Source organism: Nannobrachium achirus, assembly GCF_963921795.1.
Source record: "Nannobrachium achirus genome assembly, chromosome: 20".
NCBI lineage: Eukaryota > Metazoa > Chordata > Actinopteri > Myctophiformes > Myctophidae > Nannobrachium > Nannobrachium achirus.
Genome location: NC_137827.1, coordinates 36,766,670 through 36,910,848, shown reverse-complemented (window position 1 = coordinate 36,910,848; position 144,179 = coordinate 36,766,670). Strand labels below are relative to the sequence as shown.

Sequence of the window (144,179 nt, the reverse complement as noted above, 5' to 3'; positions counted from 1 at the left end):
GTATGTAGAGTGAAAAACATTGAATGAGTAATCTAATTCCTTCCACCTAGTAACTCTGATAAAAATAGATGCTCGGTTATAGAAATCTGGTGTATTTCGTGTGTAATATAATTTCCCCTGAGGGGTAATGCCTCATGTGTTTGCTCATAGGCCATAGGGGTGTAGGCTATACTGTATTTGTGTGCGGGCAGAAACCTTGTATCTCCGAGTTTCAAATTTGTATGTTATTTTGCAAAGTAAAGCCCTGCTTCATCAGACAAGGCCGTCGCACAAAAGTAGTGAAAATCTACCAGCACATTGTGCTTGTAGATCGGCTGTTTTCACTAGTTTAGTTCATTTTTTTCAATGATAAAAAGGAACGGTTTTGGACATACAAGGTTTCCACCCGACAACGACGATAATTATGTGACCTCTGACTGAAACCTCTCCCCCTATTTGATCCACTTTCCCCTCATATGTCACCCCCTCCCCCATCTATCCCTGTTTCACATTTCTACCTGTAGTATTAGCCAACTATGGTCGACCCATCGGAGGTTGAGGATCAGAACAAGTGCAAAGGTACGCAGCTCGACACGCCAGCTGTGGCCACTGAAGCCCCACGGTTGCCTGAACACGGCAATGGTGAGGCACTGGAGGAGGAGGACGGGGATGGCGGCTTCGAGACCCCACCCACTGGTAGCTCGGAGCCCACGAGCCCCTGCCACACCGCAGACCCAGTGGGGGGGCAGGAGCCCGCCTCTCAGGGGAGCCCACCGACCCAGCAACCGCCCCAGACCACCGAGAGAGAGCCGTCGCCCAAGCTGCACTTGGACCTGTATAATTTTGACTCACCAGCAGCAGAGGGCAGCCGCTACGTGCTAACCAGCCCCCGCTCGCTGGAAGCGTGCGCACGATGCGGGGTCAAACCCGTGGAGCTCCTGCCACGCCCCCTGGCCGATTTCGCCCGCGAGGCTCCTGGGCGCTCCATGCGTGTCGCCACAGGGCTGTTCGAAGTCTACGAGAGGGAAAGGCACGGCAAACTGAGGCAGTGCCGGGAGGAGAGGGAGCGGATCATCAGGGAGGAGAAGAGAAGGATCTTGCAGGCTGCAGTCAATGGCAACAGCAGCACATCATCATCCTCATTGGAGCAGCCGCACAAAGTCACTTCTGGCTCAACTCAGCCGTGCAAATCTGGGCCGGCATCATCTAGCCCAGCCTCTGATTTTGGTGCATCCCCTAGAGCCACCGTTTTGGGTCCGACCTCTAAAACAGGCACAGCTCTTTCAACGAAACCATCCCCTGCCAGCCTCGGCACCTCACCTAAGTCTGTCCCAACTGGATCCGCTCAAGTGTCAAAAACTGGGTTGACGAGCTCTATATCATCCTCCAAGGGTGTTCACCCTGGATCTGTTAAACATTCAAAATCACCGTTGTCATCCTCTGAGCAAATCAAAGGCACACGACCCGTCTCATCAGGCCCACCACCCATCGTCAGGAAGTCCTCTGGTGGCAAATCGTCTAACACATACCCCAGGTCAACGCCCAAGACTCCAGCCTTCCCCAGAGCCAACACCACCCTGGCATCATCAGTGCTGAAGTCTTCTGTTCACAGCCCTGCTACACCTCTCAATGGCATATCAGGAGGGCCTCTGCACAACGGGCACCTTGGAATACAGTCCAAGGGCCGAGCTAAAAGTCACTCGATGGAGTCCTTGCAGCGGAGGAAGGACGCAGTTTGCTCCTCAGCTTCAAACACCACAACGACAACATGCACCTCCTCCGAGTCAGGTGCCTCTTCCTCCTACAGCTGGGATGGAGCACGTGATCATTGGGCTAAAGCCTCCAGCCCCCGTGCTCGCACACTGGCCACTTTCAATTCACTCATGGGTCGGAGCCTCAGCCTGGGGGACCTCAGCCACTCCCTCCAGACTACGCAGAAGGTTGAGCGCATAGTGAGAGAGGTCAGACGACGAGGCCTGAAGGCTGTTCCTGAGCGCGATCGCAAGATCGCGGCTCTGATGCTGGCCCGCTACCAGGAAGAGGACATCATGAGTCAGACGCGCTACGTGGCTCACCTCCAGTGGGACAGTGAGCGTCGCATGGATGAGCTACGGCGAGAGCAGGAGGACCGCGAAAAGCAGCGGGCCGTGATGCATTGCCAGCGGGCGTATCAGTCGCAGGTGTCTACGCGTCAGCGCCGCTTGAGCCAGCAGGAGCGCGACTCGTCAGATGCCAAAATGCGGCTAGCTGAGGAGAGCGAGGAACGCTGGAGGGAGCTGTCCGAGCAGCAGGAGCGCAACCGGCTGCTGAAGCTGCAGCAGGCGGCACGTGAGGAAAAGCAGAAGAAGGCTGTACAGGAGCAAAACCTGAAGGCGCTGGAAGAGGAACGAGCTGCTGTCCTGGAGCAGGAGAGGCTTCTGATGAAAGAAAAGCTCACAATGGCAGAGCTGAAGAGGCAGGAGAAGGAGCACCAAGCGCACGAGGAGAGACGGGGGCTGAACCGTGCAGAAAGGAGACGGCACGCCGCCCTGATACAGGAGATCGCCCGGCGAGAGGAGGAGGAGAGAGAGGAGGCCAGGAGAGTGACAGAAGAGAAGCTCAGCCGCTCCCTGGAGAACTATGAGCAGATCGTGGAGCGCAGAGGGCAGGAGCTGAAGGAGAAGGCCAAGCGTGAGGAGAAGCAGATCCAGAAAGCACGCAAGGCAGCGGAGCGCCGTGAAAGGCAGCAGCGGCAGCAGCTGGAGGCTCGTGCCAAGGAGACAGAGAAGCGGGCACAACAGGCAGCACTGGTGGCCGAGGAGAAAGCCAAGGAGAAGGCCCAGCGAGCCATACAGAGCCGGCAGGAGAAGGAGAAGCTGCAGAGGCTCAACAGGCAGCGGGTGGAGGAGGAGGAGAAGCAGAGGCGCTTAGAGCTGCTCCAGTCCATCGAGAGGAAGCTGGAGAAGAGCGAGCAGATCTTCAAGGAGAAACGTGCCGTGCTGGAGAGCGCACGGTCTGTGGCGCGCGCCTCCTTCCACGTGCGCGACAAGGTGCGGGAGGAGACCAACATGCGCACGTTCGACAAGATGGCCCTGGAGGCCCAGCTCCAAGCCAGCCTGGATGAGAAGTGAACCTGTAAAGGCTGTAGTTTGTAGAGCACTCTACCACCTGGCCATGTGCTCAGGTTTTGGCCTTTGTCATGGTCGTCATCGCTCAACAGCTTTACCCCATTTCTCATAAAGAATCATAGCTGTGATTGTTTTTATTCCCAACATATCGCTACCCATCTTTTTTTATCCTTTTTTACCAAATTATCATTACCCCTTTTTTCATGTCATGAATTTCATAAATTATAAACCAAAAAAATACATACAAGTTTGGAACATGGACATAATGTAACTATGGATTAAAGCAGCTGTAACTGGAGTGAAACGTTTAGCTTGTGTTTACTACGGAACTTCATAAAAGAGAGAGAGATATAGCTGCTTTTTGCAGTAACACAATCTCTCCCCTCCCTCTCTCTGCCTCTCTCTCTCTGCTCTGGCTGTTTGACTGATTGGACTAAATGCTGTGCCGGAATGAAAAGAGCCATTGTCAACTAGGCAGCACAACTCCATGGCAACTTTATAAAAGGAGCACTCCTTAAAGAAAGAAAAGCAAGCATAGAAGGGGGGGAGAACAGGAAATAAATGGTTCTAGACCTTCCCCTTAAGCAAACGAGGAATCCTTTTGTGATGCATCTAGATATAGTTACAGTACCGACAGAGCCCTGTCCTTGTACGTACGGTACTCTCCACCTAAGCTGACAGTGCAGACCTAGCAAGTGCTAGTAGCAACGTTACATCACAGGAGGTCTCTGAGCACAAGCCTGGTGCTGAGGAAGCAAAGGAGGACACAGGTTTCTGCAGCAGAAGCATTCTCTCTTTCTCTCCCCCACATATACTCCCTCTGGACTCCCTGCTCTCCTCCACGTGCCAGATAACCGCTCGGAGAGACACGCTCTTCCTGAGCCCTCCCCACCGCACAACAACACAGGCAGCATGCCGCTGAGACCTGAGAGACCAACACTCATAAGCCTATGAAGGTCGACAGGTACGCACACGCCTTGTTTTTTTTCCATTGCACCGTTTAAAGTTTTCCGTAATTGCAGTTTATATCAACACCACTGCTCATTAGACGCCTTGGCGTCTCTGAGTGTTTGTAATTAAAACCCAGAAAAAACACGTGACCACACACAGGCCCTCCTATGTTGCTAGTGGGTTAAGAAAAAACATCTATCTAACACACAGGCCTACATGATGCTGGTCACCAACAAGCTTTCAAGCCCTTGTGTTAATCCTACAATCTCAGATTAAAGATAGAAAATGGGATATTCACATGGGTTTTTTTCCCTGTGATGTAGCTGTTGCCATAACGATAGCAATCTGGATGTGAACAGTGGGAGGAGGGTGACTGAACCAGAGTGTGCGTGGGAAATGTGCAGAGGCCTGTGCAGAGGGGGAGAGCACATTCTGGCTGATTCTTAGAGAGGACATTGGAAAAACGCTCTCTCAGTTTGTTTTATTGACATCTGTGTCGGGAAGGTAAATTACTGCAGCGTTTGCATTGCACGCTGGGCTTCTCTGTGAAGAAAAGAGCATTTCACACTCGAAGGCTCAAAGGCAGTTTACTTTATAATCTAAATACTGTATGCCCTAAACTCTGAAGTGTGCACTTGGCTTGAGTATATTTATTGTAAATTGTAATGATACAACATGATAGAAGCACAAATAATTGATAGAAGAAAAGGATGTATTTGAGAAAGTTGATTTAAATTCTCTAATCAACTAAAGACCAAAGCAAAAGTATTTTAGGGTTAGATCACGCGACACTGTTGGCTAGGACCAAAAAAAAAAGAAAAATAGTTGACGTGTAAGGCCATGATCGTACTGTACCTGGTCTGCCTCACGGTACGGCACGGCAGACCATCTGTGACCTGGTTATTGTGCTCAGCAATTACATGCAAACTGTGACCTCAGATAGTTGCGTGTCTGAAACCTGCATTGTAAAATCCACTGGAAATTTAACTCAGTGTACAAATACAGGTCCATTTGGTTACATGTGTACACTTTCTCAGTTACAAATGGATAAATTAGCACTGAGGTCTTTTTACTGTGTACCAAAAATATAATACCCAGCATATACCGTATATTAAAAAACAGTGTTGGACTAACAGGCATATTAATGGCACTGCATTTAATTGTTAACCTCAGATATTGGTAGAGGAGATGCACGGCAGCTGCTGCGTAAATCTAAATACAGCAGATCCCATATTTGACAAATAAAATGGGGGGAGGGGGAAGAAGAAAGAAACTTTTCCAGGACATAACTGTAATGGATCACAGTGCTCACATACTAAAGAACAGAAAATCTTTTTTCTTTACTCTAGTAATGATTTGACCTTGTTCATGAACTGCTTCCTTCAGTTAGAGATCTCTTGTGGTATTGTCTGTGTCAGGGTTATTTATGTATATCACTGTTAGGGCTGTCACAATTATTACATAATCGTCTAATCGCAATTATTTTACATAATCGCGATTATTTTTCATAATCGTCTTAATCGTGAATGTTGAAAATGTTTTATATAGTAAAAAATTGTGGAAATAGCAGATCTACAAGCTCACAACGCGTCGCATCGCGACGCGTTGTGAGCTTGTAGATTGGCTATTTCCACTATCAATGTTATTTTTTAAGTAGAAAGTTGTCAAATATGTCCATTATTTCTTTGTATATTTAGGTCATGTGTCTTATCTGCCACGTGCAACTTCAAAGCCTAAAAGCCAAACAGAAATGTAATTGTCAACGACAAAAACACAATTAAATCGTTAATCGCAATTATTTGAGTGACAATTAATCGTCATGTAAAATGTCATATCGTGACGGCCCTAATCACTGTTCAGTTCAGTCAAACCGGAGGTGAAGTTGCTTCAAATCTTATATCCACTCTACACTGAAAATGTGAATGAAGGCACTCCAATTACTATGTGAATTGCAGTTTCAGGTTTCCACTTTGAATTGGAGGGGGATTACAGTAAATCGAGCCCAACCCTGTACAGTATATTTATCCCTACTGCGTATGTGTATTTCACTGCAATAAACCTCACTAATGTATATATTTATTTATTTTTATCACCCACAGGTCCCTGTGGAGGAGGGGAGAGTGATGGCGCTGCTATCTGCTAGCCAATGCTACAGAGGTCTTGCTTCCACGTTGAGCCATTTTACTATAGTAGTAATCAGGTTGCGTGTAGCCATGTTGGCGAAATCCAATAAGCTCACTTCAGAAGACGATGAAACCCACTGCACTGATAGAAACTCTATACATCACAATTGACAGTGCTGCTTTCGTTTGGGCTCATTCAGCAGAGTGGATGTCTACAACAGTGGTTCTCAACCTGTGGGTCGGGACCCCTGGGGGTCCCCAAATTATTTTGGGGGGTTCCCAGATGTTAAGCTAAATGTGAACATTGTTTTCTCTCACTCAATAGTAGACAAACCAACATACAGTTGAAGTGTATAGAGGGTATCTGCACAGACCTTTTTAGTACCTCTGATCAAACATTGGTCAAATTGTGAAATATTAGAGGCTGAAATTGTGAAAATAGCCGATCTACATGCTCACAACGCCTCGCAAATGGAATAGATCGAGTCAAACCAAATGTAATGCCAACTCCTACAATTCCAAGTGCTTGTGCAAGGTGGGGGGTCCCCAGTTAAAATATGATTATTTTGGGGGTCCCCAGTTAAAATATGATTATTTTGGGGGTCACGGCCTGAAAAGGTTGAGGACCACTGGTCTACAATACCTTTTACATTACACTTAAAGGCCTTTAGCTGACGTTCTCATCCAGGGCGACTTACAAGGGCAACAGCTGCATAAGTTCATTCTGAAAAAGTGTCGCACAAAACATTTCGCTTGACAAAAAACTATTTTCAGAAGCAAAGATTAGAGCTAAAGCTTAATTCATACATTATCTTGAAAATATGTTATTTCAACAATTGTTTTCAACTAATTATTATTACAACTAAATATAAATTAGGCTTTACAAGGGTCAGAGGGAGCCGTAGTGCTCAGTGTTCCTGTGAGGGCTCATGTATCTTCATGCTGCTTAACACAGGACTCAGGGTTTGGGGGCTCTGGAGAATCAACATGTACTACAAAGGTTCAAACACAGCTTTATTAACAGCAAGGCATGTCATTGAGTCCATACAACTGCAATTATTTTGTTCCATAACCCCATCACCTCAACCTGTTGGTTTCTTTTTCCACCTCCCAACACTCATGACACCATCACTGGTTTTCAGTTAACTTAAGATTTGTATATTACCAGTTGTACATTTCCATAAAATGCTTGCTTCTGTACAATACATTAAGTTATGTTGTTGAGGACAGGTTGTCAAATGTAGCATTAATGGATTGGTGAAGGGAGCCAGTATCAAAGACATATCTGTCAGTTGATCAGTTTTCATCAAACCTTGACAACCGACCCATGACACAACCTGTGTAACAATCAAGTGGCAGAAAAATAAATGCAAACATTTTTCAAGGCTTGTTTGCACTGACTGCTGTTTTTGTTTAATAAATACAAGAAATGGTTCACAATCAAACATCTCGTAATTAATATAGTCTTGCATGCTTGCTGACTACGTAGTTTTGATTGTTTATATCATGTACAGTATAAAGTAATATACTATGACACCTTATGGGAAGAGGTCTTGTGAGAGGTCCCTGACAAAATAGGACACTACAATTGTTTCCATAGTTACTTTATTTTATCATAAATTTGTACATTTTAATTTACAATTTAGTAAATTTCTATTAAAGCAAAATGAGAGACTGGCTGATTTTATGTATAAAGCTGGACAGCATACTCCTAACAAAGTTGAAACTTTTTTTTTTCTTTCTCTTCTTTTTGCTTGCTGAAACAAAGTTCTACTTCATTTGGAGCCCTTAATTCAAATAATACATTTCACTCGTTGGTACACATCTTCTAAACAGAAATATAGTATAATTATTTGCTAAATCATACTGAGGAAAACATTCTAAGGAAGGGGCCTCCTGGGATAAATATAATTCCCAGATATTAATGTTTACATTGCTTTATGTATTTTCTATTCAGTCTAACTTGTTTGTTGCGAGTGGCTTTTGACTTCAACCAAAAGTCAAGTGATCTGTACACCGGTTCTGAACATTCAACCGTTATCTCTGGGGATGTAAAGTATGAGAGGGGCTCTTGAGGCATTGGAGGTTGAGGACTGTTCCTGTACAAAATATTTTGTGCCATTTCTGAATAATTCATGACAGTTAAGTAAAGAGAGACAAGAAAGAAGAGGTGGGATATGACATTCACAGGCGTCCAAGCCGGAATCTTTCTCTCCGTATTTTCATCCATTTCTATCCCTCTCTCTTTCTCTGCTCCCTCTGTAACTCTCCTCACATTTTGCTCATCCTCCCTTTCTGTTATTCATATAACCATCTCGTACTGTCCCACCTCTTAGTCCTCTGCTGGGTTGTTTGTAGCGTCCTTGCGGGCAATGATCTGGTACACGCTCTCTCTGAAGCTGCTGTCAGATGTCAGTCGGCGGGCGGTCTCCCTCAGCTCGTCCATGTTCGCCCTGTCACTGTTGGGGACGACGAATGACTTGGAGTGCTTCACTGCAGAGAACGGTGTGAAGTTAATCGCAGAGCTTGTTAAAACCTGTGCATCATACCAAAAATGGTAAATGAATGTAATGCTACTCCGCTGCTGCTGCTGCTACCATGACTTTACTACTGGTAATAATTCAGATAAAAGTATAAACTAAATATTTATCTATAGTACTTTTCAAAACAGCATTAGTGCCTTACAGATAACATATCATTTTCACACCCAAGCAGGCAACGTGAATTTGTTTTTTTAAGCCATAAAAGCAGTAACTTTCAGTCCTAGTGTTGGAACAGACTCGACCCAGTAGAAAGATGGATGGAAGTAATATTACTGATAACAGTATTAATATAATATTACTAGTTATATACCACTTGTTATGAAGCTATAACAGCTGCTACAAATACTAGTACTACTACTATAATTTCCACTGCTACTACTGTTGCTTATAACTGTTAAAACCCAAATATAAAACTTATAAATAATAATAATAATCTATAATTTCACAAAACCTGCGTTTCACTGCCCAAGTACAAAAGGTTCCTCAACCATAAAATATGCATGTTGTCAGAATATGTTGTTCTCATCAGTGTCTTACGCCAGTGGCGCCTGGAGGCTCTCCTTTGGATCCGGCAGCTCTTGATTCGCCGGGCTGTAGCTTTGTGGAGATACACAGCGTTCTTCATTATGGAGGGAAGTTTGGCCTCAATCTCTGCTGCACAGATGCAATCCTCAAAGAACTCTGAAAAAAGCATGGCAAAACATGCTGTAGATGCATGTACTGTATGTGCACATGCACACACATACATTTTGTAACTCTATGGCAATTTAAATGCATTATTACTGTACATGTGTTATCAAACAGAAATGAAAGATACAGACTTAACATGGACAGACACACATGTTATGACTCAGAAATACTTCCAATTGCTGATAAACATATTTCACTTACAAGTTTAAACAGAGAAACTGAGAATATGCAGACATGGAAAAATGTGTGCAAAGTCTGCAAACACACATGACACAATTTTAATACACAAATAAATCAGTGTAAATCATGCTCTGTCCAGAAGAGGGCAGTCACAGATCAACTGTCTGCACTAGTATGTTGCATACTCTGTTGCATACTCTGTCAGTGTGTGTGTTCATTAGGGGTGTAATGATATAGTAACTGTATCGAAATATCGTTTTTAACTTAAAAAATCGAAGTAGATCGAAATGAAACAGCTAAAATCGAATCGTATCGTTTAATTTTGTATCGTATCGAATCGGCAGTGCAAAGAATCGATTGTATCGATACTACCTACTTGTGCATTGTATTTAGCATTTTTAAGAAGAAAAAATGAAAAGGAGGGGTTTAATTACTTTTCCTTTCCATATAGCTACACTGGTCTATCGATAAATGTGTGTAATCTCTGGGTTCATGTCAAGGTGCACGTTTGTCAATATACAACGTCCATGTATTTGGCAGATAATCACTGTGTTTACTCATTTATATCCATAATAATACATGTTTCCCTTAAAAAACAGCACTATCCACACCTTTCACACAGATTTAATTTCTTTGCTAAATAGTTACTATATCGATTTTAAATAATTAAATCGAATCGTATCGTATCGCCATGAATGAACCAATATCGTCCATGTATCGTATCGTCAACCATATATCGAGATATGTATCGAATCGCTATTTAAATGTATCGTTACACCCCTAGTGTTCATGTAAGAGGGAATTTGTAACCCTAGGAATTTTCAGGAGTACATCTCACTTGTGATATTTATCAGCAATATATAGAGTAGCCTAATACACGTTATGTTGTGCCTAAATAGTTTGTGTGTTGATTAAAAGAGAATTGCATTGATCTTCACAGTGACGTGCTGGCCATTGGGAAAAGCGGGACAATTCCCGAACGGCCGGTTCATTCCCGGCCGGTCCAGGCCGGCCATTAGGAAAAAAATAAAAATAAAATGTCGGCCTTCGTTCCATTTTGGGGGCTGTGCGGCCAACAAAGTAAATCGTCACTGTCGGGGAGAAACCTCGTTTCAAATTTATACATTTTTTCGCAAAGCAAAGCCCTGCTTCATCATACAAGGCCGTTGCACAAAAGTAGTGAAAACAGAAGATCTACAAGCACACAATCGCGGTGCGAGGCGTTTGTAGTATGCTTGTAGATCGGCTGTTTTCACTAGTTTAAATCATTTTTAAAATGATAAATACAAAACAAACGGTTTAGGACATGTAAGGTTTCCACCCGACAATGACGAAATATAACAAAAAAATTAATAAAATTAGGGCCTCTCCAACTCTTTTGCCCGGGCTGAATCAGGGGCCCAGCACGTCCCTGGATCTTCATCTTGGACTCAACAGAGATCAGTAGTGTCACTCACTCCTCAGATGACTGACGTCACCTTTCATCCTGTCCTCGTTCTCTTTGGTTCGCTCCAGGGAGTTGAGACCTTTCTCCAGGTCCTGCAGGGCGTCCTCTGCCTGCTTCAACCTCTGTTCCAACTCCACCCGAGACTCCATCTCTGCCTGGGAGCCACAGGAAAGGACACATCAGACATCATCAGATTACAGGAGGATGCCTTTATTTGACAGTCAGTGTCAAATAAAACCAGTAGAGTGGAAAGCAATAGGAAAGAGAGCATATACAGTAGAGACTAGAGAGGATCATGAGGGTGTTTAGCTGATAGTGGAGATCATAAAAAGAATTAGTTGGAAATGCAGTTCTTAGAGGAATATTACTCTGCAGTACACACTGTATCCATCACAATCAGCAGGGAGATTAGGCCTAGCTACTACTATGGGAGGAGATTATTGACAAGTCTGACTGTTCTAATAACCTTTGCATATCAGCCATGCATGTTGTCAGCCACATATGACAATGTTTCAAACAGTTCTTAGTTCTGTTTTAGTTTTTTTGCTTAATAGTCATTAATTGATTTTTTTTTTTGTTTCTTTAGTCAATTTGGCTCCTCACAGTCGAGTCATGGGGCACTGTAGTGTAGAGGATTCAAACCCCAGTATCAATGAATGGTGGGTGGCCAGGAACTTTACCCCTGGCCTGCACCACCCAACAGCCTACAGATAGACAAAACAATCACAGAAACACACTCATATAAATAAAGTCAATTTCATTTTCTGTAAAACTCTGGAAATTGGGATAACAGCTTACCTGAATGCTACAGTATAGGCTCTATGGTCTGCAGCCATATTGGTAGGAATTGGTCTATTTCCACTTTCTTCACAGGTGTTACCAATGACACTAAGGATACTAAAAGCTCAACCTCATTGGCTCTGTTCCATTTGAGCCTTAATTAGTATCAATGTTGACATCTGTGAAAGAAGTAATGGAGCAGCCAAATGTCTTGCCAATAGCTGCTGTTCAGAGAGCCTACAGCATCAAATCCCACAAACAACACTGAGAATGATCTGTAAATGCTCTTTGATCTCCTGGTTAAAAGGAGGAAGAGCACTGTTAAGCCTGATTTATACTTTGTCTTGTGACACATGCTGAAAATAGCTCTAAAGCTGTGAGCTTGCAGATCGGCTATTTTCGGAGTATAAATGACTATAAGCATTACATTATTTACTGTGCAGATCTGACTGACCAAGAGGTGGTAATGGAGATGTAGGAAGTACAGTGAAGTTGTCCAATGCAGATAAATGGAAAAGAGGAATCATTTTAGATATTTTGCTACAGTAAGTGCAATCTGATATGTAGCTCCGCTTGTCAACAGCTTGATCAGAAACACAGTCAAAATCCACAGTGTTTATTTGATTGTAAAGGGACTTAAAGTGTAAAATGTCAAAACTAGTAGTTAAACACCCTGTCACCCTCATGATCCTCTCTATACCATTTGCTTACACTTTCAAAGTGAAATTAATACTACAGACTTTGCTAGTACTGGGTGTAAATGTACTCAAAGATACATCAATTTAAATTGTTATGCTGATGGCTTATGAGTTTTTGGGGAGGGGAGAAAGTAAAAAAAAAAGGTTCATTATTAAATGTAAAATATTGTAAAGTTTTATATGTTTTCTTTTAAGTTGTTTTCTTTTACCAGATTTGAATTTCTATCATACAGTAGGTGTCTGTCTGTTGTGTCCATTGTATGTTGATTTGTATGTCTTGTATTGTGGGTGTGATGGACCCCAGGAAGAATAGCCATGCTTAGGCAAGTGCTTATGGTAGATTCATAATAAAGTAAAGTAAAGTAAAGTAAATGGTGAAACAACGAAAGAGGCCATTTTATTGCTATTTAGTTCCAGTGACTGTGTTACACATGAGTTATCTCTGTATTTCTGTCAGTTCAGTCCTGTATTTTGAGTTGTTGGCTATATTCTTTGGAGAATTTAGAGTTCCAGACATTTTATTTTCCCTAAAAGCTCAGACTAGTGTACAACAATAAAACATCAATGTTCAAAGTAGTAGCACCACTGATTAAAATACACTACTGTATGTCTTTCTGTAAGGAAACCAACCTGAGATATAGCAAGTAAACTACCAGTATTAGTGAATTAAATGGTTTCGAAGGGGAGAGTGCATTCAATACATCCCTGTGTACAAACAAGCAGCAGACGTGTCGTGTTTACCTTGAGCTCTGCTTCTGTCTGCTGCTTGTCCACAGTGAGCTGTGTGAGCGACTGCTGCAACGCCTGGGCCTGAGAGGAGTAGAACTCGCTCTCTTCCTGGAGGACTTTGGCCCGCTGCTCGTTCTTCCTGAGCCTGTAGAGTAGTAGGAGCCAGGGGCGTTACAAGTAGGGATGGAGCTCGTCATTTTTATTGATAATGAGTACCTTATTGATCCTGCTTATTGATCCTGCTTATTTTGTGGAAAGATATGAGACGCCAAATTCAGAACATAACTGATATCTTTTTTTATTGGCCAGTTGTTTTGCGACTGTGAGTTTGTGGCTGACCACCATCTATGAAGATGACAATTGACAAAAAGTAGCCTAACAAATATCATTAAATAGCATTAAAACATCAGTGTGCAATAAGTGTTAAATGGCTTTATATTATGGATAGTACTGTAATAATTTCTTGATCACCTCTTGTCTTGATTGTTTAAACATGACATCATGGGCTGCTATGCTCAATATAAGCTTGATAAGCCCAAAGCTTATTGATATCGGGTACTCAATAAATCTGTTATCGGGTTATTCGAGCTACCCTTGTTTAGGGCTCCATCCCTAGTCACAAGGGGGGGAAAAGTGGGATTGAGTTATAGGGCCCAAGGTAGAGGGGCCTTAACTATTTTATACTTTAGCTATTGAAAAAGCACTTGTAGATCTGCTATTTTTGAAAGGTTGTGAAAATTTGTGCAAATCTTTGAATGTATTTTTTAAGCGAACATTTGTAACTCAAATTTTGCTTCTCGGGGGGTCCCTGTAACAAAATATTTCGAGATGGGGGTCCGTGGCCAAATACATATAATTTTGGGGGTCCTTTACATGAAAGAGTTTGAGCACCACTGACATAAAAACATAGTTTTTTCAAAAAACCTTAGAAGGATTTGAAATACAGAAATAGAGTGCAAGCTAAATACCTGCACTGCCGTGCTGTTAGCTTTTATATCTGCTATGTTTCAATAGTTAAACCACAAAATAATGTGTAATAATGCATTCCCAGTCTAAATGGGTTAAACCCCCTCCCCCTATGAAGAATATTCATGGGGGGCCCGCAGTGAATCTTTGTACCCAGGGCCCAGAATTTGGTGCGACACCCCTGAGCACAGTGTAACGTCAAGGTACCTTGTATCTCCAACCCTATCTTTTATACAGTCTATGTCTCCAACCCATTTCACCTTAGTGCCCTACTTTGCCATACAACATAGTATCACACAAAAGTGCCAAAAATTGCCAATCTACAAGCTCACAACATTTTGCGATGAGACACATTGTGAGCTTGTAAATCTGTTTTTTTTTTTTAGTTTTAAGTCTGTCTGTGGGTTTTATACATATTAAACCAAAGGAAATAATTTACAGCTTAATAACTACATTGGCTCCAATCGGCTCCAATAGACCCCTTTCTGGGCCCGCCCCTTTCCCCCCTCCCCCTGAGCGGCAGCCATGATGGAGTTACTGCTGCAGCAGTGTGTGTCTATGTCTATGTCTATGGAGATGGGACTTTTAATGAAATTAGTCATTACCAGTCCCATCTCCATGATATTTAGATCTAATTCCTTCGCCAGTTCCATCCGCATGATTTGTAGATCTAATTCTATGAGTCCCATCCACATGATTTGTAGGTCTAATACCATCGCCAGTCCCATCCTTATGATTCGTAGATCTAATTCTATCTGTTCCATCTCAATTATGTTTAGGTGTAATTCCATCGCCAGTTCCATCCAAATGATTTTTAAATCTAATTCTATGAGTCCCATCTCCATGATTTGTAGGTCTAATTCCATCGCCAGTCCCATCCTTATGATTTGTAGATCTAATTCTGTCTGTTCCATCTCAATTATGTTTAGGTCTAATTCCATCGCCAGTTCTATCTGCATGATTTGTTGATCTAATTTTATCAGATCCATCCCAATGACTTTTAGATCTAATTTCACCACCAGTTCTATCCTTATGATTTGTAGATCTAATTCCATCAGTCCCATCTCAATTATGTGTAGGTCTAATTCCATCGCCAGTTCCATCCACATGATTGGTTGATCTAATTCTATATAGTTCCATCCTCATGATTTGTAGATCTAATTCCATCGCCAGTCCCATCCTTATGATTTGTAGATCTAATTCTATCAGTCCCATCTCAATTATGTGAAGGTCAAATTCTATAGCTAATTCGATACAGTCCCATCTCCATATTCTTTAGATCTAATTCCCATGATTTGTAGATCTAATTCCATCACCAGTTCCATCCCCATAATGTGTAGGTACAATTCCATCACCAGTTTCGCCAGTTTCATCCGCATGATTTGTAGATCTAATTCTATGAGTCCCATCCACATGATTTGTAGGTCTAATACCATCACCAGTCCCATCCTTATGATTTGTAGATCTAATTCTATTAGTCCCATCTCAATTATGTGTAGGTCTAACTCCATAGCAAGTTCCATCCGCATGATTTGTAGATCTAATTCCATCACCAGTTCCATCCCCATAAAGTGTAGGTCTAATTCCATCACCAGTTCCATCTGCATGATTTGTAGATCTAATTCTATCTGTCCCATCCCCATCATGTGTAGGTCTAATTCCATCACCAGTTCCATCTGCATGATTTGTAGATCTAATTCTATGAATCCCATCCCCATGATTTGTTGGTCTAATTCCATCGCCAGTCCCATCCTTATGATTTGTAGATCTAATTCCATCACCAGTCCCATCCCTATCATTTGTATGTCTAATTCTATTGCTAGTTCCATCCACATGATTTGTAGATCTAATTCATGTGCCGAATCTGAAGCCGGTGGGACGAACGTTTCTCGAGATAAGTGGATTACATACATACATACATACTCACAGAGATTTGTCACATTTATTGTAAGCAGATGAATTATGTGGATGGGACTGTATCGAATTAGACCTACAAATCATGGGGATGGAACTGGTGATGGAATTAGATCTAAACATAATTGAGATGTGACTGATAGAATTAGATCTACAAATCATGCGGATGAAACTGGCGATAGAATTGGACCTACACATCATGGGGATGGGACTGGTGATGGAATTAGATCTACAAATCATGACGATGGAACTATATAGAATTAGATCTACAAATCATGCGGATAGAACTGGCGATGGAATTAGACCTAAACATAATTAAGATGGAACAGATAGAATTAGATCTACAAATCATAAGGATGGGACTGGCGATGGAATTAGACCTACAAATCATGGAGATGGGACTCATAGAATTAGATTTACAAATCATTTGGATGGAACTGGCGATGGAATTACACCTAAACATAATTGAGATGGAACAGATAGAATTAGATCTACGAATCATAAGGATGGGACTGGCGATGGTATTAGACCTACAAATCATGTGGGTGGGACTCATAGAATTAGATCTACAAATCATGCGGATGAAACTGACGAAACTGGCGATGGAATTGTACCTACACATTATGGGGATGGAACTGGTGATGGAATTAGATCTACAAATCATGGGAATTAATATGGAGATGGGACTGTATCGAATTAGACTTACAAATCATGGGGATGGAACTGGCTATAGAATTTGACCTTCACATAATTGAGATGGGACTGATAGAATTAGATCTACAAATCATAAGGATGGGACTGGCGATGGAATTAGATCTACAAATCATGAGGATGGAACTATATAGAATTAGATCAACCAATCATGTGGATGGAACTGGCGATGGAATTAGACCTACACATAATTGAGATGGGACTGATGGAATTAGATCTACAAATCATAAGGATAGAACTGGTGGTGAAATTAGATCTAAAAATCATTGGGATGGATCTGATAAAATTAGATCAACAAATCATGCGGATAGAACTGGCGATGGAATTAGACCTAAACATAATTGAGATGGAACAGACAGAATTAGATCTACAAATCATAAGGATGGGACTGGCGATGGAATTAGACCTACAAATCATGGAGATGGGACTCATAGAATTAGATTTACAAATCATTTGGATGGAACTGGCGATGGAATTACACCTAAACATAATTGAGATGGAACAGATAGAATTAGATCTACGAATCATAAGGATGGGACTGGCGATGGTATTAGACCTACAAATCATGTGGATGGGACTCATAGAATTAGATCTACAAATCATGCGGATGGAACTGGCGAAGGAATTAGATCTAAATATCATGGAGATGGGACTGGTAATGACTAATTTCATTAAAAGTCCCATCTCCATAGACATAGACATAGACACACACTGCTGCAGCAGTAACTCCATCATGGCTGCCGCTCAGGGGGAGGGGGGAAAGGGGCGGGCCCAGAAAGGGGTCTATGGAACACAGGTTCTTTTTTACATTTCCTGAAAAGTAACAGTTTTGGACATACAAGGTTTCCGCCTGACGGCGGCGATATGACATAACGTATAACATATGCCATTTGGTACATGCTTTTATCCCCAGTATAAACATCTTAAGCATGAGTGATGCCATAGGGAATCATCAAAGCTATAATCCAGGAAGTGCTTTAAGCTATATAGAATACACACGCACACGCACACGCACACGCACACACACACACACACACACACACACAGCCCTAGAAGGTCATTACTGGCTTGAGCCGAACACCCACCAGGGGATTTTCTTTCTCAGATCGGTTGACAGTACATCCAACTATTACTTACAATTAGAGCGCGACTGAGAGCAGAAGTGTGACAATAAAGGCCTTTGTAAAAACTTGCATCACACAGTCGGACTCACAAACAGGAAATAATCATTACAAACAGCCTCGATAGACTTCACTTTGGCGTCAGCGGCCGCTGAGTGAGGCCCATCTCTTGTGTTGCGCAACGTGCGCAGCAGAACATTAGTGCTATATAGTCGATACCAGCTGCCTGTAATATCCCATTTCCCACTGTACTCGATGGACTGGTTGTTAACAGATCAATACACATTTCCAGCAGCGAGTCAATTCTCTCGACCATTAGGAGCTACGAAGCCCTCGTAAGGCCAGAAGACCTGACCCTTTGGAAAGTTTAAATGCAATGCTGCCCTCAATAATGATCCTGTAGTCTTAGGAAATCAGAGATTGTATACAAATTGCATTTCAGAATAGCATTCAAAGCTAGTAGGAGATGCTGTCTCAAGTACTTGCAGTAAACCATAACTTGCAGATTGATAGTATGTGCACTCACTTCTCCTCTGCCTGGTCCTTGCCCATGACCAGGACCTTCATCTGGTCCTCTATGTGACGCAGGTCCTGGAGGAGTTCCCCAGAGTCACCCCTGTCCTCGGCCTGTCTTCTGACTGACTCAGAGTTCTCCTCTCCCGTCTCTGTGTCCTCGTTGTGTTGCTTCATGCCCAGCAGCTCCAGGGTTCGCTGCTTCTCTTGGGACAGTTCCTGAAAGAATGAAGAAGTAGAGGGAATGCTTCCCTAGACTTGAGAGTATGTTTTGGTCTTCTGTCGCTTCTATGGTAGAATTCACAGCTGAGGAGATATTGGCTTTTTTGTGGGCTCAAAGGAACCAAAACACAGAGCAGAAAACAGCTAGCGACCTTTGATGATTCAGGGAGGGCTGGATGCCAACTAGGGCAAGGCCTGCCACCAGCATTGCCAAAATCTGAGCCAGCTCCCTACCTACACTGTCTGGAAATCTCAGCAGGACTACCATTTCCCTTGCTAGGAGAGTTGCCAGCTTTTTTTATAATAAATAAGGCTTTATCCATAGCCTGTGATAAAAAAAAAATACAAAAACTAATATAAAGTCACTGCTCCAATCTACAACCAAAGAATGAATTTACAATCTAAAGCATGCTTTGTAACAAGAGATTGTGACTTTTGACCTGAGTATTTTAATTTTGGATTCTGTACTACTTCTATTTAAGCTTCTACCTGCAAGGCTACTACAATGATGAGGCATTTCAGGCGGTCATGAAAATAATGTAGGTGAAACCCACGTCTGTAGCTCATATAATAGGCCCATTTAGCATACTTAGTTTGAATTTTGTAAACTTGGTTACCAGTGTAACATTGACACTGACGGTTCCTTGGAGGTATTTTATTTAAACTGTTTCAATATTTCCCTATGCAGTCCCTTGGGTATAGGGGTCAGCAACATTAAAAGTCAAGAGAGACATTTTGGATTAAAACAAATATTAGCCTATCAAACAGACTTCATATACATTTAAGCATTCGTTAAATTGCCTGTTTTTGTAAAAATGATCCCCACAGCACTGACACTCAGATGTACATCTCTGTAGCCCCAGATGACCCGAATGGCCTCGAACCTTTGCTGTCCTGTCTGTCCAGCATCACACGTTGGATGTCTGCGAACTTCCTCAAATTAAATGAGGACAAGACTGAGGTTCTCATTGTTGGTTCTAGTGATCAGAGGGATTCAATGACGGGTAGACTTACAAACCTGGCTGTAAACAGCAAAAACACTGTAAAGAACCTTGGGGTTCTCATCGATTCTGAAGTGAGTTTTAATACACATATCAGTCACATAGCCAAGACTGCTTTCTTCCATTTTAGGAATATCGCCCGAATTAGAGCTTTTCTGTCACTGGATGACGCTAAAACATTAATTCATGCCTTTGTCTTTTCTAGACTCGATTACTGCAACGCCCTTTTCTCTGGCTTGCCTAAAAAAAACTACGGACAGACTACAAGTCATCCAGAATGCGGCTGCGCGAGTATTAACTAGAACTAAGATGAGGGAGCATATCAGTCCAGTTTGGCTTCGCTACACTGGCTTCTGGTTCCCTTTAGAATAGATTTTAAAATTATTTTACTTGTTTTCAAAGCCCTTAACGGCCTGGCACCTGCCTATCTTGATGACTGTCTGAATAGATATGTTCCTGGCCGTCCCCTTAGGTCCGCTACTGCTGACCTACTTGAAATTCCGAGCATTGAAATGAAAATTAGAAAATACGGTGAAGCTGCTTTTTGTTTCTATGGGCCGACAGCCTGGAACCGCCTCCCATTATATTTAAGGCAGTCTACCTCAGAGTCAGTGGACAGCTTTAAGTCTCAACTTAAGACTCATCTCTTTTCTATTGCTTTTAGATAATCCTACCCTAGCCTAAATGTCTTTGCTTGTTGCTATTCTATTTTTATTGCTGTTATCTTCTGTGTTAACATTTTATTTACTTTTGTTTTGCTGTATTGTAATTATTGCTGTTTTGTTTTTTATATTTTGTTGTGTGAAGCACTCTGGGCTGCATTTTTGTATGAAGGGTGCTATACAAATAAAGTTTCATTCATTCATTCATTCATTCACAGCAGGATCAGCACCCTGGAGAGCATGGTGCACCATGTGACAACTCTGCACTGCAGTGCATAACAATATTATAACAACATTATCAACTTTTTCTTTTGTTGTTTGACAACTTCTTGCCACAGATCAAACATACAGGTAATCCATGAAAGCAAATGACTCTGTCCATGAACTATTACATTGTCGTTTTCCTTTACATTTGGAATGCATAGCGTAACAGCAACACACACTGTTCATTAACACGGGCCACCTGGCTGGCACCTCGCAAATAAAAGTGCATATTTTAGTTGACGAAAATGTTAAAACTTCTTATTTATTCTACAAGTCTTTACAATATTGAAGCACATATTGAAGAAGATTTCTCTTTGAGAAGTTGGTAGAATTGATCTAAATGTTTGCACATGTTACTGAAGACACATGTGAAGCACATACTCTTTGGTCAGACTCATACCTCAATGGACTTCTGAAGCATGATTGTTAAGCTGCTCAGCTCTTCTTTTTCAGTCTCCACGCCTTTCAGAGATTGAGCTGTGCCTTCCAAGTCCCTGTCAATAAGATGACAAAACATCCTGAAATAATGATGCTTATGATGCTGATGTTTATGCTGCAATATGCTCTTTTTCTAATTTCATTGTGTTTGTGATGTGTTGATTTGTGTCCTGTCGTGTCGATTTCGTTCTATGTTGTTTTTAACTGCATCATATTTCCTGCAGATATTAAAATGCTATGAATGTTTGTCTTACAGTTTGATCTGTTCCTGTTCTGCCTTCAGCTCCAACAGAACCTCCTCAAACTTCAGCTTCTCCTCCTCCAGGACCTGGTTTAAACGCTCCAGCTCCTGCACACCACATACACACAACATCAGGATCAAGAATCAACCTCTATCTCAATCTCTCTTCCACGCGCACGCACGCACGCACGCACACACACACAGCAGATCAACAGAAAAATCTTACCTCTCTCTGCGCTCTTTGATAGCTCAGTTCCTCTGACTCCTCCAAGAGCTTATCTACACAAACACAACCATTTCACTTTCCTGTTAATTCTAAAACATGACATCTTAATAATTCATTCTTCATATTTCTTTGTAAACATAAAATCCCTCCCCTGATCCGGTCATTTTGACTTGTACTGACCCTTACGGGTTCATTTTTAGTTAACATTCTGTATTTTACTACGTAGTTGTTTTACCCATATACTCTTGCTTCTCCTTGGCCAGCTGCAGCCCCTGGGCCTCCAGACTCTCTATCATGGCCTCTCCCAGCTGGGCGTTCTTCCAAGTGCTGGAAGTGGGAGACATGCAGAAGGTGAGCTTTTCAGTGCTAATGGGGTTTAGTTCAGAATGAAATGATCCCAAGTGCCACATCTCTCATCTATTTTCCCTATGCCACAATTGTTTTGGTCATCCTCTGCACTTTGTTGACTGTTCATTCAAATTTTTTTTTTACATGTACCTTGTGTATGTGTCTAGGGTGTGTTAGGTTGCGAGCAGGGAATTAATTTACCATTGCAAAATGCGAATGCTTTTGAATAAAATGCAAAGACAAGGAGGTTGACTTAGACGTTTTCTGGAATATTCTCGTGCCTCTAAATCTTTCTGGCAGTACTCACACTTTCCCTGATTCCTGCAGCATCTCCAACCAGTGACTCTGTTCTTCTTCCGAATCAGCAGCCAAGCCAATGGTACCCTTGGGGTTAATACAGAACAGAATACTGAACATCAGCATTTCCCACTTTATAACTGGCAGTAATGTACAGTAAGTACATGTGGGGAAGAATGCTCTCATTTTAGATGTAATCTGCCCTATGTTTACTTTGAACTGAAGCCTCTATCTAGAACTATTGATAACTTGTACAAATGTGTTGACTGGTCTTTGAAAACTTGTAGGTTGAGTTGATTGACTAAGAAAATATTTATTTTTCTTTAGCATATTTTAAATTTTATGTGTACTCTTATCCCAGTCCAATGCGACAGCAGGTTTAAATAAAATGTTGACAATTCAAACCTGAATATCTGGAGATAATCTAATAACGAGACCTAATTTTGTTCAATTTGGGTCCCTGGCTTGAAAAATAAGTTTAACACTCCTTGGGTATATCATAAAGATCATAGAAAGCTATCAACACATAACAAAATGCTGCGGGCATTTAGAAGAGATTGTGATAGGCTTGAGTTCTTACTGAGAAATCCTCCAGGTTGATGGCGATGGCAAAGGGCATGGCCATGTCTTCATTGGCAGTTACAACACATCCTCCCAAAGGAATGACTCCCTAAGACAAGAATGGTTCACAAAACCATTAGTGATCCATAGCCAGTTAAAATGCTTAAAGATATAATGTACCATTGTTAAATGTTTCAAAACTGTTTAAATAATATTTCAAATTCAGTCAATCAAATTCAAAGTCATATTGTGTAACGAATGTTTTGGCGACATCTTTCATAACTCTGTTGTCTTGTCATAATAGCATTTGTCAATATGAAGGAACGCTCAAAATAAAAATGAATAGTTGAACATGGAATAGTTATTGTGGAAAATATACCAGTGAAAGATTAACTAATAGGTGTAAAGTGGGGAAATATAATAGAGCCAACAGAAAAAGTACCCATCCTCATAGTTGTGAGTTTAAGATCTTTGCTCCAAAGGAAAACACCATTTGAAATACGGGCCAATGCTTATTAAATGATGGGTAGTACAACATCAAGCAGTATCAGATAGTATAGATGTGCACTGTGATCTCAGCTTCTAACTGGCCCATCTCAATGAAAACTCAGCATGTGTGTGATCTCACCTTTGGGTGAATGTTGAAGTATCTGTTGGTCTCAAAACATCTTTTCTCACTCTCTGCATAGTAGAGAAGAAAGCTTTCTTTGATGATGAAGAATCTACATCAATGAAGATATTGACAACTACAAGTCATTTATTTCAGTGGGACCAAAGACAAGCAATATCTGCATTTGTTGAATATGAACCCAATAAAAATGTATTCTACAGGCTGTCACAACTAACTCATTCTCTAAAAAGTAGTGTTACATCCTTCCCGTTAAATATTGATTATATACAATTGATTTTAGATTTCATTTCAATAGGGCCACACATCCTACAAAGTGGTATGCAACAACAATGTACATCATTTTTATAATGCATCACATGTCAAAGCAGATTCCTCGTAAAAACCTCACACTTGGCAGTAGATTTTCTGATTTGCAAGACAAAGAGAGAGGTTAAAACTGTCAACTAATTAAAGCCAGTCACAGACTCACAGGGGGGGACTTACAAGCATTAGTTGGATGTTGAGAAGATACCATCCATGTCACAGTTAAAACTGTCACCAGGGTCAGTCAACCACAGCAAGGGTCAATTATCTTCCACTCACATCACAATGCCTGTTTATTTGTATTATATTTTTTGGCATTAATTCAGAAACTCAAATTCATCCAGCTCATCTGTGCCCTGGACTACACAACAGCTGAGCAAATCACCAGGTCTCAAATGAGCATTAACAGAAATACAGTATGTGATCTGAATGCTAAATATTTAAGTGTTACGTGCAAGGGCATGGCAGGTGGAGGTTTTGGATGAATTATTCATTGTTGTTTTAACTGTATAAAACTATAAAAAATACATTTCAAGATCAGCTTTGAATATAAACAGTCTTGTTCCAAAACATCAAATACGTACATTCATGCTGTACATGGAGTGTTATTTACTGTGACTCAAGTCAATCACAGCATTAGGTTGTGTAGTATGCTTTTCACAAAAGCACCATAATCAATTTTACATTTGGTGCTGTACATTATTTTTAAGTCACCTTGATTAATGGTAGATGGCCTTATCTGGAAATGAAACTTGTCAACCAGCTTTTGTAATTCTCAATAAACCTTGCGGCATACAGTACATAGTAGCATTTGGATTTTTAACTTTTTGTTTAACTTGAATTTTGCTGGATGAGGAGAATGCAGCTGCCAAATATATATACTGTATGTGCATGTGAAAAACACTCAAATATATTATCTCAAGTTTGGTCTCATCCTCTCATCCATTATTCTGTGTGGTAAGCCTATTTTAACTGGTTTAACGACAGTACAGTGAAGTAAACACCTCTGTTAATGTATCCATACATCAACTATGAGAGTGTACAAATATAACCAATTGAGAGTTAAATTAACACTGAAGAGTTTACCATGTATTCTGGATGGGACTGATGCAACCTCACCTGCGGGACCACTTGGCAGACGGGCGTCCAAAGGGCCTCTTCCACAGAACTCCATGCAGCTGCACCTTGGTGCTAAAGTCCAGCACTTCAGAATCGGCCTGCTCCATGGAAGACCAGGGAGATAACATAGAATTTCTGGACGAAGAAGAGAACATCCTATGTCTCTTTTCCCACGAGGGAGGTGGGGCCGTGGTGAAGATGAAATGTCAACAGAATTAAATATAGACCAAAACACAGTCGGTCAATAACAATAACAACGCCCCATACCCCTCGCACAGAGCCACAGACACAATGCAGGAAAGGGAGCAAACTAATTCCAATAACTCAGCAGGGTGGAATGATGCTGCTGCCAATACGGACATCAGCTGGAGGCAGACTGGACGGCGGGGATGAACTCAGGGATGAGAGAGAAGTGGACAGAGGGGGTGGGGGCCAGTGGGAGGGCAGTGAACAGAGAAGCTTTAGTAGTGAATTGCTAAATCTGGGGCTAAGTCAATACTGTCCTGTTAAACACTCAAACAGTGAAAACCGTGATTAAAATTACAGTACTAACAACCAGGCAAGTGCAAACATAGACATCAAAGGGGGCTTGATCGCCTGCCTGTGAGGTCAGAGACTGACAGAGGTTTCATACGCAAGTGAACAGTTTTAATGAGAACAGCTTAACTTACAGAACATGTGGCAAGAGATAAGAGGACCTATAGTTAATGGATAAGAGATTATAAAAATATTGATGGTCCTACTGCCACTTCTGGGAAAGAATACAGTATATAATCAGGACATATTTTCTTTTAAAACAAATATAGTGAGCTTTAAAATTTGTCCCAATTTACCCCCCCTTGTGACGCCTGTTACCTTACATTCGTATTCGTACCCTTGTTAATGAACAATTATTAACAAAAATCCATGGCACGACCATGGTTCTAAAATAGGCTATCTGCAGCTTAAATACAAGCAGGTCACTATTAATCACAAAATAGTGGCACTGTCCATGGTGCTGGAAATGCACACCCATTGGCAGTGGTGCTGAACCTTTAATGTAGAGCTGTGTGCACGGTCAACTGGCACTCCTTTCTGTCTTGCAGGTTGCAGCTTGCTTGGCTCACTATCAACTATTTTACAGTCCTGGATTCTATTTTATCAAATAGAGCTTAAGTTTTCTCAGTGGGTGTTCCGCACAAACCCATTACAGAGAAAACCCTTGAGCATCATGTAATTAAGGCCTCTCTACTTACCACATAATCCAGTCATTAAAACATATTAAAATGCACATTTCAGACGGCATCAGACTTCATAAAAACCAAAAACAACTTTAATCCGTTTGTCATGAAATACATTGCTTCTCAACTGCGTTTTGCAATCAAAACATGGAAATAAGGCAGACCCTTCATGGAATGACAAGAAAAAGGACACCCCTTTACCCCCAAAACCGAAAAGGAACCGTAACCTATCCTTGCCTGAATGGGGATGGGGGTCCCTTTGAACATCTATAGTATAAAATGATAAAGCAAAATTGTCATGCAGCTTAAGGTCTGCATGCAAACTACCCCCATCCCATCTCATATTCCTATCTATGCAAAGACGTGAGGATGGTAAAAAACAATGTTTTCTTATAAGACAAAGTTATGTGATTAACCACTTAAATGCTATATCCTTGACCGGTGTCCCCCAGGGCTCTGTGCTTGGTCCACTCCATTTTTCCCTCACCAAATCTCTATAAGCGCACGACGACTTGCAATGCGGTCTGCTATTTTTGCCAAATCATAGGCTTCATGTGGCTAAATGACAAGTTTCATGTACAAACCTTTAGTTTAAATCTTCAACAAAAAGGGTGTTTATAACCAGAAAATTCCCCAGGTGTACGAATATCCCTCATGTTCCTTATACAGTTACATTCACTGCTTCAACCCCTTGTTATATCACTTAGTGTAGCAACAGTCAAAGACACAATAGCTATGTTCCCATATCATTTTAAAGTTTGAAAATGTGACAATTGGCTACCTGAATAGCCAAGGAGCTCCATCAGAAAAGGATATGTTAAATATTTGGAAAGATGACATTTATTGTATTTCATAGCAAAAAGTCTTTGCCAACAAAACGTTCCCCACAGTTGAGTACTGTATATTTGAAAATTACAGTTCAATTTATTTTACATTTGGGTAAAAAAAAAACTTAATTGGAAACATAGCTAATGTCAGGGATGTCAGGTCATAGATCAACCCATCTTGATATGTGACCATTGACCAACACCAAAACCATTTTGAACCCATTCTACACTAAAGCTCTGTCCCGTTCCAGCCTGAGACACTGCTACACGCCTGAGAAACAAAGCCAGAGACCCTTAACATGTAAGCAGACTGGTCAGGTATGAGGACATTAACAAGTCAACTTAGCCAATGAGTCTAGCCTTAGTAGGTTGAAGAGCGTTGTAGAGCTGAACAGACACTTAACCTATGGTCCTTCCATTTTCAGATCTTCCATGTAATGCCCTTTCCAGGCACTGTATTACTGTTACAACACCTGCATTAGAAATACTGAAGCCCTCCTCCAAACATCCATTACATCTCTCTAAACAATCACATCAATAATTCTGTACAATTCATTCTGCAAGTTCTATTATAATTAGTTTTCATGTAGAAAGAAAGTAACAAATAAGATTCAGCAATTGAACACATCATTGAAACGGGGACTCTCAAGGTGTGGTCATGTTTTGAGGCTGGTCTAAGTTCTGTCACATTGCAGGATTTGAAGCAGGTGTTGCAGGGACTGAACCACAGGCCACAGTGGCTGAAAGATCTGTGAATTTGTAAGCCACCAACTAGATTCAATTGTAAGAAAAGTAACTCCAAAAGTGTCCCCAGCCACAGCAAAGATGTACTTGGCTGTTTTTGTCTGGTGACTGGTGTATACATTCCCCCCCTAATCATGCTTCCTGTAGCTCGTTGGATGACTGAAGCAAAGAAACAGAGAATTTCCCTGGCGAGACAATAAATAAGGATAATTTACCAACATAAAAACATGATGTCCTTACGACAATAAAAGTATCCACTCCTACTTGTTATTATGGCACTTTAACATTCAGACAGGCCTGTGTAATTCATTTAGATAATGATGGATAGAAATCCACTCTGTACAATTGTAAAAAAAAAAAAAAAAAAAGAAAAAGAAAGAAAAATGACACTTTCCTCCCTATATCCACAAGTTCAAATCAAGATAATTTAAATCTCACTAGACAACTGCCATCTAAGAAAACATCATGATGAAATAAGCATTGCTCATTTTGAATTTGAACATTAAGTAACAATGAAGCAAGACTCCACTGCGATCTATGAACCTTGTTTAAAAAAAGAAGAAGAAAAAAGGAACAATATTTTTGCTGGAATTAATAGATGTACATGGTTTTGTAAAGTTTTTGTGAACAGTCTCACCACAAAACGTTTCTTTGTGTGATTGTGTACTTCACTGAGAAAGAGGGTTGTAGTGAACCGACTTCTATTCCCAACTTCCTCATCCATCCACAACTGTTCTTGGTACAAGTTCAGCTCTGAGCCTCACGGTCTCCATCTCCGTCAAACTAGAGCAAGCTTTGGTCTGAGCAGACCCATCAACAGATTACCAAAAGTAATAAAAACATTTAAGATCCGTGATGTGTGAGGTCTCTGTTTGGCTTTTCTCTTCATCCCCTCAAAGCCTTTTTTTTTTAATCGCCTCTGGTACGGTACTTCGGTTCTGGGGTCTAATGATGGTGGCCGACGGACAGAACCAGGGGAATAAGGCACCCCAGGACCAGAGCACCCACCTCCACCTTGCTTAGTCCCTTCCCCCCTCCGTTCCCTCCTGCGTGGCTGTGGCCGGCACCACCCACCTCGGGCAGGACATGAACTGTAGCCACATAAAGGAAAGTACCCGCAGAGAAGAGCATGGCCACACCGGTGGCATTCACGTCCGACAGAGCCTCCTTACTGCTCTGTAGAGGGGAAGAGATCACAGGAGGGTTAAATGTTATGGTTATGAAGATAGAGCAGGCAGAGGAGAGGGACACAAGGACGAATGTGATTTTTCAATCGTTGGATTATACAACTCCCTTTCATTACAACTGGGAACATGCCTTTCAAGAGTTTGACATTCACAACTCATCAGAAAAAAGCAAAGGATACCAGAAAGTATACAGTATTAGAGGATAAGACCCTAATGGTAGCCGGGGGGGAGTGGAGGACAGCCATCCCGGAGCCCCCAGCTGGTGTCGGCTAGTAAACACATCACATTTCTATGCCTCATGTTTTGTTTTGCGTTTTTCCTGCCGGATATGGCATTAAATAAATGTTTTTCAAGGCATTCAAATTTAGAAATGTCAGTATTGTGAGAACACTAGTGTCAAGTACAATGTCACTCTATAAGTACCCATGCAAAGGTAAAAAAGAAGAAATAGAAGTCCTACCTGACTGAGACCCAAGAAGGTGAGCATGGCAAGGACTGGTGCTGCCAAGGCAAACACAAGGAGATGTTTCCGAATGCGGTTCCTCTCCAGACCGGCGTGCATGAGGAAGGACACCAGGCCAAATGCTGCGGGGGCCTGGCAAATAACACAGGGCTTTTAGGATAAACACAGTTTTGCATGCACATTTATGCTCACACACATTTAGTTAATCCCCAAAATGTTAATGGTTTCGATGTATTCTGGTCAGTATTACCTTGTGCAACATGATGGCCACAAAGACAATGAGTTGAACACTGGTCTGGGAGGTGGAGGCAGCCGCTCCAAGGGCCACACCATCCGCTGGAGGACACGTACAAAGACACCGATTCATTTACACAAGCAACAAACTTGTTGGATTTGACCATTAGTAGTGGTATAAAATCTATTGAGTACATTTCTAGTTTCTTACCTAACGGTGGCAGGTACAACAGACTGACTTGACTAAATGTACCAGTATGTGGCTATAGTTGAATCCTCTACCCTTGTTTCCAAAATAAGTTAAACATGATAATAATTGCATATTCTGTGCGTCACGGAGTGTCAAACCTACCTGCGGCATGGACCACAAGTCCCAAGGTGGTGGTTATCTTTGAGGATGCAATTCTAGCTGCCTCTGGGTCTAAACATGACAAACACACATCATAGACATCAGTGGTGAACACAACTCCACTATATACAGGTAGGTACGCACACACACACACACACACACACACCCAATATGTAATGTTGAATTACACATAGGCGATTTTAAGGGGCGCCACCAGGCGGCCATTTTTTTTTTTTTTTTTTTTTTTTGTAATATAACTTTATTTTATAATTATTAAATAAAACAGTGATCGTGGTTTGTAAAATGTGCGCAAAAAGAGAGGAGGGGCAAATATTTCTGTTGTTAACTTGGCAGACTTGGCAGGCACTATGGGTGGTCTGTGATATTAACACCATATAGGCATTTTACAGATTGAGAAAGAACACGAAATTAAACTGCAGCAAATAATTGATCAGTATGCAAGTGCCAAAAACCGGAGGCTGCAGTTCATTGTGTAATAAGGATGATTGCTTTATTGCTTGATGATTAACTTGATGTTTGGATTTATATGTCCTGTGCTGCCTCTGCCTGCAAAATATAAGTAGGCCTAAATACATTTGCTCATGGTGTCTAGAAAAAGAAGCACCTGTTTTGCACTTTTTTTTTGTTTATATTGTGTTACATCTGGCCTTGGGTAAAAAATAAACTGCAGAAACCTGTTAAAACAACAGGACAAAACCTGTTTTTTTTCCCACACACGCGCGCGTGCATCTTGCACCCCCTGATAGAAGAGGCTAGAATCGCCTATGGAATGACATATCGGTGAATTGCCCTCCCCACCCGTTTTTCAAATTGGGGGGAATTCCCTATTTGAAACCCACCTCCAGTGTATGAAATCTATGCTCCAGCTCAGTGGCTTTGTGGTTAGAGTGTCCGCCCTGCAATTGGGAGGTCTAGGTTCAATGCCCCTGAGGGGTCATACCGCCAGGATATTAAGGGTTAAATTGGAGGTACTGTAGGTCACAGCTACATAGTAGCGTCATCATGACATCACGTCCAAGGGGTATATTTGTACATCAAGCTGCCTCGAGCTACAGAAACTGGATATAGGTTCCTACACTATTTACTTTACTTATCTGTGTCAAAAATGTGTCCTATAGTATAGCCTACTTTAGCTAAGTTCAATACAACTGTTTGGAAAGTCAGAATACACAAAGATGGAACAACGTTCATAATAATATGAAAAAGATCAGATCACACTTGAAACGGAGATGGATAGGGGATAATAAGAACCAAACAGACAAACGTGTGCACGCGCGCACGCACACAACTGACCATCACTGTTGTGCACATGAGAGGATCCTATCTGGTCCACCAGCAGCATGAAGACAAAGCCAAGTACCAGAGACACCCCAATGTAGGCATGGAGCTGCTCGTGGCCGTGGGCATGTTCCACACTGGGCCCCAAGCCTGCTTCTGCCTCCCCCTTCGACTCAGACACCTCTACCACTCCTACCTGACTGTGAGTATGGTGGCCCCCTACAGTCAGACAAGGGAAGAGGACAGACAGACAGACAGCGAACACACAGATAAACAAAACATCAGTGGAACATAATGGTTTTCTGACAATGTAAATAAGGCTTGCAAATGAACTGGGGCCAACTGTTTGTGCTCGTCAGTGTTGCACAACAAACACACACAGTGTAAACAGTAGACTATCATTGTATGTTGAACTTTGTTCTCCATCTAAGTAGGAAGCTTCTGGCATGCAACCATACATTTCTTTGTGCAGTGTTGCCGCTTGTATGTCTGCAGCGGTGCAGCCTACTGTGTGGACTTCCTGGCTTCTTAACTACCGGTACTTAAACCCCATACTTATTTGTACGTCAAATAGCCGATCTATAAGCTCAACACAACGCACGCAAGTTTTTGATCTGCTAATTTAGGCGATTGTCCACCCGTTTTCAATGAATGTTTGCCTCTAAGCAAACAACCTGTATGCTTTTTTTGCATTATCCTGTTGATCATGGTGGGTCAGATGTTTGTTACAAATGTATGTATGTATGTGATTTTACTGATCAATCAGTAATTGTTGGGGACATTGTCCTAGCTAACTCAATCAGATCAAACTGATAAAGAAGCAATAAACGGCTGCATGCATTTGCATGAGTGACTATACTCTACCGCAGAGGTTCCCAGGCTGTACCCATGACCGCAGTAAACAGCCCAAGCAGAACATTTTAGCTATGAGTCATATAACAGAGACACACCACTATCTCAGGACAGTGTTTATTATATTTAAAGCGGAAATTCACAAATCCTGGGAGTTTGATCGCTGAGCTAAAGGTATGCACACTTGGCTGGGTGAAATACTGTAATAGTATAGATTACTGTATGCTTATGCTCTTCAGGTAGTACTACTTCTCAACCAGTAGGTTGAGTAGGCTCCCCAGGTCCTCCTTGACAACATTTCTCAATGAAAAGGAGAGAGACCACCTCCGACCACGGCAATGTTCTAGTTATATTGTTTGAACATACTCCACCATACAGATTGGTTAAAATAACATTCTATTCATTACATACAGCTTTAAAATTGGGACACATTCTTTGCCAGTGCCATCCCGTCCTACTTTCATTTGTCTGCAAGTCATTAAATGAGAGTTCATAAGCACAGACCAGAGGGAAGAAGAGAATGTTATGTTAGAGAATAGGGGACATTACCTATGTTCCCCAGGTTCTATGTTCCCCATTCCGCCCCTCCCCCCCCTGGGCACCATACTTTTATTATGACTGGGCATCTGGATGAATGGGCACCTGGACAACTGGGCACTAGGGGCAGGGACATTTGGACGAGTGGGCACTTAGGGGTGGAAACATCTGGGCACTAGGGACATGTGGGCACCTGGACGACTGGGCACCATCTGGGCACTAGGGACATGTGGGCACCTGGATAACTGGGCACCTAGACAACTGGGCACCTAAAATAGAATTGCCCACATGTTCTTACTTCTTAGTGCCCAGATGTCACACCATTTCCTGCATTTATTAAGTTGGGAACCTTTTTTTGGGTGGGACTGGGGAACATACATAGAACCTTTTTGAGGGGGAAGTGGGGAACATAGGGAGGACCCCGAGAATGGAACTCACTTTCTAGGACCTCTTCATACAAAGCATGAACCCCTTCAGGAATGATTACAGCCAGTGCTGTACCACACAGAAGGCCTGCTCCAAGCACCGTCACCAGCTTCAGCTTCTCCTGCAATCAACCAAGTGGAAAGCAGTGGTAGTTGTTAAGTCAAGAAATCTCATTCTTCCTTTTCGGACATTCATTGGAAAAAGAGGTTGATACACAAAGAGGTTGAGTCATGTCATGATGATGCTCTTTGTTCTTTGCTTTCAGGGCGAGGAGTATGCCCTTTCAACGTCGATTTAAACGTTTACCTCAGAGAAATGGGGATTGTGCACAATGGTGTAAAAAGTAACAAAGTACATTTACTTAACTTAAGTACAATTTTGAGGTACTTGTACTTTAATTTACAATAAATTTACTTGTACTCCACTACATCTTGGATCCAAATATTGTACTTTTACTCCGCTACATTTATCTGAAACTTTAGATACTGGTTATTTTGTAGATTAATACAAAACATAAATTACCCGCTTCAGCCCTGTATGCATTTATAAGCTCACAATGCGTAGCACGCATTGAGAGCAAAATGTGGAATTTTGATACCAATACTTTTGCACTTTTACTCAAGTACATTTATAATTCCGGACTTTTACTTGTAATATAGTATTTCTACATTGCAGTATTGATACTTTAAGAAATTACTTTTTCCACCAATGACAGTAACATGTTAGTTTAGCCACTTGACTTAACACGTAACTGAGTGTCTCTAAAGGTAACGGTAGTGACATTTGCACATGTACACACGAGTTAAATGAAGGCAAAACATTGTAAAGATGAAACTCACCTCTGAAAAGTTGACAGCTAGAGGTATCGTCCCGGCGACATAACATCCCACCAACATGGACAGAGACAGCACACTGATAGAGCCTAAATCGTCCATAACTGCAGACTATTGTTGCTGACCGTGCTGCTGCTGCTACTGCTGCTGCAAAGCTAGACTCTCAATCCAACTTGAAACTCATTAACATTTGCTTTAGGAGTTTAGTGTGCGCCTATGTCACATACATGTCAACCTGTTAACTGTTGATGTTTCTTATATAATCAGCCAGTTTCCTCCTTTGGTGCTATAGCTAAAAGGCTGCTACCTGGCTAGCATCTATGCTACGTGACGTTAGCTCGGTTTCAGAAACGATGCAGCATCTGGCCTCAAAACAACAGTCCAGCGGAGCTATCTATTAAAAAGCTACATATACTGGTACGCTGTCTCTCATGTACAACGTACCAATTTGCCATACCATTGTCCTTTAACAATATGAAGCCATAAAGGAGACGTATGCCATCCTTATGTGATGATACACCCGTGTTGACTAGCAGCTGCCAGCTAGATGGCAAACGTTTTGCTCGCTTGTTTGGTGATAAATACTTCCGGGTTATCCCCCGCCCCCTTCTAAACTTGACGTCACGTCAAACTTGCCACGTCCTCCTGTTCTACACGCGTGTCTGATATTACAGTAGAGACCACTGGTTCCCAAACACTGGGTCGGGACCCATTTGTGGGTCACGAGTGAATTTCCAAACATTCAAAATAGAAAATCCCCCCCCCCCCTCAAATTTAAAATTGTTCATTAAAGGACAACTTAAACAAAAAACAAACAAACAAAAAAAAGATTTTCTGTCTTGAATAAAAAATAAATAAATCTTAAAGAAATTCCACAAATTAGAAAAATGTTGAAGTAGTGAAAATAGCTGATCTACTTGTAGATCTACTATTTTGACTAGTTTCGGTCCCGGGGCAAAAATCGAATCTCTCTTTTCGGTCTAGAGCAAAACATCCAGACAATGTGATGTTGTGCTTGTCATTGTGCTTATTATGCTCTACTTGCAACATTATGGTATTTCAAAGAACATAAGAACAGATATTTTATACATTTTCCATTTTTCTAAAAAGGTATTTTATTCATTAGTTCACACAACAGAGCAGTGCCTTTGACATGACAACAGTAAATTAAAGCAAAATGTGTTCCATACACTGGCGAAGAAAATAAACAAGTAAAATACATTATTCTGGCTTTTGCCTCAACACGGTGTCAACCAAAGAATGGGGGGGGGGGGGGGGGGGGAGGAGGGGTGTCTTCTTTTTTGCATGATTACAGTCTGAGGGGCTGGTAATTATGGATAGCAAATTGATTTTGTAGTGAAGAGGAAGCCAGAGACAAAATATCTGGTTATTTTTCTTCCAGGTATGAAGTCCTTATTTCACCAGCCCAATCTTCTTGGCCTCCGTTTCATATATTAACAGCCTCCACATTTTAACAATGAAGACCTCTGCTTCTTCATCTAGAACCTGTGGAAAAACAGATTATGAGTATGGTTTACTGTAATTAATATGGTCTACTGTCAGTTTCGGATGAGTATTTTAAGGCATTTCTGCAGTTGAGCTCCCATGGACATATTCTAATGTCCAGATGCCCTGCGTGTCATCATGTACAGTATCTCCATGAACATGTGTGAATCCTACGAAGGCCCTGGCTCCTTATCATGCCACTTGAATATAAACAAAAATCCTGACAGATTAACATAACATTTCTAAGAGTGAGGACTCTTCCAAATTCTACTCACCATAGCAACATCATCAAGGATACCCTGGGGTGTGCTACGCGCCATAACCTGAGGAATACAGAGCCAATGTTTAGTAGGGAGAGGCAAAATGGCATATCATGCAAGCCATACATTTCAACACTAAGTGAGATAAAACACCATCACATTTTCATAGACACCAGCATTTCATTCTTAAGGGCCGTTTATAGTTCCATATGCTTGATTTTGTCTACTTTTTGGGTGAGTGAGTACATACAGTAAATGCGTCGACACGCATACTTCCTCTACGTTATGTACGTGCCGACGCACTCTCCGCTCCAATTTGCTCCCGTCAGGGCCGCGCGCCACATTTTTGCGCCTCGCAGCACAGAGCAGAATAGCTAAGGAGGTGGTTCTGCACAAAGCATATAGACAAAATATGTAGAACCACAGAATTTCTTGACCTGACATGAGGTTTGGTATTTTGTGCTGTTTGTCGGCTGTTGGATGCATTACCTGTTTAAAATGACCAAAATATATTTTCTCACTTTGTTTTTCTAAAATACATAATACCCATAGAGGTTATTTTATGTTTTGTTTTTCTACTTAAAATCGTTTGAGAACTTCTGTAAACTAGGATTGTTACTGAAAACACTAGATTATCCACAATGTAAAAACAAAAATCCTTTGAGAAAAATGTAATTATTATATTAATTATTATAATAATGTAATTAAATACCTTAACTCCGCAAGGGTACAGATTTAACCACATCGATCCGGACCCTGTACTCTCTCGCAGGACTAATTATAACAAAACACACGTACACACCCGCTCATATATTGAACATAATTCCCAAGTAATAAATGAGCCGCTGAGCTAAATCAGCTCTTCTCGTGTGCCACAGCCCAATCTGGCTAGCCATCGTCCAAGAAAAGTTCGTCCTCTTTTCACACTGCAGAAGTCTGTAATCGAGAGACTAGCCTCAGCCTAATAGCTGTCTGTCTGGAGAGTGGAGTGGTGGACCGAGCTCTGTGTGTGTGAGGAGTCAAGGCGTCCTCTTCACGTGGCGGCAATGACGTTCCTTTTTTCCCCGTTTCTTGATAAAATATATTTCTTATTGGGTCCCATAATTTGAGAACCGCTGTGAGGTATAAGAACAATATCTTTTCACAGAGGAAAAGAAATGTCCTCACTACTGCCCCTACGGTTGACAAGGGTGGCCGCGGGTAATTCTTGCTACGGAGAAAACCAATACGTTCAGTTGGGAGGTGTACGTAATTGTCCGTATACGGACCTTAATCATACAGACAATTACAGAAAGGGAGAAAAAAACGGACATCAAACAGACCAAACTGAATAAATCTCCCTAACCCTCCGTTTCTAATGTAGACCTGCGGTCCTTATCTATTACTTTGTATGGTACTTTACATAACAATTTACAGTTCTTCTCATAGCACATTCTTTCTGCACAGATTGGACACAGAACTGATCACAGACCTTTGAACAAACAAATTCAACCAGAGTTGCTTCCTCTTCACCAATGTATTCAATGATCTTCTTATTTATCCATGGTTTGATACGGCGGTCCATCAGGGTCTAAGTCAGGAAGAAAAATCAATCATTTTGAATTTGCTATTAGTACAGTTCATCTGGTTTTAATTGGGTATAGTGTTTTTCCTAATAAAGTAGTTTTTCTTTTTGTAGTTTTCTCCTCACCCCCACGTGAAGAGTCTTTGGGTAATTAGAAGCGCTATATAAACATTTGAGATATTATACATTTACATGGAGCTTGTTTTTGGCATTATCCTCTTTAACATTATGCCAATTCCCCATCACTGCTGACCCCTACTGGTTGGGGTCAGCAACACCACACCATTCTTCTAAGATCAGCTACTCATCTGACAGGTCAGGCTATAAAAATCGGACAAAACAGCGACAGGAGATCACCTTTCCCACCAAAACATAAGCCAATTGTGTTCGTTGTAAAGCACAGCAGCTGTAAGATACTTTTTTCTTTTTTTTAAGATGTCACTTATTGGACAGATTTGTGCACTATTAGATGTAACAATTTAATCAATATATAATTGTACATACATTCTGACATAAAACTTATTTTTGCCACAAATAATATAACGTCTGAGATGCCACTGTCTCCTTACCGAATCAACCATTGTCCAGTCCAGAGGATACGAGAACAGCTCAGGCCTGGCAGTGGGTATCTTCTCGATGAGGCTCTTAATGTGCTTGCGTTTCTCCTCCGTGTTAACGTTGCCTTTTCCCGCCAACAACTCAGCCCCGTCCAGGCCCAGACTCTTGTCATCATCGCCATAATCCAGAGGCACCAGTTTTCTTTTACGAGGCTGCTCATCAGCCTCCTCCTCATCAAACTTGTTGAAAACACTGTCGACCGGCGCCAGCTTCTTGCGCTTTACCACGTTGGGCTGACAGGGACTATTAGTATTAGTGGAGCCTGGAGTGGAGAAAAGGAGGAGATAGAGCAGACTCAATATAAGGTTGCAGCACTAAAGAAGAATGAGCCCCCAGTGAATCCCGATTCCGTTCCCACTATGACTATACCACTTCACTGACTCACCCATTTTCATGCTCATGCTGAGCCCGATCTTCGGTCGATGCTCCTCAGGAGGGTGGACATCGGGAGTGTTTTCTCCTGGAATGATTATGCCGCAGGGAGACTCGTTGCCGATGGGGGAGTTGGGAGTGACGTTCCCGCTGCCCGAGGAGACTGAAGGAGCAGAGGTGATGGGGCGGAGCGTGGGTTTGAGGTGTGGCTTGGCTTCTTGGGAGTCCTCCCCGTCATGGTAGTCTTCCTCCTCACCCTCCTCCACATCATCGTCAGAGTGAGGCGGTGGGGCCTGGGGTGCCGGCTCCGGAGCACGGCCTGAGGCTCTCCTCTCCCGTTCTCGATCACGTTCCCGGTCACGTTCTCGAGCCCGATCCCTGTCCCTGTCTCGGTCTCTGTCTCGGTCCCTGTCTCTATCCCTATGAGGCTTCTCTGGGGCCACCTCCTCCTCAGGTTCGAGGGGCAATGGAGGTTGCCGCCTGCGCTCTGCCTCCTCCTCCATCTACACACACAGTAACCAATGAGATACAAAGAACACACACAAAAGGAGTCAAACAATTATGATTAATAAGAATTCCATAGTTTTTGGTATCTCCCGACCACAGTACTAAAGGAACGGACAGATCTTAGTGCCCAACTGCCCACTACTAGTTGGGGTTTAAAATGTCCAATACCTGTCATTTATTACTTTGAGCAATTTGACCAAGATTTTAACCCTTGCCTTTGTTCCATATTATAACATTTAAAATATTGCAATAACCTGCAATGAGCATTTACTAACATTTTGTACTTATATTAATATATTATTATATATTAAATGAGATGATAATATTCCCTCCAGTAAAACTCTTCCTGTCCAAATAGGACAGTGCATTTCTCATTTCCAATAGCCCAGGTAGACTCACCCTCTGTAGTTCAGCATCAGGGTCAGGGTGTCCCTCAGCCAACAGTCTCTGTCTGATCTCCTCCAGCTCCTCCTTCTCCCTCTTTCGGTCTCTCTCATCCAGCTCCACCTCCTTTTCTCGGTCACGGAGGCGCTTTTGCAAGGCACTGCCCCTGGTGTCACAGAGGACAAAGATAATGTGAATAGCTGCCCATATGTAATTCATAATTAATAAATTCATAAATGTATTACATTTGGAAGTTGCTATGAGGAATGCAGTCAGAATAAAAACAAGCAGGAAAATGGTCATCACTCGAGCTTTGTCAAAAATACCGAAAAGCATAAAGAAAAAAAGAAAACAAACTGGTCACAATTTTTTTTAAATCAGTTGAATTTGAGTGTCACCTTACCTGTAATATTTTGGATCATCTCTATCATCATCATAATCTTCCAAGAACTCCTTCAGTCTTTTGGCTTCTTTCATCTGAGTTGCAAAAACACCATATTATTTAGTTGCACAACCGAGCATTAAAATTTATTTTTCATCTACATCTACTAATCCAAAGTCTTGAGGACGGAATAACTTTTGTTACTTACATAACAGAGTTTTACGTTTTCTGACCTTTTCTAATCTGGTCGGCCTAATCTGTGTTACCTATGAAATTACTCAATTAGACTAATGGTTTACTATTGTGCAGGTGGTATCCTATGTAACTGAGGTGTAGGCTAAACTTAATCAAATATGCAACTTTGCTTGCATGACGTTATGAGCTCTAGGTTTACATGGAAAATCCAGCAGTGGTGTTTTACTACATCAGGACAATTCAGATGGGGTTAAGTGATAACCAGCCAGGTATACAAAAGTTACTTTCTTGTGATTGTTCCAACCCTGGTATCCCTTAGTTTGCACATGTCATTATAGTCAGGGAAGCTCACAATGCTGCACTCCATGCTTTGTGAGCTTGTAGATGCCAGGCAGTCATTGTCCAACTCATTTTCCAAACCAGAGGTACTCAGTGCAAGTTACAATAAATGTAAACAAATGTCATATTCGTTGACTTGTGTGCATTAATGATTACCGTTTCACGTCGCCTCTCCTCCTCCCTCTCCGTTTCTTTGCTGTAATCCCGGGACTTCTTCCTCTCCCGGATCTCCCAGTTTTTGAGGCGCTTTGGGAAACAAACACATTTAAGCAAAATAATGTAATCTAATCACAGTTATGTTAATTAAGTACATAAGCTACATTCTACATCGCACCACTTGAAAATGCAGAAGTCAAACCCATAGAATTATAATACCGGTAAGTATAGAGAGGGCACCAGATATCCCCGCCCGTCCATTGCATCGAGTTGCTCACCCAGCGCATGAAGCGTACTTCCGCGTTTGGAAATGCCTCTGAAACGTGACGTAGTGGGGCCTAAGTGACGCGTCATAGAGTTTGTTCATGGACGCACTGGGGCTCCAATTCATGAACGAGCACTTCCGCTCTGAACGTGCAGTCAATACAAAGAAGCCTAGATGAGCGTTCATGTGTTAGAAGCCCCAACTGCAGTACCTCAAACGGCCATCATGTCCATGTCGCTTCAGCCCTCCCTTTGGTTCTGGGGGCTTGGTCAAACCGAGTGTTATGCATGTTAACTAAGTTTCTGTCAATTCCGGTGTGTTGAAAACACCGCCCAGGCCAGGAGGAATGAAATAGAACAGACTTGCAGGAGGAATGAAATAGAACAGACTTGCAGGAGGAATGAAATAGAACAGACTTGCAGGAGGAATGAAATAGAACGGACTTGCGGACGGTTGAGGAAGCAGATTTCCCTTTTTTGTTAAGTCCAGGGATTCACACCTGCAGTCTTCTGGTCAGATGCCTGCCTTTCTAACCTATGTTGAACATACCTCCTGGTAAGCAGCCTCCTTGTCCCGAAGCCTCCTCTCCATTCTCCTCCGTTCGTACACGTCCTCCTCATCATCATGGTCCCGCTTCTTATCATCTCTGATCCTCTCTCTACAGGAGATGGAATGACAGCGGTTTTACACTATATCAAATTCTCAAAACTGGGCTTCACTACACTGCTAGTATATAACAGTATTAACATTAGTATATGTTTATATATAAAGGACTTGTTAAAATAAGTGACAAAGGATGAGAATCCACCAGATAGAAAGCAATACTACACCTGCGCCAAACAATTACACCGCCTATTCCTCACCTGGATCTACTGCGGTCCTCGCTTACATCACGACTTCTCTCCCGCGTCCTCTCGCGTTCCCTCTCCCTCGTCCGCTCCCTCTCCCGTTCACGGTGGTCTCTGTCCCGCTCGCGGTCACGGTCTCGTTCGCGCTCCTTGTCCCTCTCCCTCTCCTTCTCCTTCTCGCGATCACGATCACGGCGCTCCCTCTCTCTTTCACGCTCTTTGTCTCTGTCCCGCCTCTCTCTCTCCACATCCAGACGCTCCTTTTCTTTCTTTCCCTTCTCCTCCTCCAGTTTCTGCAGGAGTCCAACAGGAAGATAGGGAGGGGTAAAGGACGGTGAGGCACGTTTCACCCTGTTTTAAACATCTTTGATGCTACAAAAGGAATTTCCACAACTTAAAAAAATAATTGCATTAAAAACAAGCAGCAACTATGACATAATTCACACAAATAATGACAAGTGGTTTTACAGTCCCTGAATCAGCCTGGCTCACATACTGCTGTGACTCTGTCCCGTGAGTCAAAAGGTCTGCCCCAATTAAGAGGTCCTCCAACAGTCAGTCATGGTTGATTCCTCCATGGGAGGAGTGCTCTGATGGTTCAGCAGCTTTAGGGTACATGCTGCTCAGCCCAGGTCTCAATTCTAACAAGCAACAGGCTAAGAGGAAAAATCGGACTTGGTCTAAAAATGCAGCAGCACTGGGTTAGTATTTGTCAATACACAATCTAATGTAACAATCCCTTCTGCTGTGTTGCCAGTATGACCAAACATCTTAAAATATGGATCAGTCTAGGAAAACATCTGACAATGTTAGTATTGCTGTACCGATGTAGTTCTTCCTTCACTTCTCTGGAGATGTTCAATGCGAGCGAATTCAGCTGTAGTTATGTTAACACATAACTAATGTATTGCATGTTTTTGCCACATAGATCACAGGTATACTTGTCCTCTGCTGTCACGTTTCGTATGTCCTGTGGTGAGCAAAGTATTCATTGGTAAAGCTCCACAACCGTTCCATTCAATCAATGAGCATCAAGGTAAAGCACCCGGAAGAGAGTTTTTTTTAAGGACACGAGTGCTGCTTTGAACAGGTAAAATGCTCTATCCGATGTGGCTATGATATACCACACAGCACCATGAGTTAACCTACATTAGAGCTTCAACTAAAACATACTTAAAATCTATTAGACTGTATCAACTGGGGATAACTTGTAGTTGATTGCTTAGCTTAATCTGAGTCAAGCTATTTTCAGCTGAGATTTGGTGTAGAAGGGAACACGGAATGGACCTAGAATAAACCCCTGGGGGACAGCGGTCAAATACGTATATACTATATAGGGTTAAATGATTCAACAATTACTATATACTACTCTTACTATATACTACTACGTTAAGGCCAGTCCACACCAATGATTCACAATGCCACGAAACCGCTGCAGAGAAAGGTTGCAGCAGTCTAGTTGCAACACATTCCTGATCACAAACACAATTGATCACTAATTTTTGTGACACTAATGATGGAAGGGAAAGAGAAAATTTGAGTGAGCTAACAAAGAAAAGGAAAAAAAGAAAAAACAAATTAGAGGGAGCGAATAGAAGGGTGGTGTCCATTTCATATTTTTCAAAAGTATATATACACACACAATCTCTCTCTGAAACGGTAAAGTATCTCATTCTCTGCTCCTCGCCTTGATGCGTCACAGTGTCACTGTCCAGTTTAGGGATGGCCCATATTTATCTCCCTTATCCTGGAGAGACACTGACAATACCGTTGCTGTGAAATGGTCAACCAGTCACAGCTCGACTCCTGGGTGAGGACTGTCCAGGTTTACTGTATATAGTTGCAAACCAGTTTTAGGATTCTGTTGCAAGTGGTTGTAAGTAGGAACTTGTTGCGTTGCGAATCATTGATGTGGACTCTGCTAAAAAAGTTTTTCATACTATTTATTTTTAGAGGAGAAATGTTTTTCAAAATTATCACCACTAATTAGGAAGCAAAAAACTTTGCTTTTTAAAACGGTCTCGCTTAATTTGTAGACAAACACCTTACCCTCCATGGCAAATCATTAAAGCATCTTAGATCTGTAAACTGAAATCTGAGATGATACTACTTCATAGAAATAAACCTAAAATTAGGATCCTCTTCAAGCTAGTGGTGTGCAACTTACAGGTGATGAACTAGGGTTTTCAGCACTTCTCTGCCTCTACAAATCCTACATGCTAAGTGTGAGAGGAAAAGCAGATCAAAAGTGAAGACATAAAATAAAAAAGGAAAGAAAAATTACACCTAGGAGCAGTAATTCATCCAGCACGTCAATACACAAAACTTTTTTACATATGCTGCCGAATAAATGTTGGCACGGTATTCCATTTGGTCAATAAAAAACAATTATAGAAGCAGTCTTACCAGTTGGTTGTCTTCTAGTGTCTATCTGGACTCCGGAACCCAACAAATACATGAAAGTGACCATAGGGAGGCCCACAGTTCAAACAGCCCTCTTAAGAAAAAACAAGTTGTCCTAGCTGTGGATGGCTTAACATGTCCATACATACAATACCATGTTTGTTTGACTATGGGTCTCACTACTGTTAAGCGATGAACATCCAAGACAGAGAGAAAGCCAGAAATGGGGATTTGAACTGAAATGCTATATTTGCTACAAGGTTGGCCAATTTGAATATGGTCTATAATAATCCACAGTTCAATCTAATACTACTTGCAATTCTTTCTTAATGCTTCTTTCAAGCTGTTTACAGCACCAAATCGGGTGGGGTGTACAACATATTATGATAATAATTGACGGCAGGAGATACATCTTTTAAATTAATGTGGTCTTGCTGGTAGTGCAATCTATACCAGATAAACAAAAGTAATTCTGGTTGAATCCCCTCTCTCAACCTTCAACTTAGTTGTGTATTATTATACTATGTAGTACAACCTTCCAAGCTGGTCCTCCTAGAGGCTATATGGCTTATGGATAACAGACAACTTAGTAAAGCCTGTGTTTTAAGAAACACCTCGACTCTTCTAAACTTACCTCTCATGTTTCAACGAGAAACAAATGGCCAATTCTGACAACTTGGTGGCACGTGTTGCTTAGTAAAGCTGTTTTACCTATCTGAATCCAACATTGTAGCCCTATTTAATACATCGCCATGGGATGCATTAACACTTCCGGTGCCAATCTCGTCCAGGAACGTGATAAGAATTATGGGGCAGCGGCGCCACAGCCCCGTTATGATGTCCAGGGTCGTGTTACCTAGTTACCGTGGTTACCAATAAACACGCGCTGCTGCGGCCGCTGGTGAGCGAAAACACTACATATCCCATGATGCAACTCAGCCACCAGCACCAGTAAGCGTCTAATCTCCATAGGCTCCTATTCATTGCTTTTTTCACAGCGACACTGGGCCGTGAAGATCGGCCGCGGTTAGGCTAGGGCTCCACCGGGAGCTTTGCGTTGTGCCTGTGTCGTGATGGCGTAAAAAAATGAAACGGGGCGAATTTGGCGTCCGACAATGACGTCGGAAGTGGAGCACCCTTCATTGATTAAAAAGGGAGCGTTCCCAGCGCTGACGCGACGCTCGATGCGCCCAGTAGAGCCAGGGGGCTAGGATTTTTCATTTCCGTGAGAAAATAAACATACTCGGTCGCCATTTTAGACCGTGAATTTCCACGACATGGACTCGATTGTGGCTTCCGGGGCTCTTCAAAATAAAGCATAAATTAATGGTGGCACTCTATACTATAGCCAAATAATTACCAAAATAGCGGCATAACGGAAAAGTATGACTATACCCAAAATAGGGATGCCACATTTAAAGAGCTTAAAATCTTAGATATAAAAGTATAGACAAATCCTCAGAGCGCAGCCCTTAGTTGAGGTGCGAAGCGGTGCTGCTTGACACCGCCGTTATGATTGCCGCTCTGTGGATTCGTCTATAGACAGGTCATAAGCTCCATACTTCCATGTTCATAGCCAAATACTTTGCTGGGGGAAGCTTTGCAATGAATACCAAAACTAAAGCACCTTATATTATTGAATAAACACATCTGAATCCAGTGTTCCCATGGATTGATTACTTCCTCCTAAGACTTCCATGTTTGAAACCGAAGCACAGTGTTGCTATGATTATGTTATGTTAATTTATTTCTGTGCCTAAATGCAATGTAGCAAAATACCAATATATACCCGAGTGTTACTAGTAGACTAACAGATTGGGGGCAATCACTAAGACACAGAACAAGAGGGGGAAGTAGAGTAGAAAGATGAAGAAAATGAGGACTCACCTGCTTTACTCTTCAGTACTCAGAGTGCTGTGGAGAGGCGCTCCCTGCTTTAGTAACATTACAGGCTGCTGCGTTAAAGCTGCTGCAGTGGTTAGTTATACAGTTTGTGTGTGTGAGATATCTTCAAAACACACCATTTATCACCTGAGGACCTGCAGAGGTTCACTGAGCTCCCTGGACCTTTTCAGAGCCTGAACTATGACTGCTACAGTGATAGAACAAGGCTAGGCATCTTTGGTTGTTTTATATAGACAATAGCTTAATTTTCCAATCCTTATAGTGATTAATTTTGGCACCTTGTATCGTCGCCATCATGAGATGGTTTAGCAAGTAGAGATGAAGTAGGAGCTGGTTGCTTCCTCTGCAGACCCTCCAGAAGGGAGCGCCCACGATGTGTAGATAATAAATGGAAGCTTATACTTACATTCTATCCTTGCAACCTTTTCCCAAAGCTCTGAGATTCATCTTGCTTTAGTCACCAAATGAACTCTACCATATTGGTGGGGTTTAATCAATAGATTAGCTTTGATGGGTATTTTACATTTAACGTCCATGCACTCTGTGTGATTAATGTAATTTGTACTGTGATAAGAAACTTTTGGCCTCAAATCAGTACCTACGACAACATTTTTCTTTGAAGATAATGAATTAAGAGTATTCTTTGAATGAATGATGGATACATGTATGACTATGACTAGTCTTCAAGGCGTCAATAAATACAGCAAGACTTTTGGAATATCACCATTTGCCTTTGCCTTGATCTTTATTCTTTTATGAGCTTATATCAAATCTGTGCAAAAATTGACAATGAATGAGAACAGCTATATGGAGAAAATTACATTCATATGTTTTGCATTGCAGCTCCAGCTGCCATTGTCAATGTTAAGACTAGTCTATCCTCCAAAGCCTAAGTTGAGAGAGGTAAAACAAATAACAGCAGTTAAATACTTTACCTTGTGTGTGTCACGGAATTTACTGATCTCTCTTGAAATCAGGTCTCTTTTGTCATCCTCCATTTCCATGGCATTAATATCCTCCTGACACAAGACAAAAAAGGAGGAAATGCATAATCATTGATGCTTGCAGTTTTAGCATTCCAAAAATTGTTACTGTAGGGAAGATACCTTTCATGTCCATAACTGTTACATTTTAGAAAAGAAGCTGTGTTCCAATGAATCCGGTATAGTAATTTAGTCACAAGCCACAGACCTTAACCACTTTCAAAATGGCATCCCTAATTTTTCGTACGAAATTAAAGTATGGAGAATGGAGATACAAGGTTTCTGCCCAACAATCATTTAAGTGCTTCACAAGAACAATGTTGGTATATTTAAGAAATAGATACTGTATGTTTACATTATAGACAACAGATTTAGACTTTTACTTCACCAGGCATTTTAAGTTTTCGTGGCAAAAGGTGATTCTGTTTCAAAATATCATGCACGTAGCTGCATGAGCTGGGACTGCTCTACTTGTATTGACAGGCAGACATACATACAATATAGACAAAACCTGTTCTGGATGGCTTGGCTAACACCCACACACACACACACACCTCAAGTAAAACTCCAGCATGAAGAATACATTTTGAAAGAGAGGGAGACATTTAGGTTTACTACTGCATGTCTCAAGACAGAGCTGCTACAGCAGCTTAACACAACATACTAGCACTAGTACCTCCTCTTTCTTCTCCTTCCTCTTCTTGTTGCGAGGGTGACTGTCCGAGTCTAGCGAGGGAGCGTTGAGCTCATTGGCATACTCTCTTATGAGGCCCTCTATAAGCCCCTTCACCACCTGGTCCCTCCGTTTTGTCTCCTCATCCAAGACCTCTTCTTCGTCGTCGTCCCCATCTTTTGCTCCATTACCTGCTCCCTAAAGTCACAAAGAGGGCGGAGAAAGGACAATGAAAACATATACAGTAGACAAAACAATAAATCTGCATGCAATGTATTTAACAGAGAAATTAATTCAGAAAATATCCACTGACAATGAATCGAACCCGGTATCAGGAAACTCTCGCGAGACTTCCGAATCGTATTGAATCCAATAGGAATCGTAAGTCTTGCGAGACGACATTTCGAATGCAAGTACCGTTTTACGGCAGAATCTCAACAATGACGTAAGCCTAAAGTATAATCTTGTTGCTACAAGTGTCTATAGTGTGTGTATGAAGGGGCAATATGAGCCGATTTTTATTTTATTTTAAAACGATGGCAATTTGCCCAAGCCCCATTGCTCCCGTTGTGGGCATTGGTGGGGTCGGCCAAAATGGACAATTCTCCTTTAAAGAGCTGTATTTAGAAAACAACAATAACGGTGGTGGTTGAAAAAATAGGCATTCATGCTACTATGCAAGTACAGTTCTACTCAAGAATCTACAAGTTAATTACTTTATTGAAAAATATGCAAAGAAATTATTCTAAGGCCTCTGCTTGGACATAATGAGGTTTTGTGTCTCGAGCCAATTCAATTGCCTGCAAATCATATCTAGATATGATAACACACCCCGTTGGTACTCTTCTTCTTGGCCTTCCAGTCGTCTAGCTGGGACTTGGTCTTGGCGTCTACTTTGACCAGCAGCTTCTTGTCACCCAGCATCAGCTCATGGAGTAACCTGAGGGCCCGAAGTGTCGACTCAGGCTCTTTGTACTCGCAGAATCCAAAAGCTTCGAAGACAAAGAGATATGTTATGCACCGAATTGAAGATTCTTCACAGACAATGAGGAAATGCTGAATACCAAAACACCAAATGTGATTATTTAGCTAATTATTGGTACCAATGACTGTCAGCCTGTGCTGGGTACAAATACTATTGCATCATTAAAATAACTTGTTTTGGTGTAATATTTTTGCTGTTTAAACTCTGACCGAAACCGAGCATCATTACTGCAGAAATAATAACTGATCGCTCAAAAGAGATGAGGGGCGTGACAGCAGAGAGGTTGGCTCTGGACCATACAGCTAAGTACAACTAGAGTCTAAGATCAAACAATGCATCCACGTGAATGATTACCTTGCAGTTTCCCAGAAGCACCTTGGACCCTCTTCCAGCTAAGAACAATGCCACATTTCTGAAATCGTGGAAACAGAATAATGACAAATTATTTCATCTGTTATCAGGCAATAATGTGATTTTGATAAAAAAAAAAAAAAAAGCTTAATGAGATTTAGATTGATTTGTTACCATAACAACCATAACAATATTGAATTAAAACTCATACCTATGACAAGGAAGCTTGAACATAACTCACACTAAAAAAAACATGTGCCTGCTAGTGCTGTCAGAACGAAATTCAGGAGTATTATCATTTGAATATGGAAATAAATAATTAATAATCTTCAAATGTTGAAAATGCCATTTGAATGCCTTTTTTTTAGTCCATAAATGTACAGAGTAACAAATCTAATGAAGACTCATTTCCTGACCTACTGATTTATTACTTTCATCACGTCACACAAGATCAACAAGGTGATTTGAGTGCATGCACTGCACACAGCAAGCCGAGACTGACAGACCATGTTGGTTCAGTCTTCAGTGCAGCTTTCAGAATTATGACAACAGCAAAGGTTTCTGTGCAAAATTGTTTACTCTGTCGGATTGTGGATGGAGAGACCCTTCTCACTATGAAACATACAGGCTTTGGAACGGTGGATGGATATAGCAGTATGATTGCACAGTCAGGAACATCTATCTAAAAGTAGCTACTACACACCCACGCAAGTGAGAAAGTGGGTAAAGCACATCCACTTACAAAGCGACGCAAACCACCTGTCACGTTATGAATATGATCCACATCAATGTGGACTGAGCTCGGAAGTTCCGAAACACGAAACCAGTGAAAATGAGGTATTTCCACTGAACAAACATCCCAATCACATTGATAAACCAGTGCAGTTTATTCAACTTGCATGATTTCTTTGTTGGCCAACTTGGCCCGTATTGAAACGTTGTACTCACCGCTAGAAGCTGTCTGACCAACATATCTGAGGCTTTTTCAGAGATGTTTCCTACAAACACTGTGGTAGTAGGACCACTGCTACTATCCTCTTCCTTGCGAGGGGCTGTGTTCAGTTCCTTCTTAGGAAGAAGCTGCTTCTGTGCCATAGAAACTGCAGTGGGAAGCAGCATCTGCAAAACAAACAACAAATAAAATACATGCTAAATTACTTATTTGACAACATTACAAACAGCTAATGGGAGGGATAGCACTATAGCAGTCAAATGAATGGCATCGCACTCAATAGCGAATACAATCTTTCAATTCAGAATAACGACCATACTGTCCAGTCAGTCTATTCAAAGCCTCTGCATGAATCATATACGTTTTTAGTTACTAAACTTTTCTGAATAATGAAGTCATGTTGACTAATAAATCCGTGGTTAAGAAATTGCTGACATTTCAGTTTGTATAAAAAATATTCTTTTCTCCAAAGACTATTTTCAGCTACACTTTCCAACTCAGTATACACCAGTGGCGAATTTTCAGGACCTTCAGGGTATTCAGAGAAGACCCAGGGATCCTCAGAAGAAAGAAAATAATATTTTTATTTTTAAATAAAAAATATATTTTTATTTTTTATTATTTTTATTAAAATAATTACAATTATTTGTGTTGGTAATCTGTTAAACTGCACTGTTTCGCTCGCTATACTCGTTGTAGTTGTTTCTTCCCCAAGTTCTGTGCATAGGGAGTGCTTGTGTGCTGGGAAAAATAACAGCCAATGAGAGATTTTTTCTACTGAGTCTCTGCGCAGATTACTCTCACTCGCAGTATAGTTGGGTCAAAAGGGGCAGTTCCGTGACCGTGGAGAGCGAAGGTCCGTTTCTCAATGGATTTGTCATCTAGGAGGGTTATTAAACAAATTTGGCCGGGGTGTATTTTTTAAAATGGTTGGGAAAATGTTTGACAGCTAGGGTAATTTTCAGTCTCATTCACCTACACTATAAAGGAAAAAATGCCTACCCAAAAATTTGCTTTAAGTGGGATGTGAGGGGTCAAACTAGGGTTTTTTAATTATTCTGAATCCATTGCAAGCATTTGTTTGGCATGAAAAACATTCCTTGGGCTAAGAACGGACCCTAAAAGACTGTAAAAATTGATGACTCATCACTAAACCATAGTTTCCTTAGGCGTTTTTTAGCCCAAGGAATGTTTTTCATGCAAAACAAATGCTTGCAATGGATTCAGAATAATTAAAAACCCCTAGTTTGACCCCTCACATCCCACTTAAAGCAGATTCTTTGGTAGTAATTTTTTTCCTTTATAGTGTAGTGTATAGTAAGTGAATGACTCCCAAAAAACTGCTTTAAGTGGGATGTGAGGGGTCAAACTAGGGGTTTTCAATTATTCTGAATCCATTGCAAGCATTTGTTTTGCATGAAAAACATTCCTTGGGCTAAAAAACGCCTAAGGAAACTATGGTTTAGTAATGAGTCATCAATTTTTACAGTCTTTTAGGGTCCGTTCTTAGCCCAAGGAATGTTTTTCATGCCAAACAAATGCTTGCAATGGATTCAGAATAATTAAAAAACCCTAGTTTGACCCCTCACATCCCACTTAAAGCAGATTTTTGGGTAGGCATTTTTTCCTTTATAGTGTAGGTGAATGAGACTGAAAATTACCCTAGCTGTCAAACATTTTCCCAACCATTTTAAAAAATACACCCCGGCCAAATTTGTTTAATAACCCTTCTAGATGACAAATCCATTGAGAAACGGACCTTCGCTCTCCACGGTCACGGAACTGCCCCTTTTGACCTAACTAGTACTTCTAGAATTCCCTGAGCCAGTTCCCCATAATACAAGCCTTGGTGTGGATTGACAGTTTGATCAACCAATCATATTTTGAGGGCTCTGGTCAAGGGTATACGGAACACCCACGTTCAACCACCAATCAAAATGAGTCAAGTGACTACTGGCCAATCACAACACGGCTTTTCCGGGACTTGGAGTGGAACAACAAGCATATTTCACACTCACTATGCACAACACGTGAAACTTGTAAAGTAAACAGACGCGACATGGCTGCAGCTGGAGTGAACGCTGTGGATTTATTATTATCGTTGCCTTTTTCAAGAAGACTGTTTTATGAAAAGATGGACAGAACTTAAAAGGAATGATAGCTTTATGAACCCATCTTTGAGAAATTCACCCAAAAGGACAGGAGGATGTTTTTCTTTTCTTCAAGTGAACAACTTCATTGGTGAGAGAAACTGAATTAATTTATATTGCTGGATATGCCGCTGTGCATTTAATTTCCATTGATTGATCATTGAAGAATGTATTAGAAGTTTGCAATTGGAAAAGGTACAGTTTCATGACAGTACAAATCACTGGTCAGCTAAAAGGAGATCCTAGTAAACCTTACAGCTTATTTACACAGGAACCACTTTATGTATCTCATATAACATTGAAAGACAGATTGATACACTTAGGCATGTTTTTGTCTATTTAATGTGGGTCTTTCTTGACGTGGTCTTTCTTTGCATTGATAGCTGGTGTTGTTACATGATGGTGGACAGTGCGTTTTGCTTTGTAAAGCGCGCTATGTTAAATGGACTGTGCGTCCCCGAAGGTCCGGTCCCTTGGGGCACGCATCGCCACTGGTATACACTATAAAATAAATTAGGTACAACAATAATGTAATTGTCAAAAAAGAGCAAGTGATAATGAAAAGGTACTATGAAACAGGTAGTACACAGCGTTCCAACTTACTGCAGGAGATTGGGTCATTATGCCCATATGGACTGGAATCATGGGGGTGCCTGAATGTGGAAACAACAGAAAATCAAATAAGCAATCACTACAAGTTCCCATGCATCAGATCATTTTCCAGACAGTTATTAGTGTTTATTCCATTCCAACAAGCCAGAGCAGGGTTCCAAGAAAGATAGAAGTGTGTAGTACATAACTTTATTATGGAGGTAAGAGTGTGAGTAGTCCAAATACTGCGTGAACTTTGGTGGCACTTTAATTTTCTAGATTTAAATATCATCATAGCAGTTGCATGCAAATGACACTGGTGTATTATAAATGTCGACGACATTTGTAATGTCTTAAAGCTATACTGTGTAAGTTGCTCAACTAGTGGTCAGAGCTGTATAGCAAACTGCGGTCACGTCCGCGTCTTTCGGCCGTTTTTCGCCGCGGACCGGGCCTCTCGCCACCGCGTCTGCCTTCACCTCGCCGAGATCTATCTTTAGAGGGGTCCCTGGTTCCTGTGCGTTCAGGCATTCCGGAGAAACGACTCCTTCACCCGAGGATATGTTGTTGTTATGTTGAGGCAAGCTACTTCCTGAGAAGTCAGCAAGATGCGCCTGTGATTGGCCGGTAGTGTACCATGTGTTTATGATCGGCGATATGATTGGCCAACGTATACACATGATGCAGATGACGTCATTTTGCCGCGAAATTCTCCCCCCCTCACGGCTCATAGAAAACATATAAAGAGAAGGCTTTAGAACCTGAAATTAACAGAGTGGGGGTTCTAAAACTTTAGCGATTTAACAGTTAGGACAATTTTAAGATTTGTTTTATAAAAAAAGTTACATGGTATAACTTTAACTTTACTTTAACTAGATCGTCCAATGGCCATACTAATGTGATAGAAATTCAGAGGCCTAGCTGGATTGCTACTTTCACTATGTATTCCGTTAGCTTGCGATATACTTTGACAGATGAGCAGCACTAATATCAACTTGAGCAATGAGGAATGTGAATTATGGCCCAGTGTAAATAACAAACCTGTAAATTGGATTATAGGTAATGGTATATAACAAACTCTACAAACAAAAATATGGAAGCCATGATTGGAACTTAGAGAAAAGGAGGGTGAAGCGTTGTGTCATTTGACTTTTTCATGTGACTGTAATACAGGAATGCAAGCTTTTAACCACTTGAATCCCAGCATCCAAGGAGTGGGTATGCGCGTGACATCATCATCATCATACCCGGAAATTATGCGGGAACGTCTACTGAGTGTCAAAAAAATACTTTTGGGCCTTGACCGCCCATACATCCAAACAGAAAAGTTCTATCTGATTGCATTAAACAACATTTAACTCACTTTGCCACTCACTTTATGCATGCACTTACCCTCTATTCATGGAGCACTCTATAGTGCTCCTTTCGGAACCTCTCCCTCCGCTATACAGCTCCGAGATGAGGTTCCTGCTCATTACAAGCCCATATGAGGTTTTTCCAGAATAGTTGGCCACGTTTTTGACCATTCTAATTTCTTACCTTCACCTAACATATCCAAAAAGTAAAAGTCCTGTACCCGTCTCTCACATGTCTACTTTTTTAATGGCGGGGGTAATCCAAGCGATGTGTTGAAACAATACTTTTAAATCGCTCGTTTTGTCAGCCAGTTCCATGTTTTTCCCTAGTGAAATGTTATGGAAGCAGTAATGTGCACACATGACTCGCCATTAATCTGTGTTGCAGCCAACAAGTGGTGGGGGCGAGAAATGGCCACACAGGCTGACACAAACATGAAACTGGCTGACAAAATGAGCGATTGAAGTATGCAAATAAGCTCAGAGTTTGTAGATAGGCCAGGAGATGCATCATCAAGAGCTCTCCCAAAGCTAGCTGCTCCCATCTCACAAGTTCACATTGAACATTTCATACCTGGTGGTACCCCCTGAGGGAAGCCTGCATATTGGGGAGGTGGGATCCTTGGGGGAAGCTGAGGGATGCCAATCTGTTGGCGGTTGAGATGAGGAGGATAGGACATCCTGTCGAGTACAGGGACCTGGTGGATAGAAGCAAAGGGCAGCCGTAAACCATTGGTGCTCAAAGTGGGGCCTGGTGACCCCCAGGGGTCCTTGAGGGAGTTCCAGGGGAGTCCCCAGCTAAATGGTAGTTAGGAACCAAATGTACCCTTGTGGGTACGTATGTAACTGTGTGAGTGTACAAATGGAACTAAATTAAGTTAAATTAACACTGATTTTACAAATATCAATTAGGGTCTCAGTCAGAGATAGAAATACCATTAAATGGGGGTCTGTAGCCTAAAGCATGTCAAACTGGGGGTCCTTGAAATTAAAATGGTTGAGAATTACTGCTAGAGCTGTAAAAATATTTCTCAAGGGGGTCCCTGGCATATCTTTTCAAATAGGGGTCCGTGGGCTAATAAGTGTCAATTTGGGGGTTCCTTGACATGAAAAGGTTTGAGAACGAGCATGTCCATTGCAATTTGGTTGAGTAATAGCAATCACTACGTAACTCTGTATTGGTCACTGAATAACGTTTTAACAGCCAACTTAAAAACACAAACAAACATACTCGGCAACCATGGAACCATTCACCACGTTACCAGAACTGGCCACTGAGATAGTTATTAGCATGATGGTTATCAAGCTAACCGCGCTATGCTAACGCTACCTGGCGACCCTTATTTGGCCTAGCTAGCTAATGTTAACTAAGAGGCTGCTGTATTCTACTCACCCCAGGAGCAGGTGTAAAGTGAACTCCGTGGCAAACAGATTTATGAGGCGTCCCAATGTGGATTCATGAATTCCGACGTAGTAGACGAGTAAAACCAATGTAATATATCACCGGCAGGTTAGCAGCACGGGACGTGAAGCCACCAAAACTGGAACCTATTCTTTACGAAATGCATTATGGGATATTACCACACGTTGGTGTAGTCACCCTTTTGAAACACTTGGGGGCGACAAAGTCCGTGCTTTGTTGCTGGATACTTCTTGGACCACCTATCCAGCCAGCCAGACAACCCACAGATAGACCAGACACAATGTTGTGCCTAGAGTAGACAACAGAGTTGCATACCATTTTTGCAAAGGTGCTGTTTATTACCCATACCATTGGATTTTAAAATAGGGCGGGCCTAACTATTAAGTGTTAATTAGCTCTAATGATACAGTTCAGTTGCAGTAACAGGATCTATCTCCAGACCTTTATTAAACGGAAAATACATTTTGAAAGTTACATTGTAAGACAAAATTGGAACTGGGAACACTATAAACATGAAGCTAATAAAGGTTGCTCTCTCCTGATTGGATGATGTTTTGGGAGTGTGTAGGTAAGTAACTATGTTGTACTATGTATGCTGCTACAGTGGCAGGCAGGCAAGTGGCACTGTTGAGCCACACGCACCACACCACACCACACCACGCACGCACACGCACGCACGCACGCGCGCGCACACACACACACACACACACACACACACACACACACACACACACACACACACAATATGGTATTTTACCATTTTCTCTCAATTTGTTTTATCAAATAAACTTTGAAACTTTGAAGCTGCTTAAACTTTGAACCTGCTTTGAAACTCAGGTGCCCACATTTCCCTTGTGCCCACTCTTCCTAGCGTCAGATCCCCCCCCAAGTGCCCACTTTGCCGGGTGTCCACATTTCCTAAGTGCCCAGTTTTCCCTAGTGCTCAGAGAGTCAGAATGTTTTGATGCACAACTTTCCTGTTACCACATTTTGCCACCTCCCAGATTTTTCTTTTCTTTTTTTTGAGCTGGAGAGGCAGGAAGACTGACAGAATAGAATAGTGCTTTAACCTTTAAAGAACAATCCCTTTTATTTTAACCAAAACATATCCCTTACACTACCTTTAATTAAAAAGTTTGCAGTAAAATGGTTACAAAGAAGATACAGATCGCACGCACCTAAGGGAAATGTTTGGGTGACTGTTTAGCCTAATAATAGGCTTTGGGAATCTATGGAGTCGAAACATCGTGAAATCTGATATGAGATACCGGTTATGGGCATCTAGGTCACGCTACATGTAAACAAGCATATCAATATCTATCAAATTTAGCCGTGGAAATTTCCGTGAGCTGCCGCCATAACAAACATTAGCCTACAATACATGATGTTACATGAGTTGCTCTTCCTCGATCCCCCAAGACACGCCCCTGCAACAAACCCTCTTTTTCGGCGTTTCTCATTGGCTAACATGAAGGCCTGCATGTGCTATTCAATCTGACGCAAGCCTCTGTACCAGTGGCGTAGTGGAAAAAGTACTCAAATGTTTAAGTATTGATACTGCAATATAGAAATACCTTGGCATCAAAATGTTGGCCTATACATAAAGTATCCTCATTATGCAGAATGTTCAAGTTCAAGTTTTCAGTGTAATCTTTTGTTGTTGTTGAAAATAGCAGATCTAAGCTCACAAATATGGGATTTGGCTATTTTCAAATGGTGGAAGTGGTTAATGTATATTTTGAATTAATAATCCAAATCTATAAAGTAACTAAAGTTTTCAAATAACTGTAGTGGTAAAAGTACAATATTTAATTGTCTCTGAGATGGAGGAAATGCTAGTCCATCAAAAGTGTACTTATAAGTACAGTACTTGAGTAATTGTACTTAGTTTTACGCCACTGGTAAACGCTCAAGTTCATCATCTCATGAATATTAAGTGGATTTGATGACATAATAGGCTAAGACCAGCCCTGGCACTCAGCATCAGCATTATAGCAAGGTCTGGCGGAGCTTTCATCAGACTTTTACCGGCCAACGGACGGGTGGTGGTGGATAACTTTTGTGTTTTGGGCAACGGAAGATTGGGCAATAGAAACCGATCTGAAAGAGAAATATGGCTTTGAGAGGATCACTACTTCGTGTTCTCAGGACACAGCTCGACCACAACTGCCAACAACGCAGAGCACAATCTGTGGCAATTATTGGCGCTCCATTCTCTAAAGGCCAGGTAGGATAATACAGTAATAACGCTGTTATTAACAAATCTAAGAACATGTGGTATGATCTATCTTTTATACAGTCTATGGGTATGATATAGCCTAGCACTAGGACTAAGCTAAATGCCAAGCTTCTTATTGTCTGATATAAATGCCATTAAGCTACATTATTTAGCTATATATTCAAAGTTTATATATTATTTTTTTTACAGAAAAGGAGAGGCGTGGAACATGGTCCCAAAGCCATCCGAGATGCGGGTCTGATTGAACGGCTTTCAAATTTAGGTGAGTGAAGATGCGAGCTGGGTGATGATGCGTGTACCCGGTGACATGATTATGTAACAGTGGATGAACTTGACTGATCCCTCTTAAATGGTACCGTACCGCCGGTTTAAACTTCACCATTAGGCTATAGTATGATACATCATTAGGGAACAGCATGTTAACATGCGAATGAAACGGTGTTGCTCTCAGACAGATGATTTAAGCGCTCTATGAGAATGAGCCACATGTGTTCAAGTTCAAAAACTCATCGCTGAGCCGCATGGAGGGAGGCACCCAGGGAGCAGGAAAGGATTCCCACCCATTGTCGTCATTGCGGTCAGAGCCATAATCCACTGCGTCTACTGTAACAGTGTGACTGCATGGGGGAACGCCTACGCATTGTAGCCCGCTGTCTGCGATGTACAGTTTAACGGCTTTGTACTGTAGTCTACTTGAAAGATGATACGCCGGTCGGAACTTTACAAGTCTTTATTTGGGATGAATGACTCACCCTCGGAGTATTGAAAGAAACTCCACACCTCGTCAGTCATTGAAAGGAACACTAACAAGAAACGGTCTTATTTACGCTGCCTGTTCCCCGTCTAAACCAGTAGCCCTGGCCCCAGGCACAGGTTAAAATAAATGTGTGTCAGTGTGTGTGTGTGTGTGTGTGTGTGTGTGTGTGTGTGTGTGTGAGATATATATAGACCTATATATAGAGATATAGAAATTGTAGATTGGTAGATTATAATCTATTAATTAAAAAAAATAAAATAAAAAAAAAATATATATATATATATATATATATATATATATATATATAGGTCTATATATATATATATATATATATATATATATATATATATATATATATATAGAGATTATAATCTACCAATAAAGATAGATAGGGAAGGCAGCCACACTGCACACATGTACCCATGTAACCTGGAATGTGCAAGTCATTTTTTGCAAGATGATCCTTGCGGCATTTTGTCTCAGTCATACCGTACCATCAGATAAACATCTTATGTTGCGCAACACCATCTCCCACTTTCGTCCTATTTGCCTACAGCAAATCCTATAGATCCTGATTCAAGATGTCTTTTCCTTACGTATGTTGAACCTTTGTTGCTACAGTACAAAGCGGGCAATTTACATAGTAGACATATTCACAAGGAGGTAGACTATTTGTCTAAACCAGTGGTTCTCAAACTTCTTCATGTCAAGGACCTGAAAATGTAGCCTGAAAATGTTTCTATAATGTTCCAAATGTTATACGATCTAGAAGTTTGTATCGGGCATTTTCAAATAGCTGATGTAGGCCTATATAGGGTTACAGTGGTTAAATCGTTTTTTAAATTATATTAACTCATTTTGCTGGGGGTCCCTGGAACCCCCTCAAGGACCCCCAGACCCTACTTTGAGAACCACTGGGCTAAACAACAGATTGAATCTGAGGACAGTGAAAAAGGTGTCATGCCTAAAATAGCTGATTAGGGTGAGAAGCTATATTTGTAAGGACACTTAGTATTACATAATGTCACTGACAGGAACAAGATTAACACTTTTTTCTTTTTCCCTAAATGGTTTAGCTCTCTGCTGACCACTCAGGCACTGTTTAGTCAATAATACCATTTTATTATAACATGGGAGTATTAGCGGCAATATTTAGCCTAATCAACATAAGCACCAATGACTCCTCATGTTTATTTGGCCAAATTATTAAAGACTAAAACAAAAGCTATTGTTTGTGTATTTTATGTTAGTCAACAATATAGTTTCAGTTTAAAAAAAATAAAAAATAATCCAAGTCATTGGATGAGTGACTCATGCTGCTCAGCCTGAGTCTCAACTTGAGTCAATGAACCAATGAAAGACTTGCACCAACACTATAGTTAATGTTGAAGGGGAAGCAACAGCATACATTTTGTTTTAGTGAAACACAAAAAGTGGAAAGTCCCAATTTCTAGGCACATGAACACACAAAAGGCTTAAACATGCAGACAACTTGGCAACTTGTTTCAAGGTACACAACTCTTCCCCAGGCAGCAATCCCCTAATTTTAGCATTTAAGCTGGAAACCAGGTTTAAATCTGGGGTTGAAGAGGAAGGATACAGACTAGTACATACTGTAGTTCAACTTTAATTGATACAGACCACATCTCTACCACACCTGCTTGTGCTTAAGTAGTCATGATTACATGATTACCTTGCACATTGAAGATGTCAATATATCTTTTAGCACTATTTTAATGCTAATAGTCATTTTGTAGGGGAAGGTGTAATTGATTAAGATCTCATTTCGGAAAGGAATCTTAAAGTTTATGTTCTATCTTCTACTTTCAAATACAAAATGAAAGGACCTGTAAAAATGTAATGACGTTGGAAGATACGTGTAGTAGGGTGTTTGTCATCTTCCTGGTGGCCTTTTGCCCTGTTTGGCACCAGTGAGGAAAGATATTCAATGTCAGGTATCATTGCTGCCATGCCATTACACGAGCAGTTGCCAATGTATGAAACTGAATCTTCAACAAGTAAAATACCATCCCCCTTACAGCATATCCATCTGTTCCCCTATCTAGAGATGGAGGTCAACTAACCACTTGAACTCAGCATCCTTATTCTGGGGGGAAAATTCACCAAAAATACTGTAGATCTACAAAATCAATCTATCAATCAATGAATCTATTTTTGGAGAAGAGATTTGTTAGAGTTATAACTGATTTTGTTCATATCACAGAGTCCTACTTTTAATTACTTAAAACGATGGCCTCCTTGAATCAGCAATAACATTAATTCTGAAAGTCAATCTGATCGAGCGGTAGTAGAACACAAAGATTTTACTGGCCTTAATTGTACAACATATGCTCAAATTTGCATTAAGCCATGGGCTATTCCTGTCCCGCCTACGAATGGTGTAAAGAGTTACCAAGGTTCCCCGAATCCCCTTACACCAGCAGAGTAACTCTACACCATCAGGGCTCACATTGCCAGACGTGGCCCCAATATCGCATCACTTGTTCACCCCAATGCACCGTGCCCTAAAACTAGGTGGATATTTTTCGGTGTTTATTCCCTCCATGCATTTAGCATGAGCCAGTCTGCCCTGGTAAGGCTGAAACCTGAGCACATCTGGGAAATGGGACTAATGGAAAGTGCTCCGTCACCAATGTTCCACTGGCGTTTAATGACTCAGCCTCATCAATCACCGAAATGGAGAAACTGACCGGAGGGAATAATCTAGGTTATTCGCTGTTTGGAAGGTTCATCTTGAGATCCATTGGGCAGTATAAAGACTGCTACTTTCTTCTGTTTGTGGCAGGATGGCCTTATAGTTAGGGAGATCCTCTCATAACTGGAAAAGATGGAGCCCCATAACAACAAATTTGTCCCTGTCAACTTGCAAGTAATATTATGTAATACCCTTACTTATGTAACTAACCAGCACTTTATAATCATTGTATGTCTCTCTGGAGCTTCAGGTAAAATATATTAACTACCAAATGTAAAGCACCTGACTTCATGGCAGTTTTCCTGTTTTGTCAGAATACCCTGTGCACGACTTTGGCGACCTCAACTTCCATCACCCGGAACAGGATGAGACCTTCATGCATGTGCCCTTCCCTCGCACTGTTGGCAGGGCCAATAAGCTCCTTTCAGGTGCTGTTAGCAGTGCTGTCGGGGCTGGACACACTTGTGTCATGCTTGGAGGTGACCACAGGTAAATGAGAAGCTGCTGTTTCATTTGTCTCCAGAAGTGCAGAATTTAAGAAGTAATTGTGCTACATGTATCATATACATAGGGCCCTATCTTGCCTTATCCCTTATGCCTAAACCTTATGCCATATTTTACTATTTTAAAGAACATTTTAAAATAGTTCAACTAGCCGATCTACATCGACACGCTGTGAGCTTGTAAATTGGCTATTTGAAATATTTTAAAATGGGTACGATTATCAGCTGTCACACCTACGAGCCCCCCTCTGTGATGTATTGTTTATCTCTTTATTTTTTCAATCAAATGTTTAGTTATAGTTTTAGTTTGTTGTTTTTAATTTAGTTCAGTCTTTCAGTTTCTCCCCAGTTTATTCCCCCCATGTTTGTATAGTCATATCTTAGTTTGGTCATATCTTCACCTCAACCTTGTATCAGTAAATATTCCAATTTCAATTTCTGTTCATAGCCTGGCTATAGGATCAGTGGATGGCCATGCTCAGCAGTGTCCTGACCTGGGTCTCATCTGGGTTGATGCCCATGCAGATGTGAATACTCCAACGACCTCACCCTCAGGGAACCTCCATGGACAGTCTGTGGCATTTCTGCTCAAAGAGCTGCAAGATAAGGTGAGAGAGAGGACACAGTCAGTCTGCACTAATAATAAACTGGAGGCACACTATCTACAGTTCCCTCTCCCCTCCACAAGGACACAACAGTAGCAGTAATAATAATGATTGACTGTTTTTCTATTCAAATGAGGAATGGAACAAAGATTATGGCGATTGATAGTAGTTCATTCCCTCTGTCTTACATTGTTTATCCAATCCTTCATTCACAGATGCCAGACATCCCTGGCTTCTCGTGGATGAAGCCTTTCCTCTCGTCCAGGGACCTGGTCTACATTGGTCTGAGGGATGTTGACCCCGGCGAGCAGTAAGTGTGCATCACATTGATGAGCTGCTCTCACCGAGAGACCTGCTTTAGAATGAGATGTTAGATGAAAAGAAGCTGATACCAAGTAGTTGCTGATATGAGTGCATTTTGCCTGTTGTAGTTTCATCCTGAAGAACCTGGGTATTCAGTACTTCACCATGAGGGACATTGACAGGATTGGCATTCAGAGGGTCATGGAAGTTACTCTTGATCATCTTCTGTCAAGGTAAACATTTTGGAAAACATTATTGTGTTTTGTTACTATTTAATAGAACCCCATGACATATCGGTTTGGTTGATATAAAGGCCATTATTTGACTGTTTTTGACAACATCTCAACGCTTTCTCTATTTTCCTGAACAGAAAACAGAGGCCGATCCATTTGAGCTTTGACATTGATGCATTCGACCCATCTTTGGCTCCTGCCACAGGGACACCAGTGAATGGAGGTCTGACCTACAGGGAGGGAATCTACATCACAGAAGAAATTCATAACACAGGTAAGGAGGGGGCAAACACCTGTGAGAACCATTTTTCTAAGATTCCTCTTTGTGTATTATTTAAACGGTACTTTATCATTTGTAATTCTTCAGAATATCACTGCACTGTTTCATCTACTATACAGTGCACGCTGCATTGTAGGACACAAGATTACCAAAAAAGTGATATCTGTGGCATATTGCACCTTACATTCAAGCTAACGGTCCTTGTTTTCAATAGAGGTCAATGTAGAGTCTGACACAAGTATGTGTGGATGTGATTGTGTTGATGTGCAGGCCTGTTGTCGGTTATGGACTTGGTGGAAGTGAACCCAGTTCTGGCGGCCAACCCCGAGGCAGTGGAGGCTACCGCAACACTAGCAGTTGATGTCATTGCATCTTCCTTGGGACAAACGAGAGAAGGCGCTCACATGCAAGTCCACGAGATCCCACCTGCTAAACACGACACAGAGCAGCTCTGCATCTGAGAAACAGAAAGCAAGATGAGCTTCTAAGGACTTTTATGGATATCACCACTGAGCATTCCACAATCTTGAAAACAGACTGCAATTTATCTGTAGCTGGAATTGTGGAGTTGTGGGTCTGTTTATTTTTCTAGCATCTTTTTTTCCTGTACTGTATTATGTATTACTGCGATATGTCCAATGGTCAAAAACATATGAATTCATAAATGCCCAACTAAAGGGCTTTAAAGTTAGTTTTCATCACTACTACTGAGGCAAACACTTTTTGACCTGACAGAAAACTTCCATCATAATATTTTGCTGTGGATTTTATTTAATTAATTTAAATTAAATAGCAATGTTACGGTATTTAAGTTCAGCATCACTGATATATGATGTAAATTAAGTGTTACTAAAACCACTGTGGCAGCACATTATCTGGTGTGCTTTGGCTTACAAGGAGATTGTGAGGCTGGATCTTCTGTGCATGTGTTTTGGCTCATTATGAGGCTGCCTCATAGGTATGACAACTGTTTTTTGAAAACATGTCCATTGTCTTGCTAGGGATGACATTCTCTTCCATTTTTCTACAGAGAAGAAATGTTATTTTCATCAAGCAACGTCAACAAAGTATAAATTGGGCTTTAAGTGGCTGTGCCAGTTGAATTGTACTGTAGTTATGTGTTTGCACTTTTGGACCAGCTATGGTTCTATATTTTTCATCGTCTTTTTTGTATTTTGACAATGACCCTATGTGTATTTACTAATTATGATTCTTACTGTTTAGAGCAGTATTAACTTAGGATTGAAACAATCTAATACATTTGCCTTTGATGTGACCACACATGACTAGTGTTTAAAATAAAAACATATTTTGATCACGTCATTTCTGTGTGTAAATTTACCTTTTTGCGATGCCCCGTTATCCTTATTTATCATCTCAAGTATAAGTTTTGACCAAAATGCCATTCATTTGACATCTATTTGTACAAAATAGAGGCTATCTGTAATATGCATTTTCAATTGGTTTATTAGCCAATTAGAAATCTATATCAAATGCAGATCATGAGGTACTTGCTACCTATTATGGAAAGTTGTATAAAGAGGGAGACAAGCCTCATAAAAAGAAAAGATTGAACGCTTTTTATAATTAAATCAAAATAAGAAAACTTTCCTTGACCAAGAAAGTTAGCACTCAGCCCAGTGGTTTGCGAGATTAGGCACAGACACACACACACACACACCCTTTTTTAAATGGCTCATAGCTTTGGCTATTCTAAAAAGCATTGGCTTTTTAGAATGTTGCCCATTGCAATCATGAGGTAAAGCCCACTCCCCACCATTCAAACAAGTGACACAAACAAAACCCACCACACAAGGACGGTGGGGGAAAAAAGTGGCCAGAGTAGTAAATGTGTGTTTAAAAAAAAGAAAAAATAGCCATATTACCTACTATGTCAGGTGTGTGAGCATTAATTCAGGTGCAACTTGTAGATGTTGATAGCCAGCATATGGCCAGACCTAAACAACAGCAGTTCTGTAACAGATGTTTTTTTTCCCCCTTTTCTTTTTTGCCTGTTCTGGAATATCAAATTAAACAAAATGCTTTTAAGGGTTAACTTTAATACAGTGTAGGTAATTGGAATCATAATTTTCAACAGTTTTAACATGTTCATATTATACAGTGATGTCACAGTTCAAAATATTGCATCAGACTGTGTGAGTGAGGAGTTTCCATATTATACAGTGATGTCACAGTACAAAATATTGCATCAGACTGTGTGAGGAGTTTCCATGCCTGTTTTCTTATTCATACTTTTCTTTGTTTGGCAGCTGTGGATTCAAGTCTCAGTACTCATAATTGGCGGGTACCTTTAGCCATTTGAACCATAGCATCTCTATTCTGGGCTGAACATTCATCAAAATAGCTGATCTACAAGGTCAATGTGTCGCTATGGACTATTATTGGTGAAGAGACTTGTAGAGGCCCTCTACCAGAGGGAAATACTAATGGTCCTAGTGCAGAGCCCAGGGGACCACAGTCAACTAAATATGTATGGTTTAAGTGGTTATGAAGTCACAATATTGATAAATGGAATTATTTGGCTCATGGACACAATATTGAGATGCAGTGCAACCCATTATACAGTGCATATAAAAAGCCTACTGTCACCCCTGTTAAAACGGCAGGTTCTTGTGAGGGAAACGTTTCCTAGAATCAAATTCAACTTAAAAAGAAACTGGAGGAAGACAATAACGTGCAAAGCACAAACTATTGCTTTGATTTTATTACAGCAGATGGCAGACTGTTTTGTTTAGAGTGAGTGTGTGCCTGTGTGTGCGTGTGTGGGGGGGGGGGAACAATGTGGAAGCAAAAAGCTTCCGCATTGCCAACCATCACTTCCTGCAGCTTCTTTAATGTTGTTGTTAAGACTCTTGGCATCCTCCTTGACCAGCTTTCTATCATCTTTCCATCTATATTGGAGGGACGTTTTGTTTTTTGGTCATGTATTTTACACTATATGGTTGTGCTCTCAACATCCTGTTCATGCTCACTGTAATTCACTGTAATTGATGACAGGTGTATACAACTATTTAACAGTTTGAATGTAACTGGCTGATTCTGAGAACCGGAACACAACCACATCTCCAATTACAATTATGCAACCATTTTATATAGACCAGTTCATTGCTGTTTATACATCACAAAAACATGCCATTTTAACAGAGATGTGTAGATCTTCCAATGTAAAAAATAGATTCAATTGAAATCAAATAGTTCGGTACTACAAACATAAAGTACGTCATCACATTGACTGCTTATAATAAGACAAAGGTAAAATGCATTTCAATCACAGCCCCAAGTTGAGAAGTCATAAACTGTTTGTCAAAGCTGCCCAAGTATCAAAGAATAGAGGACACATTTCAAAAGCATTGGCTCCTGTACAATTCCTCACTGGGGAATGTGAGGATAATTTACTATTCTCCAACCTATATTTATACTCCTTCATGGAACTTGCTCTGGACTGAGCAGAATCTAGTACCCGTCTTGAGAACCTTCTGTATTTCTAGTGGGCCACACCACAGGAGAGGCAATGCAAGTCTAATAAAACAGAGTGATTCAAACAGTTGATTAAAATGTCAGTCAGGTGTACCTCTACTCATGGAGCAGATTCATCACTAGGATATTTGCCCTGGTGACCCCATTAAGACCAAGTCATCTTGTTGTTCTCACATGCAGTCCCAGTATGAAACAGTTTGTTTGATGCTGGAGGACAGCATTTGTGGAACTGGTTAGTCTTTGAAGTGAGACCAGGAAAGGAAAGGCTTTGCCTGGTTGTCTGTTGCCCTCAGATGGTGCATGTTGTTCATTTTCTGAAGAACTTAAGGTAGATCACAGCACCCAGTATGGCAAGCTCCATTATAATGATGACAGCTAGCAGCAGCTTGTTGGTCATTAACCTTCAAGAGAATAATAAAGGTGGACATTAGGAAGAGGATGTGGTAGAGAGACAACAGCACCTTAAGCATGAACTTCTGAGAAAACTGAATACTGGTGTTTACATATATACCGGTAGTATAACTAGAACTTACCGTCGGGACATGGCTCGCAGGACCTTCCGGCTTTTACTAAGATTCTCTCCAGTGTGGACCAGCTACAAAGGAACAAAACACAGAACGAAAAGGTGATAATGCCATTCCATCCATTGGCATATGAGCAGACCCATTGTGCCTCAGGTTATGGAAAAGAGCCTATTGTTTTGCCACCCCCTTGTGACTCGATCAATTAAGGGTGATTTATACCTTGTTACATGACCACATCATATGACAGAAATCATATTTTTTGTCGTATGACAAAGGAATAAACCTTGTTGTGAAACCTACGTAGACACAGCATTACCAACATTATGTCATGCCCTCTTTGGCTCTCTTCTGTTCATGGGAGCATAAAGCAAATCTTCCATAAATCACCAAATAACTCACTCTGTTTCTCGTGCGGTCCAACTGTTCTCTCTGGTCTCCCAGCTCCTCAATGATGTCAACGCCTATTTGGTCTGTCTCAGCAGCAATACGCTGGCTTCGCTCAATGCTTTGCGTGGCGTTGTTTAGAGAATCTGTGCCCTGGAGCAGCAAGCCTCTCTGTGACTGCAAGTGTGTCTGAATGAGGTGGGGTGGGACAAATCATAATATAAAATATATCAGAAACATAAAGTTTGATTTGGTCAATGAACCTACTGAAAACCAGAGGAGGAATCCACAAGGCACCAGTGACTGATGAAATCACAAAGTTCACTTTCACTATTTTAACAGCCAACTCTAGTTAAAGAATATAATAGGATAATTGATTGAGGTGTGTTTACCTGCTTAACACATATGGTGCCAACCCCGAGTTTCCCGAGTTTGTATTGGTACTACCGCTGTGCCAACCCCGAGTTTCCCGAGTTTGGGCCGTTTTTGGAAAAAAAAAAAATCTTTTTTCAATTTTTTTTTTTCAATTTTCTTTTTTGGACCTCCAGAAATGTATTAGGCATGATCGCGATCGCGAAATTGCATGTTTAACCCCCATACCAACTCATTCTTTCAAACATGGCAGCCATGTTTGTTTACATCTGAAGAAAACATAATGGCTGATAAATCATGAATGCCTGAACGGATTTCCAAGCGGATTTTTTTGTTTGAAAGCTGTGAACAGCATCTACACACGTGGTGCATCATCTAGGCAGGGGCGTGCACTTTTTACACAATTGCACAATTACATGGAAGTCTATGGTAACCATGGCAACGCGAGACATTGAAGAGAAAAAATCTTTGCAACATAAGTGTTAAGTGGTCAGAATGATCAAATACATGCAAATACAGGAAAATGTGACAGCAGGTACAGAATATCCTAATAGCTAGTCTGCACATGTTTGAATCGTTTCTATTCAAGTCTTCCAAAAGAATGTAATTCATAGTTAATTTGGACCCACCATTTCTTTCAGTGTTTACCAGGAATACGTTAAAGAAACCTGCTCATAGTAACCCACGGGTTAAACACTCCCCACACTCACACTGTGTTCGTTTTGGGATGAATAGATGCCCAGGTGGCCAGCTCCTGCCCCTGGCCGTGGCCCTGGATCTGTGCTTTTTAACTCTCTCTGTAGTTTGCCCAAGTCTCTGCGATATAGGCGAATCTTTGTGACCATTCCATTTCGAAAGGCGGAGGGCGCAGAATGCAACTCTTGCTCCATTCCTTGTAACTGTGGACAAACAATAATATTATGTAAGCTCATCACCACACACAACTTATGAGGGATGTTTATGCAATAGCCAACAGGTTATTGTTGATACTTACTGTACACTATAAGCTGAATGTTAACCATACCTGTTATACAGTAAATGCAGTGATACAATGATGCAGAAATAAGATAAGAGAAAACAGGACAAACGAAGATTTCTGTTATGATTATGAGGTTGAACTCCCGTTGGGTCAACTGAGGTTAGGGTTAGGGTTAAGGTTCGGTTTAGGCATAGTTTTACTGAGGTTAGGGTTAGGCATAAAAGGTATCTATCTATCTAGTTTTACTGAGGCTAGGGTTAAGGTTAGGTTTAGGTGGTCGAACCAAAGGGAGTTCGACCTAATGACATGTTACCTATAAAAAGTCCTGATAACAGAAACTGCAGACATGGAAACAAACAAACTCCTCAATCTTTACTAATTCCTAGAAAGCGTAACCCCCAATAAATGACTTTGTTCATTGTTATTATGAAACCTCTTTACATAACACACAGACACACACATGCACAACACCAGAGTGAGCTCCACTGATCTCGTTAAAGCCAGATTCTGCACAAACATGGGGTTAAATTCATTATGCAACCAAAATGTGGAAAACCCTACCCTAGAGGTTGGCACTATAGGTCTCGGAGGCCCTTGGTACAAGTCAAGTTCTACTTGCCCAAAAGTCATGCCCACTTGCCCCAAAAAGTACATCAAAATAATGTTAAATCCAATCGATAACTGTCGATTAAATCTGAATGAGTGCAACTGCTACTTGTAGCATTATTTGTTCTTTCATGAATAGCCAATAATATTTAATAAAGACGGTTGCTTCCCCATTCAAACGCACTTGCCCGTTGAGCAGCCTGGAAGCAAACTCCACTTGCCTGACATTTTTATTTACTTGCCACGGGCAGTCGGGCAACCAATGCACCGTTTACCATAAAAGTGTGATTACCCTCCTTCAAAACCGCCTCAAGACAGCAACTGGTCCTAGAAAAGTCATCTAAATATTATCTTGACACCACAAATGAACCCACTCCCCAATTGCTTTTGTTAATTTATTGCTATGTGAGTACCTGTTGGTAACCTGACTGCGCCAGATGATAGCAGCAGTGCGTTTGCCTGGCTGCATACCGCTCTACCTACGCACTACTGCCACCATCTGACGCAAGTCAGGTAACCTGTTGGTGATTTATTGTATGTCTTGATGAATTGAATACATAGGATCACAATGTAAACAACAAGCCCTTATCACTTTTTGTATTATCCTTTTAGCATCATTGTAGGCCTATAATGTACCACTGTAATGTTCTGCAAACTGTTTAAGCATTCAATCAATCAATCAAGAGGGACTTGCCACTTCTTCGGCCTCTCCATGCCTTTCATCGAAGGTTCTCACCAATCTCTTCTTCTCCTCTGCAAATACGAGATCATGGGGACATCACGTTAGCTTAGCATACACAGAACGTTATTAATTATTATGCTGGCATAGTGTTATACACTAGCCTAGTAAACTTGACTCCTCCCATCTGACAGGAAGAGTCTGGTTTACAAGGCTATTATTACACAGAAACACCACCTTAAATGTTATATTACACTGTTTACACAGACATTACTTATAATATTAGCTTAGTGTAAAATTACACAGACATATATTTTTAATGTTAGTTTGACTGATTGAATACTTTATTAGAAGTTTGGATAGGAAAAGGTACAGGTCAATATAGTTCACTGATACATGGTCAACTAAAAGGATAAACACCACAAGAAAGCTTTTGGGCTTGTTTAAATTGGGGTCCCTTTTTAACTCATACTCAGACATACAACATTAAAACACAGAAAAATAAAACCGTACTATGCAAAGAATATCATCATAAGACAGTCAAAAAAATAAATAAAAAAATAAATGGTATTTACAGTAGAAAGGTCAAGTTGCAGCCACCTGTAAATGACTTTACAGAGCGGATTTAAAGGAGGGCATGGGGTTTTACACTCCTTTAAGACTGTAGATAGGGCATACAACATGTTTGCAACATAGCAGGGGAACAAATTTGACCCTTTGTTTGAGCAAAATCTGGGTTAGACGTGATCATTTGTGGCTCTGCATCTGGTGTTGTAATTATGTGTGGACATCCTTGACGTTTTGGAAGTATTTTGCCAGGTCCATGACCATGGGTATTAGTGGTGTAGGATATCTTGTACACCAGGCCCATTGCAAGATGCTGTACTCTGACTGTCAACTATACTGTACCATGATCCAACCCACACTTACAAAATGATCAGGGGTAAGGTGAGCCCGATCTGGAAGATTAAGCAGTAGCCTAATAATCAAACAAATTGGTTTGTTTTAGGCTGTTTGGAGCCTTGTTTTTAAGGCATTTGAGGCACTGTGGACTGCACAGTCGAAGTAGGGTTAAGTTGTATCACAACACATACATCATTTCGAGAAGCGCTAGACATTATATATTTTTATACACATATTTAACTACAAGTTTACCTCCGTAACATTTCACAGCTTTCTCCGGCATCAGCTTGAGCTCTTCATACAGTGACTTGTATATTTCGTGCAACTTCTCAAATTCTTCCGAAGACATTTTGCATTCACTGGAGATACGATACGAGTCACGACCCTTGATGAATACGCTCTCTTCGGTACAGGTCTAGTGTCTGTCTGTTGAAGCTTCCAACACTAATAATATCAGTTCGTCGGTATTAGATACACTTTCGTTGATAAATAAAATACCATAATCCTGACCATAATTAGTAACTCGGGACTCTCTTCTTCCGCAAACTGGTCCTCGTGATCCGTGTTGTTGACATCAGGGCGTTTGTGCCTATAAACAGGGAGGTTGGTAATAATGTTTTTCATGGTACAAAATCGATTTTTGTAAAACGTATATATATATTTATGTAAATACAAACGATGGAAGTAAAGATAAACACTGTTTGTGTAAAATATTATTGTTGAACTATATGGCCTTCTTTTATATGCAGGCACAAAACTGGACAGCTTTCACTGGTGCATTCTGGTAAATGTAGGTTTGGCAGATGGTTCTCTGAGGGGAAATTATTTATCAGCTAAGCTTTGTAATGTAGTTTCTATCCAACAAATCAATAATTCTTCATCTAAAGCCTACACCATAATTATATATCAGGCCTTGGCGATTGAGTCTGTTTACTTTAAAGTAAGAACAACTAATGACTTGCTGTAGGCTGGCTGTAGGCCTATTACAATTAATTTATAATAATTCAACTCTTTGTCATAATTACTATTATAATTATGATTATTGTGATTATTATTTTCCAGAAACTATATGTCCATGGCAGAGCATCTCTGACTGTCCCTAGCATAGGTCATTTAGCTACAGTGCAAAGCATCAAACTACAATCCCATGATTCCGTGTGCAGAGCATCTCTGCAGCCTACAGTAGCAAAGGAGACCCCACATCAGCTGTTCTCTACAGAGAGTAGTGGGAGGCAACTGGAGCAAAGAGAAAGGCGCAAACCCGTGCACGATGGTGCTTTTACTGATCGTCGCGGGCCTTGGACTAGCAATATTCTCGGTGGTTTTATTTGCGCCTCACATAAGGTAAGCAGCATCAGTAGCATCTCTTTAATAAACACAGCCTAATCTAATATACTGTAATGACTACGAGTCTGGCTGTAGCCTACACATCATTTGCAGCGAGGCGAGCATTATGAAGATCATTTATGATTTTAGTTTCCCAGGGCAGGCAACTCATCTGACAGCTGACATCTTATCCTGTGTTTTGTAGATCGATTCGGACGTGCTTTTAAATCAGTTATTTAGAATGTAATCAATTAAACAAAAATAATCATCCATAGATGCAAGATGTGTATAGTTCTGATAGTGAGCCATGTCTCCAACGGTCCAACCCATCTGATATGCATAAGCCAATCTGAGCGTTGAGCGTGGGAGGAGTTCTATTTGTATGCATTAATGTTGCTGGGTCATTGGTTATGAGGTGGCTCTATTAAGTGGCGTGGGTCGACTCGTACGACTTGACGTGTTGGGCTTTATCATTAACAGTTATGGATCAGTCGAAATACATGTTTGACATCCTGATACTCTCATCTAGATAGGCTACTCAGGGGAATGTGGTTTTGTTTTGACCCTTGTTGCTTCCTTGTAATGTTGTGGATTCAAGTATATCATTTCATTCTACTATTGAATCAGAAAAACATGTTGAATGTATATGTAATTATATTCCTATTTTGTGATAATAAATTAATAATAGAATTCTAAACAGGAGATATGCCGGTGGACCGGCATGCAAGTCGTTAGCTCGCCTGGATGGGAAAACTGCCCTAATCACTGGAGCTAACACAGGGATTGGGAAGGAAACAGCCCTGGACCTAGCTATAAGAGGTGAGGTAGTTAGAACCTCCAATAAAAATACAATTACATTTGATACTACACTATTTCCAAAAAGGATGCTATCCTGACCCTCCATGCCAGTAGATAGAGATGATAATGTGATAATGTAAAACTAGTGTTTTCACCCTCAGAAAATGTCTCAAACTTATTGTTGAGCAATGAATGCATGAACAGTTCTTTAAAATATACAGCATATTTTCTTTCTACATATGGTGATGTAAAAGGGCATCTGGCATCATTGTTATCCCATTATTGATATCCTCATGGGGAAGAAATGTGTCACTCCCGGGTATATAATAAAGTAGTAACAGAAAAATGGAAATAGTGAATGACTGTTTTTAATGACAGGGGCCAGGGTGATAATGGCTTGTCGGAATGTAGAAAAGGGTGAGGAGGCTGCAGCCAGTATCCGTGGCGTATACGCCGAAGCACAAGTGGAGGTTCGGGAGCTGGACTTGGCAGATACGTGCTCTATACGTGCCTTTGCACAGAAATTTCTCAGAGGTACATACAGTATTTATTAACTGTTAGATCCTTTATTTCTTAATTCATCCTCAATGCATCATAACGGCAACGTTTTTCTTGCACTGTTTTTTTGTTTAGAGGTCGACCATCTTCATATTCTCATTAACAATGCTGGGGTGATGATGTGTCCCTACATGAAAACCACAGATGGCTTCGAGATGCAGATCGGAGTAAACCACTTAGGTGAGGATTTTGAGAGTAAAGTAACTTGAAACAGGATAGGGCTCCTGTAGCCTCCATATACTGATTACCTGGTTGGTTGGACTGACTGACTGGACTCTTAGGATCAACTTATTTTGGGTGATGTCATATAAAGTAGAATTAATAATTCTGTGCCTCACCAGTAGCTGAAACATTAAGAATGATTAATATTTAGTTAGTCGCACACCCACAAAATAGCAATTTCAATAGCAATCGCAATTTTTGGTGCGCAACACTGGCATCCAACCAAGTATTAATCAGGGGTTAGTGTGCTGCTTTCATAATCACCTGCTTCACTGTCTGCGAAGTTTACACATTGATATTAAATTATCCAAACCCTTAGGGGTCCCTATTTACAAACAAGACAGGAACCATCAATTAATAGCTGAATAATAAAGTGAAAAGCTCTGCACCACTAACTGTACCTTTCCCTTACCGCTGCTATAGGCCACTTCCTGTTGACCTCCCTGCTGATTGGTCTTCTGAAGCGCAGTGCGCCAGCCCGTATTGTGGTTGTTTCTTCTCTGGCACACAACTTTGGCTGGATCCGTTTTCATGACCTACAGAGCCAGGGCAGCTACAACAGTGGGTTAGCGTACTGTCAGAGCAAGCTGGCCAATGTGCTCTTTGCCAGGGAGTTGGCTCGCAGACTCAAAGGTATGTTGACTGAATTGGGGAGAAAGGGGGATTAAAAAAAGTGGATATTTCTGGCACTACACCAGGGTTCCCCAATTAGTTTTCCCCAAGGGCCGAATTATGTCTAGGGTACCAAGCCGAGGGCCACAGCACTGCAGGGGGCGACGGCAGCGTTCCTGCTACTCCAGCGACAGTTCAGATATCGTCGTTGTCGGGTGAAAATCTTGTATGTCCAAAACCGTTCGTTTTGAATTTATAATTTTAAAAATGATTTAAACTAGTGAAAACAGCCGATCTACAAGCACACAAGGCGTGGTGTGCTTGTAGATCTGCCGTTTTCACTACTTGTGTGCGACGGCCTTGTATGATTTGCGAAAGAACGTACAAATTTGGTGATACGAGATTTCCAGCCGACAACGACGATATACTAGTGTTGTTGCTGCTCTTATACCACCATTATTACAGGAGTTGGTGGGTGCCAGACAGTAGCCCCCCGCGGGCCGCAAATGGCCCACGGGTCGCCTATTGGGGAACCCTGCACTACACTATGAAAACACTTATATTTTATTTTATAGCACTGCAGGTGATCCAGGTAAAAAAAAAAAAACCTTCCACAGTACTTCCCTCCAATGTGTTTCTCTTGACAGGTTGTAATGTGACTGTAAACTCAGTTCACCCGGGAACGGTAAACTCAGAGCTCACCAGACACTCAACCCTCATGACAATATTCTTCGCCGTCTTCTCCTTGTTCCTGAAAACCCCAAGGGAGGGCGCACAGACGTCCATCTACTGCGCCGTGGCAGAGGAGCTGCACTCCATCTCTGGGAAACATTTCAGGTAGGCTAACAGCAGAAGAGTTTCACATGTTAGGTATGCAGGTAGCGGGAGGAAATAATTCATTTTCACCAAACCTGGAAAATATGTTTTTGAATGTATTTTAAATTGTATTCCTATTTTACATTTACACTAACTACACTACAAGGAATTATAAAAAGTAAGTAGCCATGTGGTCCATAGGGCAGGAGCCAACAGTGTCCTGGACCCCTAACATGAGGCGGCTTGGTGTACGAGAGTACTTGGTCTACTTGGTGTGACACTAGTATTTCACAGTGACCAGCTCAGGGGTCTTGTGGTTCAGTCCCCTGGCTGATTCATATACCAAGGCTATACAAATGGGACCCAATGCTCAGCCCGGCACTCAGAAAATCAGCTAAATGCCAAAAATCTGCAAATACGCACAGAAGTACAAAAAATACATCTAGACTTATTTTGAAGTCTAATTATTATTATAAAATAATCTACCTCAGATCTTCTCAAAATGGGTCGGGAGACTCAAAAAGATTTCCCCCATAAATGGGGTCCTGCTAATTACTTAGTAGTAACTTAATCATCACGCTTAGCACGCTCGATAACAAGTGACACTGACCATCCTTCTGCATCGCTACTTCAACCTAATGCCATCAGGGCGAAGTGGCACAAAGTTCGGTTTAAAAGGAGTTTTGTCCCCTCAGCCATTGCTGCACTTAACAATCTGCTAAACAATCGCCCCCGTCGCTAAGAGGATTTCTTCTGTGTATAATGGGGTACTGATGATCTGTCTTTGTGATATGTTTGTGTTGTTACATGGTTATGTGTTGTTTCTTGTTGAACAGACTGTGAAGACAAATTTCCCTTCGGGGACAATAAAGATTATTATTATTATTGTTATTATACTAAGTACTAATGATGGAACAAGCTCTTGATACTCAAGATAATATTATAATCAATACAATTAAGGCAAAACAGAAATGAGGTTCTATCATCCAAACATGGCCACAGTACCTTCACTAGCCGTTATGTAATATACATTCTCTCTCCCTATCTCTCTCTCTCTCTTAGTGATTGTGTCCCTGCCTTTGTTGCCCCGCAAGGCAGGAGTGAAGAGACAGCACGGAGACTTTGGGAAGTCAGTTGTGAACTTCTCTGTATTGAATGGGACTGATTCAAGCCTTGTACTGTCATCTATCTCAGTTCTCAAAATCCTTATCCTTTAAAACCTCATTCCATTTGTTTCATTATTTGTTTTTAAATGTACTTTCAACATTTAAGTACTGAACTACTACAAGCAGCTGGGGTAATAATGTAAAGGTATCATGATGAAACGTTACTGTTTTTGTGTAATATTGCAGTAATTACATTTTAATACAGTACATTAAGTAAGACATTTTGGTATTCCAATTTGAACGGTTCCACACAACCATAACAACTCAGCTGTATTTATATGTAAGCCACAAATACTTTGTATTATATATTTTTTGTGACACAATGTGAATACTACGTTGGCAAAAAAGCAACTTAATGTTTTGTGATGATGTAGGAAAACTGTGAAGGGTCCAGCCAGGGTAAATTACAAATCTATTACTAGAAATTGCATTAGTTGTTTTGCTTTCTGTTTTTAGATTTCTTCTTAAATTACTCCAGGATTTGCCATCATATTGCTTGATGTTGTGCATTTCTGAAAGATTTCAAGGGGTGTGGAATGCTTTCTGACAAGAGAGTTAAATTAAATACGCTTTTGTAGATAGTAGTACTATATTTATACCATGTATTCATATAAAATTACAGTTTGTTATAATCCTTGCCAATTTTTTAAAATATTAACCGTTTCCTACAATACAAGTTGCAACCCCTTGCAATATTGACAGAGAATTTTTATTTTTTGCAAAAGATCCCCCTGCAAATCCTTGGAGTAACTATCATTCCAAGCTTGGTTCCTGTGTTTTCAAGTTCTTTCTTTTGCCATTTCTGTTTCACTCTTGGCATTCATTATGAGTAAAGGTTGCCAAGAGATTATAGCATTTTATACAAAAGTGAAACATGCCTTTTACTACATTTACATCCATGTCTGGAGATGAATGTTTACATTTCATGTAAATAAATAGACATATTAATAGAAAGTGACTTCTTTTATTTTCTCATGTAATTGCTACATTATTCTCTCATGCCTATTTAAAGATGAAGTGCCATGATTTTATGTGGCCACACCCACCAGTTCATTAAGTACGCCTGGTTGTCATGGTGGGTGGTGACCCAGCTGAAGTTAGCCACACCCAGTGTTGGGTGAAGGGTAAAAGGGGAGGGGATGATTATATGGTGTCATTTTATCTGTGTTTCTGGAACAGCACTTTTGACCCACAAGGTGTGAGCCTCCAGGAAGAAACCCCAAATACAAAGGGAATACATAATTGCTCAAAACAACCACACCAGGGGGTCTAATGAAGTACTGTCAACCTCCTAGACACATGAAAACCAGAAAAAGTACAAAATTATGGCACCGCCTCTTTAAGCACTCAAACCCCAACATTCGTATTCTACTATTCTGGGATCTCTGCTCAGCAACATATGAGGTTCAAGTGGTTAAAGTTAAAGAGTGCAGACATACTGAAAGTAAAAAAAGAATATGCGTGCCTACTCAAAGTGAAAAAGTGATGCTTTCTTACTCAAAGTGAAAGAGTGATGTGCACCACCTGCCTAACGCATAAATGTGATACATGTCTTTAAGGGAGTATGTCCTTTCTGGGTAGTAGGCTACTAGCTACACTGTCATGAGTCATGACTATTGACTAGTCTACTAGTCAAAGTGAAAGTGATGTGTGTTTCGATGTGGGTGAATTGTCAACAAAGGCGTATCCTTTCATTACTCAAAAAACGAATGATTAGAATAAATGACGAATTGGATTACGTGCAGCTGGAGCTGGACATGGCTGGAATTGGAGGTTGAAATTGAGGTTAAAGAAAGAGGAAGTAGTCAATCCACGGGGGCCACTGTGACGTGTATGTTCAACATGAAGATACATTTGTTATTTGGCATTCATAGCCAGTGTCACTCGTCCCCCAGTAAAATGACATTGAACACAGAAGTAGGGTGCTTATGATCTACAGTATATCTATGATTACAATGATTTGATTCTACATGTAAAGATGAATACAAGACAACTTGAGCAGATTGTGGCATTTCTATTGGCCTCCATGTTAAACCTTGTGAAATCAGTGACACCAGGTAAGTAAATAAAGTTGAAGATGAGTTGTCTCATACTCCGCTCAATGTTATCTTTTCTTCGTTAACACAAACATAAGCTGGGTATATGGGTACTGGCTTAGAAGAAAGGGAAAGGTTGGGCACTATATTAATGGGGTGTTTCTAGTCTGCAAGAGAATAATGACATCATGTACATTCATATAAACAATCCACATTTTTATTATTAGTGAGGTTTTATCAACATGGCAACTGTATCACAGTAATTTTAACAATCTGAAAAGGCAGATTCATTATTAAATGAATTCATCATTAATTCAACCAGACACCACTAGCCTCAAAATCAGACCTTTTGAGAACTCCATTATCCTTCATTTTTACCTTCACTCAAACGTGTGTATCAAAACAGCATCCCGGTTCCAACAATGGAAGCTTGTGATTGGCTGAACCGGAGGTAGGGAACGCTCCGTTGTATTCACCTGGACCGTGCGGAGGTGCCGAGAGCTCACTCGTGTATAGGTTTTATAGGTAATATAGGCCTACGTGCGATGTTTCATAACATATAACACAAGAAATAATCATAGACATTCTATATTTATAATGTCAAGTATTATACTTAATAATTGGGACTTGGGATAATTGGGAAGTTAAGAACCATTATCATAGTTATAATAGGTCTACATTTTTACAGTAGTTTAGGCATTTTGGTTTGATAAGGTTGTGGGCAGAACAATTTGTCCTTGTTTGTTATTTGACTATTTTTTTACTTTAATTATAATTAAAGACAACCAGGAATAGTTTGGTGACCACCGGAGACTCGGTTGACGGCCGGAATTTAGACGGCACCCGGGAGCAGGTTGGGTTGGCGCCCCAGCCTGTGTCTTCCGTGAGGAAGAAGCCCAACAAATCCACGGTGAGGCCTTTAGGAGGGCCATTCAACTGCAGCAGCTGAATGGAATGTTTGGATTGGGGTCTGGTGCAACGCACAGGTTCTGAACCTGGTGAGAGCAGGAGAGGACCTGGTGAGACGTAGGAGGAGCCCGGCCAGGAGTCAACCCATAGAGCCTAGTTCTTCCACGCGCCAGAATGGTACCCCCAATCCCGGCAGAGTAGTTCCGGTGCAGCACATTGAGTGACCCTGTCTTTCCCTAATAGGACTGATCGTGGATAGCTACTGGGACGTAAGTCGGGACTTGATCAACCCCGGCTGGGTCACCTGGGCGAGGGTGTATGATGTTGCGAGACCCGAAACACCTGTCGACCCCAGGCTACATCACTGATGATACGTCCCAGTTGCATCCTTGTGATGTTTTTTATCATTATCATTATTCATAGTGAATTGTGATTATAATAAATAGCCTATGTCGTGATTGTTGTTATAGCTAGATCAGATTGTGTTTATAATATAACGCCGGCGCGCCTCCGTCATCTCCACCGATAACAAGCGCTCCCCCCTTGTTCCATTGTTGGAACCGGGATGCTGTTTTGATTCACGCCACTCAAACGCCATTATCATTAACAGTCAAAATATCCTTACCAATTTTACACTAGTTTTCCTGAATAATTTGTTATTTGAGACTCACAAAGTATAAAGTGCGGCAGTGAAAAGACAACAGTCTTGATCATATAGGTGGCTTTGAGTGCATATAAAATGGCAATGTGCCCATCTCAACAGCCTAAAACGGCTTCTTCTCATCTCACTCACAATGACCATATGTGTTTTGTTGAGAGGGAAAAGGGCCAGAGTGTTATATTTTAAACTACAGTTGATGCGACACGGGAATGCCTCTGATCATATCACCAGATCGACACCATGATGCCTTGCTAAATAGAAACATAAATATAGTATACAGCTTGACAAAGCTGATTCTGTAACATAGGTGACCATGAACAAATAACTTAGTTTAACCTGGAAAATATGGCATTAAGTTATTTTGGCCAGGTTGTAAAACTAAACTAAACACACACATACATACACAATAATATGGCAAATATTAAATCCCTTTTTGTAACATACCATGATTGTTTATGTATGTCTATATATATATAGCTCAATATGAAAACATGGTTTCACAGCAGTGACAGAGCTAATTACTTTACACCTTTTCAAAATATCTAATGCAAAAAAAAAGAATTTTAACAGCATTTAATCAATGAAGTGAAAATACAATTTCATATATGCTCTGAACAGATTTTCAGAGACAAAACATTAAAGAACGCATATGCCACCTGGAGACAATCATGGTGACCAGAAAGGATTTCTTTTTCATGGTTTCAATTGGAATCACCTTTCCAAGCTTAACTTCTTAGTTACACATTAATAATTCATTGAGGTCCCTTCATGCATCCAACTTCCAAGTATTTGTTTTCTGGAAAGCGCCTTTGTGCTAACCTTAATGCCCTTTCAGTACCTCAAATGCCATGTTTTATGTTTATTATTGTTATTATTATATTATTATTATCCTCATTAAAAGGAAATGGGTTAATCATTGTGAAAACATTGATGCAAGAATAACAGGTGAAACCAACAGGTAAACAGCATCGACAAGAACACAGTTAAAACTGTAAATTCTGAATTCAAGATTCCAAATGGTCTGTGTTCAGAGGTATTGAAAGTGTCAATATTTCCTGGCCTTGTTAAACTTCAGAAGTTTCATACAGCATTACAGCATACATTGCATTTCCATTTGAATGAAACAAAACCCCACTTGATCCACAAGCAAAATATAACAAAGACAAAGAAATGGCAATAGTGCAACCCACTAAGACATTTTCAGAGACTTTCCTGTAGGCAAAATTATATTTTCCATTTTGGCTGAGGTAGAACATAAATACTCTGTAAGAGATTATGCCTAGAAGTTTAGTGTTTGAAGTTGAACTATGTGTGTGTGCATAATGTGTCTTTTGTTTTTTGTTTGTTGATTTCTTGTTGTTACATAGAGTGGTTCTAGTGCAGTTTCGCTGTTCCACTGCCACAGGAATGGATGAAACACACAAGGTAATAATTACGGTCAATAAGACCAGAGTGGAAGGGATAAAGCACAGTGGTGTTTCATTTAAAAGAAGTAGGAGTCAGCACAAACAATAGGTATTCAAGGCAATCATAAGGGTTCCTACTGTACTTTTCATACCGAACTAGACAGCATTTGAAGATTTGGTCAGGAGGGAGCATTGGCTGATAAGAGCCACTGCACTGCATAACTGAGAATAATTGTTTTAAATGGGATAGCATAATATATACAGTACATATATTTGTCAACCCCAACCCCATACTCTTCCAGACATGGACAAACGTACTTTTGGGCAAACGAGTAGGAACCCTGGACTCTCGAAACACAAACGACACCCAACAGCTCTCAACATTTTCACTGAAAACTGTTGGTGACATATTCCCTAGTTAAGGCCAACTCCACCACTACCCTGCGGTGTGATATATCATTACCTAGCGTTGGGCCGTCCCGGGCGCTGCTGTGAGCTTTTGTTGTGGTGCTCAGAGAGCCACTGGCGACAAATGTTCTGCATCACTGAGTCCTCTGCAGCCTCGGCAGCCTGCAGGACCTCCTGCACCAGCGGGCCGGCTCGGCTCGACTCCAGCTTCACCGCCAGGAGGTATGCTGGCCGCAGCTTGCTGCACTGCAGGTAGGCCTTGATCTGTGAATGGAGGCATAGTGATGAGAACACGGCAGTGCTAATGCTAATGATGCTAATGGTAATAAAGAACACGTTATTCCAACCAGTTCCTTTCCCCTCCATCAGGCTGGCCAGAGGGAGGCATTATAGAGACCAGGATAATGCTAATAAAGTTGATAACAATGTAACACACCGACATGCTTATGATTCATTATGTATGTGGAGTATATGGTGTTTTTCAAAATTAAACTGCTTCACAGCCCTGAATATAGAGATACTACCGTATATACAGTAGGCCTTAAGGCCTTTGTTTGCACACAGGGTCCGATTTTCCATGCAGAAGAAACCGACAATAATTATTGTCAGAATGTGGACAAATTCGGACCCGGTGTGCATGAGGTCATAGAGACGCCATGTGTTCATTTATTGACATTTTACATGCAGAAAAATCTGTGTGCAATGGCCTTAAATCTTTAGATAATGATGATACAGTGATGTGAATACGTAGTAATAGCAATATTATATATAACATGGCATTTTTAATCATGCTAAAACAACTTTTAGAGGGAAGCATGAGGTCAGTCCATTGTCTCCCCAGGCGCGACAGAGGGAGAGCAGAGCCCAGGATTACATAGGCAATTGGCACTGGGTGAAAAACGGGTTACAAAATCGTGGGATAAAAAATTATAAGAAAAAAAAAACTTTTCAATATTAAAGGTAGGGTAAGTAACTTATAGTTGGGTTGGTTGTATTTTGACCTCAGTGTTGGTCAAGATTCTATTTATCCCCTGAGCAAGCAGCTCTATTAGCTAAAGGGTAAACATCTCAGCACTTGTGCAGGAAACTGGGTTCAAAGAAGAGGAAAGTTGCATTATATATAGCAGGGGTTTTCAAAGTGGGTGACGGGGCACCCTGGGGTGCCGCGACGGCAGTCCAGGGGTGCCGCGAGAGAATTTGATAATATTTGACATTTATTTGGACATTTAAAAATATATTTAGTATGATTTTAAAGTTGAAGTACAAAGTTATTTTCAGTCAGTTCTAACCAAAATGACTATTATCTCGCTTTCCTCGCAACATAATCGCTAAAATATGCTATAAATATAAGGTGCTGGAAGTGAAAATTAGGAATATAATAATGTAGGGGTGCCTCGGATGAAAACAAATATTTATAGGGGTGCCCCAAGCCAAAAAAGTTTGGGAACCCCTGATATATAGTACAAACCTGAGACAGACAGTATCACTTACCCTACCTTTAAATTCATCGGAGACAAGAAAATTACAAAATATACATATAAAATAACCATATGGCATCATCAATCAGGCATTAGTGAAGAGGAATGTTTAAAAAGAAATTGAGCATTGAGGTTTACTCTACCTTGTTCTCTGTGCTCTTTGTCTCCAAAATGAGACTCTCCAACTCCTTGGCCTTTAAATAGAATAAATTAAAGTCAGACAGAACATTCTTCATCAGGTATCTCTACCATAGTAGACAGAGTGTTCTTACTATGTCAAAAAGGACCGTTACCTACAATCTACAATGTGATTCTACTATGTCAAAAGGACTGACACTCACATTGGCAGGACCCTTGTCTGCAATAGAGACACAGCTGAGGACGATGGCGTCGCAGTCGTTCTTGGTGGCTGTCCCCGACTCCCCCACACACTTTAGCAGCTGACGGACAGCCCCGAACTGCCTCTGACGGACCAGCCTTTGACCCGCACGCACGTACACTGTCTGGGTCTCCAGCTGGAAGTCCTGGGTGGAGGGGAAGGAAGGGAGGGAGGGAATGAGGGATTGAGAGCCAAACACAAAAAACAGTCATATTTTATTAAAGTGTAGGGAAAATCAAATGTTCCCGTGTTGTGCAACTGTATGTTTGTAAAGTGCGTCACTACAGTAAGCTGAACATGAACTGAACTACCCTCTGTGACAGAACAGAGCGCATCTCTCTCATACCTGTATGACTCTGTATGCTATTCCGAACCCCTCTTCAATGTTCTTCCCTCCAAGCATCACCTGAAAAAAGTACACATTTTGTCTCCATAACATACAAATGACAACGTTTTTCTTTCACACAGAATACTCAAGATGAAAATAGTAGATCCGCAAGCTCACACGCCAGGATGCAACACGTTGTGAGCTTGTAGATTGGCTATATTAGGCATGCAACACCGTTATATTTCAAAGTAAACATCAAGCTAGTATGTGCTTTTCTATTGCCCATAATGCAACACAAAAATCTGCCCACCTTGCAGGCCACCTCAATCTTGTTGTTGCTGTTACCAAACAGTGTGGGGGGTGCGGTGGAAGCTGTGCTGTTGCTGGAAGGGGTAGTCGTATGTACAGTCTTGGAGGATGCTGAAGATTCACAGCGATGAAGGAACCGTGTCACCTCCAGCTGAAGCTCAATTGTGTTCATGTGCCTGGAGGCAACAGCAGGGGTTCATAGAAGCTATGGTATACGTACACAACTTAAAACACCAGAAAGATAGATGAATGTAGCAAACTGATCCAATCTGACCTGTACAAATCTAAATCACACCCATATGTACAGTATACACACACACTGCAGACGTGATGAATAAAATAATCAATGATGATGATTAGTATTTCACATCAAAACTATTCATATAGTCAATGCCTCATTCATACAGGTTGATGCCTTTATTTGTGGTAAAAAAAAATCATACTTGTTCTGAAAAAAGAAATTGGCACTTCATTATCACATAATACTAATAGTAGCGTTCTCTGTGGATACATGTACTCATTACTTTTGGTTGAGTTAATTGCACAGTAAATGCACCCCTGGTGCGTTTACCTGGACACGTCATTGGAGGACATGGTCTTCCTGAAGGAGTTGACTGCAGATTTCCTCCGTCCTTGCTGCTCCTGCAGATATGTCCTCAGGTGTTCCTTGGCTCTGACCAACCACCTCTGATCAACGTCAAGATAATACAGTCAACGGTTAATAATGTCAAGGTTAGGGTCAAAGTGATCTTTACAAATGTCCTAATTCATAAGTTTCAGCACATCACCTGATTTGTCACAATCCAAGTAAACATACTAAACTAGGTCCCATAGGGAAACCCTTATAGCGGGTGGTTTAACGTTTGCTCACTAAAGCCCTTTATTCTTGGTCATACAACAAATAGCCAAAATAGCAGACCCAAATACACACATCACGATTTGAGCGTTTTTTAAAAAGTTTGAAACCTTTTGCCATGCCCAATATAAGGACACCAGGTTTAAAGTGTAAATAAATAAATAAATTAAGAGAATAAAAAAGAAAATGGGGCAAACGAAATACAGTACCTGCTGTTCTCCCAACTGCAAGTACGACTGAGCCCCATGGGTGAAGAAACGGATACATGTCATGGCGGCCCGCACGTGATCCTGTAGTAAAAATAATCATTATGATTTATGTGGTATTTTATTTTACAAATGAAAAGATCCTTAATCCCCTGTGTGTGTGTGTGTGTGTGTGTGTGTGTGTGTGTGTGTGTGTGTGTGTGTGTGTGTGTGTGTGGACGGACATAATAATAGAAATGGATGGCATTTTTATAACGCTTTTCTAAGCAAGTTGCAAACTCAAAGCGCTTTACAATGGTCCATTAATTCATACATTGGGAAGTGAAGCGGCGAACAGTCGACGCCAGCGTCCTCACTTCCTCACATTCACACACCAAAGGTGGCAAATGGCAAGCTAACACCGTTGGAGGAAATGTAGGGTTCAGTGTCTTAACCAAGGACACTTTGACATGTGGACAGGAGGAGCCGGAATTCGATCTAGCTTTTCCATTACAGTAGGAGTTATCCCCTCCCACCTCTTTTCTAACAAAGATATATAAAACAAACAGGCTTTGCTTTTATATTTGATTTGCAGCCGCGACTTGCAAACTAAAATCTGTCTCAAGTTATTGTGTTGAAAGACATAGCTCAGCCGTGAGCCAGATTCTCCGACCAATCAGTAGCATCAGCGTGTATACGTCACTGCTTTGGCCCCGCTTAGCCGAGCTCAGACCAACAGTACTCTAGAGTGGATATTTTTAGTACCCCATTTTGTACCACTTTCACACCACTCTACCCAGTCCCTTGCAGAGGAAAACCTGGCACAAGTGTGTGGGGTGGGTTGCAGTGGGGTGGGGCCAATGGGCCATGCCAATGGAAAGGGCTATAGATAAAAACAAAGAGTATAGACTACGTATACATATGAATGATTCAGACCATCATGAACTGCTGGAGCTGGTAGAGGGTGTGGTAATATCCCCGGCGCTGCAGGAACTGGCAGGAGGCGATCAGGTAGCGGCTGCAGGCCTCCAGGCCGGGGTCCAGGGTCTCCAACATGCCCTGCAACATGCCCAGACGACTGCACTCCAAACTAGGCTGCAGCACGCCCTCCAAGAACACCTCATCCAGGCAGTCCTGGGATTGAAACATCCATTGATGGTGACTATTGGTCATCATGAGTATGAGTATGAGTGTTAAATGCATTTCTCTGTGCAATATGACTGCAACTCAACATCCCCATTATTTAAATCTTTAGCATCAATTACGATTAATGAACGAAATGCACCATTGTACAACAGAGTATAATATAGGGTTAAGTGGTTAATCAGACTAAATAAAGAATCTATTAGATAATAAGAAAAAATAAATGCTGATTATTCGCTTAATCTAAATGAGACAGATTAAGTCAGTTATTTGCTCTATCGGTGTCGATACTCGATATACAATATTTACGGTTAATTGCCCAGCCCTACTCCTCACCTTGCTGAGCAGGTGTACCAGTGCCTCCCTCATGCAGTCCTGGCGCATGTAGAAGCTAACCAGGGCCAGGTGTGTTCCATAGGCATTCAGGTAGTACAGACACTCCTGGTGGAGGCTGCTGTTCAGGGCCTGTCCCTCCGGCCAGTCCACTGGGCCGGGCTCCGACAGGGCATCATTCAGCTCCCACAGAGAAGCCAGGATGTCCTCGCCGAAAGGCTGCAACACACACAAGCACGCGCACACACACACACACACACATTATATAGATAAATGTGCAGTTACAAGAGGGCGTAGCCATACACAGAGTTATATAAATATCATAATCACATAGAAAGCAACACGCTGATGCAGGCAACATGAGCATGGAAACAATAAGGGATGCATCCAAATGCCAAAAGCTAAATTAATGTACATACCCCACTAGGGATCGTCAACAGTTAACCTTACCGTTTAACCGTTAAGAATTTGATTACCGGTAAGCATTAACGGTCAATGGTAACCGATAAATAAATAAAAAGTCAATCTGCATCGCGTGTCACAACCAAAAGCCCCGGACATCAATGTCTGTCTAACCATGCAACTATTCGCCCTGCAGTCACACATTTCTGTGTGGTCACCAATGTCTGTGTAACCATGCATGCATCTGTCTGCAACATGCTGCTGCTGACAGAGGACAACTTGACAAGCTCAAACAGCGATAGGATTTTCCGAAACCCCCGTCAAAGAGAAAGGAAGAGCTTAAAACACAACTCTCTAGTGTTACGTGTTGATGACATAGGTTTATAGCCGATCTGCAAGCTCAAAACCTGTTGCGTCCGCGACGAGTGAGCTTGTTGTTGAGTGGAACGTTAAACCAGCAGTCTTTATACAGAGTAAATTAGGGACACACAGCAGTGTTGACGTGGCATAACAATCCTCCGCCTCGTTGTATTGTTGTTTTTAATGTATAAATAGGGCACTTTATAATGGGGGGGGGGGGACTGGTGTATTTTCCTTTTTTCAAATAAATAAAATAAAATAAAAATAGCGAATTTTTTAACACATTTCCTTAACGGTTATCGGTTACTTAACCGATAAGGCTCAACGGTTACCGGCTAAGAAAATGTCTCCATTTGGCGATCCCTATACCCCACAACATGCATGAATACACAGTGAACAGAAAAACAACGAAGACTAATAGCTTTCTCATAATTATATTACATTCATTTTGTCAACATTTTTGACACACTCTCCATTCAAATTAGCTTCCAAATATTGACAAATTCAACAATATCCTTTTGGATTTAACACTATTAGTGTACAATACATGCCAGCATGATTGAAGCCTTCAGAATTAAGCAAATTTGAAAGAGTAGTCTTAAGACAAAAGTATGTATGGTATTCCTACACACACATGTGCACAGTTATGGACTAGTGCACCTCATTTGGTCGAATGGAAATAGCAATCTTTATACATACTTTACCAATAGCAACTTGTGCTTCACAGTCAAGAACAATGATGTTGAGATTTGCCACAATGTTGTTTTTATTTTCTATGCACTGATTTTTAGCTATGGCCCAACTTTCACTCTCACTTCACCCGTCACGCTAGAGAAAGATCTGCCCTGTATATTCTGACCAAATAAAATATCAAACAAGGAACTCTATATGAACACTGGCTGCCAAGAAATGAAACACCGTCGTCTATGATGGCTTAGAGACACATACTACAAATGCCCCCAGAGCGTATCCCCAAAGGGGCCCTCAGATGGCATAGACACCACTGGGGAAAAGGAAACGAGGCCGACCTAAGATAACCTGGCGAGGCTGAGGAACTGTAGAGGCTGAGCTGCTGGAGATGGGTCTCTCGTGGGTAGAGACACAAGTTGTTGCCAAATACTGTAGTAGATGGAGAATTATTATCGATACCTTATGCCCCATAGGGGGTCGAACAGCATACGCATAACTTTATTACTGGAGGTGCTTCGGCTTTGTGAAGTCATGCACATAGCGGCATGAGCTGCTGTGATTGGTCTACTTTTAAGGGGACATACAAATTATGCAGAAGTACATCAAAAATGTTCTAGACAGCTTGGCCTATGGCTGCACCGTAAAAATGTAAAAAAGAATAAAAGCTTTGTTCTCATACCGCGGCTGGTGTCAGTCTAACTGTGGACTCCAAGTGCTGGATTATCTCCTGCAGAAGGCAGGGGCCCAGGTTGAGCTGGTTGCGGTCCACCGGGGCCTTCAGGCAGCGTACAAACTTCTCCCGGGCCGCTGAAAGGTTCCCCGCCTTGAGAGAGGCCATGCCCCATGCGTGCCACACACCGCCAGGGTCCAGTCCGCTCTTTGTGGATACCTGGTGTAAGAGAGGAACCACGTGATCAGTGGTTCTCAACCTGGGCGGTCCCCAAATTATTTTGGGGGGTCCCCAGATGATTAACTTAATGTGCAACATTGTTTTCGCACCCAACAGTAAACAAACCAACATACAGTTTAAGTGTACAGGCCAGGGGTATATGCACATTTCTAAAGTGACAATTTAAGGACTTTTTAATACATCTAAAATGACAAAATAAACATTGGCCAAATTGTAAGATTTTAGAGGCAGTTGCGAGGCGTTGTGAGCATGTAGATCGGCTATTTTCACAATAGAACCGTGTTATACTAAATGTAATGCCTCAACTCTTAGTGCTTGTCAGCGTGGGTGGGTGGGGGTGGGGGGGTCCCCAGTTTAAATATGATTATTTTGCGGCCTGAAAAGGTTGAGAACCACTGCACTAGATTACAATATGGTTTGGAAATATTAAATATATATGGAGTGGGAAACAACAAATCTCTAGGTGTCTCACAAAACACAGGCACTGCCGAGTGGCTCCTCCTCACCTCCACAGCCAGCTGGTAGTGTTCTGCCTCCAGCAGCTGGTTACGCAGACGAGTGACCGCAGTCGTCTCCAGAATGTCATCCAGAGACGGAATGTATTTGTAATTGGCTGTCACCAGAATCTTAAGGACGTCTACTTTGCTGATATAGCTGTTATGGAAAGAGGACATTGACAAGAGTGAGCTCAAGACAAGACAAGACAAGACAAGACAAGACAAGACAGAGAAGCAACAGAATGTGTGTTAAGAAAGAAAGAGACCAAGCATTAGAGAGAGCATTTAGACTGAATGACAAATATTGTCAAGTATTTGCAAATTATTGTATTCATTATGTTTCAAACCATCTTTATTACCAGGGATATTTGAAATTGAAAATATTATAGATTAAATGCATGTACAGTACTGTGTAAGTTATTTGAACGTCAATAGAGAAAACATTACTTCTACGTATGTGGACTTTTACGACACTTACAGTACCAGTAAGACTCCCTAATCGGGAGATAAGCGACCGTTGGTCGCTTATCTCCACAAATAGGCCAAAAGTTTGTTTTACCAATTATCAAGACATACGGGCAGTTGACAGTTTGCCATGGTTACTCATTGAAGTTGAATCTCCATATATGGAGACATAAGTTGCTCATACCATAGCAACCATGTTTTTTACAGGGCCTGGGATTGATGACATCAGAAATCTCCATATATGGGCATGAAAGGGATTTTGTTTCTGGAAATATGTCTGTGGGGTGCCACATTTGGAATAAAACACTTACATCACACATCTGGATATCCATACAGCCCATCTAGTTTGCCTGTGTCCATTTATGCCCATATATCTGATGACATTGGGACACTGATCTCCATATATGGGCATAAAACTTATGTTAATTAGTAAAGCCTGGGGATCTCCATATATGGGCATGAGGGGTACCCTAAAAGGGCATCATCTGGGAATAGCAAATATAGTTATCCTAGAAAGTGAAAATCTTACATCAAAGGCCATAACTACCTACCTACCACCATACTGCATTCCTCATTAAACTACCTACCAGTAAGATGCCTATAGGGAGAAAAGCAAAGGGCGAGGTTGCACCATTTCTTGGTCTTCTGGCCAGTGATGTATATCGGACCATTTAACCATATATGGAGACATCTGGTACCCAAAGATATTCACAGATATGGGCTTAATATTGATGACATAAGGGATCTCCATATATGGGCGTAAAAGGGATTTGGTTCCCCTGGCATCACAGGGATCTCCATATATGGGCATAAAATGGATTTGGTTACCCTGGCAACACGGGGATCTCCATATCTCCATATATGGGCATAAAAGGGATTTGGTTCCCCTGGCATCACAGGGATCTCCATATATGGGCATAAAAGGGATTTGGTTCCCCTGACATTACAGTGATGTCAGTGGCTGGTTCTACAGAGGGGATCTCCATTTATGGGCATAAAAGGGAATGTATGTATGATGACGTCAGATATCATAGACGTCATAGGACTTTCACATAACGAATAACTGAGTAAGCATGTAAACCCGTAAAATCTATATTTGGGCATGGCTGATTTATGACCTCATCATGATGACACAAGCAAACACAGCTGAATTGTATAAATGATCAGTGCAGAAACCAACAGAAGTATTTGACCAAGACTCTTCGATTTAAACATCAACAAAGGTGTGACGTTTGTTGATGGTCACAAAGGTGTGACGGACGGACGGACGGACGGACGGACGGACGGACGGCCGGCCGGTGGAGGTTTTCATAGTAAACTGCTCCCTGACGGTCGCAATAATATCAGAATTGTCCAGATATGGGCAATACCATCCATCACCCATCCAATTCACAAAGAACTCTATGTTACCCGTAAAAAAGCATGGGTTTAATATTGATGGCATAAAAGGGATTCTATTAGTGTGGTTGCCCTAACAGGGCATCATCTGGGAATCAGATGTAGAGGTCAGCTCCATATATGGAGATCTTGGTGATGATCCAGTCGTTTCCATGTATGGATATATCCAGGGTTTGATCTTTGATGAGGTGATGTCACAACAATGTGATGTCACAACAATGTGATGTCACAATGTCAACAATGTGATGTCACAACAGGTCAGCTATAGACATTGAGGCGTTACTCAAGTCTCACGGACAAGATACAGACAAGATGTGCCGGTTTTCATAGTAAACTAAAACAAAGTAATACCAAATACTGTCATTTAATTAGTTTCACCTGTCACAGAGGGCGAGATCCTGGCTGCGGCCGACCTTGACAAACATTAGCTTGGCGCTGAAGATCAGCTGCCTCATGATGTCAGTGAGGAGACAGGCGTCCACCTCTGGGTTGTTCAGTTTACGAGACAGGGAACGGCAGTGTTTGATAAGCTGGTGACCACAGGCCGTCTGGTCCTTGTGCAGGGTCAAGATGGTCACACAGAGGTGGGCACTGGGAGCCTTAGAGGTGGTATGGATAAAGGAACACATGCAATATGTGAATACGTTAAGTTAAATGGTACATGCCAGATCGTATGACCAGATATCCTACAGGGGCACACTTACTACGATAAAGGTCTACAGAAAGCGGACATATACTTTTTAGGGATATAGTGTTTTCACTGAGTTTATTCAACTGTAAAGTGAGTGAGCCAAGCCGTAACTCACAGCTCTGTACTAGATACTACCGGAGCTATGAGCCATGTATCATGAACTACGACTTGGCTCACCAAAACAGTATACATTAGCAGTACAGACTAGAGTACAGTATGTACTCATACTGAGTAAGAGTACAGTATGTACCCTTACTCTTATTCAGTATGTACTGGTAACTGGATCCCCTTTTTATCTACATCCAGACCTGTTCGTAGTAGAACTCGTTCCGCAGCAGATGGTTGTCTTCAGGGTTTGTGCTGAGTCGTATCCGTCTGTGGACCACCTCGGGCAGATACAACATTCCATCTGAAGCATCGTCTGTAGCCATGGGGCTCCCAGCCACTGTACAGAGAGATGGCAGAGAGCAGAGAATGAGCACTTTTCACAACAGAGTTATATCAGAGGGTTGCAGAAAAATAAAATAAAAATAAATACAAGGTCAGACGAGAATGAAACAGGACTTGGAAAGGACAGAGGACTTATTACTTAGAACCCACTGTTCCCTACTCAAAAGATGTAGCAGTTTAGCATAAAATGGATGGAGGGTGCTGTGGAATGCCGTTATACTTTAACCACATGAACCGTGTGTCCCTATTTGCTGTTACTGAATTTCCCCCTTGGGATAATAAAGGTATCTATCTATCTATCTGTATGCTGTTGTTTTTAACCATGTTCTGTGAAGCACTTTGTAACTTTGTTGGAAAAGTGCTATACAAATAAAATGTATTATCATTATCATAATAGGCAAACATTCAGCAAAAAGAGCTGGTCCACAAGGTCACAATGTGAGCGAAGACTTTTGGTGTAGAGGGAAAAAAGGAGGGGACCAAGTACAGACCCCTGAGGGACGACGGTTCATAAAGTACTATTTAAGGATTAAGTGGTTTAAGGGAGGAAATGTAATGAAATGATCTGCCTGTTAGTGATCAATTACATAAAATTGGAAAGTCTCTAACAGCAACCACCGTACAGCAGGATGTTCTGTGCACTTGCTGAATTGAAAGAAGAAACAGTCTTTAAATGATATCTACCTTCTGCTTCCTCCAGCACATCATCCACACTGCAATCAAAAACAAACAATCATTCAATTAATGTTCATCAAATGAACATGGATATAACATGCAGTTCACACATTCATAGCACGACAGCACCACTCCACACACACACAGGCACAGAGATCCACTCAGGTTCACAATTTGAGTAATTGCATTGTAGTTGTTCTCAAACGTTTATCTATTTATGTCCCCCAAGTTGTTCTGTAAAGGCCTCAGTTGGACAAACCCATTCTATTTTTCATGAAAGCACTTCATGAATAAACAAGTAGGCTAGAGAGTTGGACGTAGCTCCAGGGTCTTACTCGGGGTGGAAGTACATGTAACACTGGTCACACACTCTGGCTTCGTCCTCAGGGCATCCCTCGACGTGCATCTTCTTTTCGGAGCAGGCATGACACACCAGGCGGCCACATCTACGACAATGGTGCCTTCTGTTAAACTACAGGATGACAAGGGGTGAAAGGAAAGTCAAGACTACACAATGGAAACTTTCAAAGTATTAAATACTTTAGTAGATATAACAATGTATTTTTAAATTTCTTTCCCTCATGGCTGTTTTGTTGATTGGTGAGGGGCTGCAGCCTGTAAATGAAGTTTTGTTTTACCTATAATAATGATTAATTTCCAGGTTGTCATTCGTTTCAGTACAGCAACATTAACAACAGAAAGGCTACATTATTTTCTCAAGTTATTAAACACTATACGGTACTTCAGTACTTGGCCCACTCCCTTATCCCCTTTACACCAAATCTACAAGCTCACAACGCATCATGTTGAGAGCTAATAGATCTGCTATTTTCTCTGAATCTTTGCCTATTATGACCTGCCCAGAATAGGGACACTAGGATTGCACTGGTTCAAGATCTATGATCCTAGATTCAAGGACAGTAGTTAAACATAATGCCACTAGTACAATACTTCATATTGTACTATTATTAGTGTGGTTGCCCAACAGGGCAACACTATAGTACTAGTGCTACTTTCTTTCTTTCTAGATAAACGTTTAGACAATAAGGAAGCAGCATTCTCGGTGACGTCACCTTTATAGAGGATTGGTCAAGCTTCACATGACATTCTTGCTATCCAGACTATAAATAGGCAAACACACTCACAATTTCCCAGAATTGCATCTTTCTAGTTATTTATTATCTGCCGTTATAATGTACAAATAACACAAAAAGACTGTGTTTGGTTTCATCAGCCTCTCGTGGTTTTTGCTTTCTCACCATGGTGAACCGTTCACGCAGGCAGACCATGCAGACATGTTGCTGGGTGTCTGGAATCCAGTCCTTGCGGGCAGGAGGATTTTCTGGAGGCTGGTACTGACTAGACAGGCGCCCCCTTCTGCTAACAGAGCCCCTCTTCTCATTGCTGCTGGTGGATGTGCTGTGTGTAGGTGTGCTGCCTTCGAGTGGACATTTAAGAGATAACAGCAAAAAAGAATTGCATTCACATTGGTTTCAATTGAGAGGGCAACACACATCCTAGTAAACATTCTGGGAAAACTCCTGGTATATTGATAGTGTAAATGTGTGTGTTAAATGATGCAGTGCACATGCCATCTCACCTGTGGAGGATGTCGGCGACTCCACTCGGCTGGGTGAGGGGGGAACGCTGCCCTGAGCAGGACACTGTGAAAAGGGATCTTGCAGGCTGATGACAGAGTCTGGAGTGTCAAGACAATTATGAAATTAGATTCGCAACTTTTTTAATTTCAAGGACGCCCTGTTTAATATGCATTAGCCCACAGAACCCCATTTTAAACCCCTTTAATCTCTGGGACTCTAATCTATACTGCATAAAATCCTCTGTGTTAATTAGTGTTGTTGCCCTAACAAGGCAACCAGACTATAGTACTTGTCCGACTAATTCTTTCTTTCAATCTTTTTGGATAAGCATTATATTGCCACGTTCTCCCACAGTTTTGGTGCCACGCACTTGGGCCATATGCCAAATCGACCAGCTTCATCGGACTTGAATGGAAAAATGCTAAAAATAAACTTTTCCAAATATGGAGATTTGTTTTCTTTTCAAATGTAATTTATTGAACTAGAAAGGTGCAATTGGAAATTGCAAGTGTGGTTGCCGTTGACTCTAATGGGGAGCCAATCAGAGAGGGGGAAAAGGGTGACATCACAATACCAAGGTATATATACAGGGAAATCGTGATGTCTCATTGGCTGTAGGGTTACATGAGATGATGAGTAAGAATGTCAATAACAATAGTGTGTTGCCCTGCGACACCACACTAACAAAACTCATGAATGGTATACTGATTTACAAAGTGACAATCAAGAGATTCTAGATTCAAACAATCGTAAAGGATTTTACATTCTTATTTTGTAATATTTTATTAGGACTGCTCCCACTTAAACACACACCACCTACAATGATGAATTAATTATGTTTTTACAAAGCCACTACGGAATCGAGTAACAGAGCTATACTGTATAGCTGTGTAGGTGCTCGGAGGAATATTCAGTTATGTTCTCATTTGGTAATGTAAGGAAGAGTTATTCAAGTCAATTAATCACTTTTCATTCAAAATCTGTCAAAGCAAAAATTTAGAGACAGCAGGGTTTATCTGAGCTTCATCAGGAAGGGCTGGAACGCTAGCGAGAGCTGGGATGAGTCTCTCGTACACGTCGATGCCCTTGATGAACACCTGCTCGTTCAGGTACTCGTTGTGGTCGTGCAGCAGGATGGGCGTGCGGTTCATTGGAGAGAAGCCAATAGCAGGAATACCCACCGCTCTGATAAATCGACTATCTGTGGCTGCAGGAAATATCTCCTTTTCCAAGTTCATGTTCATTTCCTTGCATGCCGTGCTGAAGGAATTCCACCAAGGGTCACTAGGGTCTGTGGAGGTCACATTCTGGTTCATGTGTTTCTGTGCAAACTCATAGGTGATCCCATCTCCTGCCTCCTTACACCACTGTTTGATCTGCTCTTCAAAGTCCTGAAGATTGACAGTGGGAGGTATCCTCAGGTCAAAGCTGACGTCCATTTCAGCAGGGATGACATTGTAAGCCACCCCTCCTTTCACCATGGTCATGTTCACAGTGGTGACATCGCCCAGAGTGAAACACTCACTTGTGTTCAGCCTTTGTTTTTCCTTCTCTCTGAAGTCCAGGAAAGAGTTGATGATGCTGCGCATCTTCTCTGCGGCTGTGTTCTCCACAAACCTCGACCCGTGGCCGGGACTTCCTGGACAACGCACTGTGATCCACCAAGGGTTCCTCTCTCCATAGAACACAGTGAAGGCCTCACCGGGGTTGGCCAGACCTTCATCAAGTGCAAAGCCAATGTTTAACTTCTGGAACTCGGGGAGCTTCACAAACGTTTCCATTCCTTTGTGACCTCCAACTTCTTCATCTGGGACAAACATCAAGTGCACGGTGCGCATGGGTTTCATCCCCCCGGCTTTGAGTCTTCGGATGGCCTGGATGTACTGAATGGTAACAGATTTCATGTCCTGTGTTCCCCGAGCATAGATGTTTCCTTCTGCATCTTTGACAGCTGTGAAAGCATTGTACTTCCAATGTTCCTGGTAGACAGGCACCACATCTGTGTGGGAATTCAACAAAATGGACTTCAGTGCAGGATTTGTCCCCTCCCATGTCATGATGGACACAACTCTGCGAGGGCACACCTCAATCTTCTTCAGCGGCAGCTCAAGCTCTTCCGCTATTCTGTCCAGGAACCTAAGGGCAGCATCATAATCAGGGTCTGGGTGGACAGTCCTCAGGCAGAGGTATTCTCTGAACAGACTCACAGAGGGGTCTTCTCCCACAGTGGAGGTCTGCATGCAGCCACCACCTCCTGACTCTTCCGGAACATCTTTGCCAGGCAACATCCTTCATCTTAACGATGACATCTTGTGTTATAAGGATTGGAAGCTGCTGGTTAAAGGCAAATATGGTCAAATATGGAGATGACTAACATCATAGATGTCTTACGTCATAGACCCCATGAAATTGACCCAGTATGTCCATATATGGGCATTTCAAGATATTGGCTTAACACAATGATTGCCACCTTAAAATCTCTTTGAAGTTCCAGGCTGCCACAAGTCTCCATAGACTTCCATGTAATTCATAGTGCATGGATCATGCAGGCCCATGCCTAGATCATGCACCATGTGTGTGCACGCTGTTCACAGCTTTCAAACAAAACAATACGCCATCACACAATACCCCATCACACTTGCAATTTCCCCAGAATCGCATCTTTCTACTTTAACTCTGAGTGTACAGTTACAGACCTGCAAGGGTCCATTTGGTTCCTGTATAACCTTTCCCATCAATCATTTAGCTGGGGACCCCCTTGAGGGTATTCCTTAAGGACCCCTACATTGAGAGCCAGTAGCAGTGAATAAAGACAAGCAATACTAAGGATCAATATCGGCATGCACCATCCACCTGCCTGCTGCTAATGTCCGCACAAAAGACAGCATCTGTGTACAAAGGTATTCAACTAAATGATCATTTATGATAATCTGTCTGCTGAATTTGAACACAGGCGGAAAATTATTATGATGTGATCTTCTTGTACTATTTTGAATCTAGACCTCAGTGGTACCAAACAGTTTGTAAGCGATAGGGGCTGGATCTGTGTGCGTGCGTGTGTCTACGTTTTCACTGACCAGACCGAGACATCTCTCTTGGGGCGTAGGGGAAGTCGAGGGCCTTGCAGGCGTACTTCTCCAGCAGCTTGTCGATGTCCTCCGTGCCGAAGCCGGCCTCCTGGCCGACCAGGAGGCTCCGCAGGGTTCCCACTGCCACGTCCAACCAGTCCACCTTCAGGTTCATCAGCAGCTGTTCCAGCATCAGCAGCGGCTCAGAGAGCAGAGGGAAGTAGTCCTGCCTGGCAGCCGTGGGCAGAGTGAGCAGCACCTACGCGTTCACAGCCACACATGACACATTCAACAGGGGCATCCCGGGACAGTGATGTGGCTAGGTTTTCAATGTAATGGGCCTCGGGACCCACAGGTGGTCATTCATATGGGTCCCAGAATTATTTTATTGGTCCCGCAACGACACACACATTATGTATCAACGGTGAAAACATCACAAAGGACTTTGATTTAAACAAATGGTGGCACATAGCTACGTGTAAGTAGTTAATAAAGGATTTTGATTTACAAGATGTTCTCAATCAGCTCATCAATAATGCCAGAACACACAGCTGTGGAGACTCCACCACATGCAGCTCAGCTGGTGCAGTGAAATGACTGATAACAGAAAGGATAGAGTTGTATGCATCCCCGGGATGCATCAAAGGACGCATTAAACGACGCATTAAACTACGCATCACTGCTGGGGACTTAACCAGTTAAGGGCACTGGTTAAATACTGTTGTGCCATGACAAAATTATTTTCACAAAAAAATAAAGACGTTTGACGATCTAAATTGCTCACAACCCATTGTGATGTGACGTATTGTGCGCTTGTAGATCAGCTATTTTCCTTAGAGTTACTGCACTCGCTGAACACATTAGTCAGGTCCACTATGTATTTTTGTTGGCTTTTTATGGAGATTAGTAAAACTATACATTTCTGGAATCTTCAGAAGATGGGGAATCCAAAAATATTTGTTTGCATTTGCACAGACACCTGCAAAGCGGCCATTTTGGACGTTCAAAATGGCCGACATAGAATACATAATTTGTGCGTTCTTGGCTTCTAGACCACCTAGAAACCTAATTAAACATGCCAATCCTATGTTTTCTGGCTCAAGGAATCGATGAGTAAATCATGGGTGTAAATTTTTTCAGACCCCCGCCCCCTTTCTGGGGGTTATCTATTTTGGGACCTCCCAGAACAGTACACCAGCCAGTTAATGTCTGATTTTCATAATATTAGAGTTTTGTAGGTTTTAAAACATCCTGAGTTCATTCATTAGACTTTTAAAGCAGCCAGAATAACCGTTCTGACTTTTGGATGGGGTCTTTCCTCACCTGGGACCCCCTAGACAGACCCCTGAGCCTATCTCAGTAATCGCTCTGCTCCTGCTCCAGTTAAATTAGATCATAATTGAAGCATAAAAGTTGTTACAGCTGGGCTCTGAAAACAGAAATGAGTAAGCAAAATACCAGGGGTCTTCCTCAGGGGGTCCGGGACCCCTAGGGGGTTCTCAGAGTTACTACAGGGGGCCCACCAAATCTTGATAGGAAAGGATTTTCTTGTCTACATTTGAAACTTTATGTTTTTATGTATCCTGGGTTTATGTATTGTACTTCGATGATTTATTAGTATTCTCAGTATTATAAAATGTTTGTGTTAGACAGTTATGGTTGACAGGTTTTACTGCAGGGATTAAGGTATTGCAACTTCTAACTTTGGGTGTGCAGACTAACGTGTCCAGTTATTGCACTGCACTCACACTGACAACACAACACAACACAACACAACACACACACACACACACACACACACACACACACACACACACACACACACACACACACACACACACACACACACACACACACCTCTTTGTTAATCGTCACCCCAAAACCCTCACCCTATCCTCTTAAAGAGCTCATGGTCAATTATGCCCAAAGAGATTCACTACACTACTGTACGTCCTCCCTAATTGTGTTGACAGTCTCCACCATAGCATTTGCAGGGAGGAGTGCAACCTGCTTTGCAGCCAAATTTGATGGGCTCAAGTACTGCCTTTTGAGCAGGGAGGGCAAGACACCTGACTGGAACATACCCTCAACTCTCTAAATGCCATCTATTTTCTTCGATTGATCGAAGCTTGGGGCAATTTGTCAGGTATGACAAAGTAGGCATCATAATACGATACCTTCATCAAGGGACAGGATTGTGTGGAACTGTGCACACACATGAAGACTTAGAGGCTGATACCCTGATTCCTCATCAAGTCCTTGCCTCTGCGGCTTATGGCTGCAAGACATATGTGTTTGGTCACTCAACACTGATGTCCTCCACCGATGGAAATAGATATATTCAAGCAAGTTTAAGTTATTGGATGTTACAAATGTCAAGGGTTCCTTGGCTTACACAATTTTTCTGGTGCTGGCTGGGGAAGAGCATTTGTTGGAATCTCCATAAAGACATGGGTCAATGCCTACTTGAAGCATGATAATGATGACCAAGTCATTAACCACTTCAAGGACCTTGGCAAGGTTTCCATTCCTCCTGAGCTTATTATTGGTGAGCTTCCATCAACATTGCAGTCAATGGAGCATTTTGCATGCCATGTTTACAGTTCAAAAGGTCCAACAACCCTGTGATTACTCAGATGGGAACTATTTCTGTCAAAGAACTTTGAGGGTGAGATGCTACCTCCAACTCGTGCTGCACTGCTACCACATAATTATCCTCCATGCCAACTACGTCACAATGCGGGATAAATCATACCTGACAAATTGCCCTGAGCTTCCACCAATCGAAGAAACTAGATGGTATTCAGAGAGTGGAGGGTATGTTCCAGCCAGGTGTCTTTCCCCCAGGTTGCAAGGGACGGTGCAGCTGCCCAAATAACCTGCCTTTCACTCCATGGGGGAGACTGTGTCAACACTATAAGGTTGGACTTTGAAGATGACAATGAAGAAGAAAATAGATCCTGCATGTCTGCATTGTAGTGAATCTTTTTGGGCATAATTGACCATGGGCTCGTTAACCTTTTTTTTTGGATAATTTACAAACGTTGTAATATTACAACAGTGGGGCTTAGAGGGTTAAGAGGATAGGGTGAGGGTTTTGGGGTGACAATAACAAAGAGGTGTGTGTGTGTGTGTGTGTGTGTGTGTGTTGTGTGGTGTGTGTGTGTGTGTGTGTGTGTGTGTGTGTGTGTGTGTGTGTGTGTGTGTGTGTGTGTGTGTGTGTGTCTGTGTGTGTTGTGTTGACAGTGTGAGTGCAGTGCAATAAATGAACACGTTGTTCTGCACTCTCAAAGTGAGAAGTTGCAATACCTTCATTATGTCAAATTCTGGGTCTGGCCCTTGCCCTTCCCCTGTTCTACCATACTTTGCTCGCGCACCTCCCCTCCTGTGAACCTGATTGTCAATCTGAACTCCTCCCGGCTTCACAGCTATGAGCTGTGCCGGATGACTACCTAGTTGTCCATAAAAAGGATTTGGTTCCCCTGGCATCACAGGGATCTCCATATATGGGCATAAAGGGGATTTGGTTCCCCTGACATCACAGTGATGTCAGAGCGGGATGTCAGAGTGTGAGTCAATCAACAAAAAAACGTTAACCGTCCAGACAGACAGACAGACAGATACTGTCAAGATGTGACGGTTCTGATAGTAAACTGCGACCGTAAACTGCGACCTATGGTCGCAATAAACCCAGGATACTTAAAAACATTCAAAGTTTCAGTTTCAAATGTGGAAAAAAAAAGATCCCATCAAGATTTGGCGGCCCCCTGTAGTAACTCTGAGGACCCAGTAGGCGTCCTGGACCCCCTGTGGAAGACTCCTGGTATTTGCTACTACTCATTTTTGTTTTCAGAGCCCAGTTACAACAACTTTTATGCTTCAATTATGATCTAATTTAACATTGTTCTGGAGCAGGAGCAGAGCGATTACTGAGATAGGCTCAGGGGTCTGTCTAGGGGGTCCCAGGTGAGGAAAGACCCCAACCAAAAGTCAGAAAGGTTATTCTGGCTGCTTTAAAAGTCTAATAAATGAACTTGGGATGTTTTAAAACCTATAAAACAACTCTAATATTATGAAAATCGGACATTAACTGGCTGGCGTACTGTTCTGGGAGGTCCCAAAATAGATAACCCCCAGAAAGGGGGTGGGGGTCCAGAACATTTTACATCCATCATTCATTCATTCGATTCCTTGACCCAGAAAACATAGGATTAGCATGTTTAATTAAGTTTCTAGGTGGTCTAGAAGCCAAGATAGCACAAATTATGTATTTTATGTCGGCCATTTTGAACGTCCAAAATGGCGGCTTTGCAGGTGTCTGTGCAAATGCAAACAAAGATTTTTGGATTCTCCATGCTCTGAAGATTCCAAAAATGTATAGTTTTACAAATCTCCAAAAAAATCCAACGAATAAACCTTTATTAACGTAGTGAACCTGACTACATGAGTCATGAGTCACTCACTGAGCACTCACTGTAACATATAATCTTTATTTATGTATTTATTACATTGATCCGATGCTCACCCAAGTCAATTGCAATAAGTGCAACAGGAGATCAAGCCCATATAAACAATAATAAATAGAAAAGAAATACAAGAAATAGACAAGAATGAAATAGAATAATAGAATAAATAACAGAAGGGCAAACCAGACTTAACGACTGTGGGATAACTGCAACAGATATCATTCACTATTAAAACACTGAGATGGAGGACATAGTCAGGGTTTTTGCCAGTTATTTTCCATTGCAAAAACCCATTCATTTTTCTCAATTCAATTGGAAGTTTCTCTTCACTGTCCCACAAGAATGTCTGATTCATTGTGAAACTATTCAAGACCTGGATATGACCAAAGTCATACCCCTATTTCCAGGAACACCAAACAGTATAATATAGGTAAACCAATAAGAACCCTCATTACTTGGGGCATGAGCCAAGATGAGTAATAAAACTGAATGGAATTCATTGTGCTTGTCGTACACCCAGTGGCTGTAATTGGAGAATCTTCCCATTGTCTCAACAATAATACTATTTTATTATTTTATCTAGTAAAAGTACCAAGTTTGATGGTAGAATGCCATTCGGTTACATTAAAACCAAGCCATGAAAAAATACTTTATGAATAATCTCCTCCAATATTTGATTTCTGATACATAATGGAGAAACAGGGTAGAATTGGGCACTTCGTATCTACTGTACCGTACGTGTGGTACATGTACACACTGTATACAATGCATAAATAAGTGGATGAATTCATTTAGTAGGAAACTTGTATTTTTGGGTCACGCTGTATCAGTTTCACAATCCCTCATGAGATTATGTGTCACAAAAACATGTGATAATGAGCAGTGATAAAGGCTTGGTAGAGGAAAGAGCGCCAAATGACATACTGTAGGGTGGGTAAAGGTACAGCGTGTGCTGATATCCCTTTAGGGACATGTGACATAATGTCAACACATACTCAGCCCTAAACAGTAAATTCCTGAGAGTTCAATACAAATGTAAACAAAATGGAGTAGTAGGGGTGCATTTGGTTTCTTTCGAACACTCTAGATGCAAATGGACACGATAGTGATACAGAGGAATTAATTTGTTTAGTTCCCCTACCACCAAAATACATCACTGCTAGACAGATAGCATATCATATTTGTGTTTGTGTTTATGACAACAAAAGATAGTTCAAACCTTTATAGTCTACTTGCCACCCATAGAGCCCCATTGTGAACCCGGACATATTGAGTACACCAAGGTTTTATGTTAGAAATGTTGAGTAAGGGTCCCCATCATGTAGAAACTGCCGGATGCTAACTTGCATATGTTGAGCAATTTTCATAATTTGCATAATTAGCTTTAATTAGCATAATCCCCTATAATATTGGATAATATGTCAAAAACTGATTGGTCAATTTGAACAATATTGGAGTGGTTTTGGGGGTAATTGAGAATGCTGAATCCATTTCTGACATTTTCTAAATTCAAAATGGCCGTTTTAAACCAGAAATGGCCATATATCAACTTAAAGTGGGTTGATTTTGATACTTTTTTGTTGATTTTCCAAATGATAAAGTGACTATTTCTGGTAGGCTATTGTGGCAGTCATTGTTCTAATAATTAGTGTGGGTTGTCAATATTTGGCTTTTGAAATGCAGATAATGTATAAGCATATAAATAACCACATGTATAATGTAATCCATAAACAAAAAATCACACCCGTGTGAAGTGGAGCTGTGTGTGTGTGTGTGTGTGTGTGTGTGTGTGTGTGTGTGTGTGTGTGTGTGTGTGTGTGTGTGTGTGTGTGTGTGTGTGGATCATGTGTACCGATTTTTGTGACATTTGAAGAAAATATGTAGGAAAAGGAGCAAAAAGTGTGTTTTGGAGAAAATTCAAGATGGCGGAAAATCTATCATGGCGCAAATGGGCGTGGCCTATATGGGGAGATGCGTCATGACCCAAGGAATCCAGGGAAAAAATATTTTTAATTTTCCGACCTACGGTTCAAGAGTTACAGGCCAAAACGTAAAGTGGGGTGTTATGGCGCCACCATGCGGCCAAATGACACAATTATTTTTTATTTAATCCTTGAAATCATTATGAACCTCCTCTCCAAGTCTTGAAACTCTAGCCCCTATGGTTTGCGAGAGACAAATAATTGAATGTGAGTTTTTGCGATTCCCATTATAAGTCAATGGGGAAAATTAATTCACTAATAAATTAATATCAATTAAACTATTGAACCTTTCTCTTAGCAAGTTACTAGCCGACGATTCCCGAGTAAGCCGGTCGATTTGACATATGGCGCGAGTGTGTGGTGGCAAAACTGTGGGACTAGTAGCGTGCCGAAGTTTAGGAAGTTCAGGCTACATACAGACACACACACACACACACACACACACAGACCCACAAAGCTACGTATAGGGAGCCTGTGTTTCACACAGCTCCAAAAAGTATCAGAATCCTCCCAATTTAAGTTGGTATATGGCAATTCCCGGTTTAAAACGGCCATTTTGAAATTCGAAAATGTCAGAAATGGATTCAGCATCCTCAATAACCCCCAAAACCACTCCAATATTGTTCAAACCGGCCAATCAGTTTTTGACATATTATCCATTACTATAGGGGATTATGCGAAATAAAGCGACTTATGCAAATTATGAAAATTGCTCAACATATGCAAGTTAGCATCCGGCAGTTTCTACATGATGGGGACCCTTACTCAACATTTCTAACATAAAACCTTGGTGTACTCAATATGCCAGGGTTCAGATTCTGGTAAGTGGACTATTATCTTTACAGCCCACAAAAACATAGATATGGCTGTTTGCGTTTGTAGCACGGGACAAAAAAACATGGACTCTAGCATTCCTTACCTTAGAGCCCAGATGGAGGGCGTGAATATGACGCCGTCGGGCAGGTGACACCTGGCTCTGGAAATGCAGAGTGAGGTAGTCAGCCAGGAAGTGGCAGGCAGCCAATCCGGGTCGGCGGTCCAGAGCGCGTTCGCAAACCTCCAAGCCCACTGCGGTGTCTGAGAGGCCCTCAAGCAACTAGACAAGGAAAGAACAGAAAAACGTATTTCAAGTTATAAAATAGTAGAATGCTAGATGTCTTTTCAAGAGGCCCTTCCTATTGTACCACTTTATGTAAATAGGTAAATAGTGGCTTTTTGTCAATGTCAGTATCAGCTGAGCAATGAGAGGCTCTATCCTCCATACAAGGCCCTAGACCAGGGAGTTACTGAACATGCTAATCACACACTGAGTTGGTGGTGCCCAGGATGGAGGCCAGAACCTTGCGATTCAAAGTGGAGTGCTCTACCGACTGAGCCATCCGGACACATGCATTTGTACACAATACAAGTTTCCACTTCCAGAAGTGTACAACCATTTCCATTTTAAGTTAGACACATAAACCCTCGGCTAGAGTCCCTATTTGGGCATTTCATAGCAGGCAAACATTCGGCAGAAATAGCAGATCTACTGTACAAGCTTTAAGTAAGCGTTCAAGAAAAATATGTTGCGTTATGTTGCTTTATGTTATAATAATATAAATCTTACAGTATGTGTGCTTAATGGTCAGGAACCATGGGTTTCTCGTTACTTTCACTATGACTGACCTTGGCTGTAGCAAAATTGTGTGTGAGTCACAATAAAAAGTGTTTCATATTGAAAGCAGTGGTCATGCCATTTTATGGGAATAGACGTCATGCCGTTTCATGGGAATCGACAACCAACCGGTCATTGCAATACTGTGATTGAGTAACAGTTTGCCGTAATCATGGCCTTAAATTCAAAGGTGCAGACAACATTTACAAACGTATAAAACATTGCCTATAAATTGACTCTACAGGGTTTTTCCAGCAAGTGAATTAGGACGTTTTTAAGAAACAGCATTGAAGTGCAGTTGACCAGTATGCTATGGTGCAGACCTGGTAGGCCTCCTCCGCCTGTCCTTTCTCCAACAGGTGAAGCAGGTGTTCTGTCTGCAGCTGCAGTGTCAGATGTTCAGAGACAGGGTACAGCTCCACCCACTGGCCACAGAGTGCAAACTCCTGGATCAATCATGAAATGCATGGTCAAGTAAAGCTTTATATTTGTGCAGCACATTTCATTAAAGAAAAATCAAACCTTGGTTCGAAGTGAAGCAGTGAATTTTTATTCTATGTGTTCTAGAACTATACTTTCTATGTGCTTTAGTTCTATATTTGCCAGACCCATGAAATGGGTAGGCCTACATAAGCAAATGTCTGTCCGGGTTTTCTATATAAAGGGTATATATGATGATGACATGATGATGACATGCCTACAAAAGGCATGATGTCATAAATGATGATGACAGACAGGGGGTCTGGCACAACCAGGTTGACCTGGTCTAGTTTTATTGGCCCTCCAGACAAAAGTCTGGAGGGCCAAATTGTCATGTGAAGCTTGACCAATCCTCAATTCTGCATGCACGGGACATGTACGGGACATCCCACTCCTTGGAAGTGGGCACGGGGACATGTACGGGACAGACAAAGCCACTCCTTGGAAGCGGCTTTCACCACTTCAAATATCAATATGCTTTATCTATAAGCATTTACACCAAAAGATAAACAGAATAGTCGTTAAGTATAAGGAGGTCACTATGGAGTTAAGTATGTCAGCTACTGTATGTAGGTGCTTAAAATGTGACTAAAGTATGAAAGTCTAAATGATGTGCATAATACTGTACTTCTTGATACGATAACAATGTTCTCAAAATGAAACCTTTACTCCTAGGCAATGTGTAAGATTGTGAAATAAACACAAGGAATGTTGCTCCACCACCTACTCGTGCCTCCAGGATGATAGAAAACACAGATTCAGGGTTTCTCTTAGACTCAGTCCTCAGCTCCTGCCATGTTACCCAGGGCAAGGGGGGCTGTAGACTCAACATCTGAGGGAGGGAAAGAACGCAGCAGAGAAACTGGAATGTCACAACTGACATTTCTCATTACGTAATGTCTTTTGTATACTGTATGTATTACATAAGCCAGCTAGCTATAATGGGTAGTATACACCTCTACATCATGTCAGGTGCAGGGTTAAAGCAAGATTTCAACAGTTGGTTTGAAAGATTGCATATGGGGAGCTAGTTCAAATGTATGCAGGATTTTTTTCCTTTGCTTAATTACAGCCAAACGCCCAGAATCTATGTGAGAGATAAGGATTAGAAAACTTGACAATTGACGTTTTCTTTTTTTATTAACTCAGTTTCTATGGTTACTGTTTGAACTGGTGTGTGTGTGTGTGTGTGTGTGAGTGTGTGTGTGTGTGTGTGTGTGTGTGTGTGTGTGTGTGTGTGTGTGTGTGCTCTCTCTCTCTCTCGTATGTGTGTGTGTGTGTGTGTGTGTGTGTGTGTGTGTGTGTGTGTGTGTGTGTGTGTGTGTGTGTGTGTGTGTGTGTGTGTGTGTGTGTGTGTGGGGCTGCTAAATTGCTTCCCTTATTTCCTGTTGTCTCATTACATCTCATCTCATGACTGATCATCACACTATCAATAAGCTAGTCTGACAATAGGATTGCCAACAACGTCATGCCCTACCAGACTGACTGTAATCTGCACTCATCTGGAAATCTTTACACAAACATGAACTGTTATCCCCCTTTCACTTTCACTACGACTGACCTTGGCTGGAGCAAAATTGCCACAGTAAAAAGTGTTTCATAGCAAAAGCAGTTGGCATGCCGATTGGAATCAACAACCCACAGGTCATAGCAATACTGTGATTGAGTAACTATTTTCCGTAATCATAGATATGACTCATCAAAGCCTTTTATTCAAAGGAAAGGCCTACGCAATTTACAAACATACACAAATATTGCCTCAGCAAGGGAAAAGTCAGGGATGCTCAATGGGATTTACAGTAAGAGGCAGGGCAGGAGTACTGTGACAAATTCCAGGTTGAAGAGGTCCCAGCTCTGTAAAACGAGAGCGGTTTGTCAATATATTTTATTTAAGTATTTATCTTGAATAAACATATATATGACATGACAACTCCACGAGTCCACATGATGCGACAGTGGCCATCCACTTCTAAGCGACACATGCCATTAGGAAAGTGTACATACAGTATGTGAATAGTGGACAGCCAAGCAGCTTATGCCACTATAGGACAAGTATACTATACTATACTGTACCTCTAACAAGTGACAATTCAAGCTCTCAATTCAAACACAGGTCCTTGACTATGTGCCAGCTACTGTATTTCTTCTGACTTGGTTTGTGTTTTCAAACATTTTTAGGATGCATCTGGTTCCTGGCGGGCCTGCAGACTGCAGATGCAGGAACTGCATGTTGCTTACTAACTGTCGACGTCTCTTATTATCTGTATGGTATGTGTTCTGATTGTTGTCCAGCCTGTTTATGTCCACCCTGTTGGTACAGCATGGTGTGTGCTTTGTTTTCCTTGATTAGAACCCTTTACAGGTGTCGTGCTAGGTTCTGGGTTCTGTTTCATTCGTTTTTACTTATTAAAATAAAAATGTGTTCTGAACAATCTGCCTGATTAACCCATTTAGATCTGGAGAAAATTGTGTCACTTTAGATTTTAACCACTTTAACCATTATTTTATACTTATATAGCTATTTATTTTTAAAGCAAACATTTGTAGATCTTTCTTTCTCTGGGTCTCTGGAACAAAATATTTTGAGATGGGAGTCCGCAGCCAAATACATATAATTCTAGGGGTCCTTGACATGAAAAAGTTTGAGCACCACTGATATAGAAACAATCGTTTTAGAAGATTTAGAAGAACATTTTTGTAGAATTGTCCTCAGGTCTAAATGGGTTTAAAATAAATACAATCCTATTGTCTAATTTTTAGCATGAATTACCCAGCGATAGATTTCCAGTTCCTTCTTCCTCAGCTCCAGCTGGGTTCTCAGTGAGTCCTCTGTGTCGGGGTCATTGAGACAGAAGTCCAGCAGCCCCAGACAGGACAGCAGAGGCCAGCGCTCCAGGGCCTGCAGGGCCACCCGCGCACGCAGGCTGGCCTCCTGCACTCGAAACAGCTGTGCTATACCGTCATCTCCCTCTAAAGATAATAGATAATTACACAGAACACACGTTTGCATCGCTCGTATGCATTTTGAAAATTAATATCATAGTAATCCTGTCCATAAAGTTCCAATGATCTGACAATTATAAAGGAAAAAAAAGGAGCTTTATTTTGCTTAATGTTTACCATGATAGCTTAAACAGGCAGATTTTGTTTTGAAACGCATAACTGTGGCTTTTATTTAACATCTGGCACATGTATTTCATGCACCATTTATTACTAGACGCAGTCTTTTGTTCTTTTTAGCCGTTTACCTATAAACATATTAAACAGCATATGGCAGTCACAGCCTATTCAACTGGAATTAACTGTTGTGTTCAAATACATACACAGTATGCAGCATGGAAAAAACATTAGCAAAAATTTGCATTGTCAACGACACGTCATTACTTCTTGGTCAACTGAAAAACATGGAAAAACAATTCCATGAACTTCCATGAACTGCCTTGGTGGCCAAAACATGTTTACCAGAGGTCCTCCTCACCTTCCAGAGCAGCGCAGGCCAGCAGACGGTCTCTCAGCGCCCCCTCCTGGCTGCAGCCTTGTCCAAACAGCTCCAGCAGACTCAGGGCTCTGCCCAGGTCCTTACAGGCCAGAGCCTCCTGGAAGGCCTGGGCAGCCACCGCCTGGGCCATGTCTACCTGAGGCCCAGAGAGCAGGAGACTGACCAGGGGTCTCCCACAGAGCGCTGATCCTAGACCAACAGAGCCTTCCTCCCTTGCATCTCCCAGGGTCCCAAGAATGGGCTCAGACATGTACTGTAGGTACGCCCGGAGAATAGGGAACTCCTTCAGCAGGCCGTCTGCTTCTCGTGTGATCTGCTCTGCATCTAGCGTTGCCTCTTTACGTCCACTACGGAAGTAGCCTGACCAGCCTGAGGACTGTGCCCGGGCGCTTTCTCCTTTACAGGCACTCAGGCACGCCAGCACAGCCAACAACGGGCAGCGAGACTTTAAGAAGGACAGGGCTGACGAGGTGAGGAGGAAAGAGGATGACAAGGGTGAAGAGTTGGAGGAAGAAGCAGATGAAACCGAAAAAGAGGACGAAACAGAAGGCGGTGAGGTGGAGAGGCTGGTGGACGTAGCAGAGATCTCCTCGGCAGAGGCCTCCGACTCAGAGCTGGGTTCAGGTGAATGGTCTGCGATGCCCAGTGTTGGCATGTGTTCCTGGGCATGCTGTTGTAGCAGGGCAGACATGCTGGCCACACAGAAAACGCCTTCTCCCTCATTGCCCTGTGTAGTGTCCCTAACAAGGTCTGGACATGAGGACCACACAGGCAGAGCCTCGCAGCAGCGCTGGATGATCACTTGCTGAACACTCAGATGCAGCCCTTCCTGCTGCAGCAGAGACAGAAGCCTGAAGACATGGGGGGAGGGGGGGGGGGGGTCACCTCTGGTATCATGTCTACAGCTTAAAGGAGTAGTTCACCCCCAAAATGACATTTTCTCTATTGATTACTGCCATGGAGACTTGAGTTCAATTATATTTTTTGTTTTTTGTCACCTTCTTAAGACAAAAATCTGATTACAATGAATTTACCCTCATTGATTCCGGATGGGGACCCAAATGCGTTTGGGTCCCCATCCGGAATCAATGGGGGTACATTTACTACAAACAACTTTTTGTCTTAAGAATGCGACAAATACAAAAATATATTATTGAACTCAAGTCTCCATGGCGTGAGTAATCAATAGAAAAAATGTCATTTTGGGGGTGAACTACTCCTTTAACTTTGTGTGTGAGCTCTGTGCTAAACACCTAATGAATAAGCCAGTGTGCATACCTATCAGGAGATACCTGTCTGTCAAACAGCAGGTGAGAAAGAAGTTGAGATGGGGTCTGAAGCAGCACGAGTAGAGGGTTCCCCAGCTTCACTTCAGTAGCCTGGTCTGAGAGGGACACCCAAAACAAACTCAGGTATAAAGACAGACTGCGTTGTCTTAATGAAGCCTGCTTTCAGGAAAAACTAGCTGCATGCACAGGCACATTACCCACTCTGTTCATTAAAAAATATATGATTTGATAAATAGATAATTTGATTATTTATAATGATTTGATTTTAAGATGGTGTGTGCAACTGCACATTTTAGCCAAAAGATGGTTCTAGAGTTAAGGTCATGGGGTGACCAAAATCTGTAGGTTCATCCTTGAGCATGAATGTACAGATAAAAACATGACTTGGATAATTATGAATGATTATACCTTCTGAACCAAGGCTTCGTACGAGCACAGAAGCTAGCGTGTTCACATAGTCCAGGAAGCTGCGCATGTAGTCAGGCCTGGCAAGGCTTCCATCTGGCTCGAATGGACAGAATTGGTCCAGCGAGCGGAGCAGCTGCTTCATGCTGGAGCGTACAGGGTGCGAGTCCAGCTCAGTCTGCTTCAGGCTGGCCTGCTCTACCAAGGCCCCCAGCAGTGAACTGCCCGCATGGCCCTCTGTTACACAGACACAACACAGACAGGCTTTCAGAAACAACATATTCAGTGTCCTTCTTCTACACAGTCAAATTGAACACTGCAAGTAAATAACTGAACTTGAATTGTCAAAGTGTGTTGGTTTCATTTCTCAACAAGGGTTATATTTTATATATAAATCCTTTGTACGGTATTCACAATGGTTAACTCCAGATGAGGAAGAACTCTAGACAGAGTCTACCTGGCACCCCGGAACGAAAGCAAATGGAACTACAACTGTACACTCTCAGAGTAAAAAGTGAGAAGTGGATACATTAACACTGAGAGTTTTACTGTGTATTCTTTCTCCTAAGGTACTTCAATTTATTTGACTGGATTCCCATGTTAAAAACATCTAAACCTGAAGCCAACAGTGAAAGTTGATCATTTGGGGATAGGATAGAGGTAATTTATTGTAATGAACCTACCGGTATCAGCATTTTCTCTCTGACATTCTTAGAGTTATTTGGAGTCTCTTCGGGAGCCAAACTTACAGAAATACATGGTTCCAAAAGATTGAAAATAGACGATCTACAAGCTCACAAAACGTAACAATGTGTGAGCTTGTAGATCTGCTATTTACAAAATGTTTGGAATTAGTTTTTTAGAAAGGTTCTGAAAAGCTTTTGAAACGTTTAGTTTTTTTCTTTTTGACCCACGACTCAGTGAAACACGGTGTTGACCTGTGTTATCTGTGGCAGTGCTGAGGGTTTGCAGGGTGTGTTCCAGGCGTTGAAAGAGACTGAGACGTGAGGCGATGCCCTCTTCACTCAGGGTAGGGTGACAACACAGCAACACTTCCTGTATGGAGCATCCAAATGGACTGGATATCACATGGTCCTCGCCAACCGCTTCTATGGAAACAGAGAGGGTCAGTTATTCATTTACAACTACCTTAGTTTCTCTTGACAATCAGTCTTTTTTCTGTGTTAACAATAAATACTCTCAGTCTCTTCATTACATTTGTATTTTGAATGAAGCGCTTTATGTCACAGTGTATTAAATAAAGTTACATGCATTACACAGATACACAAACATTTAATCTAACACTAGATTCAGATGTCTGTGACACTAATTCATGTAACTGTAATGTACCTGGTTAACAAAGCAACTGACATTTAAGACAATGCATCATTGTGCCTTTGTATTCACCTGTCTTGACAGATCCCTTGTTACTGGCTGTGTGGTTCAGAATCTTGCTGATTTGCTGCAGAACCATTGGGAAACCACAGATCCCCCCAGCATCAGCTTGAGGTACCTTGGGCTCAACTTTCAGGCCTGAACAACAAGACGGGGTTTGACATAATATCAAAAAGATCATTATTGATGACTATAGGACCACAATGGAAAGTTTGTGTATTGTCATTTTAGCCTAAATGCCTGTGTGTACGGACTAATAAAGTATTCAATCAATCAATTAAAAATAGATTTATATAAAAGAATATACTGTATATTTTCATGTTGTTTTTCTATACTCCTTTAATTACACAGTTCAACAATGTAACTTCATGTTATAAGTGTCCTCATTCAAATCCTCCAGTAATATTTAAACTATTTGTTTTTGTAAGATTAGAGGAACTGGCAAGCGCCAGGAAAGCGCCTTAACTGCTCTTTTCCTTCTTTTGTTTTATTAGTTATTTTCTCTAATCCTTTTTCTTTTAGTTATTTTCCCTCCCACACTAACGGGTCCTAAATAGAAATCCTAAATATCTCTGGGGCTAAATATCAAAGACCCCAGAGAAGACCCCAAAATCCCTGTTAGCCCCTTGTGGCCCCATACGACCCCTGAAAAATCCCTGTGACCCCATGCGACCCCTGAACAAGTCCTGTGACCCCATGCGACCCCTGGATACACACCCCGTGCTTCCAGACTGCTACTGAGCCTGCGCTCTGCCGTGTCAAGCAGCTGCCTGGAGGTCTTCCAGAGCTGGCAGTGGCAGCAGGCCAGGTCGAACGCAGCCATGGCTGTGGGGCTCAGCTCCTTCAGCAGGGTGTGCAGGAGGCCAGAGGGGTCTGAACCACAGCGGCTCAGCCAGTAGCCTTCCTCCAGTGAGGGTATGGGGTGGCCTGGTGTGCTGAGGAGCCTGTCTGCTATGTCTGAGATGGAGTAGAAGGCCATGCCTATAGAAGGACGTAAGATCACATGAGTTCTACAGGACATCTACTGTAACAAGCATAATATGAGACATAATTCAATTTAGACCTATTTAGATCACTGTTTCCCAAACGGTGGGTCGTGACCCATTTGTGGGTCACGGACCAATTTCTATGGGTCACGACTCACGTAAAAATCCAATTTTCTTTTCCTACAAAAAAATGTAATATACATTTCAAAAGATGGAAAACCTTTTGAAATATTTTATTTTTATTTTTAATTTTTTTGTGTACATTTCAAACAAATAAGCAAACACATCTAATAAATTCTGTGTATAAAATATAATAATAATTAAGAAGTAGTGAAAATAGCCGATCTACAAGCTCTCTGAACACGACACGTTGTGAGCTTGTACTAATTTCTCTTTTGGGTCACGGGTTAAAAAGTTTGGGAACCACTGATTTAGATAATTTCTCTTAGATTGCATTAACATAACACATTAAAAGACAACAGTAAGAAATGTACAAGGTCTGGGGTTTGAATGGATTTGACTGAATCTGAATCTAAAAGTGAATATGCATATTGAATCTGAATCCTTTTGAATCCCATATCAACATTTTGGGGGTAAATTGTTAGTGGACAGAGTGGGGAAACTAATCTATGCAAAATTCTGTGCAGCTTGGTGAAAATATACAATACATTCAGCCTTCTAGTAACAGAAATTCAATCGATTTCAAAGTTAAAATGCAAAGCAAAGCAAAGCCCTTATTGAAAAGATTCAATAAGAGCTTTGTTTAATTCAGAGAGCTAAGACCTTATTGAATCTGAAAAGTAGGACTTGGCTATCGAACCGAAAACCCTAGAACCAGTGTCATGAGATCTCTGCTCTGGTGCAGCAACAAGAACAGTAAAACAGGTCATACCAGCTGCAGCTGCACTTCCAATGGCCTGCAGCGTAGAACGTCCACTGCTGCCCAGCCTGCTGCGTCCTGAGGCTGCTAAACCCACTGTGGAGCCCAGGCCCTCTGAAGAGGACGAGGAATTAGACACAGACTTAGACTCCATCTTCTGCTCAACCTGTCCCAGCTCCGTTAGGACCTCCTTGTAGCGCTCCATGAACACCAGTTCCCCACCGCACGCTGACGCCTCCAAACCAAACACCAGAGACACCTGGTAGATAGGAAGCAAGGAGACACTAAGGAGCTGACAACAGCTTTACTCACAGTACTCTCAAGTGTGAGAGTAGCATGCAAGAAATTAATTACAGCACCAATTTCCACTGTACTAGCACACAGTACTCCACTAATTTGTGTTGGTTCCTGTTTTCCCAAGTTCCCTGACTTAAATTCAAAATTTACTGTCTCTACAGCAAGACCTACAGTACCAATAGAAATGTGTCTTTCCACACACTACAAATGATTTGTAGTGTGTGTGTGTGTGTGTGTGTGTGTGTGTGTGTGTGTGTGTGTGTGTGTGTGTGTGTGTGTGTGTGTGTGTGTGTGTGTGTGTGTGTGTGTGTGTGTGCGTGCGTGCGTTTGTGTGTGTGTGTGTGTGTGTGTGTGTGTGTGTGTGTGTGTGTGATGCCACACCAACACTCCTAACCTGATGTGCCTCCATGAAGTTTCCCCGTCGGATGCAGGACATGAGCAGTGACTCAGGAGGGGAAAGCATGGCTGGGACGAGCCAACTGTGAGAACCGCCACATGGACACGTCTCCCTTTCCACACCCCTCCCAGCACCTCCGCTACCATCTGGGGATCAGCAGACAGACATTTAACCAGTGTCAGACCAGTCGAATCACCAAAATAAATAAATAAGCTCACATTGTGAGTGATTGGCTATTTTCAGCTGAGATTTGGTGGAGAGTGGAAAAAGGAGGGGCCATGTATAGAACCCTGGGGCATCCCGGTAAATTAAGTATACTGTTAGGTGACTTGTTCAATGGAAAATACTGGGAAGAGCCTTAGTGACCAGCCAACTACAGACTTTGTCATAACATCATGGATTTGAAACATCTCAACCTCTCCAGCTTTATCCACTGGCTATGGCAGCGACACTGTTTTAGTACTGTATCAGTGATGTCAGCATGCGGACAGACATTCCGTAAATGAATAGTTAACACATCTGGTGCCAACCCCGAGTTTCCCGAGTTTGTATTGGTACTACCGCTGTGCCAACCCCGAGTTTCCCGAGTTTGGGCCGTTTCTTTTTTCAAACATTTTTTTTGGACCTCCAGAAATGTATTAGGCATGATCGCGATCGCGAAATTGCATGTTTAACCCCCATACCAACCCATTCTTTCAAACATGGCAGCCATGTTTGTTTACATCTGAAGAAAACATAATGGCTGATAAATCATGAATGCCTGAACGGATTTCCAAGCGGATTTTTTTGTTTGAAAGCTGTGAACAGTGCGCACACACGTGGTGCATCATCTAGGCATGGGCGTGCACTTTTTACACAATTGCGCAATTACATGGAAGTCTATGGTAACCATGGCAACGTAGGACATTGAAGAGAACAAATCATGGCTACATAAGTGTTAAATAACTGTCGATCTACAGACAGCCATATAGAGACGTTAAATGGATGTATTATGACTAGGAATCGTCAAATTGATAACATTTCTTACCGCAAGCCCTTATCGGTTACATAACGGTTAACCGTTAAGGAAATGTGTTAAAGAATGTTCTATTTTACCCATTAAAAACACGTAACACTCGCAAGTTGTGTTTAAGCTCTCCTTGTTTCTCTTTAAAATCTGAGCATTTTGCGCTGTTTGTTTCCTGACGAACAAGCTCGTCTCTGTCAACGTATGATGGAGAGTTGCATGCATGATGTTAGACAGAACTTGGTGACCATGTCGCGGTCGGGCTGAACTGGTCTCGATGTAACAAACCAGAAATTGCATTATGGATCCTTTGGGGGTTTGCAATGAAATCCATCTTTGCTTCATGTGTAGGAGAAAAGCTATTTGAGGTGGGTGGGTGAAACTTACTGACTTGATAAAAAATTATTATGCCAATGCCCTTGTATTCAGGACAATAAAAGGAAATGAGCAAAAATATAATAATTTTAGTGAAATAGATCATCTTTGTAGGGGAAAAGTGTAATCTAGACAAAGAGGGAGATCAAGTCTTGCGTCATCAGATTTTCTACTGAATTTTAATTCAACAGAAACAAAATGTATATCTGCGAGTGTTTGCATGTACATTCAGCATGCATGTGTATGTGTATGCGTGCGTGCGTATTAGACCTTGAAAGTAGATCTAGGTCACTAGCTAATTTAAATTCTTTCAGTTGCTTTAACAAGGACTGCATTTTAGTGACTGAGAGCCTGAAAGATCTGCATGAATGTTCTGCTCTGCTGGAATCACTGAGATGTACAGTACTGGTCATTTAGGCATATTTTGAAAAATAAAAACAACTACAGAACCTTTTGTGTCATTGGATGTTTGCCCACTTTGTAGTTTCATGTACTGTAGGCAGTGGACACTGGCTCTCAAACCTCTTTTTATACAATTCTTTTGACGTCCCCATCACGTTGAGGTCTTCTTTTTTTGGTTGCCAATGCGACCCCAACGGCACCCACTTTGGGTTGCAACCCATAGTTGATGTAGAGACATTTGTGCCTCACCTGAGGTACTGGTGCTAACTTCTCCATTGTGTCTCTCTGTGGAGCCTTGTTTCTGTGGAGCATGCCTCCCAGCTCGCTTCCTCCTCCTCAGGCTGCTGTGACTGCCGCTCTGCCCCAGAGGGGGAGAAGGTTGGCAGACGGATGAGGTCTGAAGGGGCCTCTCTGGTCCTGGGGATGTTTGAAAAATGTGAGAGTTATTATCAGCAAGAAACTGTTGAACAACGCTACCGAGTGACAGGGAACACATGCTTGTTGATTGCTCAAGAACTAAGTAACCACAGCTAATGAGAACATGAATCCTAAAAAGAAAGTCACTGCACTGTAGTGTATACCACACTCCGGGCTATTAAGATTTCATGTGACACCTTAATACGTATAGTAACGTATATAGTATATAAGAGAAGCTGGGTGACAGTCTTTTCCTGATAGCAGACCGCATTTCTCAATAAAACATCATGTCTTGCCTCCGTTTACATTTCTATGGAAGCACTAAGCAGCATGTCAAATTATAGATTTAGTTCACAAGTAGCCATGTAATAATCCGATAATAAGGAGTGAGATGGTCATGATGATGGTGATAATTAGAAAACTAGCGGCAAAGCCACTACAATAATTTGTAGTCTTAATTGACCTAGTATATAAATAAAGGTAGTACAGTGAATACACATCAACAATACCATAAATAATTTACTCTCACCATTTCCACCACTATCCTGATTGCTGGTAATGATCTGCAGCCTCCAGTGAGCCTCGGCAGTGCGTTTGGTCAGCCTCTGCAGACGAGCCCCAAACGTCTCTGCTGTCACAGAACATCCCAGAGTCTCTGCCACCTCTGCCTCGCCCGCCAGCGCTCGGCCCTCCTCCTGTCCCTCCTGCTGCCCCACCACACACACTCCCTCCAGCCCTTCCTTCAGCAGCTTCAGAAACCCTTTCATGGCAGCCACATCCACCAGAAACCCCCTGCAGCCCTGGGTGAAGTGGCCCAGGTCCAGGTAGCCATGTTCAGCGGGTGCTGCTGAGAATGTCCCAGGCTGCCGCCGCCGCTGCTGCGGCTGCTGCTCCCTCCTGTCGTCCCTGATTCCATCCTGTATGGGTTTACTTCCGGATTCCAGCGTCTTCCTTGTGTCCGATGTACCTTCTGTATGTGCAGTGCATCCCGTGTTTGTGTTCCCTTCCTTCTGGTTCTGCTGAGGGAGGAAGTCGGAGTCGGACAGGAAGAGGAGGGAGAAGATGTTCTCCAGGAGTTCCAGGCGGAACATGGCGGGAACCGCCTCCAGGTAGAGCTGGCACTCTGTCAGGAAGTGCTGAAACAGTGGATGGTAACCTGGAGAAAACAATCAAATGGAGAAACTAGTATAGAACGAGGATCAATGGTAGTACAATTAAAACAACATGCAATTAGGAAAAACATCTTGAAACAGATCAGCGCTCAGTAGATTGTAGAACTTTTCCATGAAACAACTTGTCCATAAAGTCTTGCAGTAGAATGCACACCACCACTTCACCGTTTGGGAAAAGGGTCAATTATTATTATTATGTTAATAAAGCAAGATAGACTTCATCATTATTTTAAATACTACATTTTATATTAATAAGCATATACAACTGGAAATGGCTGTGGTCAAGGGGTTGACCAAGGTAGCTCTGAACCAAGTCCAATAGCACCCACAAGTACAAGAAGGTCCCCTTCCGAGACAAAAATCTGAAGTGGCCGTGGCCCGGGAAGGTAGGTGGTGACAACCTTTTGTTTTAAACTAACACCAAGCACCATGAAACTATCTTGAAACATGGAAGAGAACATCCATACGTTCTGAAGCAGCTGATGAGGTCTGGCGTTGGTCCCCTTCTGGTTCAGAGGGTTGGTGCTGCTGCTGCATAGCCTCACATTCAGTGCAGTTGGAGTATTGGTGTGCATTCACACAGAGGGCGTAGAGGGCATACTTCATGGCACAGAAGCCTTGAAACAGGACAACGTTCCTCTGTACAGCCGGGCTGGGGGTACTGATGGATTCTGTGTCCTCTGAAAAGAAAGACAGAACCAGGTTACTTTACGTGCAGGTTTTATTGTTTGCTTGAAACGCTACCAGAAACATGACAAGATTTATGGTTCCCACTGTATACCAGACGTCAAATAAAGTTCAACCTTATCATCCCACCACAGTCACTTTGGTTGCGGCCAGGTATAAATGGATGATAATCAGAAATATCTTTCACCATTTATAATAAACATACAGGAACTTGGTAAATAATTACGTGCGCACAATCACAATTGGTCCATGCAACAGAACAGAGTGTGGTCATTAATACAATGGACACAGACCATAAAGCAGATGTGGCTGAACCTCACCTGTTCCTGATGGTTTTGGCAGTTGTTGCAGTAGATCAAGGACCCTGGGCTCCTCAAACTGAGCCAGAGGGGTCAGGGAATGAAGAATATACAGAGCAGAGTGATTGTCTAGAGTGTGAAGCTGTGCCAGCAATGCCTCCATGGAAATCACTCTGAAAGCAGACATATAATGAAACAAGACATGGGAGACATAAATCAGTATTTATGCTGCACGTAGCCTGTACACACACTAGGGCATTCACCAAATATTAGAATATTAGAATGTTCGAATATCAAAGTCACTATTCGACGTTGTTCACCGAAGTCGAATATTCGCTTTTTTTTTTTTTATATATATATATATATATATTTTTTTAAATATATAGTTTATAAAGCTTGGCTAGATAGGAAGTCATAAGACCGAGTTGTCAATGCCCCTGGTGGATGAATTTGTTAGTGCTCTATACCAGGAGTTCTCAAACCTTTTTAGGCCGTGACCCCCAAAATAAACATATTTGAACAGGGGACCCCCACCCTGACAAGCACTTGGAATTGTAGGTATTAATGTGACTCGGTTCCACAGATAGATATTGTGAAAATAGCAGATCTACATACTCACAACGCCTCGCAACGCGAGGCGTTGTGAGCATGTGTAGATCGGCTATTTTCACAATGTTTGCCTCTTGCCTGCTTAATATTTGACAGTTTGTCCAGTCCTGTCGAATATTTGACTATTCGAATACTTTGAGGTCGAATAATTCGAATACTAAAAATCACTTTTCGTGAATGCCCTAGTACACACACACATCCAGTCCAATGATGTCAAACTTCAAAAGGAAAAAAAAAGAGAACAGCTTACGGATTATTGTTTTTACACCACTCAAGTATTCCAAGCTGAGAGGACAAAACATTGGCGAATTCCCACAGAACTGAGTCATTAGCCGGTGCCTGAGAAGAGGGCAAAGAGGATCATGTCATTAAGCTTTGAATTGATTTCTGCTATGTACCGCAGTTTAGTCTCCAGTCTGAAAGTTATGCTGGGCTAATGTGAGTCTTGTACAGTTTGTTCATGTACCTTGTCGGTAGTCCTGCATCAAGTGTTAACTGTATTATGTTACTGCACCTCATGCCATATCCTATTACTTGTACTGTATGTAGCTTATACTTGAGAAATACAGTGTTTTTCAATCTGATTATCAAAAGCTTGGTAGCCCATAACGTATTAAAAAATGTATACTAAATCTACAGTAGGACTTCTCTCTTAGATCATTCCACAGTAGTATACTGTACTGTATTATTTATAGCGGTGGGTGACATCACAAAACTACAATCAAATTATTTTTCAAAAGTAAATCATAATTTGAGACTGTTTGCATTTTGGTCACAATGAATAAACTAAGAACAGTTTCGTTTTACCATCAAATCATCAGTAAAGGTGGTAGAAAGAGGAAAGGAAATAGAAACAGGAACAGAGACAGAAACAGAACAAATTCTAATGAAACAGAAAACTTTCAACCAGAACAGAACAAAATTATATCAATACAGCTGCAAAAGAATAGAATATAAAACATCTCTATAGGATGCCCTGACCTGCTCATGGTGAAGGATGTTTAGCAGGGTCTGAGCTGAGCTGAGGCTGCGACATTGAGTCCAACCCAGCAGCAGCAGAAGGCGACACAGTGGCTGGAACTCCAACCTCAGCATGTCTTTTAACCTGGAAAACTCCTCACGTTTTATCAAGTCCATTGCAGTCACCTGGAGAGAGAAGAAAACCTGCTTCAAGGGGAATTCTGCAAGAAATTGACTGTGAGGTTGTTATGAGAAGACATTAGATAGATATTTGATATAAACAGGAAAAGAAATTTGATGGGGTTGGAGTTTCTTTTTGGACATGCATGCATGTACATGCATAATAACCTGTTGAGCCAGCATGATAACCTTTATCTGTTGGGATATTCTATGTTGTGACATGATGTGATCAATATTGACATGATAAAATCTAAATTGCACTGCATATGCTGGTTGACAGGAAGTTATAGTGTCTGTAGACAGTGTCTAAAGTTAGCATCTAGAATTGGGGAAGAAAATGTACTTGTTTCCTTTTTTAAACCCCTTAAAAACACTTACCACGACCTGTTCAAGGAAGTGCTTCCCACTGCTAAGGCACTCAAAATAGATGGTCTTCCAAGCGGAAGGACGATCACTGTGGCAACACAAGCTGAGCACAAGGTTCTCTGCCTCAGGAAGGATCACTAAGGATGTGTTGGGAATACATGAACAATAAATAGTAAGGAGAGTATGGCATCAAGCCATCAACATAATGCAACTGAGCTCAAAATGGGATTTGTAAAAACCTTTTTTTGTGTTGGTAAAAAAGAAAAACATTTTGTATATCCTTAAATTGGGTAGTGTTGAAAATGTGTAAACCTATTTCCAACAACTTTTTTTGTTCTTTATGAAACCAAATTGCAAATTGTTAACCATTTGAATGTCATCTGTCTTCCCCCAAAAAATCCTATTTGGTTCATCCGACCAACTTCCCACTCGGCATATCACTCCCTTTGATCCAGAGATACAGTATATATATACGCTATATGTTTGAAGTCATATTGGTCAGCCGGGTCTCGAGATATGTAGGGGATGGATATACAGATTTCACACATTTAAAGATAAGATGCTATCAGTAACTTTTGATGTTTAACTTTTACAAATATTGATATCCGGAATTGACACAGAACTGATAGGTACAGTATGTTGTGGGTTAAAGACAAACCCTTGCATACTTTCTCAGACCACGTACCAAAATGTGATTTTTAAACATGGCGTGCGCAGCGCACACCAATATTTGGAGAGTTTCCCTGAAGTTCTAAATTGTCTTCACTGAATGCATGTGTGCCAATCCATGCTTCATTTTATTTAAGTATCTTCTGAAGTTCTGTTCTATTCTATGCTAGTCTGGCCAATTCAAATACTCATATCTTGAAATGATAACTGCTTTTTAGTTTGGAGATCACTTGACTAGCGTTTTGATGACTTTGTCATTCACGCCGGCCATCGTAACAATAGGTACTTCCCTGGCCTACTTGCAGCATACTTATTGTCATTTGGCATACAAACAGATAGGCAGATGGGCAGACAGACCCATAAATGTTTGTAGACATCCTACCAAGCCATGTCGTAAAAGTGACAGAACATTGGATTGTCACATGTACATTTACTGGTCAGCGAAAATTGTCTAAGTCAGTGCAGCCCACAGAAGCAGAAGTGTGAATAAACAGGCTGAATATGTTGGGTTGTAACCAGCAACACTGTCAAATAAGTTATCCTTCCTCTCTGTGGTAAAAAAAAACAGACACAACATAAAGCAACATTGTTATGACACTACAGGCTCAATGACAACATCACAATAAAAGGAACTTAACTGCATGACAGAGAGCCTCTGTTTTCTGCTTGATCATATTGATCAACACTGGTTTATTCACCACAGATAGAGATAACATAGCCCATAGATTTGATTAGGAAGGGTTGCCTGCAGTGCAAAGGCCATGAAGCTGTTTGGGGGTCGGCACTTTGCTCAAAGGCACCTGAACAGTGATGGCAACTTGGCAAACACTGTGGGTATAATCCTAAACCTACAGACAGCATGTACCGTAGCTGGAATACACCCTCCCATTAGTGCCAGTGATTGAACCAACCAGCAATCTTTCTTGGAGAACCTCTATATAGCATCACATTATTGATGGATTCACTAGGAATTTAAGACTTGATGGCTGTCCCTCTGAATTAGTATTCTGGTAAATGTCAATAGGTCACAGTGGGAAACAAAGACACGTCATGTTGTAAACGCTGATCATACCTTGGGTTTCAGGTGTGCATTTCAGAAAGTGGTCTCTCTGAAGTCGCAGAGCGGTGGTGCAGTACTGGGAGACCAGAGCGTTGCACTGAGGCCGCAGCAAGGAGCTCAGCACCCTCTCCTCCTTCAGAGGGCCATCTCTGGTCGCCCATAACGACTCACACAATGTCTCAAAATGGCCCCCGCTTTTCTCAGAGCCCCATGGCATCACAGACAACACAGTGCATATCTCCTCAACCCACTCTTCCACCTTGTCAGAGTCTCTCTCTGGCGTTCCGACTTTCTCCAGCAGGTATTGGATGAACGTATGCTGGAGAGTCTGGTCCCCTGTGCTGCCTCCCAACGAGTGACCCTGCAGAAAACAAGATAATGCAACACAGACAAAGCTGAAATGGAGCATGTTTGTGTTCCTGAATAGAATAGAGGTATCACCAGATAAAAGCGCCAACTGGATTGAACACAAATAAAACAAAGCATGTTTCCATTGTGGTCCATTATTAAACATATAACATCCAACAGATTATACAAACAACCACACAAAAACAGAATAAAGACTTTTCCCATCATTATAATTATCCAGGGAAGGGATGCTCAGTAAGGGTTAGGGCATGTTCTTTTTCTGCAATAATGCTTAGTTTCACGGGCATGCCTTGTAAGCTACATTACACACCATCAGCCCCCAACATGAACAGTACAGTCTGCATGAAGTGCAATACGGTATATATTATAGGTAGATCTGTAGAATACGGTATGTTAAAGAACCAATCTGTGATGAAATCGTTCACTACCTTTAAGAACTGTGCCAGCGCATGAGCTAGTCTGGGCTTCTTCCTCTCCAGTAGGTTCTGGAGGCAAGACTCAACACAAGCATCTGTTGTCCTGGATGCTTCTTTTTGGTCACACTGGATGTCTAGGAAGGCCTGGTGCAGCTCCTGGTGGAAGAGAATGTTTGCTTTTATTATACTCGGAACAGTCCAATTTATAATCCAATAAACCCTTTTCTATAAAGACTATTGCCTGAACATTTTCCTTTTTAGTGAGGGTTGCCTTTACCACTTATGCCTGAATTTTACTTTGTCGTACAAGCTGTCATACTGTACAATGAAAGTAGACGATCTACAAAATCTGCTTTTTTCACTTGTGCAAAACCAGGGTACAATGGACAATAGTTTTTTCTCCCCTCTAATCAAATGCCCAAAATCTGAATGCAAGGTTTGAATGTGGTTATTGTAACTACAGGTGATGTGATAACAGACCAGAACATTAAGCTAACCTTGAGAACAGCCTCTGGAACTTTCTCCTCTCCCAGCTCTTCCAGGAGAAGCATGAACTCCAACTCTCTCTGGATCACTGGAGAAACCTACAGGATGAGATCAGAATGCAGTTCTTTTCCAACTACATATGAATGGGCAGGTGATACCAGTGGGGACAGTAGTCCAGTGATCAACCAGTAATGTAGTTAGTATTAGTAAGTAACTTCATGAGTAACTTCATTTGTATTAGTAGTTTCAGTGGTGCAGAGCATTAAGGCACAGTGCTACACACAAAATAGGCAGTAGTCTGTACTTTTATCACTCTACATGTGGACAAGTAGGTCTCCCTAGTCCCTACCAAGAAAATAGAGGGGAGGGCCACCTCATATAATAATTTGTCTCAGTAATGGGTTATCATCCAACATTGACTTTTGCTATTCGTTAAGATAATGTGCAGGCAAATACAATTTCTAACATAAGTTCTATATGCATTTGCCCTAGATATTTGCATTATAACCAGTATTCTACAAACCAGTAAGGCTCCCTAATCGGGAGATAAGCGACCGTAGGTCACTTATCTCCACAAATAGGGCAAAAATGTGTTTTGCCAAAATCTTCCTGATCCATGTTGATGACATGAGTGTAGACATACTGTGTAGTGATTTTCGTGATTTTAGGGCAAAATCTGTAGGAGCAGTGTCCAAAAATGTGTTTTTAAAAATCGGCCTGGAGGTGGCGCTATATGGGACAGATTCATGTTGATGGGATGAGTGTAGACATACTGTGTACCGATTTGCGTGATTTTAGGGCGAAAATTGTAGGAGCAGTGTCCAAAAATGTGTTTTGCAAGAATCGGCCTCATGGTGGCGCTAGAAGAGGGCCATGTGAGAAATGAGGGGTGGGGTCTCCGCGCCGGCAAGGCGGACGAATAGGTACCGGCCCCGGCTGTCCCGGTCGCTCCTAGCCGGAGTTACGGCATTTTATGTGAGCTGCAGTGTAGGGGGTCCTCCACTGGGGGCGCCACCACTTTTGCATCCGTTCTGGAGCACCAGGAGTCGGTGGTCCCCGGGAATTCCCCGTGAGCAGCCCCGTTGGGGTGGTCATTTGGTCATGTTTGCGCATTTGGTAATTTTTTACATCTGGGGGTCCCCCAGGGACCTGGGGGTCCCTGGAGCTCCGGGGGTCCTTGGAGGTTGTAGTTTGGCAGCCAAGGAACGTGTGTGCAAAATTTGGCATGGATCGGGGCAACGGTTGCGGAGATATAAGCAGGGAAAAAGTGTGACGTGTGAGGTGTGACAGACAGACTGACAGACAGACGGAGGGAGTTACACTTTGTGGTGGTTTTGATAGTAAAGGTGCCATAAAAACAAAGATTGTTTCATTCATGTAATTGTTGTTGGGTTTTATGTTCATGTGGGGAACAATGCTCATATTCAAGGATGGCAAAATGAATAAATGTACCTGTTCATTTGTCAATTTTTCCAGGACTTGAAGCCAAAACCAGGCCAGTTTGTGCGGACTGCCCACAGACTCCCATCTATCAAAACATCAATCACAGATTCAGCAATTAAATTTACCACAGTAATTGCAATGTTACAATTATGTTGATCATCTTCCTTCACTTATAAGTGGGCTATAACCTCCATGAAAACACAAAACCATGATATCTGGAATATTTCAACACAATTGAATATTTCAAAAAACTTTGGCAAACTGGTTATATATTCTCCTCGTCTTACTACCAGGCAGTTACTCACTTAAGAATGTAAGGATGGGAGACAATGGCTTTTACAATATCCCGTAGCTTTGCAGAGAGCCCCCCAGTCGAGCTGGCAAGCTGTGGCACACAGGCACTGGCCAGCTCCCACTCTCCATGTTGCAAGCAGCGTGTGAAGTACCCAAACAGCTCCTGGAGGGACGCCTCAGCCTCACAGCCTACAGGATGCATGGCCACACTACCGTGACACTCCTGTGTTCACCCTGTCACAGCAGCGGAATAACCTTTACTACTGTGTAGTGAAAGTGTGCTCTTGAAGTTGCCTCATCTGAAAAGAAAGAGCCGCTTCCTAATTCAGTCGCATAGAAATATAATCGCTGCACAGAGTTTATTGACAGAAAGATGCCCAGAGCATGACAACGGTGGAATTTTATGAAACAAGAATTGACAGTGACAAAGAGGATAATACCATCAGATAGGACATTTCCGTTTCATGAATGGGCGGCTGTCAATGGAGGGTATTGCAACTTGGATGCAGATGGCATTTATAGCATTTAGATTGCTTGCGGCTAAAGAAAGAATAACTCATTATGTCCCCACAGACTGTTCAGTGTTTAACTCTGAGAGTTACAAATGGATAACACAGGATTTTATTGTGCTTCCTCAGTCCAGTTGGTATGCTTAGTTTACTTTTGAGAACTTGTACTTAAAAAAGGTAAATTAACATTACTTTTACTTGGCTAGTAGTCAGTGGACAAGCCATGCTTAGTTTACTTTTGAGAACTTGTACTTAAAAAAGGTAAATTAACTTTACTTTTACTTGGCTAGTCAGTGAAGCTAAACCAATGAGATCAATATATCTCATATTCCTTTCTTTGAGTGCATAGACTTGAGTACAGCATTGGTTCTCAAAGTGGGAACCGGGGACCCCCAGGGGTCCTTGAGGGAGTTCCAGGGGGTCCCCAGCTAAATTACCCTAACGGGTCCATTTGTACACTCTCTGAGTTAAATTAAAATTGATGAAATAACATAGTTTTTGTTTTATTAATGGTTGGAATTCACACAAAAAAATCTCTTATGGAGGGTACCTGGCATATCTTTTCAAATGGGGGTCCGCGGGCCAATAAGTGTCAATTTGTGGGTCCTTGACATGAAAATGTTTGAGAACCACTGCAGTGTACAGACAGTAGATACAGTACTACATACAGATCTGACAGCTAGCATTGCTGTCAGTACTTTGCTATTGTTAGCCAGACTTGAAGACTAGACATAACACGCGACGCCAGATAGTGTGGAACCTCGACGTACATGAGAATAAAGCCATATTCAACAAAGTTACTCACTCATTTCCATGTGTAGTTCTTTATTTGTGACTCTCTATTTGCACATTCTCCTCCTCTTGTGCTCTCTCTCTTGATCTGTGTTATGCTAGTAGGCGGCTGCAGGGGGAATGTGGCACATTTTTGCCTTTGACATTATTTAAGAGACACTTGCTTCCAACAATATTGTATTGCTTAAATTAACATGTTCTAAAATAACGTTATTTTTGTTGTGTTGAGTTTATCTTCAGTTTATTTAAAATGATTACTAGTATTATTATTGTATATTACTTTTAATGTATTGAAGTGGCAAGACAAATACAAAATGTATTTGTAAAGGCAACAGAAATACCCCATGGAAGCTAGACGCATGCTAAAGAGGGTCATGTGACAAAAGCAGCTGATTCCCCTGTGCTGGTTGGTGCAAAGGTTGAGAAAAGGGGGCGTTCCAGACTTCATCATTTGCAGGATTATAAAACACAATTTTCATTCTTGTTTAATTTAATTTATCGTTTATTCAGCACATTAGCAAGGAAGTTATGAAACATGCACAATTAAGAAGATGCACAGTTTTTGGCTGCACAGCCAAAGCCCTACAATCACACCTGGAAAATGCAATATTAAAGAACATTATACCAATATAACATAGGCCTAATAGTTGTGCTGATTTTAAACCTAGGAGGCTAGAAGTTGTCCTGGCAAAAGTTTAATAGTGTGCATTATTGTGTGGTTTATTGTGTGGTTTAAAGATATGTTATGATAATTCGTACGGGTACGCCTGACACAGTGGTTCCCCTGACACATCACTGTGACATCACAGGTGACATCACAGTGATGTCAGATACTCAGAGCAGAGATCTCCATAATGGGCATAAACAGGTGACATCACAGTGGTGTGACTGGTTCAGGGTCAGACAGGGATCTCCATGTACCGGTATATGGGCTTAAAAGGGATTTATGTTGTGATGTCATGGGAACCACTCTAACAGAATCCCCTTTATGCCCATATATGGAGATCCCTGATGTCATCAATATTAAGCCCATATCTAACAGGGGCATAAAAGGGATTCTGTATGGATCTCCATATATAAAAGGGATTGTATCCCAGATGATGCCCTAGGCCTAGGAGAACCACACTAACAGAATCCAATCCACATGGCCAAGACAGATGGCGCGACCTTGCCCTATAAGGCAAGGTCGCCTTTCGCCCTTAGGCGTCTTACTGGTATGATTCCTTGCCAGGCCTTTAATAGCCACGTTTACAATGTGGGACAATTCTTATAATTTTCTCCCCTAGAAAATGTATGAGTGATTTGGTAGTTGTTTATTAGTCTATTTCCAGAGGAAAGTATGAGATATAATTAGGCTGCTCACATCAAGCACTGTATGTCTCACTCTCTTATAATTAAGGCATTTAGCAGCAGCAGAAATCTTATCCAGAGCGTCTCTGAGTAGTGGTATGATGAACCCAAGCCAACAACAAGATATAGGCTTTATTTATACTTGATTGTTTTCTTTAATTGCAATTTAGTTGACAATAATTAAAAAAATTATAGACCTATATATTATTATTATTTATATATAGGTCTATTTTATAATATAGTTAACTAACTACATATTTTCCCTTTGTGCCCCATACCCCCTCCCCCCCCCCCCCCCCCTCTCTCTCTCTCTCTCTCTCTCTCTCTCTCTCTCTCTCTCTCTCTCTCCCTCTCTCTCTCTCTCACTCTCTCTCTCTCTCTCTCTCTTCTCACACACACCCTGGCATCCTTTGTGCCAAATGTGGGAGACTGTCTCTATGACAACGGACAGGCGGGGTTTGCCAGCTGGAGGCAGAGAATTGATCAACTCTCTCACTGGCATCACTACTTATAGAATAGCCTATCCTCCCTGCGCTGACTGGAATGGAAGAAAGCGATAAGAAACAAAATGTATGTAAAACGATTTATCTGCCGTTTTTTGTCCTTCTTTCTTTCTTTTGTATTAGAGGCTATAGGAAATAAACGCATGGCTAAATTGTTTAATTACAGTTTGATATTTGATGTAGCCTAATCAATCGCGGTTTTAATAGGAAACAATAAAACACGCTTGTCGACTCGTTCAACGACCGTTCACCTGTGGACGTTTTAAAGACGCAGGCACGCAGGCAGGCTTATCAATATTGCAGCGGGAATATTGCCTGCAGATGTAATTAGATACCAGGCCTCGTGGCGCTATAACCTGCAATAATATGAAAATAGGCTAACGGTGCATCGAAACTGCCACGTGCTTTGTGCTATATTTTATAGCCTACTCCTATGTGAATGCTGATGTTGCAGGTTTGACCGGTACGATAAAAAAAAATGATTTCTTTCGATTGTTTTACAGGAGGAGTATATCGGAGAGATAAAAGGTGGGCTGCGGCCTTCAATGAAATTGGTTGTTATGGGAATTGTTGACCAAAAACCCAAGAGGTTAGTAGCCTATAGTCTACTGTACAGTGTACACCTGTTTTTTCCGTTACTATGGTGAGAAGCAGACCTTTGTCTGCACCATTGCCTCCACCACCCTGCAGCTGGTCCCCTGATGCATGTTTTGGGAAAATACCTCAGCAAGAGCATTGCCTGTCATTTGAGTGTGGGAGTGTTGCAAATCCCATGAAATCACAATAATCACAATGGAATTTCCCTGGGAGATAACATCATGTCTATCTGTAATGTTATCTGCTCTACAACACACACACACACACACACACACACACACACACACACACACACACACACACACACACACACACACACACACACACACACACACACACACACACACACACACAGGGGAAAAAAACCTTTGTCCTTTTATGGAGATAATTTAGACTTAAATAGAATATTACAGTATATCATTGGGAATAATTGCCTTTCCACTGACAGCCAGACAGATCAATCAAGCTATAGGCCTACTTATCCATTCAGCCGGTAGTCATCTTTAGTTTTGGGTTCAAATCTAGTGCAGAGCTACTAATAATTAAATAAGAAATTCAAAGGTCATAGACGAAACACATAAGCGTTCTTTGTGGTGTGTGCCAATAAAAAAGTGGAAATGTGAGTAGGCTACTTTGTCCTCCATTGATTTGAAGTTTTGGATGCGCTACCTTTTTGGAATTTCTAATTCCTACTTTATATGACTACTAATAATTGATCATGCAATGTCAATAAATGCAATAGCATTCGAAAATGGAAGACATTTTGTGGTTTAAGTGCCGGATGCAATATTTTTCTTACACATTGGCACAATTGTGCATAGAAAAATGGGAAGCAACAGCGTTAATACATTCAACCATTATGTCAAATGCTAGTAATCACTTTATCTAATTTATTATTCAGCCCCAGGCTTTCAGACTTTCAGTAGACCTTTTGTACAAGATTTTACATTGAAATGTTCACCATTTGCAACTAAAACCAGGAGATGTCACTGTTACTCGCCTGAGCTGCTGTGTCTGAGCTGTGTTGAACTTGCATAACCTATAGTAGAGGTTTTGCCAGCTATTGAACATTATGATTGTACTGGCCAGTTCCCAGGTGCATGTGTCGTGTGTGTGGTTACATTACGAAATCTCCAGGTGTGTGTGTGTGTGTGTGTGTGTGTGTGTGTGTGTGTGTGTGTGTGTGTGTGTGTGTGTGTGTGTGTGTGTGTGTGTGTGTGTGTGTGGTGTGAATGAATGAATGAACGAATGAATGACATTTTTATTTCCGTGTCATGCCATAATTTGGCCCATCCCATATGGGATTATATGACACATTAGACATCAAAGTGACTTTATATCAGTAGTCCTGGTGTGTGTTTCTTTTCTGTCTGTCTGTCTGTCTGTCTGTCTGTCTGTCTGTCTGTCTGTCTGTCTGTCTGTCTGTCCGTCCTGTATCTTGTTGCTCATCTCTGACCACTTTTGTCATGTATTTGTCCAGTATTGAGGTGTCTGTATCCAGTGTCCCACAAGAGGAGGAGACAGAGGCAGATGTTGGTCTCCAAATGAAGGTCATCTTCATGAACAAGGCCATCCAGCGCAACGCTCGGCTGGCAGGAAAATGGGGCCCCTCTGAAAACACCCTCTCCTTCTTCCCTTTTGCTGCTGGGGAATCCTTTAAGGTACGGGTGTGTGTGCACATGGTCCATGTGGTGTGAGTTCTAATTGTCTTCTTGTGGTCATGTTGCTCTGAGCTGTCACCTCTAGATTGCCTGCAATAGTGTATCGCCGATCAAGGAATTAAGCTTAACATTGCTTTGGCAATAGCTCTGGAAAAAGAATGACTGCAAGCAAATCAACAAATCTAAATGTCCAAACATAGGATTGCACTGAAATGGATACGGTGTCGTGTATTTTAAAAATATCCCACACTCACTCACATTCTTCATTCTCTCAATACCAAGGGCTGGGCGATGTGGACAAAATCAAAATATCACACGTTTCTTTACCAAATATGTCAATAATGAAAATTCCAGGCACATTTTGAAGTACAAAATAAGTCTTATAAGTGATTAAAATCAGGAAAAGACAACTACTCAAGTACTCATGCCCCCATCTCACCATCAATGTCTCTCTTTCTCTCTTCCTTAACTCTCTCCTGTCTCTTCTCAGATGGAGATTGTTTGTGAGCACCAGCAGTTTCGTATCTTAGTGGACGGTCAGCCCCTATGCGGTTTCACACATCGCTTCTTCCCGCTTGCATCTCTGACTGCTCTAAGAATCTTTGGAGATCTACAGCTCACAAAAGTGGCCTAAGGCCAGTCCCCTCCCCTGACCCTCAGATGGAAGATGATGAAGTGAAGAGTTTTGTTTAGGGACAATAGAATTAGAATAGTACCTTAATTGTGTAAAAATCAATCCATAATGAAGATGTTTTCTGAAGTTACACCTGGCTCGTAATCATGTGTTAAGACAAAGTGCCTTCACTAGATTATGGTACCTGTTTGGAGATTTGAACATGTTGACTGAATGTAGCGGCCTTTTTGCTGCCTGATGTCCATTGGGAACTGGCATTTGACCTGAATTTGCCTAAAGCATACAATCTCTTCCCCAAAGAAGACATTATATACAGTATAATAGTACTGATTGTACTACTTACTTACTGTAAGATTAATACGCGGGATCAATCTAGGCACAGTGAAGACTTGAATGGGGGGCAGCATGTTTTTCTGAAACAAGTTTGTAATTTAAAAAGACATTTAAAATGTATTTTTAAATAATTTCTCAAGGTAAAATATGACAGTGCTTGAAGCTGAATGTTTCTGAAATCAGAATAACCAACACTAAAGACTATCCCTATGAAGTACTGTAACAGGTGTAATGTTCAACCAAGTATAGCCTACATTAGTGCATGCCCGTGATATAGTATGTAAAGTCCCACTTAATTTGCCTTCAAAAAGGGATACAGACAAATGAGCTTAAAGCCTCATTCTAATGTAGTTTGCACTTTTGTTATTGTCATCCTACCACAGGGTTATATACTTTTCTGACTACCATGGCACTTTTTATGTGAATGTTTCATAATGACTGTATTTCACTGCAATAAATCTTGTCATTTTTCCAAGGTGTTTACATCTACTGGTTGATTAACAGCTCTTTAAATGTATTTACAAATCTTCAGCACCCAGCAGTGCAGCAATTAGAACACAATGTAGGCTAACATAAATCATTACCTGCCCATAGGACAGAATGTCTCCTTTGGCTCGAGAGGCTTTAGTCACGTGTGACACATAATTCTCTTTTCCCTGGCCCCAACTCAAGCATTCTATCAGCCTGGCAACTATATCAACAAAGGCACAACGCAAAGGGGAATTCACCATATTCACATGGTGGCCATTTAAATCTTACTTGATACTCCTGGGGACCCCTGTGACTAGGCCTATGAGACAATTATATCTTTGTGATTAAATGTTAAAAGAAATTGCTCACTTGAGCAAAAGAAAGGCTGAATCACCAGCTGTTCACCATGAATCACATGGTCAACATAGTAACATGCTGACAAAAGAGGAGAGGCTCGCATCAGCTTGCTGTGTGGGTGTGTTCCCCTTTTCCAGGAGAGCTGCCAATCTGTATGAATGTGAAAAATACAACCTGGGGCCTCGCGTGTACATACTTGTATTCAGGACATGGTGGTTTGAGTAAAAAAAAACAATGAAGCTCAATAAAGAAAATACATTTAATAATGAAAAGATTGCATGAATGACTATTGGAAAAAATAAACATATACTGTGTGTGTTATATGTAAGAAAGATTTACTTTATATACTGTATATGTATGTATACATATATATATATATACACTACAGTATATATATGATTGTGAAATAGATTGCCATCTAATCGGAGTTAGTCAAATTACTCTAATCTATTTCATTTGGATTGCATACTTTGCTATTGCTACAGCATAACATTCACGGAATGTATGGATTCAGTCCAAAACAGGTTTAAAACCTTTTAGGTCTGTTTTCTGATTGCATCTATCCAGTCCATCTTGTCCTGGTGGGTTGGAGACTGGATGAAGTAATGTGTGTTTGACTGCGTGATGATTTTAAACAGGTTGCCTTGAATGTTTCCTTTCACTCCTGTATGGAGAAGATGGAGGGATAGTCAGTAAAGTATACATGCATTAAACCCTCTATTCCTAGTAAAAATGTCCATCAAGTTACTTTGACCACTTTTTTCCCTCTACACCAAATTTCTTTGCCAAAAATAGCCGATCTGGGTACCCACTGGGCTTGCAGTCCAGGCGTATACTAGCCTGACTGCAAGCGCCAGACTCAATCACACACCCACCAACAGGGGGTGGTGATGTGCGGACTGAAGTATCAGGCTAGGCGTATACCACATAGGCTCTGATGCCTGACAGGGTGTCGCGGGTTCAAGTCCCGTTCCCAACGACCTTTGCTACGCGTCACTCCCCATCTCTCTCCCCATTTCCTGTCAGCCTATCAATAAAGGCATAAAAGCCCCCCCACATAAACATATCTAGTCGATCTACAAGCTCACAACACATTGCACTGTAACGCGTTGTGAGGTTGAAAATCGGCTATTATTTCTGACAAAAGTTCCCCCCAGAAATTGTTCAAGTAAGGCAAATAAGAAAATGTTCCATTTATGAACAAACACAACCCTTGAACTTGCATAAACTTAATTGCTCCAGATGCATCATTCCAACCCAGTTACCTGAGGCCGCACCTTTGACTGAGGCTGAGGGTGACTCACCTGAGGGAACTCCGTTATCCTCCAGTGCTGAGACCAGACAGCCGCGCAGACTGAAGCCGCCTACAGGGCTGACATCATCCTGAGAGGTGACATCATAGGACAGGAAACAGAGGCGACAGGAAACAACACACAACCACAGACAGTAGCACAAACAAATAGGTAATTTATCATAGCACAGAGGTTAAGATGATAATAATATTGAGTAATAATTAATGTGTAACTATTGTGCTCACCCTGCTGGGATCATAGTAGTGGAGGTAGGCAGGCTCTGAACGCAGGACAAAGAGTCGCACCTTCCAGTTCTTTCTCTTGTGTCCCTAAGTTCGGGATTGAGCCACATATAGCAAAATAAATACAGAATGCTGAGCTGTACACATGACAACCAAGGCTTTGTTAAAGTGATGATATACAAGTTGAGTCACGCAGCTAGGACCAACTGATTATCAAGAGAAGCAGGGAAGAACTGAATGTGATTTCCGAACTTGTACAGTAGCTTGAACGTACCTGTTTTAGCAGATAACCCCTCCTCATCACTTTCCCACTGAGCTCGACAGCTGACAAAGACGTCTCTGCCTTCACACTTCCTCTTTTCGTAAAGCTCTCAGACTGTGAGGAAAACATGAACAACGAAGAAATGAACAGTTAGTAGAACCTCCAAACAGTAATGTGCATGCAAGTACTGTAAGTGTGCCCCTTAATGGACTGAGGGATCAAATCTATTATGAGATAAAGTACTTCCCCGACTGACTGTTACCATACAGACTTCAAGAAAAGCCAATAATAAGTGTGTTCAACTACTCACCACAAATTCAACAAGATGGAAACACTACCCCCATAATCTCACGACTCGGTACAAATTCAGTCAAAACAATGAGGTGGGCCACTGGTACTCACAAAGCTGTAAAGTGCAGTGGAGTCATCCATGAACTGTTCGATGAGTCCAGCACTGCGGATGGCATCTAGACTCCTCTGTCCTATCGGCCGTAAAAAGCCTTCCTCCAGCAGGGCCGAGGCCAGGGTCACTGCCTCCACACGGGTCAGAACTAACTGCATAAATACTAGCCAGTCCACCACTGCTGAACCTGTATAAACATGTACACATAGAGATATGTGGATATAGTATATATTCTCATGCTGTACACATTTATTAACATGTTTACTAGACACCTTTACAAACACATTGGTGAAGACATTTTTTGGTAAGGAATTTATTCCAGGATATGACACTATTTCTGAAGATATCCCCCGACTATGCTGTTTCTGTAGAAGCTTACCTAAGAAGCAGTTGCTGTAGATGCTGCCTTGCTCCACATGGTTGGTCAGCTTGATGCCACTGTGGATGTCATACATGGAGTCTACCACCTGACTGAGACAGAGCAACCAGTTTTCTGTTTACATTTGCTGCATGCAGAGCCATAGTGTCTCACAGTTGGAAGAAAATAATATAATTATAACATTATAAGTAAGTACCGTAATATTAAGGAGTGCAATGGTTAAAGACATAGCATTCATAGACTAGACATTATTCAGGTATTCAGACATGTCACCACATTTATGGCAACAATACTTGATTATTGATTATTATTCATTGTATGAAGTGTGTGTAGCTAGTAGTATTCAGCCGAATATAAGCCTATTTGTCCCTTCGCCAAGGTTTGGGGGGGTTCCCACTTTGGAAGAGTGGTAGCCTAGTTGTTTGGTGTCAAATCCAGGTGGCAACATAAGCATGGCTTACTTCAGACTGATGTTGTTTAACTGTAGTGATTTAGATATGGTGGGCTCTGGTTGACTTGGGGGGCCTCCATTGTCAGCCATCCGAAGTTTCTCCACTGCAGCAGTGATGGCTGCTGCCCAATCATCTCGTTTCTCCCGAGAACAAGACTCGAGGAAATGCTCCACAGAACTCTGTGTCTGCAGCTTGAACACCAGCTATATATAGGGAATAGAAATCCCAGAGGACATTATTCATTTGGAATGATGTTCATGAGCAAGTGCCAAAAATACATTAAGAATTTAGAAGGAAAATGGCAGTTTGGAATAAATTGCTAGTTAGTAGGCTACTGTTATGCATAATGCATGTGCAATTATGTTTTCACAGAACTGCAACATTCAGGCAGTGAATTGTCTGAACAAGTGAGATAAGTCTGAGCAGATCATAAAACATGACATTGTCAATGCCACACCTATAATGAACTGTTTGTTCACCATGAATAAAACGTCAACTGCACAGCACTGCATTATTTGATGGAAAATCCAGATCCTTCTCTCTTACAGTGAAAAGCGTCTCATGTTATGATGAGAGTTTTTGGAGCAACAACATGCAATATCAAGTTAGATGTAACAAAATGTGAGTATTTCCTAACATCTGTAATCATCAGCAAACATAAAGTGGATTTAAATGGTTCATATTCTAATATATTTCTTCTATATCAACTTAATTCCATAACTCACCGGCCGATTATCATACTCCAGAAAAGGACAGGTAATCACACAGTTTTCCAACATGATTTTTCCACGTTGACATGAGTCCCTCTTGCCACCTTCATATTTATAATACAGTAACTTGTCTGGCATCAGTACAAACCAGCGAGCCTTCCAGTTGTGTACAAGATGACCCTGTAAAAATAAAATAAAGGTAATTATGTTAGATCAAATTATAGCCTAAATGTCCCATCAGCAATTGTCTTATTAGTACTTAATAATGTCTTACCCTTTTCACCAGGAATCCCTCTTTTAGAACAGTATTTTTCTGATCTGTGTCCATGCTGTTAGACGTCTTCTCGCATACTACCTTGCATGTTCTTACCTGCTGCTTCTTAAATGCCCTGGATGTGTCACATCACATTCGCAGTCACACCCTACACACACATAGGCCTACCTACCATGGTCAATATTCAGTAGATTATCTTTGAATGCATTGCCTGCACAGTCACTTGAGGGCGCTCTTTGACAACATTAATTCTTGAACAGAAATGCATCTCATGCACATTGTTTAGGGCAGAGGTATTCAACAAGGGGTCCGCAGCGATACTGCAGGGGGTCCCCGAAATTTTTGGTGAAAAATAAAATCTCCCCATCAGTTTGGGGGTCCCTGGCCTCAAAATTTGAAGACCCCTGGTTTAGTGGCAGCCGCTGAGTGAGTAGCCTACAAAGAGAGGCCTTGATTGATTGATTGATTGATTGATTGATTGATTGATTGATTGATAGATAGATTGATTGATTGAAGGTACATTTTCATGACGGTACAGTTCACTGGTACAAGGTCTACTAAAGGAGATCCTATAAAAGACTAAGCTTATTTCCATAGGAAACCATTGAAGTATCTCATATAACATTGAATGACAAACAGATAGAACACAATACTATGCAGTAGATATAGTCAGGAAAAAAAAGGAGAAAACATAAAAAAAAAAAAAAACATACAGTAGGTCAACCTTCTGGTTGACTGATCGATTGGCCTACTTTATTAGACAGAAATGTAAACAGTCAGACATCTGAGCTAAAAGGATAACACAAAAAAGGTCCTGGGGACTTGTTTCCATTGTGGTCCTAGTATTCACCGGTTCAGGTCCACCACCATCCTTGATTGTCTTGATCCAAGACCAAGGCTACCTGCCGTGTGTCAAAAAGTGTCCCTGAGCAATGTGCTTCTCTCCACGGCTATCAGTCGGTTGGAGGATGCATGGACAAAAGTTGCTGAATGCATCTGAGAGCTGAGCTGACACTGACAGAAGGCTACTATGGTGCTAACAACAAGCTGAGGGACCCTCATTGATTATAAACAAAACAAAGACATCTGAAAACTTTTGAGTAGGGGCCTAGTGTCATGCAGTGATGTCTGATGACTGGGAATCTTTGCTGTAGAACGTGTGCTTTACTGATGTGGATACATGTATACATGTGGGAAAGAGAAAAAACTCAAAAATGTGTTCCAGAGAGCACAGGTCTCTGCCAGGCCAGGTAGTAGAAGTCAATGAATGATGATGAGTAGCCTAATAGCAAATACTAATAAACTAAATGGAATGGCACACATTTTTGTGATATGGTGAAATTATCGTACATTTGGGCATTTTTTTATTATTATTCATACCTAGTGCAGAAGGTAAATTCTCATAAAATACAAGTCCGGCCTCATGCGGACCACCCATAGAGATAATATAAATAGAGGGCCCTTCTTCAGCCGAGTGGGAATGTGCATGCAAGTTTCATGATTTGAGCCATTTTGTTCAAAATGAGCCCATGCAAACTTTAGATGCCATTCTTCAATCAGGATAGAATACAATTATGAAAAATCTAATCGTCTTGATCACATGATGGTGCTATAACAGGCTGATGAAGGATTTGGGGCAGAGGTTCTGCTCTGGCCTCCGTACACAGACGTACAGATGGAACACACACACACAAGGATGGATGGGGGGACTTAAAGGGGGCAAAAACATTGTCTTGTTGGACACACATTCGGCCTGGCGGAGATAATTAAATCAAGAAGAGGGGAAGGGGCAGAGAGAGATAGGGGGATTAGAGAGGAATGATTAAACTACTTCAAAACCAGATTAATCAAATATTTCCCTCCATGACAACCTGGTTCTCTGTTATTTGGGGAGAGTTCAGATCCGGGAAGGCTGGGGTTGTCAGCTGTGGGAAGTAGCTAGTTCCTGACAGAGCGGACATGCTTATCCCAATTTGATGAAAAAGCAACAGCAGGGGGTAAACTATTGTCTGTAGCAGCTGTGTCCAATAGGGGAGGCTGGTAAGCAGCAAACAGTGCTGAGTACTAGTTTAGGCCACATCTGTTGATTCCCACCAATTACACTACATTATATTACATCTGCTAGGATATAGGCTACTGTAGGCCTACAGATTACATGATTATTGGGGGCACATCTGCCTGGAAATAGTATGGCCCTTGAGGGCCCCTATCCCCTGAAACTACTATGCACTGGCTAGACCTGGGGGATTTTATTTTGTTTCAAAATACCATCTTCTTTCTCTCTGCCTTTCTACTGTATTAATAAATAAAAGTGCCATGGGAAGCATGACTGAGGTTCTGCAGGAGACACTGCAATGCATGTCTTCATTAGTAATAATCATATACGCTCTATACTGATCCATGAGTTAGGCCTACTGGTAAAACGACTTTTAGGTGTGCCTTGTTTTTTTCTTGCTTCATATTTTTCTAAACAGGATGATAGAGAGAGGAAACTGAACCCAATCAGAGGATTAAAGATCTGTAACACAAGTTTCCAAGCTGTAATGAAACCTGCTGATCACGATCTTCTACTTTACCTTTTAGCATCCTGCAAGAAATGTGATAACTCAATATGAACTTTTAATATGTGCCTATGAATAATCCAATTTAGCTACTTGGTATAGCTAAAATATGTACTTGCTGCTTAACATTTGTCTGGACAAGATCATTTTACATACATACTGTATGAGACCCACTCCTATATGGCTATTGGCTGTCATAAAGATAAACACACACATCTATTTCTTTAAAAAGCTAATGCTGTCATGGTGAAGGAATTTGTAGATGCAAGTTGGTACACACGAGACAGCTGGAATGTGCAACAGAGAAAGGTTGGCAGTCTGCCACATGACTGTAAAGTTAAGAATCTGTTAAACATACAGAAACACACGAACCCATCTCCCTATAGGACGGGAGCCACGACCTGTGGGACTGAAGCTGAAGCCAGACACCTTTGCTGGTGAAATAGACCATGCTCAGTGGTAGATGTCGAGTCACTGGGTAAAGGTGTGTCTGGAATGCCCTCTGTGTGACTAACCATTAACCATAAATCAAACATGCATTACGTAAAAAAAAGACCATGCCGATTTAGCAGCCAGGATACAGGAGGGGCTTTGACGCAGGCCCATTCACGTGACATGCTTTGTAGTCTTGGCCACACACACATAACACACAAACACTCACACTGCATTGTGTGTTTGCATATGAAATAATGAAAAGAAGATCCGTGTGCTCCGGTGCCTTTCTCCGGGTTAGACCTTATAAGTGTAGTTAAGTCTTTACTCGCTGTGTTCTGTTTTCTTGGTCCACAGAGTTATTGTTCTCTGGGTGTGTGTTTGTGTGGCCAGACTGGCCACTTCCACAGCTGGTTACACATGGTTGGTCACTGGTCAGTCCCATGCTTCATAGGAACCAAGCTCAAACGGAGAGATTGTACGGCTTGAAGATTTGCCAAAGGGTCTTCCTGAATGTATTACTATATTACCATTATATTTCTATGAATTTTAGATGTATAAAACAAACTTGATGTCCATTGGAGTGAAACGCAAATACGATTTTGCACCCTCTAAAAATGCTCTGGGCACTTATGTTTCTTTTCATGGTAGTAGTAAAGTAATCAAGGACATTTTTCAAACGGTTCTCATCCTCACAGAGATTTCTCGCATTTATTGTAAGATAATTATAGATTACGATATTTAGTAGCAATATAAAATAGTTTAAATAAGCTCCTCCTTCACCAGCTGCAACATTAATGCATCAATAATGATAAACAAGTATTTCTTCACTGTGCTATTTCTACTAAAAGATGTGAGTACTTCTTCCACCACTGCCTACTTTGCTGGGGGACACAAAGATGCTTATTGCCATGGATACCATACCAACGCATCTTCATATGGAATAAATACGTCACAAGAGGCCCCTGTGGATTGATTACTTGCTCTTAAATGTTTGTCACGGAATCACAGTGGCTATAAATATAAATGTCTGTTATAGACATTTATTTCTATGGTAAAAATATATTATAACGTAATTTTATTACATACATTTATCATAACCAGCCTCACATAAAAAAATCATCTCCATTTGGAATTTGAACATTTCAGAATTACACTGGGTTAACAGGAGGTCATTTTGATCAACAAATCAAGCAATGTCCTGAAGTCATTCTGCAGAAGTCTTTGCAGGGGAAATCAACTGCCTATGAATTGCCTCTACAATGAAAAACTGAAATTGAAAAAGCAAGATGAACCACTGAAAATATCTAAGGCGAAAGGTCATTAGTCATCACAGTCCAGTCCACAGCGATTCTCTTAGTGTTTACCTGAATATGTCCCAATAACACATGTCTTCAATAAGAGATGACATGGTCGGTGACACATGTTTTATGACTGTTGACCTAGTTTACAGGTGCTGAAGACCTTTCAGTAGATAGGATCTACTGTACACATTTCTTCTTCAAGTTCTGACCCATCCTGTTCAAACAACCACAAACCAAGTGTAAATGAAGATGTAAAAAACCCTCCCACACTCCAATTCAAATTGACATTAGTATTGAGGTGAAATTGTGTAAGAAAGTAAGAAGTTCACTATCTTGCCAAAAGGACACTGTTGTGGGATTCAATTTGAAATCTTTCTCGTTTTAGGGAATTAATTGTCTCTTACCATCTACCCAACACATTGTAGAGTACCTAGTCTTGCATTACCACACAATCGGAGGTGTTTTAGAGACTGGCTTTTGAGTCTACATTGTACCTAAGACAATGTTAGGTGAGTATGGGGTTCTTTTAACAAAAAGTACCTACAGTACAAATCACTACTTGGATGTTTTATTTTATGCTCATCTTTTCTTAATACACAGATATAATTTTACATTCTGATTCATTACATTGAATTGCTAATTGTTCAATAGTATTAATTTACAATACATTAAATTCATACAAAAGAAATTTCTTTTTAACTATAAAAAAAAGACTTACCGGTATCTAGGTTTAGAGCCACAATATGCTGACATGTTTTGCTGTGATATGATGCTATGTTTAAATTGGAGGTAAAACTCATAGTAGTATACTCATAGTATGTCGCAGACAGATTTTATAAGGGCTTACGTTTATGATGGATGTAAATCAGTTTTGCATCTTGTCCACCTTACAATGTACACAAAGAACCATGTAAACCATCAATTGAAGTAGAAAATCTGAAAAAGATATTACAAAGCTTCAGTCTTACTAACAAGGCTGTGTTATTCACAAGTAATGAAACAAACACTTTTTACGTAACTAAGCAGCTGTTTGTTAAGCAAATACCACATCTCCCAATAGTTTATTTGAAAAATAAAAGACGTATCTACTGAATCACATTGAAGCTGCAATGCATAGGTTTCATGTCATCTGGAATTTGAACCCGTCTCACGGATTGGAGACCAAACCACTCTTTCGAGAGGGAATCCTAGCTTTGCCAGGGGAGATATTGAGCGTATGAGCCAACCAGGAGGTGACCTACCTCACACCAGGGTCAACATTTGTCAATGGAAGAGTATGGAGACCAACGACTGCAGATGTACCAGTTATGTTATATTAGCAGGCTCCAACACAGTGGTTTTCCAACTTGTGCATGAAGCACACCAATAGGCAAGTTAATCTCAATGTTTGCCAATAATTAAATGCTCAAAATAGGGACACCAGGTTGAAATAAAACAATAAAAGATAAGGGTACAGAATTAGCTCTGTATTGTGAAATGAGTGCAATAATAATGTGTGGCTATCACAAAACCCTAAGGCACACCTGGGCTGGTCTCACAGCACACCAGTGTCCTTCAGCACACTGTCTGGGGACCACTGCACATACTGTACAGTACACAACATACAGATTGGTAAAAACAAAAACAAACATGTTTTATTCATTAAAATAAGTTCCAGGTTGCAGCTTTAAAAACAATAAAAACTCAAAAAAGTCTCAGCATAATATGTACACCATGCTTTGTTCGAACTACTACAGTAGTATTATTTACAATAATAATACAATATACAGTATCTACTGTAACACTCCCAATCACGTAACTATCTCCATAGAACTCCATGTGGCCCCCCGGGGCATTCAAAGAATGCCCAGTATTTTACAGTCACTTTGTCATAGCAACTGACTGCGTATACGTAGCTAACAGAGCATTGTGCCCGGTCGACTGGAAAAGCAAGTAGCAAGGGCCTGCATCACGGATGCGTTACGGTTACAGTATGTCCATGTTGACCTTCCCTTGAAAAAATACTTTCCCCTTTTATAGGGAAAGTCAGAAGTTGAAAGCTAGGTTCCACTCAGTCTGTGCCATGTTTTTACCACTTTTTCAGGATGGGCCATAGTGTCCT

At 41.5% G+C, this 144,179-nt stretch overlaps 13 protein-coding genes across 14 annotated transcripts in view; 4 read left to right on the top strand and 9 right to left on the bottom strand.

The window, feature by feature from the left end:
* Positions 1–515: 515 nt before the first annotated feature.
* Positions 516–3,089, top strand: ccdc177 (coiled-coil domain containing 177; the record flags this gene model as incomplete). Its single annotated transcript, XM_080750217.1, has 1 exon — positions 516–3,089. The coding sequence occupies one exon, from the start codon at positions 516–518 to the stop codon at positions 3,087–3,089; it is 2,574 nt and encodes an 857-aa protein (XP_080606343.1).
* A 4,121-nt stretch (positions 3,090–7,210) lies between these two features.
* plekhd1 (pleckstrin homology domain containing, family D (with coiled-coil domains) member 1) lies at positions 7,211–24,920 on the bottom strand (the record flags this gene model as incomplete). The annotated part of the gene is made up of 13 exons (XM_080750521.1): positions 7,211–8,653; positions 9,241–9,384; positions 11,031–11,175; positions 13,240–13,372; positions 18,466–18,671; positions 21,002–21,095; positions 21,294–21,388; positions 21,507–21,559; positions 21,742–21,833; positions 22,162–22,238; positions 22,732–22,821; positions 23,341–23,434; positions 24,766–24,920. 13 exons carry the CDS (start codon positions 24,918–24,920, stop codon positions 8,493–8,495), a joined length of 1,539 nt encoding a protein of 512 aa, XP_080606647.1. The 3' UTR covers positions 7,211–8,492.
* A 1,129-nt stretch (positions 24,921–26,049) lies between these two features.
* Positions 26,050–34,291, bottom strand: slc39a9 (solute carrier family 39 member 9). The gene is made up of 7 exons (XM_080751463.1): positions 33,743–34,291; positions 32,916–33,024; positions 31,104–31,307; positions 29,793–29,861; positions 29,457–29,542; positions 29,204–29,338; positions 26,050–28,732 (listed from the first exon to the last, which is right to left on the bottom strand). The coding sequence occupies exons 1-7, from the start codon at positions 33,836–33,838 to the stop codon at positions 28,502–28,504; spliced, it is 930 nt and encodes a 309-aa protein (XP_080607589.1). The 5' UTR covers positions 33,839–34,291; the 3' UTR covers positions 26,050–28,501.
* A 588-nt stretch (positions 34,292–34,879) lies between these two features.
* rbm25a (RNA binding motif protein 25a) lies at positions 34,880–55,016 on the bottom strand. The gene is made up of 18 exons (XM_080750772.1): positions 54,874–55,016; positions 54,055–54,178; positions 52,138–52,187; positions 49,381–49,551; positions 48,436–48,493; positions 47,928–48,088; positions 47,100–47,294; positions 46,376–46,459; positions 41,148–41,425; positions 40,834–40,942; positions 40,020–40,109; positions 39,351–39,424; positions 38,963–39,113; positions 38,070–38,559; positions 37,636–37,946; positions 36,974–37,072; positions 35,518–35,565; positions 34,880–35,242 (listed from the first exon to the last, which is right to left on the bottom strand). The coding sequence occupies exons 2-18, from the start codon at positions 54,158–54,160 to the stop codon at positions 35,150–35,152; spliced, it is 2,568 nt and encodes an 855-aa protein (XP_080606898.1). The 5' UTR covers positions 54,161–54,178; positions 54,874–55,016; the 3' UTR covers positions 34,880–35,149.
* A 2,000-nt stretch (positions 55,017–57,016) lies between these two features.
* arg2 (arginase 2) lies at positions 57,017–63,000 on the top strand (the record flags this gene model as incomplete). Its single annotated transcript, XM_080750787.1, has 8 exons — positions 57,017–57,130; positions 57,332–57,404; positions 60,930–61,104; positions 61,567–61,726; positions 61,939–62,033; positions 62,155–62,259; positions 62,397–62,533; positions 62,810–63,000. The coding sequence occupies 8 exons, from the start codon at positions 57,017–57,019 to the stop codon at positions 62,998–63,000; spliced, it is 1,050 nt and encodes a 349-aa protein (XP_080606913.1).
* Positions 63,001–64,620: 1,620 nt separating this feature from the next.
* Positions 64,621–71,022, bottom strand: vti1b (vesicle transport through interaction with t-SNAREs 1B). The gene is made up of 6 exons (XM_080750154.1): positions 70,737–71,022; positions 69,597–69,655; positions 68,028–68,216; positions 66,961–67,134; positions 66,571–66,632; positions 64,621–66,438 (listed from the first exon to the last, which is right to left on the bottom strand). Exons 1-6 carry the CDS (start codon positions 70,831–70,833, stop codon positions 66,345–66,347), a joined length of 675 nt encoding a protein of 224 aa, XP_080606280.1. The 5' UTR covers positions 70,834–71,022; the 3' UTR covers positions 64,621–66,344.
* Positions 71,023–71,710: 688 nt separating this feature from the next.
* On the top strand, positions 71,711–76,913 carry rdh12 (retinol dehydrogenase 12). 2 transcript variants are annotated; one of them, XM_080750340.1, is made up of 7 exons: positions 71,711–71,828; positions 72,511–72,629; positions 72,987–73,142; positions 73,242–73,346; positions 73,812–74,021; positions 74,648–74,837; positions 75,879–76,913. In XM_080750340.1, exons 1-7 carry the CDS (start codon positions 71,755–71,757, stop codon positions 75,979–75,981), a joined length of 957 nt encoding a protein of 318 aa, XP_080606466.1. In that variant the 5' UTR covers positions 71,711–71,754; the 3' UTR covers positions 75,982–76,913. The 2 variants fall into 2 exon arrangements, with proteins under 2 accessions (XP_080606466.1, XP_080606465.1); XM_080750339.1 differs by having other exon boundaries at positions 71,739–71,828; positions 72,499–72,629.
* A 2,446-nt stretch (positions 76,914–79,359) lies between these two features.
* LOC308305268 (zinc finger FYVE domain-containing protein 26-like) lies at positions 79,360–119,350 on the bottom strand. The gene is made up of 33 exons (XM_080750032.1): positions 119,190–119,350; positions 118,080–118,706; positions 117,383–117,550; positions 115,348–115,496; positions 114,669–114,915; positions 113,508–113,771; positions 112,803–112,928; positions 112,334–112,504; positions 111,399–111,632; positions 110,980–111,085; positions 109,681–110,552; positions 108,973–109,172; positions 106,930–107,034; positions 106,046–106,168; positions 104,988–105,164; positions 97,630–97,879; positions 94,552–94,650; positions 94,211–94,389; positions 93,287–93,423; positions 92,961–92,989; positions 92,135–92,271; positions 91,514–91,734; positions 89,282–89,429; positions 88,545–88,754; positions 86,417–86,632; positions 85,874–86,071; positions 84,962–85,042; positions 84,468–84,583; positions 83,898–84,072; positions 83,606–83,665; positions 83,222–83,404; positions 83,024–83,074; positions 79,360–81,666 (listed from the first exon to the last, which is right to left on the bottom strand). Exons 1-33 carry the CDS (start codon positions 119,326–119,328, stop codon positions 81,454–81,456), a joined length of 6,411 nt encoding a protein of 2,136 aa, XP_080606158.1. The 5' UTR covers positions 119,329–119,350; the 3' UTR covers positions 79,360–81,453.
* Positions 95,536–96,840, bottom strand: LOC308305452 (aminoacylase-1A-like; the record flags this gene model as incomplete). The annotated part of the gene is made up of 1 exon (XM_080750249.1): positions 95,536–96,840. The coding sequence occupies one exon, from the start codon at positions 96,838–96,840 to the stop codon at positions 95,536–95,538; it is 1,305 nt and encodes a 434-aa protein (XP_080606375.1).
* A 332-nt stretch (positions 119,351–119,682) lies between the features above and the next one.
* LOC308306121 (zinc finger FYVE domain-containing protein 26-like) lies at positions 119,683–126,689 on the bottom strand (the record flags this gene model as incomplete). Its single annotated transcript, XM_080751021.1, has 9 exons — positions 119,683–119,881; positions 120,568–120,656; positions 121,299–121,463; positions 121,836–121,960; positions 123,565–123,913; positions 124,350–124,493; positions 124,835–124,921; positions 126,276–126,351; positions 126,607–126,689. 9 exons carry the CDS (start codon positions 126,687–126,689, stop codon positions 119,683–119,685), a joined length of 1,317 nt encoding a protein of 438 aa, XP_080607147.1.
* A 3,065-nt stretch (positions 126,690–129,754) lies between these two features.
* Positions 129,755–132,606, top strand: LOC308305296 (galectin-related protein B; the record flags this gene model as incomplete). The annotated part of the gene is made up of 4 exons (XM_080750066.1): positions 129,755–129,781; positions 130,218–130,303; positions 131,792–131,972; positions 132,463–132,606. The coding sequence occupies 4 exons, from the start codon at positions 129,755–129,757 to the stop codon at positions 132,604–132,606; spliced, it is 438 nt and encodes a 145-aa protein (XP_080606192.1).
* Positions 132,607–134,303: 1,697 nt separating this feature from the next.
* Positions 134,304–137,835, bottom strand: plek2 (pleckstrin 2; the record flags this gene model as incomplete). Its single annotated transcript, XM_080751377.1, has 9 exons — positions 134,304–134,431; positions 135,072–135,150; positions 135,305–135,388; positions 135,576–135,677; positions 135,966–136,153; positions 136,346–136,437; positions 136,807–137,000; positions 137,523–137,687; positions 137,782–137,835. 9 exons carry the CDS (start codon positions 137,833–137,835, stop codon positions 134,304–134,306), a joined length of 1,086 nt encoding a protein of 361 aa, XP_080607503.1.
* A 6,077-nt stretch (positions 137,836–143,912) lies between these two features.
* tc2n (tandem C2 domains, nuclear) overlaps positions 143,913–144,179 on the bottom strand; it is an 11,869-nt gene continuing 11,602 nt past the window's right edge. The window contains exon 12 of the mRNA XM_080750673.1: positions 143,913–144,179. This exon is cut by the window's right edge and continues 49 nt beyond it. Within this exon, the coding sequence (XP_080606799.1) occupies positions 144,118–144,179 (62 nt within the window). The 3' untranslated portion in view covers positions 143,913–144,117.

What these genes read in the sequence shown, in the direction of transcription:
- slc39a9 (XM_080751463.1), bottom strand. Translation starts at nt 33,838, where the DNA reads ATGGACGATTTAGGCTCTATCAGTGTGCTGTCTCTGTCCATGTTGGTG. An exon ending in GTATGAAGAGGTCCTAGAAA is followed by an intron (nt 31,308 to 32,915) that starts GTGAGTTCCATT and finishes GTCTGACTGTAG; the next exon opens with GGGGCCACCATACTCACAGT. An exon ending in TGGCCATCATGTTGCACAAG is followed by an intron (nt 29,339 to 29,456) that starts GTAATACTGACC and finishes GTTATTTGCCAG; the next exon opens with GCCCCCGCAGCATTTGGCCT.
- rbm25a (XM_080750772.1), bottom strand. Translation starts at nt 54,160, where the DNA reads ATGTCCTATCCTCCTCATCTCAACCGCCAACAGATTGGCATCCCTCAG. An exon ending in GGAAGGAGAAGAAAGAGGAG is followed by an intron (nt 46,460 to 47,099) that starts GTACTAGTGCTA and finishes GTCTTGTGTCAG; the next exon opens with GAGGATATTAATGCCATGGA. An exon ending in TCCTTGATGATGTTGCTATG is followed by an intron (nt 35,243 to 35,517) that starts GTGAGTAGAATT and finishes GTTTTTCCACAG; the next exon opens with GTTCTAGATGAAGAAGCAGA.
- vti1b (XM_080750154.1), bottom strand. Translation starts at nt 70,833, where the DNA reads ATGTCTTCGGAAGAATTTGAGAAGTTGCACGAAATATACAAGTCACTG. An exon ending in ATGGAGAGGCCGAAGAAGTG is followed by an intron (nt 68,217 to 69,596) that starts GCAAGTCCCTCT and finishes GTTTGTCCACAG; the next exon opens with TTACAAGGAATGGAGCAAGA. An exon ending in CTGCGAGCCATGTCCCGACG is followed by an intron (nt 66,439 to 66,570) that starts GTAAGTTCTAGT and finishes ATTCTCTTGAAG; the next exon opens with GTTAATGACCAACAAGCTGC.
- rdh12 (XM_080750339.1), top strand. Translation starts at nt 71,755, where the DNA reads ATGGTGCTTTTACTGATCGTCGCGGGCCTTGGACTAGCAATATTCTCG. An exon ending in TGCACAGAAATTTCTCAGAG is followed by an intron (nt 73,143 to 73,241) that starts GTACATACAGTA and finishes TTTTTTGTTTAG; the next exon opens with AGGTCGACCATCTTCATATT. An exon ending in ATCTCTGGGAAACATTTCAG is followed by an intron (nt 74,838 to 75,878) that starts GTAGGCTAACAG and finishes TCTCTCTCTTAG; the next exon opens with TGATTGTGTCCCTGCCTTTG.
- LOC308305268 (XM_080750032.1), bottom strand. Translation starts at nt 119,328, where the DNA reads ATGAAGTATGCCCTCTACGCCCTCTGTGTGAATGCACACCAATACTCC. An exon ending in CACTGCCACAGATAACACAG is followed by an intron (nt 111,633 to 112,333) that starts GTCAACACCGTG and finishes TCTGTGTAACAG; the next exon opens with AGGGCCATGCGGGCAGTTCA. An exon ending in TGCAGTTGGGAGAACAGCAG is followed by an intron (nt 84,584 to 84,961) that starts GTACTGTATTTC and finishes GACGTTGATCAG; the next exon opens with AGGTGGTTGGTCAGAGCCAA.